The sequence below is a fragment of the Phaseolus vulgaris genome, chromosome 8 (assembly GCF_000499845.2).
Source record: "Phaseolus vulgaris cultivar G19833 chromosome 8, P. vulgaris v2.0, whole genome shotgun sequence".
Lineage (NCBI taxonomy): Eukaryota > Viridiplantae > Streptophyta > Magnoliopsida > Fabales > Fabaceae > Phaseolus > Phaseolus vulgaris.
Genome location: NC_023752.2, coordinates 10,237,934 through 10,382,112, shown reverse-complemented (window position 1 = coordinate 10,382,112; position 144,179 = coordinate 10,237,934). Strand labels below are relative to the sequence as shown.

Below are 144,179 nucleotides of genomic sequence, written 5' to 3'. Positions count from 1 at the left end.
TTAGTTTTTCTCCTTGTGTTCTGATTCCTAATCTTTCACAACGTAACATTTGTGGTGAAAGGTAGAAGTTAAAAGTATGTTAACTTTTGCAGTAATTGTCTTTAAAATCATATCTAATATCATTTTTTTATTAGTTGATAGCTTAAAAGTTAACTTTCAAATTTTTTTCATACAAAGACCAGTTAGACCAATTACTAAGGAGTTCTGAAAGTATGCCACAAGTAGCCAAAAAGAGCACCAGAAGCACCAACATGATGCAATGCATTGGTAAGCAATTTATTGAAAGAATTTTCTAACTGTGGATTAAAATCAAGAAAGACAGACCTCCAGTCACAAGTCATGAATAAACTATATTGTTTCTGAAAGTGTAGTCCAATCTATATCATGTCTCTACTAACCCCAAACACTCCCAAGATGTTCAAGAAACACCGATAAAAGTGACTATCCATAATAAAGTTCTTCCAGAACCACATCAAAGTATAACTTGCTACAAGGGTTCTTGAGCCCCTATGTCACGGATCTTAGCCTAGATCTGATGCTTATATATACATTGTTGATAATGAAGCACCTAATCACTTAATATAGTTTATCAATGCAATAAAATTATTGCAGACTTTAGCGTGTCTTCTAGAAGTATTTCACCTTAACTTATGTCCAAAAGAGTTGAAACTAGCCATTCAACAATACAATTTGGATTCATCACATTGTTAAAATCAGAACATATATCCATTGAGTCAAGACGCATATGTTTCATCAAATATCTAACTGTGTTAAATCTTCAGAATTTGAAATAATTTTATTACCACAAACTGATAAGTTATACCATCGAAGTGATACAACTTTTCAAGAGTAGACTAGAAAGAAGTCATTACAAAAAATTATTTATTTACATATCACTTATTACATACGTATCCGGATTCGTATGTGAAGTGAACATTAAATACAAATATTTACATATGGATTTAATTCAGTATGTAATTAGATATTACATACAGATTTTTTTCGTATATTTGTAAGTCAAAAGTGATTACATATGAATCTAATCAGTATGTAATTTTAGTGTCATGAAGCGAGGATAGTTACATATGAATTGTATTCGTATATAATATATTACATACAAAATTGCAAAAAAACAACGGGAATAATTACATACAAAATCTATATATAAAGTATTACATACAAAATTATAAAAATAAAGTGTGTTCCATTCGTTGTTAGAAGTAATTGTGGTTTAATTAATTTTTAATTTAATTAAAGAAGAATTTATAATATTAAAATTATAAAAAATGAAAAAAAAGATAAAATAATATTAATATTAATATCAATAATAATATTTCATATTAATTATAACCATATTTAGAAAAAATATAATTGTTATAAATAATCATTATATTAATAAAATTAATAATATAATTATAATTATATTTTTCTGAATAGAATTGTAATTAATATAATTAATATTGAGATTATTATTATAATTAGTAATATTAATATTAATATTAATTAATTTATAGTATTGATAATGTGGTTGTAATTAAGAATATTAGAATTGATATTAATAATATTAGTTTTAGTATTTTTATTCGAATTATATTAATAATTTTTTTACCTGAAAGATGAATTTAACATGTTATATGAGGTACGTCACTTTTCCTTTCATTTTTGAAATCTAAGCAAGTTTGGCATTTCTCTCTCATTGTTCGAGTTCAACTTTTTTTTTTATCAGCAATAATAATTAAATAAATAAATACGAATCACTTCACTTCAGGGGTGGTTCAACCCTTATACAAAAAATACAATAACTAGTCTCTAACTAAAACTACAAAACTAACAAACTAAAACACTAACCGTATTAGAAAACCACTACATCAAGCTACCATTCTTATACATTCCAAAGATTCCAAACACCAACTGGAAAAGGGAAACAAAGTAGAACAAAATTTTCCAGAAATCCAAAACCAAACCTTAAACCTTTCATTCTTCTCGCACTCAGCTTCTCAAACTTTACCCTTTCAATCTAAAAGCCGTAGAACATGAGTGGACAAGTAAATTAAGGTATGTTCATCTTTGTTCGAAAAAACAAGTTGTTTGAGCTCTAAATCAACTACGATTTAGGATATTACATTTTTCTCTCGGTTTCCATATTAGTTGTGTGTTTGGTTTACATTCATTCATTTACCCTTTGATTGTTGGATTATCCCCTTTCATTCCACTTCGTAGTCGAGCCCTAACCCATTTTTGTGTGTCTATGTTCTATTAGCTCCAAATCGTCTAAATATTTCCTTCTATTAAACTTTGGAGTTGCCCTATCCATGTCATTTTGCTCTCCATTCGAGACTTAGTAGTATCTCTCTCTAATACATTTAATTTTCATTTTTTGTTGTTATTAATTTGTGTTCTTTCTTTAATTCACCTAAATCACAAAACAAAAATGGTGAAAACAGATATATTGGAGTTAAGTTACACACATGTTACGAGATTTCTGACATCCTTCCACAAAGGTAAGAAATGTTTTAACTCGTTACATATGTGTGATGTATATGTTAAAGGTAGTTACTGTGGTCCATATTTTTCTAGCATGCAACAAAAAATGCACAAACAAAAGAAATTATAGATTAGTTATTCTCTGATCCAATGTTTTGATTATGCATTTTTTAATTGAGAGATAGTAGTGATAATTAATATTGTTATAATTTGGCCATCAACCTTTCCTTTTCCCTATGATGTAATTTGTTATTGGCAACAATTTCTTAAACTAGGCAATAGGTTCAAAAACAATCCGGAAAACAATGAGTTTCTTGGTAAGATAAATGAATTATTCGTAAAGTAATTTATGAAATGTATATTGTATAAATTTTCTAAATTTTTATTTTTAATTAATGGAAAAAATCCTTTTATTTCATTTTTCTCTTCTAAAAGATCTAAGGAGAAATGCAATTATAATAGATTCCATTTGGGCATGTCCCAGTTCTGCGAACCATTGATTGTAGTTGTTTCATAGAAATGAGTTGACATGATATAGCAATAAGCAGAAAATTTTGGGAATGTAAAAAGACAAACCTTTAGAACACTGAAATAAACTAGATCAAGAAAAGTGATACCAAATAACTAACAGGCATTTGCAGTGTGCTTTATCTTCGCCATAATTGGTAAAAGATGCATCTGAATATAGCCTCAAAACAGTGGTTCAAGGTCTTCTGCCAGATTTTCAAGAGACAATCCAGCTTGCTTTTTATATACTAGTTGCAGATATTGTTTAAAAGTCATACTTCATTCAGCAAAAAAATGTTGCCTAGTAATGATAGTTGAAACATATATTCAGGCTTCGAAAAAATGAAATATTTGTTTTTACCATCTTGAATAGAGAAACCATAGTTGAAATTTAGCCCGTGAGAAAGTTCCAACCGTGACAGTAACCATTATACAACTTATAAGAGAGTACATGTTAATCTCTGGAGTTCAATTCAGTTCGGTTAAAAAGTATAATTCATGACAAAAGATGAACGAACATAAAGTCTATTTATCTTGGTGACAACAATAACAATTGCATGACCAAATTCTAGAGCCTATATGAGAGATATATAACATTGACCCCATAACGAGTCGAACTACAAAACCCAAAAACAACAAGTTTATGAATACCGAGCAACATTTCATGTATGAATACAGAGTAAAAGTAACTCATGCAAATCATAATCCATTAAGAGATGAGAACTAGGATAAATTTGGAAAGACGTGGAGTGGTGGTGGAAAGTTCTTAGTGTTGCTTGTGTGGGAAGGAGGAAGAGTTTTACCGTCATTTGTTTTTTGATTGCTCTTTTGCCTGACGGGTTTGGAGTTTGTGCTTTAAGTGGCTGAGAGTGTTGTTTGTGTCTCACAGAGATCCTTCGTCAAACTAAATTCAGTTCAGGATGAGCTCGTCTTCTGAGTCGTTTAATGACGTGAGGAGAACTATCTGGGTAGGGATGGTGGGGGAAATTTGGAATCATAGGAACAATATCATTTTCAACAGGGGTGTGGCTGATGCGTCCGAAGTGTGTGCTTTGATGCAAGTAAAGGTCTGGACTTGGGTTTCTACAAAATCGCGTTATGCTCCGTTTTCCTTTTTCAGTTGGTTTCTGGTACCTTTGGAATGTATGAGTTTGGTCGCTTGAGGCGTTTCTTAGGCTACTAGTACGGTTAGCGCTTTGGTTTGTTTAGTCTGGTAGTTTTAGCTAGATGTTGGTTATTATTGCTTTCTTTGTATAAGGGTTGAACCACCCCTGAAGTGGTTCACATTTATTTATTTAATTGTTATTGCTAATAAAAAAAATGAGAACTATTTGAATGCTGTAATAATTGGTAATATAATTTAATTATCCACATGGAAGTTTTTAGATCTTTTGTGACAATATATATTATTAAAGTTGTACTCTTGAATTATTCTAGAACTTAATGAGATGGAATTCATAACTATAATTATTAACCCTTCACAAACGCTATTCAGACTAATTGCCATGAAAATAGAGTAGAATTTGTAACATATGATGAAGAGTACTTGAATTAACGTTATTGAACTTGTCTTGAAAACGAATAAAAGAGAGAGAGGTTAGAGAAAGAGTGTGACAAGAGATAAGATGGAAGGAGAGACATAATGCAAAATTGGTGTGTGAAAAAGGTTAATTTGATGTTACACTAGTTCTCTTATAAACTTATTCTGCCCTTGCTGTCATAACAAAGGATAATGTAGAAAGTCTCCATGATATGTTGATTCTTGATTTTAATGATCTCTAATGTCTCCTTTGGGTAAATTCAATGATCCCTTTTTGGTTAGTTGACTGAATTTGCCAAAAAAAATATGAAAGATGACTTCCACTCGTGATTTATGTTGCCTCTAAAATCAATATCTTCTATTGTTTTAACTTTAGCTAATTTTTTTAGATTGCATGGAATTTATTAGTTAAGCTCCTTGAACATCTAATCCTTCTTTCCCCTCAAAATATGAAACCATTCTCTACCTTCCAAATTCCTCCAAAACACTGAAAACCTTGTTGCAAGCTATCCTTGCTTTTTACCCACACCACACCCCAATAGCCCGTCAAATTCAAATAAATTCAATCCAACTTGCATATGTAAATCATACCCTTTCTTACTATATAATGAAAAAAAACATTTATAATAGCTTCATATAATGATTTTAATTCACTCATCATATTATGTTGATCATAGATTTAATCGACTTAAAAAATACACATTATAATAGTAATGTTTTTAGTAAGAATTAATTTTGATATTAGAAATGTTTTTTTTCTTAAATTGAAATTGTTTGATTATTAAATTTCACTTAAACAAATTTATATTTGAAAAATTAGAAAGATGAAATGAAATTAATAAATCACATTGAAATGAAATGTAAGGGTAGCCCAAGGCCCAAATTTTCTTGTCCATTGATAGGTTTCTCATATGTTTTCTTGGTTAAGTGATTCTTTCTGATATATACTGTTCTACCATTCAAGGTATCTGTGTAGGCTCCTACAAATGAAAAAAGCCTCACCTTGGTGTCAAATTCATACATGCAAGTGTTAAGCATGCAATTAATGGTTTTGTAAATCATATAAGCTAAGCAATAAACTACTTGTCTTTTGTGACATGATTTGAAAATTAACAAGTGATTAGATGGATTTGTGGGGAGCAGAGTTTGGTAAACCATAATCTCATAATTTGGAAAATATATATAAAAGAATACTAATGCAGGTGAGGACCTGGCACGGTTAGGTAGGTAAGGTGAGCATTTGCTAGCGATGGAAGCAACTGATTCAAAGAAGCAATATAGTAATGTACAAAACACAAAAGTGCTTATTAACCACCACAATCAAATAAGCGTGTCACCACTCATCATGTTCATTCAAACACTCCAATTGGTTGTTTTTTGCTCTGCATGACATTACAAATTGTAATGACTATCCATTTTTTATTAACTGATAAAACCTAACCATACCTTTTCTGCTTATTCATTATCAATTACTTGCTAAAGACTTGAATTAATTTAAGTAAATGAAAATCTAAACAGCAATTTATATTTTTACTATATGCTTTTGTTGTTGATAAAATTTGTTGGCTTTTATTGAGTCAAAAGAAAATAAGGTAGCTGGGTTAGGATTGAAGATAGGTATCAGTCAAAAGATTAATTAAGCTAATTTTGAAATAACTAGCCTACACAGAAAATAAGTGATAGAAATGGATATATATGAACTTTCTTTTTCTTTATTCAGACAGTATTACAACTTTTGCTTGGGAAAGAGAATAAAAGATACACAACACGAGTCACATAAATTGTTTGTCAAGTTAGTGTTGATATTATTGGATAATATATTAGATATTTTGTGCAAAAGAATATGGATTAGGTATACTTACGAAGTATTTAGTGATCAAGAGGAAGAAAAGGAAGGCAAATCCTAACACAGAACTTTTCCACCTTCTGCAATAAATAAATAAAAAAGGAAACAAACTTACATTTAATTTGAGTTGGGTCAAAAAATAATTGCGTGAAAGAAATATAAATGACCTTTTGACATGCAGTAGGTAAGGTAGTCATGGAGTGTGAAAGAGTATCATTAATGTGATTGATTAATTAAGATTGTACCTAAACAAACCCAAAGCAGCCTAAAAGATTCCAACTAATAATGCAGCGGTGAAGGCAAAGTGTAAGTAAAGTTTGGGGTCTTATTTAGTTTTGTTCTAATTCTACAGATGGAGGATCCATTTTTAGTTTTGGGTGAATGATAAATTTTATCTGCAAAATATTAATGTTAAAATGCTTTCTCACTTACTATTATTCTTAATGAATGGTAAATTTTTCATCGATTCTAAATCTGTTTGTCTATAGATTTGAATCTTATCTGGTTTCACTGATGCTATATCATTCAATTAATGTGCCTTTCGATTTGCATTACCACCGGAACAGTTCCAAATCTGATTGTTTTTTCAAGCACTCAATGATACATACATCATCACAGTTTTTTAAGTATCTAACATTCTCCACTTTTAAAACTGTTTGGTTTAATATATTTTAATATACTGAACTCATATTTTAGTGGTTCAAATATTCTTTCTTGTTAGTTTTAGTAGTTATAATTTCTTTTCCAATTGTCTATGTTATAATGTTACAAATTAGGAAAAATAAAATTAGTAGTTGATGCACGAACACATATATAAGCATATCTTGTTATATATGTTTGTTAACTTAGGAAGCTCACACAGTGTCTCTTTGGCACCACAAATATCACGTGATGGAGGTTTGTCTTAAAACTTGGTTGATTTTTTTGTCAATTGTTTTATCAACAGAACATGGATCAATTTCCATCAAATTGTGGATGGAGGTATGATGGGTGTCATAGAAGAAGAGGTGCTTTGAAAGAGTGTTTTATATTAAGAGTTGAATAGTTTATAACCAAAGCTTGCCAACAAGATTGTTATGACAATGATGGGGAATACTATGTTCGAGTAGTAAGTGTGATTGTAGAAGAATTTTTGGAGGAAAGAGTTGTTAAGGTTCACCTCTACAAACATGGTTTTAAACCTAATTATTAGATTTGGATTAATCATGGTGAACAAATGTCAGAAGGTGCTTTCGATAAGGATAGTGGTTTGGGAATGATGATGGTTTGGATAATGCTTATATTTTATAATTTGGATTGATGATTCTTGATGTTTGCAGAGGAAGATCACATGGAAGGATGAGGACGAGGAAAAAGTTAAGAAAAATTTCCATTTGAAAGCTTCTTATACCCTTTCCCAGATGTTTAAAATGACTCGCCAAGAAGGTAACGACCGGAATAGATTGGAAATAGTGTTTGAAACAGTCTCCTGGAAAAGTGGAACATGCCTCTGTATCGATCAAAATGTGATACAACTATTCTCGGTTGCAATCCTTTCATGATCTTATGATTCAATATCTACTACCTGAAGTAGTAGCGATTGCACAACATATTTCAGCAACCAAATACTTAGCAATCAAATACTCAACAACCAAATACTCAACAAAATCATATGCAAAATAATGATCAACTGCAACATGACAATAATCATGATGAGCAACACAATTCACCTGCTCAAGATTATAAAATTTATTAGTTTCTTTAAAAACTTTGTAATGAATTGAATTTCTTTTTATTAGATGTTTTCTTTGGTTAGAATGAAACACATTTAGATATTTTGAACATTTGAAAATAGTATTTTATCATGCTTTTCAATATATGGTCAGGTATGAATGTTGATTAATATATGTCTTTGAATGCTTTTGAGTATATCTAGGTCTGGAAAAAAAGGTTTTCAATACTTTTAGATATGCAAAAAAGAAACAAAATTACACTTACATACGAATTTTTCTCGTATGTAATTACATACGGATTCTGAATTCGTATGTAACATTACTTACGGCATTTTTACATACAAATTTTTTCCGTATGTAATCCATATAAAACTATGTTTTTCATATGATATAATGTCTTACATACGGATTGGTGTTGTATGTAATACCAAATTTTCTTGTAGTGAGTTACGATGGAGGAAAGAGACAATGGAAGTGACTGAAATCCTGGGACAATCACTTACATACATGGTAATGATGAACACAATGACAGAAAGGAATCAACGAAGTAACTCGCTCCTTCAAATGTTTCATTTCACTTATGTATCTTTTCAAGGAAAGATGGATCAATATCCATTTGATGTATCATCTCCCTTCACTGCATAGTGTTGTTTACTCTAAGTTTCTTGAAGAAGGAGTAGAATGTTTCCAAATTTTGGACATATATGATACACGAATGCAATATGAGTATAGGATATATGATAAAGTAAATATATATATATATATATATATTATATAGAAATGAAAAATTAAATTTAAACAATGTTAAATATAAAATAGAAATTGTAAATCATTACTATAGTCTAGAAATAGAAATAGGCAGAATATTAATTTTATCCTTTTTCTTAACATCATGTGTAAATAAGACAACTTCTAAATCTTATTCATCAAGACAAAATAGTCATCTTTAGGTTTTCAACATCATCAAAGTCATCTCATGCATCTCCACTGAATTCTTATATCTTAGTACTCTCCTGATTATTTCTTTTTCACTTTTCCTAATAAAAAGTTGTAAATTAATATGCACATAAACTAAGTTATCTACTCTTGTAGGATTCAATTTTTTTTCTTTTTAATGAGTGAATGAAAATATACTCCAATTTATTTAACAAAAAAAAAAGTACATTAAGCTTCAATGTTAGCTTGAAGAAGGGGAGTACAAGAACCATGCATCACCTACTTAGGATTCAATGTCCACTTATCTTCAATTGAGTAAACTAATTTAGACAGACACAACTAGCAACAATGATCTTCATACATTCCACTTGGATTTGGATACATCAAAACATCTTGTTCAACAATTTTCACTACACCTTTACCCACAATCACACATGACTTATCATTACCAAGGTAAAATTTATCAACAGGTCCGGGGACATGCTTCTCAAAGAATTCTATTTATGAAGTGACATGAAAGGATGTTGTAGGCTCTAACATCCAAGAATTTTCCATGTTCTCTAAGGAACAAATCAGTGCATGCTCACTAACATAGAAGCAAAATTTTCCTCTACCTTCACCTCTTGATTCTTTGGTGCACTACTGCACTCATTTTTATAATGTCCATTCTTTCCACAATTCCAACACTCAATTGTCTTTGAGTTATGAAAATTATGATGATTCTTGAACCTGGCCCTCCTATCCTTGTGTTTAGCACATCCACTTCCTCTGGTTAAGTTTCTTCCTGTTGACTCTATATGTAAAACTGAAGAGGTTGAAGATTCACCTTATTCTCTATATCAAATCTCTTCACTAAGAACCAAATAAAAAACATCGTTGAATTTTAACTTGTAATTTCCCAATGAACTACTTATACATGTGACAGTAGCGTTCCAACTTTCTGATAAAAAAGATAAAAGTGTCAATGCTCATACTTTTTCATCGAATTTGATTCCAACTAAACTCAATATAACTCAATTGGGTTGTGATTATATTGAGTTTATTGAGATGTTGAGCTATTAATGTACCTTTTGTCATTTGCAAATTAAATAACCATCTCATCAAATAAACTTTTTTCATACATATTACAAAGAGTTTTCATAAGACCCATCGTGGTTTTTTCTTTTACAATATTGAATAACATTGTGCGATAACGTCAAACGAATAATTTTGAGCATTTTCCGTCATTGTGAGATACCCTCTGGTTTGTTTTATGAGAGGTTGATTCAACTTTTTTAATGCAAATAATTTTCGATTTAGATCTTCCAAAAGTTAAAGTCCACGTGATCGAACTTTTCAATTTTCACATTTTCTTCCTTTGCAACCATTGCTCCTACTCAAATTTGATTTACTTTATATCATTTATAATAATAAACAGTAGAAACAATTTGAGTCTGATACTAGTTATTAGGAAATAACACACATTTTTTATAATCAAATTTATAAAAAAAATGTGGAATAATCAAACACAACCCACAACCCAAAATATTATAAACGGGCGTTTACAAAATACTCTCCTCACAACCCAAAAAAATAAAATATTATTTCTCTCTTTATTCTTGTTGTTGTAGATTTTTTCATGATGATATGTATACATAATTTAGTATATAATCCTTACAATTTTTTCCTTGTATTTATACAATCATTTTATTTTGATAGGTTTTTTTTTTCAATAAATATGTTCTTCCGTGCATTTTGCTTACTTTTTATGACCAGGTTAACATTAAAAATATTTCTAAAGCTGTTATTGTATCTCTTCAAACCTTCCTAGTCTATTATATTCTCTCAATTTAAAAAAAAATGGAAAATATATTCTTAAAAATTGTAACTATCTTTGTGCATTTTAAAAAGTTGTTTTTTTTTAGTATAATGTATTTTAAAGTTATTATGTGTAACTGATTATCTATTTTGATTTTAAAGTTCTTATGTATATGGTGCATTTTAAATTCGTTTTGTGTTGTGAAATTTAAAGTTGTTATGTTAATTATCTGTTTAAAAATTTTAATTTGTTCTTCTTATTGTTCATTTTAAAGTTCATGTGTTTTGTCTGATATTTGTATATTTGCAAATTAGGACTCACAACATGTTTTGGCTAGAGCTGGATAGCATAGTTCAACCCTTTTTTTTTTAGTTAAAAGACTAAACAAATCAAACAACTCATTTTATCCCTTCTAACATATATAAAGATGAATGTCAGTCGGCTTTCCTTAAGGACAGAGGGATTCTAGATAGTGTTCTAATGGCTAATGAGGTGATAGAGGACCTAATGAGGGGTGGGAGGAGTGGGTTATGCTTTAAAGTGGATTGAAAAAGCATACGACTCAGTCTGATGGGTGTTCCTCTATGATATGTTACATATCTATGATATGTTACATAGGATGGGGTTTCACAATAAGTGGATTAAGTGGATTCAAGGATGCTTGGAAAGTGCTACTGTGTCTGTTCTTGTCAATGGGAGCCCTACAGAGGAATTCAAACCGTCAAGAGGGTTGAGACAGGGTGATCCCTTAGCCCCCTTCCTATTTATAGTGGTTGTCGAAGGTCTCGTCGTGCTAGTAAGACAAGTCGTGAAGTCCAACCTCCTATCAGGAATCAAATTTGGAAGAAAGGAGGTTGAACTGAGTATCCTACAGTTTGCAGATGATAGCTTGTTCTTATGCGAGGATACCTATAACAATGTGCTGACTCTGAAAGCTATCCTAAGGGGTTTTGAATTAGCCTCAGGATTAAAGATCAACTTTCATAAGTCAAAGCTAGTAGGCATAAATGTCCCTAGGAACAATGTTGTTTGTTATACAAAGACCTTGAACTGCGCACAGATGGGTATCCCGTTTACCTACTTGGGTTTGGAAGTGGGGGGGAACCCAAGGAAGAAAATTTTCTGGGAGCCGGTGTTGAACAAGCTTAAATCTAGACTAAACGTGTGGAAAGGGAGATTCTTATCTATGGCAGGAAGAATTTGTCTTATAAAATCTGTTATCACGGCTATACCACTTTATTATATGTCCTTGTTTAGAGCTCTGGAGGTGGTATGCAAAAGCATCATCAGTATTCAGAGGAGGTTTTTGTGGGGGTGGGGAAAGGAGAAAAGACCGATCTCTTGGATTAGCTGGAAAACTTTATGTAAATCGAGAGAGGAAGGAGGTTTGGGTCTCAGAGACATTCGAAAGTTCAATGTTGCGCTATTGGCAAAGTGGAAATGGCATTGTATTTCTAATGAGAAAGGGAGGTGGAAGGAGTGCTTGGAATCTAAGTATGGTTCGGAACTTGAGATCCCCCAAACATCTGCGAAGCTACAATCCTGGTGGTGGAGAGATTTATTGAGGGTATGTAAGGAGGGAAGAGGAGAAAGGTGGTTTCAAGAAGAAGTTGGATGGAAGCTAGGGAGCGGAGACAGAGTAAGGTTCTGGGAGGATATGTGGGTTGGAAACTCTACTCTCAAAACTATGTTCCCTAGATTATACTCTTTGTCGTTAAACCAAGGTCAAAAGGTGGAAGAGGTAGGTGTGTGGGAAGATTCGGCGTGGCAATGGACCTTAAGGTGGAGGCGTGCTAGATTTGAGTGGGAAATACCGATGGAAATAGAGCTTGGTAGGCACATCTCCAGTGCCAATGCACTTAAGGAAGAGATGGACACCCAGGTGTGGAGAGGTGATGAATCATGGTGCTTTTCGGTGTTCTCTGCTTACGAATGCTTAGCTAAGTATGAAAGGAGCCCCAATATTGATGTGTTCAAGCACCTATGGAAGATTAAGGCGTTCCCAAATGTGGTGCTAACAGCGTGGAGGGTATTCTTGGGTAGAATGCCAACAAGATAGTGTTTGAGTAGGAGAGGTGTACTACGGTGTGCGCTTTATGTCAATCTAAGGAAGAGTCTTGCCAACACCTTTTCTTGGAATGCACACATGCATTGCGTGTTTGGTCCTTGTGCTTCAAATGGATTGGAATTCTCTTCGTCCAACATAAAGACCTTATATCTCACTTTGAGAGCTTTCACCTGGCGCATAGTAGTAATAAACAGAACCTGGTATGGAAAGGGGTATGGGCAGCTATAGTCCGGTGTTTATGGGAGCATAGAAACTCAGTTGTATTCAAGCAAGGAGTTGCAGACGCAGAAGAAGTGTTTCAAAAGGCCCATCTTAAATCATGGTTATGGATGAAACATAGGGCACATAACTTTAATTATGGCTTTGCAGAGTGGATTCTGAATCCAATGCCTTGCATTAGTAGCTATAAGTAAGCGGCAGTAAGTGAAATCAAGATGCCTTGAACGAGCAGGAAGGGGGGCAGTGTTGCTATGTCCTGGAGGAGGTAGGTAGTGAGAAGTGGGGTGACTGGGGGGTGTAGCAGATCTGATGTAGTATATGTGACGCACAAAGATACTCTGGAGGTAGCAGCCCATCAGCCTTGCTAATAGTAGTAGGTTATATGTAAAGCTTTATAAGGGCCTTAAGCGGCAGTTGGAGTTAAACCATGTAGTCTGTAATTCTGAAGTGGCTGGTGTACGTTGTTGATGACCCACTTATCACATTGAGGTGATGGTTGTGTTGGTTCACTGGTCTTGGTTGGAGTTGTTGGCTGACTTGGTGGTTGCTGGTGTTGTTGGCTTGTTGTTCTGCTGGTGCTGACAGTACTGATGTGTTGGTTGTGCTGGAGCTGATGGCTAGTTTGTTGGTCCGCTGGTTACCTTGTGTGTTGAGAGGCTGGGTGGAAGAAAGTGATGTTCACAGCTTTTTTATGGGCCCTCATACCTGGGTTGTTTTTATAGTGGATAGTTGGCCTAAGCACGACCGTGGTTGAAGCTTTGTGTGAACCTATAGATGGGATGGGAAATGGTTGTTGGATGTTGACTTCTATTAAGGAAATAATAATTATCAAATTATATGCAATTATTGTATGCAATATTGTACGATATTGTACCCAATTATATGCAATTAATTTAATAATGATAGAATCTCATGATTAGTATCCTACTTAATTAGATTGTAATTTGGAGAGAGAAACTCCCTATATATTTCCTATAAATGAAGTGATGTAATTATACACATAAGAGAATAAGAAACATTTATTCTTCTTACCATTTTTTATCATTTTCTTATATGGTATTAGAGCACCGATCTTGGTGCCCTGACAACCTCTCCATTTTTATCTCCTAAATAAAAGATCATGTATGGCAAAGAAGGCATCAGGAACGAGTCCTGTAGAAAACTCGTACAAGACTTCAGTGCCGAGCAAATTCAGCAATTGGCAAAGGCTATTTACTCGCTCAACAATAACGGTAAAAGTGACATGTTTGTTAGCTCTGCAGGTCTGCTTGCCCATAACTCCTCTTCTAATTCTGCTTTTACGAAACCATGGATTTTGGATAGCGGAGCAGCGGATCACATCGCATCTGATTCACAACTTTTCACACACACTTCATCATCATTTATTTCAAATGTTAATCTGCCCACAGGTTCAACTGTGCCCATCTCATCTACGGGCACAATTAAATTCAATGACAAAATCACTCTTAAGGATGTTCTTTGTGTTCCTTCTTTTAATTTAAATCCCATGTCCGTTAGTAAGATAACCAGTTTAGTAAATTGTTGTGTCGTTTTTACTCCACATGGTTGCGTTTTACAGAACTTGGCTACGGGGAGGATGATTGGCTCAGGTAAACAACACGCAGGCTTATACTACATGTCCCCTCTTCAAAACCAAGCCCACACATCTCAAATATCGACCGACCCTGATTTATGGCACAAGCGCCTCGGACATCCTTCTCAGGCGTGTCTACAACTTGTATCTTCCTTACTATCTATCCTTATCAGTAAAAATCTCATTCTCATTCATAATAATTGTAGTATTTGTCCCAAAGCTAAACAGACAAGGCTATCCTTTCCTTTAAGCACAATAAAATCTCATTCTCCATTTAATCTATTGCATTGTGACATTTGGGGTATTCATAAAACCCCAACTCATTTTGGAAAACGTTTTTTTCTCACTATAGTCGATGACTATACTAGATGTATTTGGCTATTTCTTATGAATCACAAATCTGAAACCCAACATCTCTTAGAGTCATCCATTACATTTGCACAAAATCAATTTCAGGCATCTATTAAAACCATCCGCGTTGACAACGAACTGGAATTTATTTCAATGTATGATTTTTTTTCTCAAAAAAGGTATTGAATATCAACGCACTTGCATCTACACTCCTCAACAAAACAGAGTAGTAGAACGCAAACATAGACACATTTTAAACACAGCATGAGCCCTCCTATTTCAGTCCAATTTACCATTAGAATTTTGGGGAGAATGCGTTTTAACCGCCACATATATCATTAATCGTTTGTCATCACCTTTACTAAAAAATAAATCACCTTTTGAGCTACTATATAATCAACCACCTTCACTTTCTCACCTAAAAACTTTTGGTTGCCTCTGTTACACAACTGTTGTTTCACCTAAGCAAAAATTTGATCTGCGCGCCCGAAAATGCATCTTCATTGGTTATCCTCACATTAAAAAAGCATACAAATTATTTGATATAGATGCAGACACTTTTTTTACAAGTCAGGATGTCATCTCCATTACAAGGTATTTTGCCCACTATTGACATTGACTTACCCACTCCTGTCCAACATTCATTCGATCAACATTCTTCTCTTACTCATCACAATGCACCTGAACCTCCATCAAACCAACATTCTTCTCCTACTCGTCACAATACACCTGAGCCTCCATCAAACCAACTTTCTTCTCCTACTCATCATAATACACCTGAACCTCCAGTAGACCAACCTTCTTCTCCCATGCCAAGAAGTCTAGCACCCATTACCAAACCTTCTCCAACCGACCTTCCTGTTCGACGATCCAGTCGCACATCAACCCTACCTTCCTGGCTTCAAGACTACGTAACGGGATCCTAAGCCAATCATTCGACCACTGCCCAAGACCGGCCGAATGGAACCAGGTATCCTATGCATCATTTTCTTTCTAATTCACGATTTTCTTCTACACATAGTGCATATCTTGCTAACATCACAGCCACCAAAGAACCTCACACTTATGCTCAAGCTATCCTTGATCCAAATTGGCAAAAAGCAATGGACGAAGAGTTTTCCGCCTTGCAGCTAAATCAAACGTGGACCTTGACACTATTACCCGCTGGGCAGAAACCCATCGGATGCAAATGGGTCTATAAAATAAAGTACAACTCAGATGGTAGCGTCGACAGATATAAGGCGCGCCTTGTCGCAAAGGGGTACACTCAGATTGAAGGTGTCGACTATTCTGAAACTTTTTCACCAACAGCAAAATTAACAACTTTGAGGTGTCTCCCCACCATTGCAGTAGCCAGAAATTGGTTTACTCACCATCTAGATGTGCAAAATGCCTTCTTACATGGCACATTGCATGAAATTATTTACATGGACTTGCCACCCGGGCATCATCGACAGGGGGAGAACATTGTATGTCGACTCAACAAATCCCTTTATGGTCTCAAACAAGCATCTCGAACATGGTTTTCAACATTTTCTCATGTGATTAAATTTGTAGGATTTCAACAGTCCAAAATAGATTACTCTCTATTCACAAGACAGAATAACTCATCATTTACTGCCCTTTTGATTTATGTGGATGATATTCTTTTGACAGGAAATGATTTGACAGAAATTCAGCGTGTTAAAGATTGTCTATTACAACAATTTCGCATTAAAGATCTTGGAGACCTAAAATATTTTCTAGGGATTGAATTTTCCCGTTCTAAAGCTGGTATTTACATGTCCCAAAGAAAATATGCGCTTGATATTTTGCAGGATACGGGACTCACAGGTGCTCTTCGAGACAAATTTCCAATGGAACAATACCTAAAACTCACACCAGACGATGGTGACTTATTAAAAGATCCAGTCAAATACAGGCGACTCGTGGGACGACTGATATACCTCATGGTTACTCGGCCTGACATAGCATTTTCGGTTCGGACCCTAAGTCAATATATACAGGATCCACGGAAACCTCATTGGGATGCCGCAATTCAAGTCCTAAAGTACATCAAAGGATCACCAGGACAAGGATTGTTATTGTAATCCGAAAACAATCTGACATTGACAGCTTATTGCAACTCAGACTGGGGAGGTTGTCAGACAACTCGGAGATCAGTATCTTGGTATTGCATTTTTTCTTGGTTCTTCTATTATCTCATAAAAGTAAAAAAAACAGACAAACTTATCAAGATCATCAGCGGAAGCAGAATACCGCGCGATGGTCAATACTTGTTTGGAGATAGTTTGGTTGCGATATCTGTTGCAGGATTTAAAAGTGTCATGTAACTTGCCAACTCAATTTTTCCGTGACAATCAAGCGGCATTACATATAGCAACAAACCCAGTATTTCATGAACGCCCCAAAACACATTGAGATAGATTGTCACATTGTGCGAGAAAAATTACAAGCTGGGATAATCAGTCCTTCATATGTACCGACACAGTATCAACTCGCAAATATTTTTTACGAAGGCACTGGGCAAGGAACGGTTTTTGACGCTACGACACAAGTTGGGGGTTCATGATCTTCACCTACCAACTTGAGGGGAGTATTAAGAAAATAATAATTATCAATATTGTACGATATTGTACCCAATTATATGCAATTAATTTAATAATGATAGAATCTCATTATTAGTATCCTACTTAATTAGATTGTAATTTGGGAAGAGAAACTCCCTATATATTTTCTTTATCATTTTCTTATAACTTCAGTGTGACGTTATTAAGTGCGCAAGTTATTAAGTGCGCAAGAAATCTCCTATGCTTGGATGAATGGGTGTGAAACGTATTCTCAAACATGAAGCTGATGTTCCCCTCATTGAGCTAGGTTGTATCATTGGTATTAATCTGTGGTTTCCGTAACCTTGGTTGAGGGGAACCAAGCACTTTAGTTGAATACAGAAGGTGGTTAACCAATGGATAGTAGGCTGCAATTAATGATCAAAGTCTGTCATACTAGCTCTCGAGCAAGAAGTAAAATCATCATCTATCATAGGAGGTTTGTGCCTTTATGTCTCTGCTGGAAGCCGTGGATGGTCCATGGAAGGCAAGGCTTTTGATGTGCTGGAGGAACTGAATATTTGCTTTTTGGAAGTAGTATTAAGTAGAGAATAAGAAAAATGGGCTTGAATCTGAGGTAGATCATGAAGGATAAGTTAAAGGGCCTTCATTGTTGCTGTTGAATGGTGCCTAGGAGATGGTTTCGTTTTTTTTAGGTGCTTTATGGTGCTGCTAGGGGGAGTCTTATTGCAGTTTTGCTACAGCTGGTTTGTACTGGTTTTGGGTGTTTTTAGACCAGCTTGCTTTCCTTGAGAGAAACTTCATCAACGAAGGAATTGGAACTGGAGCAGTACCAAGAATTCACAATGCAGATTCCTTATTCAAGCGTGTGTTGGCTGTAGATGCGATTCCTGATTCCAGAATTATTGGGTGTTCAATAGAGGTTGCAGCTGCGATGTTTTTGAAGGCAATAAGTTGGAGCTGAGGCTTTGGTAATTGGGTGTTCAATAGATGACTAGTTTTTAGATGCATACGGTGCAGCTTTCTGGCTTTAGTAGTAGTAGTAACTCTTAGTTTACGATCCAAATTGTATGTCTATACGTGAGCTCAAGTTTTTTATCTTTTTGTTTGTATTTGCGTTGAGTTTTGTTTAAGGGTGTTGAGTTTTGTTTAAGGGTTGGAACATATATAAAAGATATGAAGCACATATATAAAGATGAAGTTAATAATTAATTTATCCTCTTAAATATTTTACTTTCTTCATCCACCTAAATCTATTTCAAACAAAACAAAAGGAAAGCATTGAATATCATATGAAATATGTAAATTATATTTTATTGACTTAAATAGTAATAACTAGAATTAGTTATTATATAAGTTTCTTAGGATTCAATCTTTTCATTAAACAAACTTATCTTTTATATTGGATACACTTAATTTAATAGGAGATAATCACAAATGTACAAATGTCTCTAACTCACAAAAATAACAAATCCACACAAACTGTGATTTATGCTTACCAAATTGTTCGTTATTAGAAAGGATAAAACATAATTTTAAGATGAGAAAAAAAAATTAGGTACTAACTGTATAAGCTAGTATGATATTATAATTCAATCACGTATGGTAAATTTGTTAACTTAACTATTTAAAAAATATATTTGTGATGAATTGCAATAATTATTTTAAACTATTTTACAGTGTTCATATATAACTATTAAACTCTTTTTAGATTGTTGTTATCTAACATTACTAAACGCACCAATGAACAAAACTTTGGAAGGTTGTTTGCAAGGCTTGGATGAGAATGAAGTCAATTTGATTTCACTAGTTGGACATGTTACTAAATGGTTTTTTTATTTGTTTTACCCCACAATTTCTAATTGTACCCTCATTTTTAAAATTATCATGTTGCCTTTAGTAAAAGTGACTTCTGTATTTTTTATTGTGGATTTTTTTTCTTGAAACAAGCTTTCCAGAATATGGTTTTCAAAACAAAATTTTTAGAATAAAATTTTCAGGGCAAATTTTCTCAATCATGAAATACATTCTACAAAGAATTTTCCAAAACAACATTTTTAGGATAAATGTTTTGGAACATATATGATACCTTCTGAAAATATTTTTCTAGAATTTATTTTTCATAACAAGTTTTTGTAACACATAAAATATATTTTAGAATGAGTTTTTCATAATAAACTTTTCAAAATATACACGATAGTGTTTAGAACAGTCTTTTTCTAAAATGAGATCTCTCTTCTTTTTCTTCCACTCAAAGAATGCAATGGAGAATGAAGGTGCAAATAGCAATTACCCATCGGTAATGGAGGCAAGTGCAGTGGAGGAAGGTATTTAAATCTTTTTTTGTCGTATTGGGGCTCAGTTAGTAATAATGGGGATGCAGTAAGTAAAAGCTTACTAAAATTCATTTCTGGCTAGACCAAAGTCCTGTAATGAGTTATCTTTTCGTTTCCTACTATTTTCACTCCCCTTTTTTGCTTAACGAACCTCATTTTAATTCATTTATTCACCATGACATATTTACCTTTATTTATCTTTCTTATGTCATATTTTAGAAAGTACTTTATAGAATGTTACAAAAATAAGTATGCACTAGAAATTACTTTTCGAAATGCTAAGATTCTTTTTTTTTTTTTTCAAAAAGTACACTCTGTGAAAAACATAAGAGTGTTGAACAGGTACTTTCTGAAAACACGCTCTTTACATTTTAAAAGGTACTTTCTAAAATAATATTTTCATTTTATGTTCTATAAATTAATTTCTCAGAATGTTCAAATAAAATAAAATGTATTCTAAAAGTATTTCCATAACCTTATGTTGCAAAATATACTCGAGAACGTAAAAGATAAAAAGTGTTGGAGAATTAATTTTTATAACACTTTTCTGATTTAGTAAAGTACTTTTTGAAACACAAATATAAAATAAGAAAGCTCTAAAACTACTTTTTGAAATATAAAAAGACTGTTATGAAAAATATTCACTTAAACATTTTTATCCCTTTTTACATTTAAGAACATACATTAACTTCATTGTATTAGGTGATATTTTTAACTGTTGAATAAAAAAATAAATTTTAGTTTTGTTGTTTAAAGAAATATGATGAGGATTTAGGTAAATGTTTTTGTTTTCTCAAAGTCTTTTTTTTATATATATTTATCCAAATCTCTTTCTTTTTAGATTGAGAAGTGTGGGAAGAGGGAAATTTTTTTTAATAATGATCCTAAGTCACGTGACTTTCTTTTCACTTACGAATATTTTTCAAAAACTTTCATATTCAGATACCTTTTGATGATTTTCACACGAGTGTGCTTCATGTGTTAAGCTTTGAGCTTACCCAAATTCATCCGAACATGTGAGGGTTCTAGATTCAATGTAAATACCTATATGTCAAGAAAACTTTGAGTTTTCTTTTCTAGCCACATTACCACTCAATTAGGAGAAGAGATTGATTGGTTTACCTTTAATGGGTTTTAATAATAACTCTCATATTATATTTCCTCTTACTATTACAATAATTTCAAGGAGAAACTTTTAATTTTTTTCAATAAAGTATGAAGGAAAACCATTTTTTTTAATAGAAGGGAACGAATCAACCTAGACCTCAATCTAAATGACGAAGATTTTGTTCCAAGATAACTCAAACTATTTCTTTCAAAAACTTTTATCACAAATGTTCTCACAAATATAAACTTGGAAATTGTATGAGTGGTTTTTCTAAAATAATGCAGACCCTTTTATAAAAATTTAACATAAACAATTTTTATTAAAAAGGTGCAATTAAGTAAAATCAAATTGTTAAAAAATCGAAACAATCTGTTGATTTCACTTAAACATGTAGTATGCATGAAAACTTATTTTTCTTAAAATGTACTCAAACTGAAAACATTTCTTATCTTACATATTAAAAAATGGTTTTCAGGATATGAAACATATTTTAGAAAAATATAAAACTTTTAAGTATTTTTCAATCAATTGATTTAAAAAATAATAGATTGAAAAATTGTAACTTTTTAGAAAACAATTTAAAGCCAACGTTTTAACCAGTTAAAAATTATTTGTTCTTGGATTCATCATCATTTCTTAAGAAAAAAGATAAATCAAGACACACAAAATAAAAACTAAACTATCTAGACACTTAAGGCAGCAAGTCTTCAACATGGCTTCATCAAACAACAAAGTTGGATCCTTGAGATGCCCAACACACCCTTGATTATATTTTTCTACATACAATTCATAGGATGGTTAAAAATATGATCTTGATTCATGATTTAAAGAGGATAACATACATGTTGTGTTATACAACTTCTATCATGTTTGGTATATGATCTTAGTAGACCATCTAGCCTCTTAGCTTCTACCGAGCCATGGACTGTCTAGTGAAATCATCTAGTGATTGTTTTATTTTGTAAAAAAAGCATGTTTCACATGTCTTTCTCTTTATTCTAGGGGTGTTTCATGTGTGTCAGTTATAACAATGTGTGCACTATAAATAGGATCTTCTACCTTCATTAGAAGCTAACTTTGAGTTGAAATTTAGTGAGATTTTGTTGAGAGAGAAACTGCTAAGTTGTAATCTTTGTGATATAGTGAAATTCTTTATGGATGTAGATTTAAGTTCGTTAATATTTCAATCAAAGCATGTTAACTTTCTGTGTGTAATTCTTCTTCTTCCTCAATTATTGTTTACCTTTTATTGTTTGTTATTGTAGTTCTCTATTAAAGGTTTTGTTTGTGTGGTAGACGCTCTATAGTAAATTTGGCTGAGGTAATTCCTCACAAACTAATTTGATTAACATGGATTCAAGTATCATGATATCTGTAAAGTATGGGTTTAAGAAATTCATTAGTCCGAACGATTTCAGATTATGAAAAATGAAGATGTGTGCTCTTCTAGTTCATCAAAGCATCATCAAAACTCTGGAAGGTGAATCTAAGCTTGGTGCATCTATGGTGGAGAAGGACAACAAAATGTTATTAGGGAAAGTTTATAGCGTACTTGTTCTTACCCTAGATGATAATGTGTTGAGGAAAGTCTCGGAGTAGAAGACCACAACAGAACTATGGTCAAATCTTGAGAGCTTGTATATAACAAGGTCCTTAATGAACCCTATGTATCTAAAGCAGGTGTTCTACTCATATAAAATGAGTAGTGAAAAAACAATTAAGAAATAGATGGATGAATTCAACAAGTTTATCCTTGATCTAGAAAATATTAATGTGCAAATTGATGATGAGGATCAATTGTGTTCATTGCCTAAAATGCACAATAACTTCAAGGAAACCTTGATATATAGAAGAAAGACTCTCTCTCTTGAAAAGGCTCAAGTTGCTCTAAGCTCAAGTGCGCTAAACGAGATGTTTGAAGTTAATGCATCTAGTGTTGGAGATGATCTTGTAGCAAGGGGTAGACCTCATACCAGTGATAATAGTGGTTATAGAAAGAGATCAAAGTTGAGGAAGAAGAATGGTGGGAATAGATCGTCTATTAGATCTTAGCATTACAATAAGAAAGGACGCAACAGAAGGCTTTGTCCAAAAAGGCAAAGGAAGGCTACCAACCTTGATAAACAGTTTGGGTTTAGCCAACAGACTTATGGACCATTTGTGTTTTGTGAAGCAACTCTTATAAGAGACAATTATGAATCATTTGAAGTCTTCATGGTGCCAAGCAGTACTGATGATTGTGATAATGGACTTTATATGCTCATTCCATAGGACACCTAATTGTTTATAGTACCAAGAGTTTACAAAATTTGAAGGAGGTTCAGTTCTCCTTGGTGACTAAGTCTTGTAAGATAACTAAAGTTTGAACCATTAGGTTTCATCTACATGATGGAATTGATAGAGTGCTTGAGGAAGTTGGGTTTGTACCTAGCTTGAAATGCTACTTGATATCCCTTAGTGAGATTGAGAATAAGGGATATGTGTTTAAAGGTGAAAGGGGGATGTTAAAGTTGTTAAGGGGATTTATGGTAGTGACAAAGGGTATGAGAAAGAAAATTTGTGCACCTTGGAAGGTGTTGTAGTGTCTGATTGTGCCAAGAAAAAAGCTAAAGAATTTGTTTTAACATGGGACAACAGGGAATGAAAAGAACACCTAATTACATCCATGTTGACCTATTGATGGATTTGTGTCTTCTTCTTTGCAGTTTTTGAGTGGATTTGCGGAAGCTCCATGGTTTGATGGTGGAACAAGGTCCTCCTAGGAGTGGTGGTGATCTTGAAGGTGCATGATAGGTAGGATTTGAGAGTGGTGAGGCCAACTCTACTTGGAAGGTGACGGTTTAGGAAGATCAAAAGCCTAACCTAGAGGTTTTTGGGCAAAGAGTGATATTGGCACAATTTTGGCAGCAATTCACTCATGTATTAATCTTGTAAAAACAATAGCCAAGGTTGGCACATGTGTAAATGGCGCCTAAATTTAGCTCATGTGAAGGTAAGTTCTAGAATCCTTCCATGGATGAAATGGTCTAGAACTTATGCTCCATGATGTCTAGGTATGGGCCGACCTTAGTTTAATTAGGAAATTCTAATTAAACTTAGGTTTATCCTTCTAGGTACCACTTAGCATGTTTCAATGCAATTACAAAAAGAATTTAAACTATGCTACTTTGAAAAGAATTTAAAAACTATTCTACACTAGAGTTTATAACATGTAGAATGTGTCCTCTTGACCCCTCTTTGACCTTAACTCTAGTGATTGCCTCAATTTGATATTTGGTGGCCTTTCAAAGGGTTGGTGTTGGGGCCTCTTCCATCACCTATGGGAATCGTCTACAACTCCATGACACTTTAGTGCTAGATATCTCCTTCCAATATTAGATAATTACTTAAGGAAGTTATGGATATATCCTCATAAGACCAAGGATGAAGCCTTTGAGAATTTCAAGAGTTGAAAGCGTCTATTCAAGAACCAAACTGGTAAGACGGTCAAGCAGATCAGAACTGATAATGGTCTTGACATATGTACAAAAATGTTCAACAACTTCGGCAAAAAGAATGGTGTTGCAAGGCATCAAACAGTAGCAGGGACTTCTCAGCAAAATGACCTAGTTAAGAGGTTCAATAGGGCCATTCTTAAAAGAATGAGATGGATGTTGTTGAAGTTGGAAATGAAGACTGCTGAGGAAATTTGGTAAAGACATTTTCCCAGCCTTGGCAACTTGAGAATCTTTGGTTGTGCCATCTATTCTCACGTGAGGCAACGAAAAATGGATGGACATGGTGCTAAGTTCGTGGTTTAGGATATTCAAAAGGTGTGAAAGATATTATTTATGGTGTCTTAAGTCAGGATTCAAGAAGTGTATCATCAGTTGGGACGTCATCTTTAATGAAACTAAAATGGCTTGTAAGCCATGAGTTTCAAAATGTGAGTTTGGGAGTAGCCATGGTTGTGAAAAGGATAACATTAAGGTAGAGTTGGCAAAAAATAAGCATCTAAGTTCTTACATGATGATTCCCTAGACGATTTGGTAAATGACAGACAAGAAGCTTCTAATACAGATAAACGATATGATGATTACATACTTTATAAAGATAGAATAAGGAGAATGATAAAAGCTCTAGAGAGGTATGGATATATACAAAGCTTATTTCGTACTCCTTAGTAGCTGCTAGTTAAATGTTAGACAATGAACCATCTAGCGTATCCTCTACACTAGCGAGTAAGGAGAGGAATCAATGGTTAGACACCATGAATAAGGAGATGAAGTCACTTCATTTGAACAAAATGTGGACTCTTGTTTTAGGCTTGTGGATTTTAGGGTGGTTAGTTGTAAATGGATTTACAAATGTAAAAATGGTACTCCAAAAATTGGTTAATGAAAATTCAAGGCGAGATTGGTGGCTAGAGGCTTTACTTAGAGAGAAAGAGTTTATTATAATGATGTGTTTTCTGTTTTTAGTAAAACACAAATCCATTCAGATGTTGTTAGTCATGGTTGTTGAGCTTAACCTTGAGTCAGAATAGATGGACGTTAAGACTGCGTTCCTATATAGAGATTTAGAGGAGACCATCTATATGAAACAACTAGAAGGATTTAAGGTAAGAGACAAAGAAGATTATGTTTGTTAAATAAATCTTTGTGTGGTCTAAAACAATCTTCAAGGAAATGGAAGAAGATTTGATGAGTTCATTGCAAGTATTGGTTTTTGTTAGGTTTGATGGCTACAACAAGGGGGGGTGAATTGTTTTCAAACTATTTTCACAAATACTTTGCTTAGAATGAAGCTTTAACAAATAACACAGAAAAGCAGCTCAAAAAAACCAATTCAATAGTCAAACAGAAACTGGAATCAGAAATTCAATCGATTAAAGTTGCGTTTTAACCGGTTGTTTATGACAACAGAAATTACAAACAGTTTAATAAGAGATGAGATAGAGAGAATTACACACAAAGATTATACTGGTTCACTCAATCACAGAGCTACATCCAGTCCTCAGTCAAACCACTGAGTTTTCACTATGCAATCAATCACAGATTACACAAACACCACACACAAAGAGGTGACTTTGAATCCCACAAAGTCTTCTCACCCTCCTCGCACACAACAACCACCTCAAGCCAGAATCCCACTGACTTTACAGGATTTTACACAAATATACAGAATGTTATATGAATAGGATTAGAAAACACCTAGTAAAACACAATACACCAGCACCTTATTGATCAGTTCTTTGAAAGACAGCAAAGCACAAAGCAATCTTGCTAAAACTTGATGAAAAACCTTTTCACAAACAGTTTTGGTAATCACTCAAATCAATCTCAACTCAAAGTATCAAAAGTTTTTGTTTCATCAATCTCTTGTCTCTTTCATCATCTTTTAACGTTTGAAACAAAACCATATTTATAACAATTGAAATGCTAACGTTGGAGCAAATCAGTTTAAAACAGATTTTCAAAAAATTGTTACAAGCACATACATTTAATCGGTTAAAACAACGAATTAATCGGTTGAATGCTCTTGGCAGTTATAAAGCAGTTTTAAAACCTTCTTTGCCAGCTAAGTTACAAACAACCAATTATCTCGACATTTTAATCGGTTGTTTTTTCCTTTGCATGGAAAAACACTTTAATCTTTAAAACTGATTGAAATGAGCTTTGTCTGAGATTCAAAACTGATCTTACAAAGATTCTAAACCCCAAACCAAAACCTAAACCTAAAACATCACTTAGCTTCAGGCTTCACTTGGATTTGGCACATCAAAGCTTCCCATCTTCAACAGCTTTGAACATAACAAGTATGACAATTGCATCTACTTCAAGTTTGTAGCAAAAGGCGAGTTCATTGTATTGTTGTTGTATGTAGATGATATTTCAATAGCAAGTGTACCAACCAGGTCATCGGGTGTGATGACATGTCTAGCACGTGATTATGTGGGGCGTGCTCAGCGGAACACGTGGGCAAGAGAAAGATGGATGGTTCAGAGGTAAGCATAGTCGCCGGTTCATGGAACTGGCGTTCTGTAGTGAACATGGTCGGTTGTCGCCGGGTTTACCTATCATCGACGTGTTTGGCAATGGGAGATCAGGTGGTCTGACGCCGCCGCGAGGAGCACATCGCCGGATTTCCCAGTAAACTCAGTTGAAGCTACTGAAGGCTCAGAAGACTAAGTTCAAGCGTATAATTTCAGTAAGGTGATTGTTGTGCCAACATAGGGCGTGAAGGGCGTGTGGGTTGAAGGGAACATCTTGCCTATCAGCGACAGGATTCCCAGAGTGGACATTCGTTGATGGCAAGGTTTCCTCAGCCAGAACATGCATGGCGCGGCGATAAGGAGGGTGCCATTAGCGACAAGCGATATCACAGAGATGGTGCACTTTGCTGCACCCGATACTCGCCTTGTCGGGTGGTGTTCTAGATCTTGTCGCGTGCTAGCTTACTCCTTGAGTAGAGGACTTAGCCGCGCGACTGGTTACTACACAGAAATGACGCTCAAGTTGCCTCAACCTAGATGACGACACGTGTAGGGTTGGATGCTACCTGTTATTCCAACCCAGATGATGACACGTGTAAGGTTGGATGCAATAGAGAAATGACGCTCAAGCTATCCTATCTCAGATGATGACACGTGTAGGGCTGGGCGCTACCTGCTATCTCAGCCCAGATGACGACACGTGCAAGGCTGGATGCAAGCCACGCGTCCAAAAGCATAACGGCCTGGAGAGAGAAGAAACCTAGCTATAAAGGTAAACTTAACAGAATTTGCAGAGGTACGTTTTGGATTACGGCTCATTTTGCTAGGGTTGTGTGCCTTCAGTACGATTCTACAGAGCATATTTTCTCTGAGTTTTGGGTGTTCTTGTTACTGACTTGAGCGTCGGAGCGCCACCGGCCGCAGAGGCGCCACCTTGTGTTTTCAGGTTCTCAGAGAGATTTTCTGTGGTGCGAACTTGAGAGCCACGTGGAGTCAAGCTGGTGAGGAGGTTCGTGACGAGGCAACGCTCTTACGCTAGGTCAACCGGCAGGATCAGCAAGTAATAGAAGGTAAAAACTAAGTTGAACAACGAGTTTGAGATGAAGGACCTTGAAGCTGCTAGGAAGATTCTTAAGGATTGAGATCACTAGACCATGTGATTTGAAGTGTTTATACTTGTTTCAAAAGACCTATCTCAGAAAAATTCTTAACAAGTTTGGGATGAAAAACTTAAAACCTATATTCATACCTTATGTATCTCACTACAAGTTGAGAGATGAAAAATCTTCTAAGTCGATGGAGGAACAATGCTATATGGATGGTCTCCATATACTTGTATTTTTGGTTTTGTTATGTGCACAATGGTCTGCACACGCCTTGATATAGCTTATATCGTAAGCATTGTTACATGTCAAATCCTAGGCAAGCTTATTAGAAAGCTCTTAAGTGGATTCTTCATTACTTGAAAGGATCACTTGGAAGAGTATTGGTTTATGGTGGAGCCAGAAGATCTGCTAGAGATTCTTTCATAGAAGGATTTGTTTACTCAAATTTTGCTAGGCGTTTGGACACTAAAAAGTCTCTCATAGACTATGTTTTCACTGCTTATAATATTATCATCATTTGGAAGGCTAGTATGCATAAAGTAGTGACTTTGTCAACCATTGAAGTATAGTACATTGCCATGATAGAAGCTATGAGGGAAGTCTTGTGGTTGAAGGGTCTAGCCAATGACTTGAAGGTCTAAGACCAGATTGTAATAGTCTATTGTGATAGTAGCAATGCGATAAAATTGTCTAAGAACTAAGTCTACCATGAAATAACTCAACACATTGATGTTAAGTTGTATATTATAAGAGATGAGATTGCACGAAGATATGTAAAAGTCATGAAGGTCTCAATTGGTCATAATTCCTCTTATATGATTACAAATATTTTGCTAAGCAACAAACCCTTTCATTACTTGGATTTGATCTAATTGATTGGTGATGAAGCCTATAATGGGCTTAGTGGTAGATAAAAACTCTTGGTTAAAAGATTTTTTTTTAAACCATGATGGAGATTTGTGAAGAATGATTTAGTAAAAATCTTGTCTACAAGGTTCCTAGTAATACTATTACACAATCTAATGAGTTATACACTTCTATCATGTTTGGTAGATGGTCTCAGTAGACCGTCTAGTCTCTTAGCTTCAACTAAGTCATGGACTGTCTGGCAAAACTGTCTAGTGATTATTTTGTTATGCAAAGAAAAATATTATTCTTATGTCTTCCTCTTTTTTCACGTGTTAGTTAAATTATATTTTGCACTATAAATAGGACCGTGTATCTTTAGTAGAAGCTAACTTTGAGTTCAAACTGGATGAAAATTTATTGAAAGAGACATTGTTAAGTTGTAATCACTACAAGAAAAAAAGGTTTTAGTGGAGGTTATTTAGCGGAGGTTAACATAACCTTAGAAACACCAACTCCAGCATGGGACACCTGGACACGACTAGTGTCCTAAATAGGACATACTATGTGTCTGTTTAAGGATAGATTAAGCTGCTCAAAGCGTATTCTTCCAAAGCTCTTAATGTTTCAATCACTTGAATTTCTCAATCCATGGAAAATCAAGGTCCATGGACAAATGGACAAGTCACCTCCACTGTCTTATCTATGCTTTTGTTGTTTTCCTGTTGTTATTCTTGTCAAATCCTTGTTGTATATCTGCTGAAAGATATGTTTTGTTTAAAAAAATTGAACTGCTGGCATTATGGAGTATTCTTGTCAAAATTAGTTTAATTTATTTTCAAGCTGTAGATTTAATGTTCTTCTGTGTAAGATCTGATTTTATGTCTTGGCTTTCAGGTGCATCACACTTTTGCTACTGCCGGATCTGACGGTGCTTTTAATTTCTGGGACAAGGACAGTAAACAGAGGCTCAAGGTTCCTGCTTTGTTTAATACTCTATTCTTACTTGTCCTCTCATTCTTACAGTAAATTCATCTTTACTAATTTGATCAAAAACCTTATCACGGTTTTTAGATTGCTTACTGTTTCACTCCTTATATGCATTAAATAGAATGGCAGTGAGATAACTGTTATTTGGTTTGCATATCAGCCTTCCCCTGAATGTCTATCAACATGTTGCTGGCTTAAGCGGTTACTTGGCTGTTAAATATTTGAGCTTCTTTAGAGACATTAAAATGCATTTCTTATGAGTTTTTTTTACTAGATTTGGATATTTGCACCACTTCTACTGGCCTAATTTTAATGTGATATAACTATCATTCGTGATTGGCCTCTTCACTATCTAGACATAAAAAAGGCCTTCTAGCACAGTTAGTTGCAATAAGAGGTTTTACTAGGTCTGGTGACACATGCCTTGTCTACATCTTTCATTTCTCTTTGTATGAGCAGAAACAGTTTCCCTGTGCTTTGAGATTAATCATTTTATCCTCTCCCTCCATTCTCCATTTGGCCTATGCATTTATCTTGTTTATGCTAATGACATTGTCATTGCTGGAGATGACTCTGCGGTATCCACCACTAGCTCAAATCCCTCTGAAATATTTCTTAAGCATTGAGGTCGCTCAATCATGCTCTACCATTGCCATTTCTAAGTAGTCTATGAATATTTGTGGCCCTACATTCTTAAGAGAGTATCCTTTTCCTGAAATTTCTTACTGTTCTCTCTCTAAACCTTATCTCTTTCTATTAAACCCTTTTACCATTATTTAATTTTTAAAATGTTACTCATTTTTAATTATGGTAAGGGAAAGCTATTACAACAAACCAAAATAACAGGGATAAAAACAAAAAGAAAATGCAATAGTATAGAATAATACTACAATTAGAAGATACGTTACAATGAACCTTATCTCTCTAAACCTTATCTCTTTCTATTAAACCCTTTTACCATTATTTAATTATTAAAATGTTACTCAGTTTTAATTCTGGTAAGGGAAAGCTATTACAACAAACCAAAATAACAGGGATAAAAACAAAAAGAAAATGCAATAGTATAGAATAATACTACAATTAGAAGATACTAGTTCAAATGTTGCCAGTGGCCCCACTTTAAATTGCTTACGATTAGAATTCTACATATCTTGGGTTTAGCAATTAAAAAGTAAGAACAAGAAGATGCAAGACCGCTCCACTTGTTACCAAAATAAATCCTTCAAATAACATTTTCTTAACTAGTTGGAACTACGTAAAATTATGAATAGTACAATACGATACCGTTTTAGAAATAAAAAATATGTAAAATTTAAAAATCGTTATATAATAATCTAAAAATTGCAATAGAAAAGAAACAGAGAGGTTTGAGATGATTTTTGAATCTTTTATACTAGAGAATCTAGTATTCTTATGCATGAAAATAATGAATTCAATAGTTGTGGTCGGACTCTATTATAGATTTATGACCACATTTTCCACTTATTTTGTTATTTTCTTAATGTATCTGAAAAGTATAGTGATTAATTACTCTATCTTATTCACTCTTGCTGCATTTCACTTTATACACTTATTTCACTTCTATTCTTTTACGCATTCTAATACTCTTGTTGACACATGTGTTTTTTTTTTAACTTTCATGCTAGGTTTGCTTTATTTTTATCAAACAATTCCATTTAGATATGGATAAGTCTTGGATTAACATGCCTCGAAATACATGTCAGTACATGGATGGATTGAATAAATTTTTGGACTTTGCATTTGCTAATAAGAGCATTGAGGGTAAGATAATTTGCCCATGCCCGAAATGCAATCTTAAAAAATGGCAAACTCGAGAAGCAACACATGAGCACTTGATTCTTCATCCTTTTCCAAAAGGTTATACATTCTGGCTTCTACATGGCGAGACAAGTTTTGTACAAAATACGACTGAAACACCTCTAGTTTTCCAATCAAATGAGCATAAAGTTTCTGGTAATGATCCCATGCGTGTCATGGTTAATGACGCATTCAGAAATTTTTTCTATGATGATAACGTGGAGGATGATGAGGATATGCGTACTAGATCAAGCGAAATGATGCCTGATGAAATTGCTGAGTATCTGAAGTTTATGCATGATGGGCAACAAAGTTTGTATGAAGGATGTGGCAAGTATTCTAAACTTTCTTTCTTGCTCAAATTGTACCACATCAAATGTCTATGTAGAATGACTGACAAGGCAATGTCAATGATATTGGAGTTGTTAGCAGATGCCTTTGATTATGCTAAAATTCCATGTTCCTTCTATGAAGCTAAGAAAATCATTAATAAGCTTGGCCTTCATTACACCAAAATTGATGCTTGCCCAAATGATTGCATGTTGTACTATGGAGAAGACAAAGACAAAGAAGTTTGTAAGAAATGTAATGAATCTAGATGGAAAAGAAGAAAGAAGAACAAGACTATTGATGGTACTCTGAAAAAGCAAAAGAAAGTTTCTGCTAAAGTTTTAAGATATTTTCCATTGAAGCCACGCTTACAACGAATGTTTATGTCTTCTAAAATAGCCGAGCATATGCAATGGCATGCATCAGGAAGTACAAATGAAGGCATACTAAGGCATCCGAGGGATTCTGAAGCAGGGAAGAACTTTGATCTAATAAATCCTCAATTTGCTTCAGATGCTCGAAATGTTAGACTTGGTTTGGCAGCTGATGGATTCAATCCATTCGGTGATTTGAGTACAAGTCATAGTACTTGGCCTATTGTACTCATACCCTACAATCTTCCTCCTTGGATGTGTATGAAGCAAAGTTCATTCATTCTTTCCATGATCATTCCCGGTAAAAGAGCACAAGGAAATGATATTGATGTATATTTAAGGCCTTTAATTGAAGAATTAAAAGAGCTATGGAACAATGGACTTAAAACTTTTGATTCATATAGCAATGAAGTGTTTAATATGCATGCAGCTATATTGTGGACCATTAGTGATTTTCCTGGTCTTGGAACCTTATCTGGGTGGAATACACATACTGGGTTGGCTTGCCCTAGGTGTAATTTTGACACTACTCCTAAGAAGATTTAGGGTAAATTTTGTTTCATGAATCATCGACGTTGGTTAAATGCAAGACACAAATTCAGATTAGCCCGCATTCATTTTGATGGAAGTGTGGAAAATAGAAATCCTCCTTTGACAATATCAGGAACAGATGTCTTAAGACAAGTTGAGAATGTCAATATCATATTTGGGAAAGAACCAGAAGTTGAGGAACTAGGGAAACGACAACGCAGAGATCACCAAGCTATTGATGGCCCTCTACAATGGCGAAAAAAAAGTATATTTTTTGAACTTCCTTATTGGGTAAACAATTTATTGCACCATAATCTAGATGTTATGCACATTGAAAAAAATGTATGCGATAATGTGGTGTATACATTATTGAACCAAGGAAAAAAATCAAAAGATAACCTAAAGGCACGAAAGGACTTAAAAGATTGGGGTGTTAGACCTGATCTTTGGCCTGATGAAAATAATAAATATCTTCCTGCTATATATACATTGACAAAAGAAAATAAGCATACATTTCTGACAACACTAAAGAACATCACTGTTCCAGATGGCTACTCAAGTAACATTAGTAGATGTGTTGATGTCAAACAATGTAAGCTTGGAGGATTGAAAAGTCATGATTCACATGTTTTGATGGAGCAACTTCTACCTTTAGCAATGAGAAAGACACTCCCTAAGGAAGTGTGCTATGTTTTGATTGATTTGTGTTCATTTTTTAGAAACTTATGCAGTAAAGTTTTAAAAGTGGATGAACTTAACCAACTGCAAAATAGAGTTGTTCTCACATTATGTCACATGGAGATATTATTTCCTCCTGCATTTTTTACAGTCATGGTTCATTTGATTGTGCATTTGGTGGAAGATGCCAAGCTTGGAGGACCTGTCCAGTATAGATGGATGTATCCCATTGAGAGATATTTAGGAAAGTTGAAATCTTATGTGCGTAACAAGGCACAACCAGAAGGCTCAATAGCTGAAGGCTACATGGCTGAAGAGTCTTTAACCTTTTGTTCAAGATATTTAAATGAAATTGAGACTGTATTTAATCGAATAAGGCGTATTGATGATGAACCAGACACTATATCATCCAGTGCAAGCACTTTGTTTCCACCTGTTGGAAAACCAATTGGGTCTTTTACTTACTTCTCTTTATCAGCAAAGGAAAAGTTACAAGCACATCGTCATATATTGACTAATTGTGCCCAAGTTGACCCTTTCCTTCAGTAAGTACTTTGACTTTATAACTTATTATGATTCATCTGCAATTGAACACTAACCATGTAATTATTATTTATTTAATTTAGAGAGTTTAGAGACATTATACGAAGACAATTAAGAAGTCGTACACGGTCATCCTCTGTGATAGATAAGAGAGTTCATAGAGAATTTGCAGAATGGTTTTCTCGTCGTGTATGTATAATTTATATTGTTGACTTTTGATTATATTGAATATATAGAATTGTTTTGATCATGTTTTCCTCTTTTTTAGATAAGAAATGAGTTGAATGGACCTCACTCAGATGATTTAAAGTTCTTAGCTATGGGGCCAATTGATTGTGCAAAACGTTACAATGCTTACAATGTAAATGGCTTCAAGTTTCGTACATTGGAGAGAGATGAAGGACTTAAAACACAAAACAGTGGGATATTTGGTACTTTTGGGACAAGGAGTTATGCAAGTAGCATCGACAATCAAATGCAATTTGGGGGTGTGCCTTATTATGGAAAATTGGTAGACATAATTGAGATAAACTATAATGGTCGATTTTCTGTTACTTTGTTCAAATGTATGTGGGCTAATACAACTACTTCTAGAGGGATTATGACAGATGATCTTGGATTTACACTAGTAAACTTTACACGTTTGATACACATTGGTGATAATGATGATGATGAACCATACATCCAAGCTAAAGAAGCACAAATGGTTTATTATGCAGTGGATGAATTAGCTAAAGATTGGAGCATTCCTGTGCATCTAAAGCCACGAGACTTATATGACATGGGAGAAGATAATGATGTCACTTTTCATGAATGTGAAGCATTTGTACAAAACAATTTTGAAACTTTATTTGTCAATGGAGAAGGGAGTATATCGTTAACAAGGTCCTATTTTTAATTGAACACTTGTATATTATTTTTGTTTAAATTATCATCCTTATTGCTTATACATTATTGTTTATGCATGCATTATATTATGATTTGTTGAATTTCTATTTTGACTTGTATTAATGTTATTATTTCAAGAATACCTGAAGATGAAGAAAATGCCCATCAAGAAGACTAGAGCAACAGAACATGATACTCTCAATAACACTTTTGACCAACTTGCAGCCCTTAATAACTCAAGTAAGTTCATACACAACTTCCATTTAGTGAGATGTTTGTACTTATATTTTAATTTGGCATTCTCTTTAAAAATATATTATTTTTCACATGTATTCATTTAATTATTATGCAGCACCTCATGTGAATTCTCATCCTATAGAGAATAATAATAAGAAGCCTCCTCCCCCACATGCACCTCATAGGTTGATTTCTATTACTAAGAACAATTCTGCACCTGAATTTCAATTTGATAATACAGATGAATCTGTCCATGAATCTACATCTGAACCTACACCAAGGTTACAATCTGATGAAGAAAGGGAAGAAAATGTGGGTATTGAGATGCAAACTGAACAATCAAAGCATGTATCACGTAAAAGATCATGGCTTGTTGATGTCATTGGTAAGCTTGAATCAATACATTGCAAACTCACATTGTATTTGTTTTTTATGTTCGTCCTCTTAAACTAACAATAATTTTGACAGATAGTGAAGGCAAAAAGGTTAGGAAACAATTAACAGCAAATGATGTTTGGTTTTTATCTGTTGGTGAGAGGATTCTTGTTAACTGGAATAACGAGAACCAACCAGTTGATGACAGTGGAGCATTGTTGAATAGGTTTTTAGGTCATGTTGCAAGAAATGTTAATGCATTTCCTATTAGCTATCAAAGTTGGAGGAAGATTCCCAAAGATTACAAAGAAGATATACTTAAGAAAACCATTCAAGTAATTATTTTTGGATTTTTCTGTGTTTTAATTGATATTATATTGAAATTATCTTAAATTTACTTGTGTAATAATTTTGAAGGCTAAGTTTGAAGTTGAATCCGATGCTCATGTAAGATATATCTTCAAATCACTTAACACAAAGTGGACTGAGTATAGGCAACAACTATGGCAACAAAGAAATGATGGAACACACAATAGAGATGAAATTATTGCAATGTGCCAGAAGTAATGAATAAAGACCATTGGGCTTCTTTTGTTGACTACCGTTTAAATTCAAGGACAAAGGTAATAAAAACTACTTTATTATTTAAAGTGTTGATTTATTTATATTTAGTTCTTTTACTACATGTATGCTTAGGAAATTGCCAAAAAGAACAAGGATAATAGAAAGAAGCAAACAGTTCCTCATACTGGTGGATCCAAGAGCATTGCACGGAAGAAAGATGAGATGGTAACTTGATTCTCCTATAATTTTTATTATATCATATATCATGATTCATATACTTTTATTACATTTTATAGGAGAAAGAGCTTGGTCGCAAAGTTAGTAGGGGAGAAGTATGGGTAGCAACACATAAACATGCTAACGGAGAATTTGTGAATGATGGGGCAAGAGAGATTGGGGTAAGTATCATTTTTGTAAAGATGAAAACTCAACCAAATTGGATGTGAGCTTCATTTATAACTTTTTTCATTATTTGTAGGAAAAGATTCAAGCATATGAGTCAAATACATCTTCCCTCTCACATGATATATCAATTGATGATTCACTAGCTCATGCCTTTGGAAGTGAAGAACATTGTGGTCGTGTTCGAGGGATGGGATTGGGACCTTGCCCTTCTCATGTGTTTGGATATACTAGAAATTCTCGCACTGGGATATCTTCAACTACTTATAGAGAATTGGAGAATCAGGTTTTTGAACATGTATTTTCTTATGTAGCAATTTTTTAATGTGTATGGTTTTCTCACTCTTTTTCATGATAAATTGTGTTTTAATATAGGTTATTGCATTAAAGTCACAATTGGATGAACAAAATAAAAGATATGAAGAACGTGAAAAAAGATATGAAGAACATGAAAAAAGATTTGAGATAATGATGAATTTTTTCTTTCAAAGTTATCAAGGTCAATTGCCTCCTGAGTTGACTATGTTCAATCGTTCATCGGTAATGTTTAAAAAATTTAAATAACTTGTTTTATTTTTCAGATTTACATTTCTAATTGTGATATATGTTTATATTGTAGGTGTCTGATCAAGGAAGTGTGCCAAAAAATTAGGAAGGCAAAACCAAAACCATAATAATAATGCACCAAACACACTCATTCAACAAATAAAGAATTCATGTGGGATTAGAACGTGATCAAAACCGATCCTGCAGTCATATACTGGTTTTATCTTGTTCATTAATGAGTTTAAACTGGTTTTAATGAGTTTAAATTTTGTGGAAAAAATTAAAATTTTGCTGGATTACTTCTTATTTTGCTTTAACTTGTTTTTTTTAATTGGTGTCTTGATCCGTTGATGTGTTTGATGTTGATTTATAATCTTTTTTAGTTTTTTTTGTTGGATTTGAAAGCTTGGTAGTGTTATGTTTAGGTGTTTTCCTTGTTTTTGTGTTGGCTAGTTTTGACAAGGTTGTTGGATCTTTCTTTTGAGTAGTGTATGAAAATGATTAAGACAAATTCCTCCACATGCTCCATCACTCATAGCATATTTGCATGGCTAACCTAGTCATGTGTAGTTCAAGCCTTCATTTGAACATCTTGAAATAGCATTTTTTACACATGTGCTATTTGTTTCTGACCTGTAATGGCATTTTTTACACATGGTGCACCTTGATTTTGATTAAGTTTGAGTCCAAATCCTAACCGGTCAAGAAATTTCATCAATTTCAAATGGTTATAGATTTATGACCACATTTTCCATAGGTACTGTCAGATGTGTTGGTTATGTACATGATATGTCATGGTTATAAGTCATTAAATTGATACAAAGTTGAGATTTATGACCTCTTTTTTTCTTTTTTCTTTTTTTTTTCAGCAAAGCTAGTTTAAATTGTTAAAGATTCTTTGTCCAGGTAAATGAATAAAAAAAAACAAATTTCATAATTTTGAAACCTAAGGTATTTTTTAAGGAGGTTCTAAAACATTTTATGGACGTTTTGAAACCCATGATATTTTACGGGGGTTTTGAAACCTATGGTATTTTACGGAGGTTTTAAAACCCATGGTATTTTACGGAGGTTTTGAAACCCATGGTATTCTACGGAGGTTTTGAAACCCATGGTATTTTACAGAGGTTTTGAAACCCATGGTATTTTACGGAGGTTTTGAAACCCATGGTATTTTGAAAGGCTTTTCTTGAGGTTTAAAAAAACCCTGGGGAACACATTCCCCAGAGATGGTTTAGCGGGGGAAACTACAACCCTGGGTAAATGACTTAATGGAGGTTTTAACCCTAGATAATGTAAAAATAAACCCTTGTTAAAACCATTTTTTCTTGTAGTGAATCTATGTTACATAGTAAATTCTTCTGTGGACAATCAAACTCTGTTAACTTTCTATGTGTGATTTTCTCTTCTCAATTGTTGTTTACCTTTTATCATTTGTTCTTACGATTTCGCTAGTATAGATTTTCTAGACACTCTACAATTTAAGTGAGCTAATTCCATATACTTATCAATCAGTTATGAAAAACAGTATTGATTATGAGCTTGAATGTACAAGCTTTAGCCTAAACCTAATTTTTATTCTTGAGATATACATGTATCAATGTTGTATAGTTAAAAAGAAAAAAAAATCATGTTCGTTTTTATGTTTTTTTAAATTTTCAGTAATAGTAAGAGAGAATTATTAAAAATATAAAATAATTCAAAAAAGTTATTCATTGTCTAACAATATAAACTTTATTTCTATTAAATTATTTTAAATTTATAAAATTCCAAGAAAAATAAATTATAATCAAATATATTTTTAAATGTACTTGGTAATAATATTTTTAGTTTAAGTATTTTGAGAAATATGATTTATCCACATGCAGTATGATTAATAGAAACAAAAACCTATATACAAGGTATTTATTTTGTTATTGCTGATGAGAAAGATTTTAGATTGACTTGCTTGAAACCTCTTTGACCTGTTGGTTTTGAATTATTCAGTCAATGGTAAAAGAAGAAGAAAAACTCTTGAGAAATATCTGTCTTCTAGAACAAGTTCAAGAATTTCAATTTTATGAAAATCAACATGATTTTTATGACCCCACACACAAGAATAAAAATGAAGACAAAAAGACACCAATTTCTCTTCCTTTACTTTGCCATGTGTGTGGCTATGCATTATGTGGCCAAGCCTACTCTGTCTAGAGAGTTTTAAATTCACTATGATGATGTTAATTTCGATAATTAAAATATTTTTTAATGTTATTAAATTTCAATGCCCAGATTAATTTTTTTTTTTTGTAAAAAGTCAAATTGACATATCGATTTCTTGTAAAAAGAGGCAGAAAACGATGCCATAATTGAAGTCCGTTACAATAAAAACAAGTTCAATTGAAACTCAAACTCGTTGAAGAAAAACCATTACTTTATTAATGCAGCCTATTTAAACAATGGACATTTTATCATATTTTTTTATTCATGAATTTTTTCATGGTTTATACTTTAATTTCGAATAAATTAACACACTTTTTTACGCATATTTATTTAGGGTATGTTTTGAGAATTTTTTTTATAATTTTTTAAAAATATAATAAAAATGAGATTTTATAAATTAAAATCAGTTTATATGTAAGGAAAAATTAAAAAGTATATAAGAAACTTATAGAAATTAATTTATACGTAAATTAATTTGAACTTATAAAAAATAATTTTATTTATTTCTGTATAATTTATAGAGAACTTTATCTAAATAATATATACTTAATTCATAGATAGTGATGAATTGATTGCGTTATGCATTTCTTAAGAAAGAAGAATCTGTAGACAATAGACGGAAGTATTTAACTTAATACACACGTTGGAGACGCGGAGCCAAAATTCAAGTCCAATATATATTATTTTACTCTTTTTTTTATTCTTCCCAACTAATTATATTATATATGGGTTTCCATTATATATTAGGGTTAAATAGGTTTTCTATTTTTCTATTTGGATTTTTTCAATGAAACTCCATAATTTTAAAATAATCAATTTAATTTCCTTCATTAAATGACTAATAACAATAAGAAAATAATGATGTAACATAATAATTGTTCAATCTAAAGCCTATTTAAGCCATATATATTATCTTCCTTGTTTTTTTAGTAGGTATAATATATTCTAGCACTATTGTAAATAACTGTTTACATAATATTATTCTGAAAATCATCATGGGCTGACTGTTCTATTACTACGAATATACAGTACCTAAAATTGAAAGAAATATATATATAATTATGAGTTAATAAGCAATTTTTTTTAAATTTTTATTTTTTGTTTAAATAAAATAAGAACATATTAATTGCTAATATAGCTATTTTTTAGAGGAAAAGGTGAATTGGAGAGTACGTGTCATGGGGATTTTTATCCAAACTTTCTTGTCATATGGGAATGACTAGCTTGTTATAACTATTTTGATATTTTATTTTTATTTTGTATTGTTAGATTTGGAGGTGGATGTGGAATGACTAAAGAAAGATAACAACTGTTTGATGGATTTGAGAAAATATTTATAAAAGTTGAGACTGAAAAATAAGAGGAGTATTTGTAGTAAAGAAGGAAGCTAAAGTTTATCTTTAGGCTTAATAGATGTCGTATAAAAAGAGGAGATAATGTAAATTGTAAGTGTTTTTATTTTTATTTTTATGAATGATATAACCATTTACATATTTGGCTTTTTAATCATCATGAGTTATTTTTTTTTTTGTGTTTTTTACTAAAATGGGGTATGTTTAAAAAAAATTACAAAATTAGTGTCAATTCGGCACGACTTCATATGCATAAATCGTCTCAATTAAACACGAATTTGTCATGTCATACTGAAGTCGTGTCAACTTGGCACTGTCATACTGAAGTCGTGCCAACTTGGCACGACTTCTGCCATGTCATATTGAAGTTGTGCCAACTTGGCATGACTTCTGCCACGTCATATTTTTTTTTTAATTTTATTGTTTATATTGGATAGTAAGTTATGTAATGTTAAAAATTAATTTGATACATAATTTTTTAAGAGTGTTAGTTTTAAGGAACAAAAAATTGGATAATCGTATATGGATCATGTTTGACGGTAATGTAATACAATAACTTGATTTTTTTATTAATTAAAAAATGAAGAAAATTGTTATTGAATTTGGAAATAAATAGATAAATGAAAATTTATTGTATTTGGAAAATAAATAGAGAATTATTGTTGTGAATTAGCAAAATAAATAACTTGAAAAGTAATGATTATAAGTGGCGACATGGGTCAAGACAGTTAATAATCATTACTTCTCAAGCTATTTATTTTGTTAATTCACAACAATAATTCTCTATTTATTTTCCAAATACAATAAATTTTCATTTATCTATATATTTCCAAATTCAATAACAATTTTCTTCATTTTTTAATTAATCAAATAATCAAGTTATTGTATTACATTACCGTCAAACATGATCTATACACGATTATCCAATTTTTTGTTCCTTAAAACTAACACTCTTAGAAAATTATGTATCAAATTAATTTTTAACATTACATAACTTATTACTCAATATATAAAAAATAAAATTAAAAAAAAAATATGACGTGGCAGAAGTCGTGCCAAGTTGGCACGACTTCAGTATGACATGGCAGAGTCGTGTCAAATTGGGACGATTTGTGCATATGAAGTCGTGTAAAATTGGCACGACTTGTCTAAATTTGTAATTTTTTTAAACCAACCCCATTTTGGTTAAAAAAAAAAAAAAAACCCATCATGGTAAAAAACTCAGAAATATTTTCTACTTCATTTGATAAATGATAATGACAATTAGGTGATAAGTGCAAACAAACTTATTCTTGAATAAGTTTAAATGTGTTGTAGGAGTGTCTAGGTTCAAATAGTACCTTCTTTGTACTTCATAACATTAGTGTACTTAATGAAACTTGATTTGTTGGTCAAGAACTGAACGTAGTATGTATTATCTAACAAACTAATATGAAAATATTGAGTAATTCTTCTTTCCTTAATCTATTATGTTGCATGTTTTTTTTTATTTGGGATGATTAAAGAAGGAGAGCATTTTCTAAAAGATTTGTGAAAACTCATTAGATCATTTACCATACAACTATTGTATGATTACCAAGTATCAAATGATATTTTCAAGAAAATTGAAAAGATTTTGGAACACAATTCAACCATCTCTTATCATATTTCTATTATTTTCTTAAATTTCATTCAATTTCTTGAATAAGCTTTGTAGATGGTTGATAATTGTTGTTTAAAAGTCAAATTAAAAAGATTATGGTGTAGATCATCTAATAAGATGATAGACCGTCTAATACGAAATAGATGATAATATAGATAATGTGAGATGACCCCAAGTTGTCTGTCAACGAATTCAATAGTAAATCTAGTTATTCAATGTTAAAAACGCATATGCAAACAATCAAAGTTTAATGACAGTAAAGCAAAAGGGGATTGTGATTAAAATGCATAAAAGTAAAATACTAGAGAAATAGGTTGACTCTCAAGTTCATTCAATAATGAATTCTTCATTGGTTTTCTTAAGATTATTCTTCTTTAATTTTCTCACAGAGTTGAACTAAATCAAACAAGTGTTAAATTACATTCAACAAAATATCATCAGTAAAACAAGTGTTTACTATCTTATTTAATATCTCACTTTGTTCCAAGCGTCTACTCAGTGAAATATTTATCTTTTACCTCTTGACTAAGCATACAAGAGATTGATTAAAACTAAGCGACCAAAAATTCTAATTAGAGAAAAAAAATTGAATTATTAAGATGTGTTTAAAAACAATTCGTTCTATAGAATTAGGTTTAAAAAAGATCAACAATAAAAACACAAACTATTACAGAAAATTTAGGAATAAACTTTATTGCACAAAACATCAGAATTAAGTGCAAAATTACAAGAGAATCAATTCAAGGAGTTTAGCCTTCCATGCGGAGGCAAAAACAAAAAAGGATTACAAGGAAGAAAATAACGAAAACTAAGAAAACCATAATAGTATGTTCTACTCTATTTTACGAACCCTACTACTAATACTCTGTTTAGGAAAATATTTTGTTTCAGATTTTATTCATACTTTCTGAGTTTTCGTCTTTCCATAATTTTTTGATTTTGTTTCCAACTTTAACCACAACTTTGTATTCGTATCTTTGCAGGAGATTTGTTTCCAATTATGTTTCTGACATGTTGTAAATTTTATTCTCTTATTCTTTTTCTCAAATTTCGTTCTTTATTTTGATTTAAGGAAGCAACTTAGACTTTCACATACTGATCCATTCATAGTGGTAAATGTTTCTTTCAGATGGTTTATCGTGAGAAGTATTATCATTTATCCTAAAAATACAAAATTAATATAAATAATGGTTAAGACCCAAATAAACTCAATTAGATAAATCTTAATTAAAATACTGAATTTATTTATAATTACAATTAAAAAATATATGATTAAAGCTACTAAGTGTGAATAAAATTATGCTCATCAATAACATAATAATTTTTTTTATAATAAAAAAATAATTTAAAATATAATAAATTTTATCATTTTAGAAATTTTTAAAGTTAATGTAGAAAAATAATTCTCCATTGTGGAGATGTTATCTCTCCCTTTAGTATTATATATTGTAAATAAATCATTTACTTATCTTGTATATTATTTGTAAATTATTTAAAATTTATGTCACTGGTTATTAAGAAGTTCGTCCTCACATATTAGTTAAATCAATAGTTTTTTCCCCCTAATTTATGGAACAACCTTTCTTAGTTTTGCAACATAAAAAAGCTAATAGATGTATGAAGATTTTTGCGATTTTTGCTCTAATGATACTGTTACGTACTTAGAAGAAAGGGTGTGATAAGCGATCAGTTGACCATTTGGTTAAATAATTTATTGAGTTCCAACTTCATGTTACCATCTTTTTAGGTTCCTTACTTTATAATTTATTTATTCAATTTATAATTTATTGAGTACATTTTTATTTTTGACAAAACCTAACATTAATGAGCAGGAATGACAAAAAAGAATGGTAAATATTAATGAATAATGTATTCTGTCTTAACTTTTCAGATTTTATTAATTATTTAATACACTCCATGTGAACATCCTTGTTATCATTCCTAATTGATCACTAAAAGTATAATTTGATTAAGAAATATACACTTTGTTTTGGTAAAGAAAAATACTCTTGGTGTATGTTTGAGAAATATTACTTTTCCTCATTTTAGATTTTTTAGATAAAAATTCTTCGTAATTTCAGCTATTTATTTGGAACAATACTTAAATTCTAGAATGTTTTTTTTAAGATATCATATTTTATGAAATTAAACATTTATAGTTAAGGTTTATGGATTATTCCTTATCAACGGGTAAAACCTTATTTTAAATTTTCAAAAGAAATTAATTATACTAAAATTATTTTTTTACCAAACTTACTAAAAAAATAATTGTAATTAATTATAACAAAAATGAATTATTTCTATAATTTAATTTCACAATTATTTCAAAATTAATATTATTGTTAGCCTAAATAGTAAAAAGAAAAACACATATATGCACGTAGTTACACAAACAAAACAGCCGGCAAGAAGTTGTGATCCTTCTCATTGCAATCCCAAAACAGACTCTACATGTTCCTTGTAAAGCCGCCAATTTGGATTTTTCTGAACTCAACTTGACCCCTCACTCCCACGCGTACTTTAAGCGCGTGCCGAACAAACTCTTATTTGATTTGTCTTCTGTTGTCACCCTTAACGAAGAAATATCCCCCCACTTTCCATTCAGTCTCCTTGGACTTTTCAAATTCGGGAACCGCCAACCAAAATCACTGCTTTCTTCGCTGTTCTCTACATATTATAATATTATTATTGTTATTGCTTTTTAAATATTTATTATTCACTATTCATTCTATTCATATAAACCCATATTTAAGTGTAGCATACCCTTTTGATTTGCCTCAGTAGATCGGGTTTCTTTTTCCAAAAATCTTCTCTTTTCTCAATTGGGTTTCCTTCTTTGATTTAATTTCATTGCCATGGCTCCAAATGATCCTAAGGAAGCTGCTGCTTCTGGTGGTGGGGGCTTTTTTGCTTCTATTGCTTCCAGTTTGTCCAATTTTGGCAGTGCTATGTCCAAATCCGTGAATGGGTATGAATCCTTTGGAGTCTGAATTTTTGAAGTTGTTAAATCTATCTGTTTTGATGTGTTTTCTGCAATTCGTTCATCTGGGGTACCTCAGGATCATGGGTTTGCCCCTTTTTATTGAAAATTGTAACACTTCTAGATGCAAGAGATGCTTGCTATGGAAGATCATCTTTATCAATTGGATTTGGTTGTTGATTGGTTGGATTTATTATGATATCATTGTTATGTTTTAGCTTATGGTTGTTTCACACTTATGGATGCATGACTTGATGTAAGAAATTGTTGATTGTTTTAATATATTCTGATCTAGTTCAGAATTGTGGATTCGAGTTCATTTGTCAGTTTCACCATCACATGGATATATGGCTTGTAATTGTTTTATTTGTTTGTTGTTGCTTCTGTGTGTCCGAATCGGTTTCATGAGCTAATAAGGTTTATTTTTGTCGACACTGTTACTCAGTATGAACGAAGGCCTGGAGGTTATTAATCCAGAAGGAGGAACTGAAGATGCTGAAGAAGAAGCAAAAAAGGGACGATGGAAACAAGAGGTATACTAATTCTATTTTTGTATTCAATTTGCATGGTGAAGTGAAGAAAGAGTAAATATTACTACTATAGGCTTGCACACATGACTGTCTAAACAAATATGATGACAGCTAGGGGATGAAAGAATAATCTGAGTCAAAGAAAATTTATTGAACCTTGATGTTTTGCGCTTTAGTAAACATATGTGTTCTAGTTTGCATGTTAGGGAAAACTTCTTGCTTAGTCATGGCATTGTCTACAGATAATATGCAGTGTAAACCAATTGCATCTTTAATTATCTCACTATAAGTTAAGTTTCATCTCAAAGTGAACTTTGGATATTTTTTCCCTCCTTTTATAGTGTATCATCTCTGCATTTTATTTCCTTTACTTTACAGGAGCGAGATAGTTACTGGAAAATGATGCAAAAGTATGTTGGCTCTGATATCACATCAATGGTGACACTTCCAGTTATGATTTTTGAGCCAATGACAATGCTGCAGAGAATGGCCGAGGTCTGTGTCATATAAAAGTGTACATTGCTGTTTTTCTTTGCTACTACTTTGACACAAATTATGTTTTAGCAAGTTTCTTGCCCGTGGAATTTCATTAATTATAATAAATTTGACAGCTTATGGAGTACTCTTACCTGTTGGATATGGCGGATAAGACTGAGGATCCATACATGAGACTAGTTTATGCTTGTAGGGATTACTTTCACTCTGTCTCTGTTATTTCTGTATACATTGCATGGAAGATGACTTACAAATGATTTTTGCAGCATCATTCTTTATATCTGTCTACTATGCATATCAGCGAACGTGGAAGCCATTCAATCCAATTCTTGGCGAGACTTACGAAATGGTTAACCATGGTGACATGACATTTATAGCAGAGCAGGTGCGATTAAGTTTCTGTATATTTTTGTCAGTTCTTCAAACAAAATGCTGAACCAACAAAGTTTTTATGCCTCTTCATATTTCATTTTTGGGGTTGGGGGTAACGCTTGGCCTCCTTAATATGCATATTATAATGGAAGTATTTCAAAATTTTCAGTTACTTTGTGAAGCTCCTGTATTAAGTATGGTTCTTCTGACTTGTGGTTACATGTAAAAATAAACTGCTGCAGGTCAGCCATCACCCCCCAATGAGTGCTGGGCATGCTGAAAATGAACATTTCACTTATGATGTGACATCAAAATTGAAAACCAAATTTCTTGGCAACTCAGTCGATGTATATCCTATTGGAAGGTAATACTTCTATACAATTTTTCACAACTCTTCATTTTTACTGATATCTGTGGAATTTAATGTTATTAATCTCCCTCTCTCTTCTTGTTATATTAAGTCTGGGGATTGTTTATGGTTTTCCCTTTTGTTACTGGCAAAATATTTCTGCAAAACAACCAGATTCCCATTCTATGTAATAGAACATCCCATGTAGATGAGGGTGTCTTAGAATTTGAGTTTTTTCTTATTTATTTAAAGAGAAATGTATTTAAGAGCAAGGAAGTTGGGATGTATTATTCCCACGCAGGTGGCATGGATTGTACAGTGTATCTTATGGCTAAGGATGTTTATATCAGTTTACCTCAATTTATTTTGTAGTTTTATTCGTATGCCAGAAGTCTATAACAACTAACTTCATTAGTGAGCATTTTTCTTTTTTAAGTTGTATTCATTTGTAACATACTTTTACATGGATGCAGAACACGTGTTACCCTAAAAAGAGATGGAGTGGTCCTTGATTTGGTGCCTCCTCCTACAAAAGTTAGCAACTTGATATTTGGACGAACATGGATTGATTCACCTGGAGAGATGGTCTTGACAAATCAGACCACAGGGGACAAAGTGGTTCTGTATTTTCAACCATGTGGTTGGTTTGGGTATGACTATTTTCTATCAAATGTTCACTTGTAACCTATTACATGCTCAGCATATGGTGTTTTTATTCTGTAACTTCTTCAGTGGTGCTTTCATACATGTTATCTAACTTGAAAGATTTCTGCATTTACAGTGCGGGTAGATATGAAGTGGACGGATACGTCTATAATTCTGCTGACGAGCCCCAGATACTCATGACTGGAAAATGGAATGAGTTTATGAGTTACCAAGTTTGTGACTCAGAGGGAGAACTACTTCCAGGCACTGAGCTGAAAGAGGTTCGCTATTCAACCTTCTACAGTGTTACACAAGTTTTTATTGATTCTAAATTTGCCATGCTATCACTTAGTGGCATGCGGTTTTAATCTATACATGTCATTACACCTGATCCTGAAGTTTTATTACAGATTGGTAATTTAATCCAAAACTCTGTTATAAGCAATCATACTTACTAAGTTACTACTAATATTTATACTTTTCATAGTTTTTGTACTTAACTATTGCCTTTGTAGAATTAGATTTAAATTATATGGTTGGTTTGGTTAAGATGGTTGGACTGCATGCACTAATTCTGACTTTAGTACCTGTAGTTCATACAAGTTAATGCTTGGTTGTGGAAATTAGAAGATGAACAATAAGATGCTTCTTTGGGAAGCTTTAACTTTTTTTCTAGGTGTAGTTTAATGCCTGTCATTACTCGAGTTTTCAACGCCTTATGCCTCACTGCACACAGTACAGTGTTGAGTGTCACTGTTTGTATGATTTTCTTTTTGTTGGGTTGTAATCACATTTTATTGTTCTAGCAATTTTAATTATGCTGTGTGAAGTAACCTGTTCCACTCTGCACAGGTTTGGAGAATTGCCGATTACCCTAAGAAGGACAAATTTCAATACACACATTTTGCACATAAGATTAACAGCTTTGACACTGCTCCCAAGAAGTTGTTGGCATCTGATTCTCGTCTACGTCCGGATAGAATGGCCCTTGAGAAGGGTGACCTATCCACATCTGGCTATGAGAAGAGCAGGTAAGAAAGATGAAGAAAGTTTTGAAATTTTGATTGTTCTCTATAAGCACCACCTCAGAGATCCTAATTCCTTACTTAAACTTGTTTTTCAGTTTGGAGGAGAGGCAAAGAGCTGAGAAGAGAAGCCGAGAGGCCAAGGGCCATAAATTCACACCTAGATGGTTTGATCTAACAGATGAAGTAACTACTACCCCTTGGGGTGAGTTGGAAGTATACCAATACAATGGTAAATACACTGAACATCGTGCTGCTACAGATACTTCTGAGTGCATTGATGAACCTGACAGCAGACCAGATTTCAACCCTTGGCAATATGATAATTTGGATGCTGAATAATAAGCATCCTTATGGAATTCTTTCTATTTTTTATACTGTTTTTGAGTTTGTAATGTATCATGATTTGAATGCTTGAAATTTGGTTTTGCTTTTGGGTATGTTTTGTTATAGATGTTATAGTGTTTCATTAATGAATAGGAGCTTTGTAGTCATCACTCCACTTTGCATGGATAAATTTTAGTAGAGAAATTGGATAATCACCCTTAATTGTCCTTTTCACTCAAATTGGTATCTCTAACATTTTTGTTTTAATGTTTTTTTATATTTGACTATACTGTAATAGATAGATTAACTACTTTGGATATGGAGTCTAAATAAGACTCTGATTTACATGAATATAGGTTTTTCTGAGTTATATGACTTTTGTTGTTGGGAAAGGTTGGTCTATAATGAGCCGTTACTAGAATTAACTTTTACATATATAATTTTGATTTTTTTAATGTATAAAAAAACTTAAATGCAAAAGTTTTTTTTATAAATTTAATGTTTTATTGTGTGATTTTTTTATGTTCGCCGACGCTAGAATTATAGAAGTATCGATTTTAGAAAAAAACTCGTGTTATCTTAGCCAGCTTTAATATGTAATTTTTTTTAATATGTGAAATGAATTATTTTATTATTTTTTTTATTTTTTTTTATAAAAGAATGGTGTTTAAGTGTTTGTTAGTGTGACAGTATGTTATATTTTGACATTTTAGGGATTAAATAGAAACATTTTTGCTGAATGAGAGTGTAACCAATATTTCAATAATTTCTTCCCCTTTTCTACTAACATTCTAATTCATTCCACTCAATCCGAAAATCTCACTGAAACTCAATTTTTCAGCTGAAGCACAATCCAAAATCCCTAACCTATTATTCTATATCCCAAATTCTCACCGAAACTCAATCTTAACTCTGCTAATAACATCTATTCACCGAAATAAAATAAAGAGTCCATTTGCGAGTAAAAAAAAAAGTCAGGTAAGTAATATATGAATTTAAAAATTATTTTATAGATTTTTATTATTAATAAAAATTATTTTAGATATCAATAATTTTATTAGTTTATAAAATAATATATAATTTTTTTAATATAATAATTAATTATGTTTTGTTTTTAAATTAATTGTTATTTAATAATTTCTTCTAGGAGAATAAAAGTTTGAGTTTATAGAATTAATTTATATTTAAATTTGAATTTTTAATATTGACTAAGGTGAACAAGAGAAAAAGTTTCGGTAATGTCGAAAGAGTGGAGGAATCAATTTCTTTTCATTTTTCACTTTTAATATATGTATTTATTTGTGGTGATCGCTTGTGTTTACACATTGAGACTTATTATATTCTAACTGCACATTTTGATTTGGAATCAATTTTTTTTATGAATTTATAAATTCTATTTTTAAGAAAAATTTATCCTACAACCAGAAATTAAGGCAATATGTGATTATATCTTATTGTAGTCACTAATTTAATTTTCTGTCTTTGTTACACATTCTTTCTTGCCCTTTCTCTTTGCGTCAATTCTTCTCATGCATTAAACCTCTTTTTTTTTTTTATCAATTTTGAAGGTATTTATAGACCCAGATTTTTTTTTGTTTAATTTGATAAAGAATGGCTACTAATTAAAGTTATGATTGGATGAATGTCCGGGAAATAGCACAAACACTTGATAAATTTTGAAAAAATTTACTGAAACTGCGACATGTAGCAGATTGGTCGGTGTGACTGTGATTTTCATGGGGGATAAAGTAGAATATAAAAAGATTTCCACTTTTATTGCGTGTATGTGTTTTTTTACTATTAAAAGGGTCTAAATGACCATATTTCATTTGAATTGAGAAGAAAAAGAATAAAAAAGGTAGAGAAAGAAAGAAGAAAAAAAAGAGAGACTCAACATGGAATTGTCTATTAAGAAAATATCAAACACAAAGTGAAAGAATAAAACACAAATACAGTTATCTTATTCATTTTTTAAAACAGGATGGACTTAAAAAAATGTGAATTATAAAAGGCAAGTAAAATGATTTTTTTTAAATCACAGAATAAATTCGTGTTAATATAGATTTTTTGAAAAGAAAATGTAAGAAAAAAATTATGGGATAAATTTAAATTCTCATTACTCATTAAATAATAATAAAATAAAATAAAAACATGGTCACCTAATTTTTTTTTTTAAATGGTACCTTTTTCTAACACCAAAACTTCTCTATCGAAGAACTAAGGGAAATGAAAACAAATTTTTATTCAATTCCAATTTTTAAATAATTTGTCACAAAAAAATCCACTTTTCTTTTTTATAAGTTTAATTGTTTTTTGCCTAAAGTTTATTTATTATTTTAATAAAACTCATGTTATGTTACATAAAAAATAACATCAAAAAGAAAAAAGAAAAAAGAAAACAAAAAATAAAGAGACTAGACCAAATTTTTGCATAAAAAAAACAAAAAATAAAGAAACTTTCAAAAAATAGCTTAAGTAACTACATTCAGAGTTTAAATCAAAAAATAAAAAATAAAAATAAAAAGATAAACTAAAAAACATTCTTTAATTTGTAACTCCTATTAAGACAACAACGAGAAATGATTGAATCCAAAAATTCAATTAGATTGATCTTCGTTTGCATTCAATGACAGTAATAAAATCCTATGATATTGATGCACTCATTACTTTTTCTTGAGTTAGTCTGTTTTGGATATCATCTTATTGACTTTCACTCCAGTTTTAGGAGGACATGTCTTCTAGATGTTTTGAATTGGTTCACTGTTTTCACTTAATTATTCTTTCTTATCCATCTTTTCAACTCAAAACTTAGAGACCAAATTGGTTTCTTCTAAGAAAATACCAAGTGAGGTAGATTCAACTATATATGTTGCCAAGATGGTTGGACATGACTCTTAGAGCTTATTGTTCATCCCCTGAAAGAGATTTAAAACATTTTTGCAAGACATAAATACATTTAGAAGTACATTTCTCTAATTTATTACTTGTTGCAAGATGGTTAAGGGAAGCAAAATGGAAGGATTTAACATGATGGTATGATAGTAGGAATGCTAGTAAGGATGCAAGGAGTTTAATTCTGGGTAGTTAGATGAAGTTGGAACTGGTATACTGTCAAATGGTATAATGGATGCATAAAAACCGTTTCTGGTTCATGGAAGAAGAACCATGTCAGGGCAGTGTATATCTTTAAGCTAGCATGTGGTATGGAGGTTCTAAGTCAGTCTTGAGATAAAAGCTTGGAATTGGAAGTAGTACGGTGGAGAAGAAGGAAGGGCAGAAGATTCCCAATTTGGATCAAAGCTGGTGGAATTCATGTTACCTTTCCAGCTGCTAAGGGCTACAAAGTAAAAGTTTGTGGACTTTTTTCCCACACTGGATTATTGCTTGTTGCAAGTTGCTTCTATGCTGAATTTTCTTATGTGGAGGCACGTTTTAGCGCAGTCTAGACATATCTTCCTTTTAAGCTTTTAAAGTTTAGAGGTGCAAAAGTGTTTACTGCAGCCACAATCATGTTTACTCCACATGGTTCTGCAGAATGTGGTATAATGGGTGTTGTTTTGTGGTAGTACTTTGGGAGCTCTTAGGCAATGGTCTCTTTAGATCTTTGTGTAGGTTCTTTGGGCTGGTAGAAGGGTTATTTTCTTTTAAAGAAACCAATACCCTTAGTTGGTTTGGGTTTCTTGGATCCTGTATACGGGTTGAGGTACCCCTGAAGTACCTTTTTTTATTATAATTTATTCTTTGCTGATAAAAAAAATGACTTGTTGCAAGATAAATAAAACTAATTTAAGACTTGCTGCATTAGTTGCAAATAAGATTAGAGGATCCTTTTAAAATACCAGGATTTTCATAAGGCAAGGAATCCTTTTTGTAGCAAATAATCTAATTCATGGACATCTTGCAAAGAGTGCATATCAACAAAAATATTATCCTGCAATCCTGAACCAACCCCTATATCTTCAACAAATTTCTTAAACTTTTGACCAATAAGAGATCCACCCTCCACATGGCCAACAATAACTTCAACAAGGTGATGAAAATCAATAACAGCTCCCTCAACGTCCACCACCCTTGCATTACGAGTAGGTACATAATATATTTGTACCTCTACTGCATAATTATGTTCCTCTATGACACCAACCACTTCTTTGCGAGAGACATCATTGGTTTCTTTGGTATTGACAATCACATGTTTATACTATACAACCAAAAATTTAGATAAAACAATAGACGTTTTGCATGTAAAGCAAATTGGAGGCAACTTCTCAAATTAAATATCTACAATAAAGCAAAACTAGACCTTTCCACCAAAATTTGATTAGGAAAAACAAATAACATATCAATATGAACCAAGACTCTAGCAAAAAATCCTTTAGATTTATCCATGGTGCAACCATCAAGAGAAAGATGAGTGCTACTTCCTCTCGTTATAGGAAAAAAATGTTTTTGGTTGCGAATATTCCATAGAAACATTGTGGATCTTGACCCAACATTGAGTTTTGGTGAGCTTCATGAAAGATGACACAAAGTCTTTAGTCCAAGCAAAGACTCTCAAGATACCCAAATTGAGATTCCAACACTGCTAGAAATCTTCTCATGTCTTCAAGGGAAGAAAAAACAAATTCATAAAACCCTTTTCAACGTTCCAAGATCCCAGATGAATACATCCCTATGACAAAGAGGTTTGTCACTTTTGGATAATACTATTCTTCCATGAAGGTGATTCTTTCAGTTTTCAAGACATGCAAGCATTTTCATCAATATGAAAGAATATCAAATCTCCCCTGATATAAGGAGAAGATAACTGTGAAAGAGGGATATCACAAGAATTGTTCAAGGCTTATGCAAAAGTCTTCTTTCGTGCTTGAGTCACAAAAGATGACTTGACTTGTGAAAAACATCCTTGGTTCTTGAGACTCCCCAAGAAATTTGAAAACTGAAAGAATTCGTTCTCATCCCACCAAAGGTCACTAACGCTTCAAACGTTCAACAAGTATAGCCAAAAGGAGGACAAAACCTAATCGTCAACTATTAAGAAGTGAACTTTAAGCCTAACTCAACCTCATAAAACTGGCTTATAAGGTGAGGTTTGCACCCACTTATATATTATGAAATGTCCTAATCTCTAATCGACGTGAGATCTCCAACACACACCCCCTCACGCCGAGGCTACCAACTCGTGAGTGAGACTATATATTATGGGTAGTCCGATAACGGTTCGATAACGGATGGTCTGATAAACCCAACAAACTCTCGCTAGGATAAACTTGAAATAACTCTGATACCATATTAAGTGGACTTTAAGCCTAACCCAACCTCATAAAATCGGTTTATAAGGTGAGGTTTACATCCACTTATATACTATGAAATGTCCTAATCTCTAGTTGATGTCGGATCTCCAACACCAACCACCAATCATCCACCTCTAAAGAACAACGTAGGAGTACAAAAGTCGCCAACCATAAAATACCCACTAAACTCTAGTCACTACACCTTCTCTCTGAAAAAACCCTAGGAGAGATTTTCTAAAATAACTCATCGTAGAATATGTGTGATAGAATAATCAAAATATTTCCTTGTAGGTTCTTCCATTATAATTATACAAAACTTAAATAGCAACAAATTATTATCGTCATCATCGGGGGAGCCCGCTCAAGTGATCTATATCTCGCTTGAGTGAGATAACACCAGTGAAGTTGGGCTGGACGTCGTTTTGCTCACTCAAGCGCCCATGAAAATTGGGTTAAATAGGGGGTTTGAGGCACAACCCTAGTGTGTAAGTTTGAGAGGAAAACACCATTAAGTGACTTGTAACCCAATTGGGAGAATAGGAGGTGTGAGAAACATTAGAGGAGGTACTCATCAAGAAGAAACATCTTGGATATTCTTTTCATGCTTTTCTTGTGTGTAATAGTCATCACGAGTGTCATACATAGCATAAACATGTTCATCACTAATTTTTGTGATTTTGGTTTTTTTATCAGCAATGATAAATTGAATTAAAATGTGACACAATAGGAGTGTCTCAACCCTTATACATTAACAATTCAAAATCAGGCTATTTCCACCTCAAAATCAGGCTATTTCCACCTGATAGATAAAAATCCCACTAGGCACACATAACCATATTCAAAAAACAAAATAACAAAATGAATCATCTAAGATAATATACCCCTACAACACATTCAAACTGGATAGGTAGGCCTTCTTTGGGAAAATTACTACCTCCAATCTGCAGCAATTAGATAAAGCCAAAAATAAATCCTCACAGTGATTTATGTTACTTCTCAAAGTGCTTTCCATCCTTACTAACATTTTCCTTTATTATCCATTTATGCTAGTCAATATGTGAAGGCTACCATTCTATTACAGGTTCACACTAAGATTTTGCTTCGTTCCTACCTCATTATGCCTTTCCTTCCCATTGTTTCATTTTCCCATAATTCTTTCATTTATTTTGTAGAGACTTCCCACCCCCTTTATGACTGCAAAACAAAGAACAACCCTTCCTAGCTTTTATGCATATGATCAATACCTATTTTTTTTATTAATTTTTGTAGGTATTTTCTTTTAATGTCTCCCCTTGTTCCTGTTATATTTACCTTAATTATCCTCATGATTCAACAATGTAAACTCCCTTTCCCTTTTTCGTTAGTTTATTTTATTATCCATATCCTTTAGAGATTGGATTCTACTAACAATAACCTCCTCACCCCCATCAAATATACACTAGTGCAAATAACGCATTCTACAATGACATATTAGGTCGGTTAATTGAGAGTCGGTGTAAACAAAAATGCAATGACATTTTTGTAAATATTTGACACGTATTATACCGGTTGGAAGGACCAATCGGTGTAAAATGTTATTTTTAGAGTAGAAAAAAAGTTTAACTAAAAATATAGTTGGGAGCATGACATATTACACTAGTTGGTCCTTCCTGCTGGTGTAATACGTCTTTCAGAGTAAAAAAAAGTATAAAAAAAACATATGTGCGGAGCTAGACATATTACATCGATTCGTCCTTCCAATCGATGTAATATTTCTTTCAGAATTAAAAAAAAGTTTAAAAAGACATATTACATCGGTTGGTCCATCCAACTGGTGTAATATATTAGTTCAAACCCCTAAAAAAAGATTTAAAAAATACATAAGTCTCTGCCGACAAAATTTCCACTCGCTGCTAGAGTTAGCACTCGTGGGGGCGACGTCATGGAGAATGTTCTGATCATGAAGTACGAGAAGGCGAAGCGTTTGGTGTTGGTGAAGTATAGGTATATGGTGGAGAAGTGGAAGGAAGTGATAGTACTAGACACAGAGAGTGATGAGCCTTGCGCGGATTCAAGTGTGGAAGAGTCACGTGGTGACGATGATAGGTTTAGGGTTCAACAACCTTCATTCAGAAGCATATACAAGTGCAGCTACCAGAAATAGCCGCCCTTATAAATATGATGGACCCATAACCAGTGTAATATGTCCCTTGTGATTGTTATTATTTTGAATTATTTTAATTAAATTTTGGTGCTTTATATTAGTTTTTACAACAATAAAAATTACATCGGTAGTAGAATCAATGTAATATATCTTCTAGAATCGGTATAATATGCGTTATTTACACGGATGATAAAACCTATCTCTTTAACTATGTTCCACATTCTACCAACATTCCCTCGTAATAGAGCCATGCACTGTGATCCCAAATTTTTATTGATGAAAATTGTAAAAATAAGTATTGTTAAAACTGAGGACAAAAGAGAAGAGAAAAATAGATAAAAGTGATGAAGGAGACACTTGAGGTGGCATGTTAATTCTGTCATATTTATCCTATGTCGACAAAACAATCCCAAGTACATTATTGGACACCCCTTGTCACATTGTCAATTTATCAAATAATAACAACAATTTTGAAAAAACTTCAATCAAAATTCTGAAATTTTTAAATACAATAACTAAATCGTGAAAAAAAAATAGAGGAAGCAAAAATAATCAAAATTTCAATTTTTGTCAAACATAATTCCATGACTTTCTTTGGTGTTAGGTCTCATTATTATGGAAGACAATTCTAAATAAGCTTGATAAGACTGAAATTACAGGTAAACTTCGTGTCCCAGCATATTTAACACATTTTTCTATTTCTTATTTAAACTCCAGATCATATATTCATTCAGAACACCTGTTATTTAATTCACACCTTTCGTGACTATTAATGTCTTAAAGTAAAATAAAATATAAAAAATATCATTACTGTAACTTTGTTAAATTATGTTTCTGAAATCAAACCTATTATATATTATCAATTGTTCATTTCGTCTGTATAATAGTTTATATTTTGAATTTTTAGTATATATATATATATATATATATATATATAATATGTTAGTTTTAATCTTGACAAATACATATAAAATAGTTTTTTCTCCCTATTAAAAATATGATTGAAACCCTTTTAGCAAAATACTACAAATCATTTTTTGACGGTCATACTGCAGTCTTTTATCATAATAATAATAACTAAAACTTAATTAAAATGGATAACTATTTATTGAAACCAATAAAAGGTTATCCTTATCCTTATTATTATTATTATTATTATTATTATTATTATTATTATTATTATTATTATTATTATTATTATTATTATTAATAATTATTATTATTAATAATAATATTAATAATAATAATAATAATAATAATAATAATAATAATAATTTATCTGTGAGTTGAAAATGAAAAATTCCACTGCGATCAACATGTATAAAGTACAGTTTTTGACTTATTAGGACGTCATCAATTTTGTTATTAACAATAGTTAGGTGACAACACACTAAGATAATACCATAATTTGTTTATGCTTTGTTTTCATCATTTCACCATGTTTAATTAGAATAAGAAGCGTGTAGTTCCACGGTATCTTAAAAAGTATAAAATAGTTTTAGTTATAATACAGAACAAAAAACTTGTATACTATGTTTTATACTAAATGCCGTCATGTTATATAACATGTTTTCCATATGTTGTTAGACACAAGATTAATCAACCAAAGATATTCTTATTTTTTGTTTTTCAGAAATCATATGTATTTTGGGCACTGTATGGTTGGGGTTTAGCAATCTAGTTCTAGTACACAGTTTTTCCACATACAAGCGGTATCAAATTTTCAATAGAAAAATGAACCTCCAAAAAAAAATTTATGTTGTCTTATTCATAGGACCACTATATATCATATCAATAACAAAACTCTTTTCTCCAATAATTTATTATAAATTCAAAATTAAATTTTTAAACACTGCTTAAATTGAAACACAACAATCATGATTAAATAGAACTATACTTATAAAAGAAAAAAATAAAAATTACACACCCAATTATAATAATATAATAATATTTTAAATTAAAAAAATATATAATTAGAATAATAATTTATTAATATATGGAATAAATGTATTTTACTGAAAAAATATACTAAATCTTTATAGTTTTATATAATTTTGATGCGATAGATTTAAAAATATATATATATATATAAAATAAATTTAAAATTAAATAATATTAGAAATTATATTGTAATTACATAAAAAAAATTGAGTTATCAACATATGATTATATCATTATTATATGATTAGTATGTCCGTGGTCACGACCCTTATAATAACATAAAAGAATTTATATGTGTATGGACAGAAAGGCATGAGAGTGAGATAAAGAGGCAGAACCCACATTAGAAGCCAACTCAATTTCTTCACGGCGCCGAAATTATACATATGGTGAAATCTCATGCTCTTATCTGTATATATAGGGTTCTCTTAGATGCTCTCAACCACACTACAACATAAGCTACAAGCAAAACACATACTTGAACTCACTAGTTCATATATTCTCTCCAACCTCTGTCTTTGTTTTTGTGCTTTCCTAGTTTCTGAAAACATGCTGAGTTGCCAAGCATGGCCAGAACCCGTGGTTCGAGTCCAAGCCTTAGCTGAAAGTGGCCTTAGCTCTATCCCCTCACGCTACATTAAGCCACTCTCTCAAAGACCCTCCAACAACACTTTTTCTTTCACTCCTCATCAATCTTCTCAAACTCATCATGAGCCTCTTCACGATCACATATCTGCTCATCAGTATGCTAACATCCCTGTCATTGATCTAGAACAACTCTTTTCCAAGAATGAGAGTGTTCGAAAAGAGGGGCTGAAGAAGATGGCAGAGGCTTGTAGTGAGTGGGGTTTCTTTCACGTGGTGAACCATGGAGTTAGCCATGAGTTGATGAAGAGTGTCAGGGAACTGTGGCGCGAGTTCTTCAACCAGCCACTCGAGGTGAAGGAGGAGTATGCAAACTCCCCCACCACCTATGAAGGCTATGGAAGTCGTTTGGGAGTGCAGAAGGGTGCCACCTTAGATTGGAGTGACTACTTCTTTCTTCATTACATGCCTTCCTCTGTTAGGAACCAAGCTAAGTGGCCTGCATGTCCACCATCCTTGAGGTATGCTTCTCTTATCCCTATTCAAATTTTCTCCTTTTCATAATAACATAATCTATCTCAGAGATTTTTTAGTGTGAAAAACAAAATATCATTCAATCTTTTTATTTGTTTGATCACTTTAATTGTCTCACAGTTTACCTCTAGCATGTTAGATAAAGTATCATGCACACTTTCAAGTAAAAGGAAGAAATGAAAAACTCTCTTTTCAACTTCAGTTCTCTCATCTCAAGTTACTTACTTCTCTTTCTGTTTCTGTTTGTCAGAAGTAAAATTATAAAGAACAGTCTTAAAATGTGTAGGATCTCTGTGCTTCAAGCTTTTTTTGGCTAGAAAAAGAAAATAACAAAATACTTAATATGTGTTGAAAAAAGATATGTAGTATAAATTTACTTCATTATAATGTTGGTGCGGTCCTTGTCAATTAGATATAACTTAGATGTCAACATTAAAAAAAATATCTAAGTTGTTTATTATAAGCACCGAAATTATTTTGAAACATGTAAGTTGTACGAGTGATTTTAAAGATGTACTTATATTTAGAATATATACTTTTTTTTACATGTTTGTCTTCTCTCTCTTTCTTAAACAATAGATCATGTCTACTTAAAAATAACCCAGAAAAAACTCATTGCCAAACTATCCCAGACATAGTGACTGGAATTTATTGGTAGCAAGTGATAGGTTGCTTGTTCAAACACCCTAGACTCAAATTAAGAATTTATATTTTATTGCTATCATGTCTTTTTTGTGTTTTTTTTTTTCAAGATATAAAGTTGTTGTTTGTTTGGTAAGATGGGACGTGGCTACTTATGTTTGCTTAATGTTAGTTGTTAAAATGAAGGTGTACCCAACTAATTAAAGTGGTGGTGTTTTCATAATATTAAGGTCTCGTGGAGGTTGGAAAGAGGGTACTACGAGTGAATTTAACTTTATTAAAAATAATTATCCAGTGAAAATTGAACTTGTATTTATTAATTTGAAGTAAAGTTTTGTTTTTTCATACAAGAAAAGCTTTTTTGATAAGTTCAGCTTTGTGGGAATTTTGACTCTATCCAATTTGTGTTATCTCTTTACTGTGAACTCAAAATATATTAATTTTAAAATATTATATTTTAAATTTTAAAAACACTGCACAAAAATGTCTAGAAATAAATTGTTGAACACCGTTCTCAAGCGTAAACACGTAGTAAACTTGACCTTTTGCATGTAAAACGTGTGGCAAAACTATCTCAACATTGAAAAATGCGAATAGATAATGGTTGGAAAACGTGGTACTGTGTGTGCATCTGAATGCACCGATTAAAGACACTGAAGATTCACGGGTGCTGTGTAAATTGGCTGGACCAAACTCTAATTAGCTACCATTTCGGTCCAATGGCTTCATCTGAGAAATAACTCCACATTTAATACATACTGTGCCAAATAATTCATTTAATTGTCTTTATCTTTGCATCACAAATTTATGTTTCACCACAAAATATTAGACTGAGTACCCAAATCATTCGAGCTCAACTACCAAGAACCAATAAAATAAGTCTTCTGAAAGTAATATCTGTAAGGACACTGTAATAATAGCCACTGTATTCAATTGTGCTTTTTTTTTCTTCTTTTATACATGCACAGAGATGTCAATAACATTGTTTGCTTCTTTGGAGCTAGCTCACGAGAAGCAGCATAGTGTAATTTTAGACAGGATTAATTGGGACCCTTTTGTTTTCTAAGTATGGTAATAGTATGTAATCAAGAAACATACTTGGTTAAGTTGTTTGATATCTTTGTTTGATAATAAATACATGTAGGACCATTTTCTTGAATCTCTTTATATTGATGATTCATTCTGTTGTCACTTTCTGAGGTGAAAGAAAATAATGAAAACAATACCTTATTTCACCCCCACTAATTCTGTTTTTGTGGTGATAGGAAAGTGATTGCTGAATATGGAGAGGGAGTGGTTAAGCTAGGAGGAAGGATACTCCAAATTATATCTGTAAACCTTGGTTTGAAAGAGGATTTTCTGCTTAATGCATTTGGGGGTGAAAGTGAGGTTGGTGCATGCCTAAGGGTGAATTTCTATCCAAAGTGCCCTCAACCTGATCTCACTTTAGGACTCTCCCCTCATTCAGACCCTGGTGGCATGACCATTCTCCTCCCAGATGATTTTGTTTCTGGTCTTCAAGTACGCAAAGGAGATGAATGGATCACAGTTAAGCCTGTCCCAAATGCCTTCATCATCAACATTGGTGACCAAATTCAGGTCCTAATTCTCTCTGGATTGTTCAAACCTTTTACCAGTCAAGCTGTTGTTTCATGACTAATTTACCTTTGATTACTCTTTGGATCTAGTCATATCTTACACATGTATTTTGACATTATTCGGAGAAAATAATCAAACTTCCAAACAAAAACTCATTAGATTTAAATATCAAGAATTGGTAGTTGTTACTTATTAATAAATGTTCAATGGCATGTTTAATTTCAGGTGCTGAGTAATGCAACTTACAAGAGTGTAGAACACAGAGTGATTGTGAACTCAAACCAAGATCGAGTGTCATTGGCCATGTTCTATAACCCAAGGAGTGATTTACTTATTCAACCAGCCAAGGAGCTTGTGACAAAGGAGAGACCAGCTTTGTACTCACCAATGACATATGATGAATATAGACTTTACATAAGGCTAAATGGAACATGTGGGAAGGCTCAAGTTGAATCACTCACTTCCAAATCGTCATTGCAAGGTTAAAACAGTGTTAAAATAGTGTGTTCAGTATTTTCCATGTTTAATTAAGAAGTTATTTTATGAAGTTAATAGTTGTAATTTTGTACTTGTTAAATGTAATTTCTTGTGTTTTCTTAAGTGTATCCAAACATGGTATGAGAAGATGATGATATATGAGATGGCAGTGTTTGCAGGTATTAGATGGATAGATAGATAAGTTTTTATGATGTTTTGTTTTGGGGTGCAATAGTTGAAAATGAAAGGAAGAGGTTGAATCACATGCCAAAAAATTGGGTTGATGTGGATTCATATATGAAAGTGAGGTGTTGTTGCCTAGGCCAAATGGGGAAAGAATTGAATAATGGTAAATGATAGGGTAGATGAGAGCATATTTTAGCAACTTTCTCCCTGGTTGTCCTAGTGGAATGCTGACTATTAAGGGTCACAAGAAAGGAAAAAAGACAGCACCATGGATGGATGGGACATCATTTTTCCAATTAGTACCACCACACAACTTCCATCTAAGTTCCCACCTTTCCATTCATGCACGTTTCAACTAACAAACTTATTATAATCATTAATTACTTTACTCACGTTCTAAAAAGCCCTCCCTATCAACCATTAATAATCTCACATTTTTAAATTATACTTCTCCCTATCAACTTTCTAACTCAATTGCTTTCAATGGTGTGTCTAAATTAAGTTACTTTATGCTTTTGACAAGGAATATTTTCCTATCATATTCCTAAGAGAATTCATCTACTTTAATACTCCTTTTAATAATATAAAATATTAATATAATAATATTTTTTATCACAAGGGGTTGAGATGGTCACTAACAATTAAATTGACCAAATCTCAGTCTAACACCCCTAACAACAAGATTAGAGGGAATTAGATATAAAATTGTAGATAGTGTGATAAGATTATAAAAATCATGTTGATACAGACCTAATTTATCCCTATAAATAGATTGACCAATATCATACCAAAATATGCATTTATTAAGTATATATTACTTTTATCCAAGATTGGGCATTAACTTAATCTGTTGGATGACCTTTTACAAGTATTTTTTTCAACATTTCAATCGAAAATCGAGATCTCAGAACATAGTAAGGAACAAGAGATATTTCTAGTTTAAACAAAAATAATTGGCATTCAAAATGGAATTGAACCTACCACTACAAGAAAATCATCAAATAGAAACCAATTTTAGAAACAAAAAAATAATTAGTTGCTATATTAACTAAATTAGAGACCATTTTAAAAACTAAAAAAATTTTGGTTACTAAATTAGTTTATATTATTGTTAAATAATTTCTAAATTTGTATCTAATTAGTTACCAGATTTTAACTATCAAATATTTAGATTCTAAATTTGGTAGCAAAAACATTAGTTGTTGATTAGATACTAATTTAAAAACTATTTAATAATAATGGAAACTAGTTTAGAAACCAATTTTGTTTTAGTTTCTAAAATGGTATCTAATTTAGTCAATATAGTAACTAATTATTTTTTGTCACTAAAATTGGTTTCTATTTAATGATTGTATTGTAGTTTACTATATTTATAAAATAAAATAAATGAATTAAAATGTTATTTAGTTGGTGTTTTTTTGTTTGTTGGGACTAGCTGTTTTTCTTATTTAGTGAATGTGATGTGAAAACAACTACTACTATAGTAGTGTTTAGCTTTTTACAATGAAAATCAAGTTATAATTTTAAATAATTTAAATATGCATATACGTTTATTTACATTTGATATTTTAAATTTATTTTTATTACAACTCATAATAAATTAATGTTTAGTTTCTAAGATCTGTGGGATCTCTATTCATTAACGTTATTTATTTATTTTTGTTTAATTTAGTCTTTTTACTGATAAAAAAATTTAATCAAATTTCTTAATTTAAAACAAACGAATAGAGTTTCCCAATTTTAGGAACAAACAATGTGAACTTTGTATCTATTAAAATTAGTACGGTTAATTTACAAATTTCCATTATTGGTTATAAATTGAGTACATATAAATTAAAATTATCAATATATTATTTTACTTTTAATTAGACAAAAGTCAATAAAATAATAATATTTTTATATTTATAAAAATTGAGAAACTTTGATTGATTTTTTTTATTAATATTTATATTAAATTGAATAAAATAAATAAATAATGGAACTAAAATAAATAATTAAACCTTAAATCAATTAGCCAAACTTTATTTTCTATATAGCAATTTTTAAGAATAATCAGCAAATAATACAGGTAAAAAAATGTTTGTGAAATAAAAAAGGAAAAAATACTATATAAACAATTATTAGTTCATATATAGATAATAGAAATATAATTTATTTTGATAATTATTTATAAATATTGCATCATACTTAACATAAATTTTCTTCCATTAAAATGATTAAAGAATGATGTTTTTTAAGAAAAAACATTTCATATGATATGTTTATGAAATATACGACATAAAATAAAGAAGGCAAGTTGCCTACATGGACTTTATAAACTTCAATTAGTATCACTTTTATATTTCCAATTGAACTTATCTGAATCTGTAAAATCACTATGTTTGGCTGTTTCCTATTAAAAACATTTTAAATGTTTAAGGATCGTAAACATATGTTTATGCTTAAAGTATGTTCTCTTTTTTAAAGTATTATTTGTCAAATTGCTTTTGTGTTGAACACGTCTTTTGAGATGCAAGATTGTTGCTAGATTACTTTTTGTCACTTGTGATAAGAACAGGCTAGGAAGGCTTCTCTTGTACTTTTTTTAGTATTTTTTTATATATAATTCAATGCAAAAGGTTTAAATACTTCACAAGTTTTGGATTTTGGTTTTATAAGAGATACTGATTTGGTATGAAACTTATGGTTTTAAACCTTAAATTAGGTTTTAAAACATATAAATAAGAAAATATTTTTAAGTTTTGAAAATTTAAAATGTGATTTTGTTTATTAAAGTGCGAATTTTATAGAAATTTTATATTGAAGACAAAATGTAAAAATATCTCATGGAAAGAAACAGGACACAACAAAATCTAACACTACAAGAAAAATTCATTTTAGTTACCGACAAAAGGTGAGAGTATAAAAAAGAAGCCATAAATAAGGGTGAAGTCAACTCAAGTTGAACACAAAAATAAATGTCAAATATTGTGTCCACAATGAAGACTTTTATCTCACACTAAAAATTATTAAAATAATAATAATAAGTTAGCATTTAGAATGGGACACAAGTAGATGCAATGACAAAAATTAAGTGACAAAATAATATTGAGTCTAAAATGGAAACACAAAGTGGACGCAAGTTAAAATTATTAAAATAATAATAAGTTAACGTTTAGGATGTGGACACAAAGTAGATGCAATCAAAAAATAAGTTGCAGACAAAATGATACTGTGTCAAGAATATGGACACAAAGTGGATGCAAGTTTATATTTTATTACATTTAGTATAGGTTTAGGCGACACTAATATTTGTTTCCCAGGTAGTGTTCCCAATGACGACAATTTACTCACATTTTCTTTCTCACATAGTGTTCCTAACAACGACACTAAGTTTAATTATTGTTGGAGATCCTACGTCGACTAGAGATTATGACATTTCATAGTATGTAAGTGGGTGCAAGCCTCACCTTATAAGCTGGTTTTGTGAGGTTAAGTTAGGTTTAAAATCCACTTCTTAATATCGTATCAGAGTCATTTCAACCATATCTTAGTGATTGTTTGTTAGGTTTATCAAGTCACTTGCTATCGGTCTGTTATCAGACCACCCATAATATATAATCTCATGCACGAGTTGGTAGCCTCGGTGTGAGAGGTGTGTATTGGAGATCTCACATAGAGTAGAGATTAGAACATTTCACAGTATATAAATCGATTTTATGAAGTTGACTTAGGCTTAAAACCCATTTCTTAATAATTATTTAATTTTATATCTATTTTAGTGTCCCCCAAACCTACGCTATAGTTAAATAATATATTTTTTTCTTTACGTAGGCTTAGACAACACTACCTTGTAAATTTGTGTTCCATTGGAGGACGTCTCTAATGCATAGCCACCAAAATATTAGCTTCCATTTCTATTGGGACCCTAAGCCCACACTAGCCCCATGTAGTGTCTCTCTTTTACTCTTTGCGTCACTCTTTTGGGAACTCTACCATCATTATTTCTTGTAATGTACATAAAATCAAAATTTATAACATAATATTTGCATTGGAGATGATATAAATACTTTGGGACAAAATTATTAACTAACTAACTAAAAACGAGGATGATAGAATGTTTTCAGAAGGATAAATGGTTTTTTAAGACACATTGTTTAGAATGATTTGTATTGTAAAGTGTTCTTGAACGAAGTTGGAACCAAGAGAACTATTGAACCACTCCTCATTTTGTACTTATTTGGGATTTGTGCTTATTTATATAATTATCGTGGATCATTTGCATTAATGAGCCTAATAAAAATAGATTAACTAATGTTGAGTCATTTATTAATTTTGTTATTAGTCAAGTCGATCGACCTGAACCAGATACCGAGATTTTGCTCGATCGTGTGGATACATTAAGTACTAATCATTTGACACCTTAAAATAACTTACACTTCTATTGACCCAACTCTTAATATTTAAAGTGGAAAAATAATGATATTTTCACAATTTTTATTTTTATATAATTATTTCAATTTTATTATAAAAATAGAATATTCAAATTATATTATTATAAAAGAGTTGTTATATTTTTTTTTTTCAAATTAAAATAATAGTTACTAGTATATTATCTAAAACTAATACAATAGTTTCCAAATATCAATAAAAAAATTAACTTTAGACCAAATGTTAAATCATAGATCCTAAAAGTGAGAATAATATTAATCATCATTAATTGTGATTCATAATACCCAATCATAAGTTTCTAAAATTGTATCGTTGGAATTGAAAGAAAAAAATAGGTCCTTATAATACATGACTTCCAATCTTTCTTTAACAATAAAAAGTTTTTTTTCTATAACTTCTCTTTTTTCTAAAATTTTAAATTAAAAATATTGAGTTAAATATACATATATTTAATGAATATGTTGGTTCAAATAGAAATGTGGGTCGAATCCCTAAAAAATATCTCGTGTTCAAAGTCATTTTAATGAAATAAATTTTAAAAATAAAATTCCACGAATATTGTATTTGAATGAGCTTATAAAAATAGCGTAAAATACCTTCTTGCAAGAAATGTAGGAGTTATGTTTCTTTAACTTTATAACATTGGGTTATAAGTTAAACAAAAATAAAATTATAGCTTATTTGGATCAATGTATAAAATGACTAGAACATATATGTTAAAATAACATGAAATTGATTTATAATTTTAAATTTTTCATCTTAAAACTACAATAAATATTTACTGAGAACGAGACACAAATAGTATCAGACTAGAAGAATATGATATCTTTTTAATTATTTGGAATGAATAGCATTGGTGGACACTAAAAAATAATTTTTTATTTTATTGTTGAATTATGATGCATAATTATTTATGATTTTATTTTTATTATATCTTTTTAATTATTATATAAGTTTAAGTATAGGATAGATTGTACAACGCTAAATGGGATAAAATGATTTTTTATTATTGTGACACTTATACATATGTTCTTTATTTGTTTAATTTCAATCTTTGAAGTATATGCTATATTCCAATTTAATTAATTATCCATGCATCTGTTATAATTTTATGCAAATTGTCCTTTTATTCCAATTGCCCGTGGTTCCAAATAATGAAATATATTAGTTGTGATAATTTGGAGAAACATTTTATATTTTTTAAATCTTCACCTTCCATTCCAATTAAATTAATCAGTCCATATACGTTGTTTTTGTCCATTTCTTCACACAATGTAATGAAGATGAAATCGAATTTATTTTTCCTCTACTGAATTGGTAAGTCCTTGGTATATATTCAATTGGGATAAAAACAATTACTTTTCTTTCATTCTTCTGTTCAACAATCGAAAGCCACTTCATTAACAAGTGCTTAGGGCAATTATGTTCTAGTGCTTTTATGTGGAATCTTAAGATTTATAATATGTTGAAATACATCTACATTAAATCGTTTTAATAAAAAAATAAGATACCCAAGTGAGTATCTTAAATAGATGTTATTAAAGACTCTTTTATATAACTTTTTATGTTAAAATTGGGATTAGTGTGGAATGAGGATTAGATGTTAAATACTATTTACATAGAATGTAGGTATATTTGTTTGAGTTGATACCTTTTATACCGAAATTATATAAGTTTGTTACCATTTGTCAAAAAAATGTTAAATTGTACATAAAATATTTTTATTTTACAAATTGGTAAAGAAAATGTAAATTTCTTGGATTAAATGATTTTTTAGTTTTGAAATGTGTTCTTACCGATTTTACTTAAACTTGTGAAATAGAGTTTTGTAAGATATAAAGGTAAGGTTAGAAATTTATATCTTATTTGTTTGTTGACCTTCCTTTTTCATGTTCTTAAAAGCTTAGAACTTTGTTAGATATCTTACAATTAGAAATAGAGACATTTTATAGTATATAAAGTAGATGTAAACCTTACTTTATTAGTTAGTTTTATAAGGTTAAGTTAAACTTAAAGTTCAATTTTTAATATAGTATTAAAGTCATTTATAACATATCTAATAAAAGCTTTTTGGGCTTATTATTAGACTATCGATAAATATATAGTCTCACTCTCACATACGAATTGATAGGTCTCAATATAAGAAAAGTGTGTTGGAGATCTCACAACGACAAATGATGTGTAAGAGACTTATGATGTCATGCAATTTACCAAAGTTATTTTCATATGTTTATAGCAGTATTTTTATCAAAGAAACTATAGTCACAAATATTTGGATACTAAGAATTAATTATACATAAAGTATATTAAAAAGTATAGGTTAAAGCTTTAGAAAACCTTTGAAAAGAGGAAAAACACAATAAGTGACTTTTGGGATGGGGGAATTGCATTAATCAACTGCACAAATTGTTTGGTTCCTTTTGCTAGTCAAAGTCAGATTATAGCACTGATTAATACAATAGAATAAAAGTGTGTTTACTTTATAAGTTTCACATAATTTGTCTGGTAGTTTGGATCCCATTAAGATAAAGAGAATAAATTTGCACTATATAAAAATACTTTTGTGATATATCATAATTTGTACTGGTCGGTACCAGACGAGTCAGTCTTGGTCTCAATGACCAACTGCCCAAGTAAAAAAACATAGGAAATACAATAAGTAGCAATGGTTACAAGTAGCGTTGAATGAGTCAATGTACATGCCGAAATATGCGAGAATAACTGATTAACTGAAAGATACACACACATTCCTAGTATCAATGAACTACTATGCATATCAGTTAATAACTGATGTCGACCCATCAAGGTCAAGGCCCATAAGCCAATACTATAAATAGAGTCCTCTATGAAGTAGTAAGGTACATTTTTCTCATTTTTAACTTAAACACACTCAAACCATAACACTTACTTGTTCACCAGAGTACCTTGTCCATGTAACCCCCCGACCAACCGAGCATCAACATTTGAAGAAGGAGACTTGAAGTAATTAAGAGATCACCGACACGTCAACAATTGAACGTTCAGTCAAAGGTACTATATGGACCCCTCAGCCTATACAGGTACAATTGGTGCCCACCGTGGGGCTGAGGTAGTATTCAATTTTTAGTAACAAGCCACAACCGACAATGATGGTGTCAACAAGGAATAATGCTAACAACAACCACATGATGAATGAGCAGATAACTATGATCTAGGTTCTCCAGGCACAAATAGAGGAGTTACGACAAAAAGGCATCGCAGACCAGTTATGGAATGAAGAGGATCAACGTCAACATGAGGAGGAGATGTCCCTTTTGAAGGAGCAAAATAAAAACCTAGAGCAACGTCTTGATGGGCGTGAACGGGAAGAACAATCCCGAGCACCACCACCAACGCATCAAACCCATCAAACTCATCAAACTCACCAAAGTTCAAGAAATACTCCTCCCCCGAACGACGAGGGGAACCTGAGAGGACATTCATTCACAGACAAGATAATTGATACACCACTCCCTCCCAAGTGGAAAGGATTAATTATCAAACTCTATGATGGTTCCACCGATCCAAACGAGGACCTAAATGTCTTCAAGACACAAATGACTCTTTACACAACCAACAAGGAAATATGGTGTAAGGTCTTCCCCGCCTCCCTCCAAGAGGGACCGCTCAGTTGGTTCACTGGACTCCCTCCTAACTTTGTGGGAAACTTTAAAGTTCTGACAACAAAGTTCATCATACAATATGCAACAAGCTGACCATGTCACAGCTCATCCATGTCTCTCCTTAACGTGAAACAAGAAAAAGGAGAATCCTTGTGAGCATTTATACACAGATTCAACAAAGTTTGCATGGGTATCAGAAACTTGATGCTGGAGATAGCCATGCATCATCTTGTCTGGGAAATCCGATCGGGCCGATTCACCGAAAGCTTAATCAAGAGATCGACTAAAAACATCATGAATTGAGGAACCATGCAACCAAATTTATACAGATAGAAGAACACATCGACTATCATAGGAGTCGTCAATCTGAAGGTGTCGATAAGGGAAAGAAAAGGACAAGGGCAAGGGCAACCGACCTGTATTGGGTTGGTCTGACCATTTTAGAGAAAACCGGGGTCCTCGATTTCTTAGTTACACACCATTGACTATTCCAAGGGGAAGAGCTTTGGACGAGGCATTGCAAGCCGAGTTAATCCCGACCTTAAAGCAATCACAGACTTCAAGGAACGCGGATACATCTAAACACTGCCAATATCATCGCAATTATGGCCACACGACCGAAGGCTTCCAAACATTGAAAGATAAAATAGAAGAACTTATCCAAGTTGGCCATTTCCACAAATTCATTAAGACTGACACCAGCTCATACCGATCTCCACAAAGGGATCAGTACCCACCTAGAGGACAAAGAGAATACTACGATCGACCACGGTGAGGGGATTCACGTCGACGTAATGACAACCAGCATCCGATGAGACAAAGACAAAGCGAAAGTCCAGTAAGAAGGACTCAACCACGAAGTGAAAGTCCTGAGAGGAGTAACCGGACCAGACGTAAGGTCCAAGAGGTTATTAATACTATTGTCGGGCCGGTGTCACTCGGCATTCCCGGACGAGAAGTCAATACAATAGCTAGAGGTGTTTTGGAGGTGGATGTTCTAACTTAGCTAGAAGAAACATCTTCGGGCTATTCAGTCAGCCCATTCCACCTCCATCCGAAATCGACCGAGGATGCCCCCAATCACTTTTACCAACGACAACTTCACTGCAATAAACCCATCGTAAGACGATCCCATGGTGATTATCGTGGAAATAGATAAGTTTGCAATTACTAAGGTCTTGGTGGATCAGGGCAGGTCGGTGGACATCCTTTATTGGAAGACTTTCAGGAAAATGAGAATTCCCGAAACAAAAATTCAATCTTATGATGAAAAAATTGTTGGATTCTAAGGCAAGCGACTAGATACCAGAGGTTTCATCGACCTATACACTACGTTTGGAGAAGAGGGGTGTTAGTAGAACTACAAAAATCATATATTTATTCATTAACGCAAATACCTCCAATAATATACTGCTTGGATGACCATCCATAAATCGTCTAAAGGCGACAGTGTCCACCCCTCACCTAGCGATGAAGTTTCTGTCAACGACTAACGGCATTGTTACAATCCATGTGGATCAAAAAATCGCTCGTGAATGTTATGTCGCAAGTTTAAAGGTTGAGTCTACCAGACACTTATATCGAGCCTCACCACACGGTCGGTCTCATGAAAGGAGGGGGCAATCATTCGCATATAGGGAATCGACCGAGAGACATTCCCATGACAAAAGAACTGGAGAACACATGGTCGCACTCGTTGACTTAGACCCTCGGCTTGACGAAGCCCGAATGGAGCTAGGCGAGGACCTTTGTCCTATGCCCCTTCGATATGATGAACATAAGACGCATATTAGAACGTCTTTGAAACCGGACGACAACATATTGGTAAGTCAAACTTTCATTGATAATGCATACCTATTTGCTTAGACAACTGTTGATATGTCCATGGTAAGCCCGGATATCATTACACATCGCCTCTCCATTTACAAAGAGGTCAGGTCAGTAGCTCAGAAAAAACAAAAGATGGGCGAAGAAAAGCGCGATGCCACGAGAAGAAACTGGGCAATTAATGAAGGTCGGCTTCATCAGAAAAGCACATTATACAACATGGTTGGCCAACGTGGTCATGATCAAGAAATCAAATGGTAAGTGAGGATGTGTGTAGATTACATTGATCTTAAGAAAGCATGCCCTAAAGACTCTTATGCCTTGGCGAACATTGATCGGCTCATAGACGGAGCAGCATGTCACACTATCCTGAGTTTTCTAGATGCATACTCACCACACGGTCGATCTCGTGAAAGGAGGGGGCAATCATTCGCATATAGGGAATCAACCGAGAGGCATTCCCATGACAAAAGAACTGGAGAACACATGGTCGCACTTGTTGACTTAGACCTTCGGCTTGACGAAGCCCGAATGGAGCTAGGCGAGGACCTTTGTCCTATGCCCCTTCGATATGATGAACATAAGATGCATATTAGAACGTCTTTGAAACCGGACGACAACATATTGATAAGTCAAACTTTCGTTGATAATGCAGACCTATTTGCTTAGACAACTATTGATATGTCCATGGTAAGCCCGGATATCATTACACATCGCCTTTCCATTTACAAAAAGGTCAGGTCAGTAGCTCAGAAAAAACAAAATATGGGCGAAGAAAAGCGCGATGCCACACGAGAAGAAACTGGCAATTAATGAAGGTCAGCTTCATCAGAAAAGCACATTATACAACATGGTTGGCCAACGTGGTCATGGTCAAGAAATCAAATGGTAAGTGGAGGATGTGTGTAGATTACATTGATCTTAACAAAGCATGCCCTAAAGACTCTTATGCCTTAGCGAACATTGATCGGCTCATAGACGGAGCAGCATGTCACACTATTCTGAGTTTTCTAGATGCATACTCACCACACGGTTGGTCTCGTGAAAGGAGGGGGCAATCATTCGCATATAGGGAATCGACCGAGAGGCATTCCCATGACAAAAGAACTGGAGAACACATGGTCGCACTCGTTAACTTAGACCCTCGGCTTGACGAAGCACGAATGGAGCTAGGCGAGGACCTTTGTCCTATGCCCCATTCGATATGATGAACATAAGACGCATATTAGAACGTCTTTGAAACCGGACGACAACATATTGGTAAGTCAAACTTTCATTGATAATGCATACCTATTTGCTTAGACAACTGTTGATATGTCCATGGTAAGCCCGGATATCATTACACATCGCCTCTCCATTTACAAAGAGGTCAGGTCAGTAGCTCAGAAAAAACAAAAGATGGGCGAAGAAAAGCGCGATGCCACGAGAAGAAACTGGGCAATTAATGAAGGTCGGCTTCATCAGAAAAGCACATTATACAACATGGTTGGTCAACGTGGTCATGGTCAAGAAATCAAATGGTAAGTGGAGGATGTGTGTAGATTACATTGATCTTAACAAAGCATGCCCTAAAGACTCTTATCCCTTGGCGAACATTGATCGGCTCATAGACGAAGCAGCATGTCACACTATCCTGAGTTTTCTAGATGCATACTAGGATACAATCAAATCCATATGCATCCAAGAGACAAAGAAAAAACAGCTTTTATGACTAACTCCAATAATTTTTATTATGAGGTCATGCCATTCGGCCTCAAAAATGTTGGGGCCACCTACGTACGGCTGATGGACTACATCTTCAAGGACATGCTTGGACGAAATGTTGATGTTTATGTGGACAACATTGTCATCAAATCTTACTCATGTGAACATTTATATTAAAGACTTACAAGATGTATTTCAAGCCCTTCGCAACCATGGCATGAGGCTTAATCCCGACAATTGTACGTTCGGAGTGGAATGAGCAAAGTTCTTAGGCTCCATGCTAACTCATCGTGGCATAGAAGCAAACCCCGAGAAATGTACGACAATCACTACAATGCAAAACCCCGAAAATGTTAAGGAAATTTAGTGGCTGATCGACCGACTTACTGCAATTTCCATATTCGTGCCAAAACTTGCAGAAAAGGCTAAGCCCATCATACAATTGTTACAAAAGGCATCTAAATTTCAATGAACAGGCGAATACAAAGGAATATTCCTTCAGTTGAAAGCTTTCTTGGCATCTCCCCCAGTCATACAAAAGCCGAATGCCAAGAAACCTATAAATATCTACCTTGTTGTCTAGTAAGACGCAAACAAATCAGTATTGGTTCAAGAGGTGGAGAAAGAAGAAAGACCAAGTCTACTTCATCAGCCGAGTACTCCACGATGCCGAAGTCCGTACTAGATGATTGAGAAGGTCGCCTTGGCCTTGGTAATAATCGCACGACGAATTAGTATGTATTTTCATAATCATCGCATTATAGTAAGAACCGACTATCCCATAATGAAGATACTGGCAAAACCAGATTTGGATGGACGAATAATAGGATGGGCGGTGAAATTATCAGAATTCTATATTCAATATCAACCTAGAGGGCCAATTATATCACAAGCTTTAGCTGATTTTACAGCTAAGCTCAGCCCTCGACCGATTGAGCAGGAGGATTCCAAGTGGACTCTACATGTTGAGGATTCTTGGCATTAGGATTACGTTTTTCTCATTTTTAACTAGAACACACTCAAATCATAACATTTACTTGAGCGCGAAGTACCTTTTGCAGGTAACCCCCGACCAACCAAGCATCAACATTTGAAGAAAGAGACTTGAAGTAATTAGGAGATCACCAACACATCAACAATTGTACGTCCAGTCAAAGGTACAATCGGGATCCCTCACCCTTTATAGATACATAATCTTTATAGCATATGCTTGCTACTATAATTAATTAATTAAAACCTTAGAACTTTACTGGTTGGATGCTTAATTCATTTAATATTTAGGTTATTGGAGTACGACCGAAGTCCTGGTAGCTTAGATGTAAAAGCTTGTTAAAATAAAAAATGAGAAGGTTAACTTAGTACAATAATTATAATAAATAATAATTTAGATATATTTAGATTTTTAGACTCATTTACATCTATTAAATAGTTCATAACCAATAGAAAATAGAAAAAAAAATATTTGATTTCTTAAACAAAACTCACACTACAAATTTACCAATAAAATTTTAAACGAACTTTTTCATTATTATCCAGCTCTAATTATAATTTAAAAATGGAATCAAAATGTCTTTACGACATTTAGAAAAAATCTTTTTATTCGATATTAACCAAACAAATTATTTACTTTAAAATTTTATAATTACTTTAATCCAACTTTAAATTTCGAATCTTTTGTTGCGCAATAGAGCTAACCAGAAGCCAGTGGTTTATGTTAATCTAGAAAATAGATTACCTTAATGACTAGTTTTCTTAGCATGCATCATACACTCACGATGCAAAATAGTTGACTTTAAAAACTAACTTTACTTTTTTAAATATAATAGTCGAACAAAAAAATAACTTTACTTTAATTTTAATTAGAAATAATATCAAAATATAATATATATAAAAATGGAAAAGATGACAGAACAGGAAAGATGAGAACTGTAGAAGATTAATTGTGAAATTTGCTTGATTTTTAAATAAAATCCATATATTTAAAAATTAAGATTAAGAGTAGTTTATAAACGTGTTTAAGAATAAAAAAAACTATGATGGAAATAGTATTTAAAAAATATAATTTCTTCTTGTATTAATATTTTTCGTAGGACGGTGAGTTTTGGATGTGGTGGCCACTATGTTTTAGTTAACCTGAAGATTAAGATAAGTTTTGAGGTGCCCTATCCCTAATTATTTGGTGGCTACAATTATTTTGACTCAAGACTACAACCATACGCTGAATTCGTTCATGTTTAATTTATTAGATATACATAAGAAGGTTTTTTAGGTCTAAAGATATTGGTTATTAAACATTGAACTTGGGAAAAAAAAGGTATACATCAGAATTAACTACATTAATCTTAGTCAATTATGCTTAAAGAACACCTACCTTTACCTAATATTTTGCAAAAATATCACTTATTAAAAGCAGATGAGATTTGTTTATCAAAATAAGTTTATAACCGTCTATTTTTAAAATAAACAAGTAAGACAAATACTTGTAAAAAGAAATTAAAAGTCTGTTTATATCATAAAAACACTTTTAAGAAAAAAATAAGCAAAACCAAACTGTCCATAGTTTAGTGCTAATATGGTTATTTAGTCGTGCTTAACGAAGCATGTCAAATTCTTTAATTTGATGGTTATTCTTGTAATGTTTTTGTTTTCCTTGTAATAAAGCACAGGTGTTTATTAGGCCCGTCTCTCTTTTCTTCTTACTAGAATAAAAAAAGAATTGTAATAAAAAAGTAATTATTAAAATTTATATTGAAGCTATAAAAATTATACACATAAAAAATAATTATAATTTTTTTTCATTAAGTTTTATAATATTATAATTCTACAATAAGAGCACTTATAATTTTCTGAGAGTAAAAGAATGAGTATAAAAAAACCGATACAAAGGAATTAGTATATTTTTTTATTAATTTTTATAATATAATAATTCTTAATTTCACATTAACTTAATTTTTCTTAATAAATTGTACTACTAAAAAAAAACATATCAATACCTATTTTGCATTAAAACTGTTGTTTTTTTAATTCTACTAAAAACAAATACATCAATATTGTTCTTTCTATTTTACTGAAAACAAATTACATAAACGATTGTACTAAACCATCTATTTACCCAATTAGTTATTATAGATATAAATTATAAATACATTAACATTAAAATGTGATTAGAGTTCACATACAAAACTGAAATTCAAATATAGTAAAATCAAGAACATAAAGTTATTATCGATTTATGGAGAAGTTAACAGTTTCTAAAATGTCACAAGTCAATTAATTTATAAGCATTTCTTAATTTACTGGCTTAATTCATTATAAATTAAAAAATGGGAAGAAGGGGTTTAAAGGTAGGTGCAAACGGAAAAGCAAAAACTAAAATGTGAATATGAAATATAATACTGTGACATTAAAGTTAAAATCTTTTAGGCCCATTACAGAGGTTATCGTTGCTATGGATGAAACACCTGAAGATCTTTAGATAAGCCTCTCTTAATGAAGGATAGCTTAAAAACCCTAAACTCTGGAAAGACTTCAGTGACACAAGAGTGTTGCAAATGCATTGGTAAAACATGCTTCCCACAATTTTTGCTCTAATTGTTTTAATGGTCTTCCTATTCCCTACGCAGTTGCATTCACAGAGCAGGTCTAACGATACAACTTGTATTTCCTAGCCAACACAGTGTACCCACAAATTCAACAGCAACGGTTCCATGTCTGCACAGTGCCAGAATCAGAATATCTTACAAGCTGATGCTACGAGACAAGCAATATCCCAGAGTAAGCAGCTTGGAGAAAACAAAGGTAGGAGGGATAGAATGACCAAAACAGTCCAGAATTCGAACTACAAGATATTCGCACTTTGATAAACATATTCTGACTGCACTAAACAGTTTTGATTCAACATTGTCACACCAGAAGAGAAGGCAGGAGTGGTTAAAACGAGTGGAATCATACATGTCATGTCACACCAGTGGCTCCAAGGCACCATGTTTTACACAAGTAACAAAGTGCGTGTATAATTGGCGCACCCAATCCTTCGTAACTCGCACAGCACCAGGTGGAAAGGAACCCTTCTAAAAGTGGAACCAAATAATCATCACAAAGAAGCCAAGTCCATATTGTAGGAGGAATATTACACTATTTGGAAAGCCAGATTGAATATAGGCAAACACTCAGACAACTACTCATTTCCTAAGTTTAAAGAACCGTCTTTCATCAACTTTAAGCTCAAGCTATTGAATCTCCCACGTGAATAATGCCTTGATGCCTTTCTCCAATCCGTTCCAGTTTTCATCATAGCAACAAATTCATCGTAGCTGATACGTCCATCCTGCAATTATTCAAGAATTTGAGGGTACAATTCCCTAATCAATACCATATCTAAAGAAATAACTCCCGAATATCACCTTATCCGTGTCTACTTCTAGGAAAATATCATTTGCTACATCTGTACAATCATCTGCTCCATCTTCCATCAAGGCATTCCGTAGCTCATCTGGTTCAATATATCCATTCCCATCTTTGTCAAAATAGGAGAAGGCCTTACGAAGATGCTCGTCATTAGCCATCCTTTTTAAATGAAGGGAAACAGCAACAAATTCTCCGTAGTCTAGCGTTCCCTTACCATTACTATCTACCTGTTATCAACATACAATGATTAAAATACAAAACAAGAACAATTTAAAGCTAAAATATTTTGTCCGGTTCAAAATGTAACTGAACAAACCCAACCAAAATTGTAATGGAAAATATATAACAATTGTACCCCATGGATTTCAATTGACAATATAAACTTTTGTTGGCCAATTTATGATGTGGCAGGTAACAAGTAACAACATTAGTGTTCAGTCACAATAATTTAGAGGAACAAGGGGAAATTAGCCATACTTACAGCTTCAATAAGCAACTGAATTTCAGACTCAGCAAGTTGAGACCCAAAGTTTCGAAATCCAGCTTTCAGTTCTTCTATGGAAACAATGCCGTCATTATCATTATCCATCTTCTTGAACATATCTTTGATGTCTTCAACTTCTTCATTGGATAAGAAATCAGCAATGACCTGTTTTCAAATGTGCAATCTTAGATCTGACAAGTTATACAAGCAATAGCTTAAGTTATCACTTATCACCAGAAATGTCACGAACTAACCCTAAGGGCTTTTCTTTTGAATCTGTTCATCATTGAAAATTGCTTAAGCCTTGACTTGACAACATCTCCAAGTGGAACATTAGGAGCCTTCTTAGCATTTTGGAGCCAGGGATGCTCTGCAAGGCAAGAAAAAAAAGATGAAACTTGTTATCTGTTCTGAAAAGTCATCAACATACTTAGAAGAAGTAACGTTTATGTTGAAATTAAGGGGTTAAGATATTAACTGAGATTGAGTTGATATTATCTAAGATACCAAACACGTCCTGATGATGGTAGAACAAATCAATGAAGGAGATGACCAAAATAAATAACAATTGAGAAATTGCCAGAAAGAGGACATGACACCCAAAGAACTGTCAGAAATGTGTCAGAAAATAGAGGCTAAGTTGAAGAAGGAAGCAGGAGTGATACCAATTGATTAGCACCAAAACAATTGGGGAAACCAGCCTTAAAACTAGTTGTTAAGGGGGGAGAATCACGTAGTTAAATATTCCACCAAGCATCTCAGACTACTTGATGAGGGACCTCAGCATCTCATAATATCCAAGCCCATCATAGGACTTCCTTTAAGTGCCAACATCTTGATGGCTCAGATTCTACAATATTTCACTCACTCAAATTTCTCATTGGTCAAAACCTTTCACTAGTAAGAATTCTCCACAGGTAGCCTTTGCCGAAACATCAACAACCAACTTTAATATCAAAGAATAAGAACCTTGGGAGGACCACAACAAAAAACCTAGCTATTGTAGTAGAGAGTCCAAGGCCTTATAAAACCCACACCAGAATCTCATGCTTCCATGAGGGACTCATACCTTGCAATTGGATCCTGACACAAAGCTAGATGAACTTACTAGAAGGAACATCACCGTAAAAGGGAGTGAAAATGCAAGGGGACTGACAATTAACTTGAAGGAAGAATCATGCAATTAAATTAGTACTCCAAACTTTAGGGACCTGGACAGTGGTGGTGACAGGACAGTTCACAAAGGATGACACCATTATAATACCATGTTGAAATTATGGGAGGTATAGAGCGAGGAAGAGAGACAAACAATAATATATTAATAGAACTTGGAACATTTTCCCATATTTATACTACCTTTCGTCGTATATATAGAACAAATTTTTGGTCCTAATTATAAGAAACAAGGATCACTTCCAAATATATTAACTGCTAATTTCATTCTATAGTCTTGATTTATTGTAGAATCAATTAATGAGATATGCATTGATTTCCCATTAAAGGAGATAGGTTCCACCAAATTTTTTTCTTCACTTGATTTCATAATCATACATGTGCTAAAACTTTTGACATTTAATTGAGATTTTAAAAATGCTCTTAAAAGTAATATGAAATGAACATGGAAGGAGATAAACATACCAAGCACTTGTTTGGCAGTTAATCGAAGCTTAGGGTCTGGTTCTAACATTTGCCTAACAAGACTTTTAGCACCTTCAGAAATACTTGGCCAAGGTTCCCTTTTGAAATCTATAAGTCCTCGAAGAATGGCCTGTGCAACTCCTTGCTCAGATTCTGCATAGGATCAACATCAAGGAAAGAAAATAAGAAGAACTTTTACGAGCTGATGAAATAATAAAAAGATCTAAGCTAAAAAAGCACAAAACTCATGATATGCTTGAACCAAAAGAAAATACAACTAGCAGATTAAAACCTTGCCAGAAAAAATTAGTATGTGTCACAAACCTTAGAAAAAGAACAAAAAGTCTAAGCATGCAAGTATTAGCACGTGAATGCTTATAGACGCTAATGCACATAAAAAAGAAGGCATACATAAGGAGTATTGTAAGAATATAACGACTTATACCAGCCCAAAACGGGGGAACACCACACAGTAAGATGTAGAGAATTACTCCTGCACTCCATATATCTATTTCTGGTCCATAATTCCGCTTGAGAACTTCTGGCGCCATATAATATGGACTTCCAACAATTTCTGAGAACCTCTCGCCTGGAAATTTTTATATTACCACAATAGATTATAGAAAATAAGTCAGATATGGCAAGAATGAAAAATAAAATACACACATTGAAACATGAGTAGATAGCAATAAAATGTGCCATATGACGGTAAACTGTTAACAAGAGATGATGTATGGTCAACCCTAAGATTAATGTCTATACTCTATATAGTGCTGCTCTATACAAACAGGGTGTGTGTTTCCTAAGAAAGTAAGCCAACATTAAAGGGCGTTAAAATTGTTTTTGTTTTCATTTACAGCATGTCCCCATTACAATAACAAATAAAGTAGGTTTTATCTTGTATCGTCTTAGAAATTAGTATTATTTTAACACGTCAAATGAGACAGCAATATAATGGAGAAAAATTGTGCAACATTTTTGCAGACAATTGAACAAATTACAGAACATAATCACATTCGAACCCAAAAGTTAATTTAATTAGACTTCTTTTTGGAAATGTGAAAATATAGGACAAGACCCTCTCCTGAACTTTGTTGGTGGACCTACAAAGATGAGTAAAGGAAGCAGCAGTGCACCACTACACAAATTCATATTTGTTGAAATTCCTTCACCAATTAGACTTCTTTTTGGAAATGTGGAAATATAGGACAAGACCCTCTCCTGAACTTTGTTGGTGGACATACAAAGATGAGTAAAGGAAGCAACAGTGCACCACTACACAAATTCATATTTGTTGAAATTCCTGCACCAATCCACTCACCATTGGCAAAACACCCTAAAAGATACTCTGATACAATGTGGCACCATAGTGCTTTCACAAAACCAAGAAGGTAAGCATTGGGAAAAGGGTCCTCTGTTTGGAAGAAAAGGGAAATGGAGGAAGCGGGATGATGTGGACCTCTTTCAACTGGAAGAGAAATTCCTTGTTGCAGATAAAAAGACAATCGGAAGAGATAGGTTTGTTTATTTATAATATATTATTTTAAAGAATTGAAACCAAACAACCCAATATTTGATTGTTTCAGCATTTCCTTCCAAAATTTTGAAATAGAAATCAAAATGAACATAACTTGGTATTATAGTCATTTTAATGAAAAAATGAAAATAAGAAAACATATCAGACACCCTCTTAGTAACTGAAGTGCAACATGATCCACTACTGTGTCCAATTGTGATCGCAGAGAGAGCATCCTTAATGCCTAAATAAAATCTTTCTTAAAGATTGACAAACAGGTAATGTATAATTTGAGCTAAATATGCCAAATGGATTTCGTATTACATGCCCTTTTCAAGTTTATAAGTTATAACTGTCAAGAATTACAGGCTTATCGTTAGGGAAGGAGAGAAAGCAAGAAACAAAATAATAACTATAATAAAACTGAATATTATTGGTAAGATATAATGCGTTACACTAAAAGAATAACCTAATGTTTTATTTATATGACTAATTAGGTTAGGCACCAAAGTAAAGAGCACTTCCCTCAAGCTACTTCTTACTAAGCATTAAGCTTGATACAAGTTATAACACATAAGCCAAAAACAAAGAGCAGCATCTGGTCTCCATAACAAAAATAGGAAAAGCAGTACACATCCCTAACCCTACAACGCCACCAAATCACAAAACATGGCAGTGTAATTGGCAGGAAAGCTCCTGGCGTCTCCATACTACACATCACAAGAAAATGAGATGGTTTCTGGAGTCTTAGGCCTTTCCCTTCAGCAGTTTCTCAACCTCCCAATTGATCTCCAAAACAGTGTCACAGGTACCACACCATCCAAAAGCATAAAAGAACCAGGGAAGGGGAATCCTTAGGGTGCAAAGTCTTCAAAGTTCAAAATGAATATCATTAACAAGCTAGACTACACAAAATTACTCCAATCCTTCAACCGGTATAGTTCAACGCCAAACAGCTTAAAAAAATCAAAGAAATACCAAATAGACAAAATAATCAAATAAAGAAAGAACAACCAAACATGCCAAAAAGGACCAGAGCAGCAGTTCACCAACCAAATATATCAATTACAGGCCAAATCTAGGCAGAACATGTCACTGACCACACACTGCCAGACATAACTGCATAGAAAGTCCCAAGGTCCTGCCACTCTTGCATTGCCAAAATTGACACCAATGACAACACAAATGCAGTCAGCAATGACAAGTTCTCTCAAACACTGATTGACACAATGCCCTAATATAACCTAAATATCCAAAGAACTTGAAAAAAGGCCAAATCTGAGACAGAAAACAACAAGTAAAAATTGAATCTAAAAGTGATATTAACTGAACTTGCCAGAGCTCCAGCCAATCACCATTTTCATAGCCACCCATGACACCAGGGCAGTCTCCACCCATAGTCAGGCAGCTCCATCTACACACCTCCACCACACCACACACAGACACCACAAAATTAAGTATGTCCGAAAGTACACATGCTCCAGAGTCCACATGCGCTCAGATTTTGGGATATTGCCACTTGTCACATTACAATAATACCCTACAGGATGTGTTCCAGTCAACAGAAAATCAAAACTTCTACACAGGATATGTTAAGATCTCACCCAGAGGTCATCAAGAGAACCATCTATTATTAATGAATCTATAAACACCACAAGCAGAAGTGACTCTACTCTGATTTCAGAACAGATTCAACCAACAGCCACTTCTTCGAGAATAAATTCCAACTTAGAAACAGATGTGCGAATCTACAAGTACAACCAAGTTTGGTGAACTCAACACAACAAGAAAGACCTCCTTTTTCATAAAGAATGATACTGGTCTAATACCGTGTTAAGAGATAGGAACCGAGAGAGAGAGAGAGAGAGAGAGAGAACTAACTAATAACCCTGAATTTAATTTATAGGAAGTAATGTGGTCTAATACATAAACTTAGTGCTCCTACTACTACTTACTAGTCCTGATGTACTAGCCCAAGCCTACAACCAGTAACCTTCATATATTTCAAAAATAACCATGAAAACAGAACCAAAATCACTATGTGTTGTTTGAACAGAACCATACAAAAGCCACAGAAAAAGACCACCTTAGTGTTAGAGTACTTATTTCTTATCCAAATGAAGTGTGGCAGCTCCCAGCACAGTTGCAATAAAGCCTACACTTCATCCCACATTTGGCAATAGGGTTTAGAAGAAAGGGAAAATAAAAGGATTCACAAATGGGACTAAAATGAAATAGCCATGGTCTAATCCAACACAAACAAAGCAACTGTCAAACTTAGAGTTAGCTGATCTACCATTACTGCAACAAACTCCACAATTTCAACATTATACAACAAATTGACCACTTGTTATGCGCCCTCTCATCTTTCACTCAAAATCACATTGTTAAATCCAATCACCGTGAGAGAAAACATAAATAACCAGGCACTTAATCAAAGCACCCTCATTAACATAAATGCCGTTCACAGAGTACCAACAAAACAACCATCTTAGTTCTCCTTTCTGCAGGCGCAGAATGTAATGTAGACGGTACAAAACCTAACCGTACCAACTTCAAGTACACTAAACAAAATCCTTGATTGAATAAATTTCTCTATAAATACTTAAAAATTGTAATAGAAAAAGAAATAAATTGATTGATATTCTCCGGTAAGCTATAAGCAACTTATAACACTCAACTACTTTTTATATAAGCTCTCCGGTTTAACATCAAAAGGTTAAGTTTCCCTAACCTTTGATTCAAAAAAAAAAAATCTTCTCGTACGAGTGTTTATAGAGTAAATCATTCAAACTGACACCATCACAGGTATCAGAAACACCAACATAGTCTTCCAAACAATAACCTCATTAATCAAGTACAAACTCAACTATACCTTCCCATTCCAAACCAAACTCGCCCAATGCACTCAAGGAAATCTAAATTCATTCACGGTCCGTACCTGGCTTGAAGAATATGGAAAGCCCGAAGTCAATAGCTTTGAGCGGCGAATTCTCCTTCTTGTTTGCAAACAAGAAATTCTCCGGTTTCAGGTCGCGGTGGATGACCCCGTGCTTGTGGCAGAGCTGCACGACCTCCACAATCGTCCTAGTGACAGCGGCAGCAGCGCGCTCGGTGTAGTGACCGCGAGCGACGATCCGGTCGAAGAGCTCGCCGCCCTCGCAGAGCTCCATGACGAGGTGAACCGCATTGTCGTCCTCACAGGCTTCGCGGAGTGACACGATGCTGGGGCTCTCAGGCAGGTGTCGCATGATGGCTACCTCGCGGCGGACGTCCTCGACGTCGACGGCAGTCCTGAGCTTCCTCTTGGATATGCTTTTGCACGCGAGCAGCTCGCGCGTGTCGCGGTCGATGCAGAGGTAAGTCACGCCGAACTCCCCGCGGCCGAGCTCGCGGTCGACGAGGTAGCGGTCCTCGATGTTCTCCTTGGGCACACCGGCGAGTACCGTGATCGGCGCCTTCTGTTTGACAGCTTCAGCGCCGGAACCACGCTTGCCATGGTGGTCTGCGTTGGAGAAGCTCGATTTGACGTCCTCGCGGGCCACGGCGGCCGGGGATCTGCAGCAGTTTCCCATGGTAGGAGAAGCGGAGATCGCGGCGGAGGGGAGGGTTTGGGAGGAGATGGTCGACGAGGCGTGCTAGCCTTTCACATCATAATGCGGAAACCCTAACCCTAGAATGTGATTTCGAAAAAGAAGGTGTGATTGAAACGAAGGTGAAGAAGAAGATGAAGAAGAAGCAGCAGCAGCAGAAGAGTAGGAGAGTGAGAATGAGTGTGAGTGAGTAGCGAGTGAGTGGAAGGAGGGTGTGTGATGGTGTACGGTAACGGCTGGGGATGCGGTTTTTTAGGAGCCAAGAACCTCGGGTTTTCGCCATTTCATATATAAATTAATTAATTCCTCTTTTTTCGTTTTCAATCAACTTTCACTTACTATTAAAATATGTTGAGGTTAGAGTAATAGTGTAATACTCTACTTATTAAAAAACAATTTTCCTTTTTCTCACTGCCAAACTTACCTAATAATAATAATAAATACACCTGTAAACATAAATAATTAATAAATACAACTGCAAAAGTGATAGTTTTTGTTTTTTTTAAACAAACACTATCTTCCAAAACCAAGCAACTTTATTTTTCTAATCATATCAAATAGTGATATTTATTTATCAAATTAGTATTTTCTAGTGTATATATAGATATATATATATATATATATATATAACAAAGATTAAATTTACAACTATTTGTCTTGAATAAGGAATTGTTCTAATATTTCAACAGATCAAAGAATGTGGGGATATTTTTAAATTTTATCAAACAGTTAAAGATTTTAATGGTAATTAAAAATATAATCATTTAACAGATGTGTCGTACAATATTAATGCAAAAGAGATTAAATTTAGTACTGTTAAATAAAACATTAAGTTTAAATAAATATAAGGTTAGTCAGAATCATAATGTGTTCATGAATGATTTCCGTTGATGGATTATATTTAGGTAGATCAAAACATAAGTAATTCTTATTAAATGTGTAAATTACTTTATAGAAGTATTTTAATTTAATTAATGGTTTTGAATCTCTGTCTTAAATATGTAGTTATGTTAAGAAAGAGAAGCTTGTTACTTATCACTTATAATAATCATATTCAACTTAAATAAAAGCATTTCAAATTAATGAAATTAGTTTTGATTCTTAACACTTCAAAATGACCCAATTAAATAATCCTATTGGAATTACTCAAAGTTCATTACCTCGTATAAAATACCTCAATAGTTTAGATAATCTTAAAAGAAACTAAATAAGTGGTGGAAACAAAAGATTTTCATAAATGAAAGACACAAATGTTTTTAATTATAATATAAATAGTTCTTATATATTAAAAACTCAACAATAAATTGCTTTCTATTATCACTGTTAAAAATAGAAAGAAAAATTTATGATAAAAGATAAAAAAAAAAGTTAAAAAATAATAAAATAATATCTTCAACTATGTAATTATCAAATTAATTTTTTTTGAATATGACCCACTTTTCTATTTCATAGTTTCTTGTCAAATTTATGCCACCTCATTTTTATTAATTTTCATATAAAACAAAATCTTTTGTAACACTTAGATATACTCTTGGAAAAATTAAACTAAAAAAAAAAATTGTCCAACACATACAGTTTCTGCATACTTGCATATTACGTATGCTAAAATTTGTCTTTTATCTTATAAGATATCAGAAAGTAATTTTGAAGTGCATAGTAAATTTTGATGAACCTTCTTTTCTGTTTAGGTTTTTTCCAATTTGCTTGTGACCACATCTTGCAGAACAGTGCAAAGATCTGTTGAGCTATTTGTTTCTTGGTAAATGTTGCTACTTGACATTATCCTACTTGCTGTTATATTTGCCAAACATATGTACTATATAGTTTTCTAGTGGTGAAGAAGAAATCTTATTATACGACAAAATTCAATAATTGAGATGATAGTTTTATGAAATAAAAAATGTTTGATGCACTCAATTAAAAAAGTTGCATTGCTTCAAATTAACAGCAGACATGTTTATTGACTATTGAGAATGTGAATGTGCAAACAACATTCTACCATTTTAAGGAAAATGTTACTTTAATGAACATGTGCACACTTCCCTAAAATAAAGATGGTTTACTGTCCTAAGTACTGGAAGCATCTCTTAAAAATAACTATAAAGTGTCACACACTTGTCTGTATTTGAGACATAAAGATGAACATTGGAAATTTCACCAGGCTCCAATTCACACTAGCTACATGCAACTGTTTAGAAACATGGCTTAAGAAAATATTAATTCATTTATAACTATCAATATGTATATATCATTTATACTTTTTTAACAAACAAAACCAAATATTGTATATGCCCTTCTTTTTTTTCTTTTTGATGGTTCAAAGTGCCTAAAGGGACACCAAACCAGGGAGAAAATAAACTGCTGAAGCTGCAGAAAATGAGGAATACAACAAAAAGTTCTAATATCAATATCCAATTTTGTGTAAGATGTAAGTGCAATCATAAAAAGGAGATTAAAGAAAAAAGTTTAAGAACAGAAGTATGATTAAGGAATAGTTGAAGGGCATGAAGAATAAGATAAGTGATGGGATTAGAGAGCAAAATTGAGGAACAAAAGAAGAGTGGAAAAAATAAGAAGAGAAGATGCCATGTGCTGTCTCTTTAATTTACAAACACATGAAACCAAAGGGACCTTCTTGTCTGTCTTCTTTCTGTGTTTGTTTGTGTGAAAGAGCAAGTGAGTGGGTCTCATGGGGCATCTCTACCAACCAGTTTTTTCTCATTCTATTTCTGAAGTTGCTTGCATTGTTGGGGTGCTTGTTTTAGAAGCTTCACATAATTGTTGCTAAGCCTTGGATCACACCCTGAACAAAGGGTACCAAATTATGAGTCACCCCAACCTTTTCTGTGACCAAGCCTTACTATATTATTGGGTCCATTAATGGGGGAACAAGAGTTATTATGCCTCATTTTGTATTGATTATCTTCTCATTGGAAGCAGAGAACAAAGACAGATATTTCCAAACAACTAAAAGATAGACGACAAACATGGACACAAGAAGGCCAAATACACAAATCCTATTCAGATTTTATGCCTTGCTCAATTTCAGCATTCAAACAACCTTACAGTTTAATCAAAGCCTTCACAAGAATGGAATGAAAGAAAAAAAATATATATATTAGCAAACTAGTGATTTGCAACAGAGCTAGCTAGTTAGCATGCATCATTATATCATGTTTAGAGAACTAGTCAAATAAGGGGATTTTTGCTTGTAAAAGTGCATTTGTAGAAGAACTAAACTTCTCATTTTGTTGAACCTTGGTATTTCAAGCTTGACATTTCATGTGCAGAACTTTCCCTTTGAGTGTTGTCTCTATAAACAGACATCACACATGAGTATAGTGTAGAAAGAAGTAGACAAATTTTGAATTAGGGAAGAAGGAAAAATGAGTAAAAAGTTGATTCAGTGGTCGGAATTAAATATTAATAGGAGCCACCTTTTGGCAACATTGCAGCTTTAGATTAAAATTGTTAAATTGTACTAGTTTTCATTGGTGGCTAGTTTAGCACTTTTTTATAGCCAAACCAAAATCATTAGTGACTTGTTTTGTTAGGCCATTTAGTAGGTGCTGAACATTTTGCTAAATTTGGGGACATCCATGATTTTTTTTCTTGGTGCAATGTGACCTAATTGTCTAGTGGAAAATGGGTTTTCTTCTCCAAGTTCAGAAGTCAAATGATTATTTGTTGATGATCTATTCTCTCTTTTGCTTATCTTGTATACCTAAAAACCAGATCATTGGTCAAAGTTGTAGAAGGATTTTATTTTGAGAGTAATTATGAATTCAATATCTAGAATCATTTTTCTCTCACTTTATTTAAAAAAAGTTGTATCCAATCCATCCACATGAATGAACATGTGTTAAACCCACCAACAAAATGACTTCTTTTATCTACATATATTATGTTTGAACATGTGGTAAAAACTATAATATTTTCTGCATAAAACATAGAAATACAAAAAATTACTTCTAATTTCATCTATGCACGTCTGTTATTCTGAAACTAAATCTCAAACATGCATTAAAAAACTAAATTAGAAAAAAAAAATAGCATGACATAAGGTCAGAAAAAATAGCCATCAAAAAGAAATTTGTTCAGATTACATATTGTTTATCAGAAAGTTGTTGGGTATTAGGAAGTCCTGTATTTTTCTCCAGTACTGTAATGCCATCATTGTGTAAGTTATTTGCATTGTGGTAACTTGACTTCTAAACAATGATTTATCATACTAAAGAATCAAAGTAGTGCTAGAATATCATCAGTCATATTCCTTTAACTTAAAAAGAAAGGCATAAATCAATGCTGTGATGAAACAAATGAATCTATCAATTTTGGCAATCAATCCATAGAATTAGCAGGGTTCATCTCTACTCAAAACCCAACTTCACAATAGTTGAAAAATCTCAAACACCATAAACTTCTTGTTACCTCTGCCATTACCAGTTATGTCTTATAGAATTCTTGTTAAACGTGGTCATCTGCATAACAAAAAATCTCATCAATTCAATAACATATTTTGGAAATCCATAGGAAGTTATTTCTGCAACATCTAGACAATTTCATGTGAAAAAGTGAAAGTCCAAACACTATATATAAGTTAAACTTGAGATACATTCCCACAAATCTAACTCCTAGAATAAAAGCTATGCATAAGCATATATAGGGGCAAAATCACTGCCAACAATTAAAGTTTATCTGTTGAAGAACACAAGTCAATCCCTCCTTTTAACTTGGTGTTGTTTGCAATGATGGAAAATAGAGACCACAGTATGTGCAAAAGGTCCATTTGTCTGCTTTAGCTAACTAACATTTTTAAAGACTATTTGTTGGTTGAAAAGCAAACAGTATAATTGAAAATTAGAGATAGGACATATAATGTTGTTGGTTAAACTGTGGAAAGAAGATCATTTCCACAGTATCAACAGGCTCAAAGTCTTCCCCATGCAAACCACAATGTTGGTTCCAAAAAGAAATTTCATTGCAGACGGTTTCAATTTTCAACACTGCACAATCCATGTCAAAGTAAACAGTGCCTTCTTTACATTCCTTAATGTTGCTTTACATCTACTTAACTTTCAACATTAATTATCTATTCATGTCAGTTTTTTTATTGGTCAATGATGTTTCTGAATTAGGATATCTGAAACTTGAATGCTTGTTCCTCAAAATAGTTGTGTCTCACTATTTGATTATTGTTTATTTATCTGCTCTATAGTTGAATTCCATGCAAATGTACTATCAAAGGACAAACTTGATATCTTTAACTTCAAATAGTTTCCACTGATTTGATTTACACATTTGGGTGGTCTCTCATTATTTGATTTGATCATAAATAACTAAATTTTGTTCTTAACTTGCATGGAGAATTGGTAATTTGATTACTAGCACAATAAATTAAGTGTATTGGTTATGTATGTTTCTAATTCTTGTTTAGCTAGTTAGGACCATGAATATTCCAAGAGTATTTACCTATAGTGATGTTGTTTATTATAGAACAAAATTTATATAAAGTTCTTTTCTAGGAATAGAGGTGAATAGAAATCCAGCCCAATTGTTATAGCAAAGCACCCCAATAATAGAAAATGAAGTGTTGCACTTGCACATGATTTTGAAATATTATTGCATAAAAAAACTATCTAAAGCCCATATATCTAGTCCAAGTATGAAAGGAAAAAAATATAATTGAAATTAGAGATTTTTCTAAGGATAGTTGGTAAGACTTTTTCAAAAATAAATCGTTTGACATTAGATATTTATAAAAAAATGGCTAACAACACCTTCTTTTTAACATGTTTTTTGTAATTATTGAAATTAACAAATTATATACTTTTCAATTAATGATTTTAAATTTTCATGGATTAAATTTATAAATGATTGGTTGTTACTTTGTTACGTCTCAATTTTATTTAATGCTTTTCTCATTTAATTGTATAGCTTTTAATAAATTTCAATTAGTAGTAAAATATGTGCTAAAAGAGTGCTACTAACACTTCTTTTACCATTATAATATGATAAAAAAATGATCCTTTGTTCGAATTGGCTCTTAATTGCAGAAAACACAAGATAGCACCCATTTTGGTAAACATGGTGTATATAGTGTAAAAAACAAACAAAAACATACTTTTTTATCCATTTCAAACTATTACATGTATATATCATAAATTTATTAATTTTATTATAATAATTATTTTAAATCTTGAATAATTAATTATGAGGCTCGGATACTTCTCTTAAATGGCGTATCCATGTCGGACACACGTATCGGTATCGACACTCGTAGGACACTTATCGATGAAGTGTTCAATTCAAAAAATATTTGTTGGATTTAAAAATTCTAGCACGATTTTAACACAATTTTAAAATGTATAAATACAATAATTTTTCAAAACTCAAATTTATTGTATAAATTTTTATTATGATTATAAAAATAAGAAACAAATTCTTTTGAACTAGTCATGAAAAATATTTTCTTATTTCCAATATAATCTAAAACATACTTTTGCACATAAATATTTATTTTTAATTTATATAATTCAAAATTATATAATATATAAATTCGTGTCTTCGTGTCCTACATTTTAGATATTATATGTATTTCTGTGTCTGTATCCGTGTCGTGTCAGTGTCCGTATCCGTATTTGTGCTACATAGATAATTAATAATATTATTTATTTGTTAACAATATAAAAAAATATATTTATCATAACATGCTTAATTATCTAACATTACTCAAGGAGTACTTAGTTTGATGTTCTTTAAAATAGTTATTTATTTTATCATTTTTAAGAAGAAGAAAAATGAAAACACAAGAAGTTCATTCTCTACAATTAATCATTACCAAATAAGGGTCCAAAACAAGTGTGACTTTAACTTAGTGCCCTACTTCAATGAAAGGATTAGAAAATGATGTGACCCATGGTGTTGATGTTAGCAAAATTCACACCAAAGGAAGAAGAAAACAGTGTTCCATGGTCAAACTTTTCACATGTAAAAATGTGCTCATGTTGGAGGAAGATGTACTTTTTTTTCTTTTCTTAGTTTCTAAAACCGTGAGATGTGTGTATGTACAAAATACACACGTATAAGAACCCTAATATTATATAAAATTTTGCATGTGGGAAGATTCTATAAAGATATGCCACATGTTAAGGCTTATCAGAAGGGTAATTTTGAAAGAATTTAGCAATATATTATGTGGAAATTTATAATTAATTGATCTGTTTCATTTCAAAAATTGATTAAGCTAATACGAAGAATTAAGAATATCCATGACATGAAACCTAAAGTCAAAAGCTAATATGAACAAATATTCTTTGTCCTCTGTAGCTTCTCACAGATTCGCGGTAACGTTGATATTGGTCTTCCATTTATTTATATTATTCTGTATTAATAATTAATATCACATTATTATTACATTGTTTAATTGGTATGTTGTGAAAAGACAAAACATAAACATGACACATATACTTTTGCTTTTTTGGTTGGCTTGATTTCTTATACCTTAAATACGTCACTATTAAGGCTTTTGTTTGTAACCGGGGATAAAAAATATTTACCACGTAATTGTATAAAGAAAATGTAATATAACTATATTTTAAACTTGGAAATTTAAGACACTTTTGTTTTATTTCACTATAAAAAAAATAGTATTATATACAAATTTTTACGTATAAAATCTAAATTAGTACATAAATTTAGCATTATCTAAAAATAATATATGAATTTTATTCTAAAACTTAAATCCTAAATTCGTAGGTGAATTCAGCATTATCTAACTATTATTATCTATAAATTTCTATTACCTACCAACTATTATCCACAGATTTCTATTACCTACTAATTATTACCTACGAATCTCTATTACTTATCAACTATTATCCACAGATCTCTATTACCTACCAACTATTCATAATAATTTTGTACATAATATTAAAAATATTGTTATAATATAAATAATTATTAAAATCATAACTAATATTCATAAATAATATTAATAATATTTAATAATATTAGCGGGAACACGGACGTTGTGCATCCACATTTTTTATTTTATTATTATATGTATACTTATATTTATTTAAATAAAATATAGATTTATGTGTATCTGTATGTATGAAAAACACATAAAGTATGAGAGACACCCAGAGAGCATGAGAGTTATGTTATTAAATTTCAAGAGATTTGAGAAAGAAGAGAGATAATGAGAAAGAGAGAAGAGAGAAAAATTGTTATAAAATCCCAAAAATTAAAAATTCAAGTATTAAAGTAGCAACCGACCGTGAAAATTGAATAAATAGAGATATATTTTAGAAAATTAAATTAAAAAATAAATAAAAACTGTTGATAACTGTTTTAATATGTTTTAGAAAAAATAAAAAATGACGCAATATCCATAATATAGTAATAAAATTAATATTGATATAAGGATAAAATAGAAAAAAGAATTGATAGTGGTTAAAGAGGGAAATTCCCTTTTATATATAAGTATAGATTAATAATATTAATAATTTTTAATAATATTTATAATATTTAATAATAATCCTAAGCAACAAGATAATATCAATAAATGAAAATTGAGATAAACCTAGTGAATATCGTGAGCTAATTTTTTCGTGCTAACTTCAATAAAAAAAGTAGCATTGATCAATAATTACTAAAAATATCACCAACTTATATTTTTGAGTTGTATCGGTAAGACCCAAATAATCGAGGATCGGGTCAAATAACATTTACAACATAATAAATATGTAATAAATAAGCAGTTACAACTGGACTTGCATCAGTCAAGGACACGTTCCAAAATATGCGGGTAAATATCTCAAAATAACGATAACCTAAAAGATACACCACCATGGTTTCAGGGAACCACCACACAATGAACCGATTATCCAGCTCACACAGGTAAGGGCCTAAGTCAACCTATAAATAGAACTTTTGGAGGGGAAAAATGTACGTTATTTATATCCTACTAGAACTCACAAAAAATAATAGCACTGACTTGAGCGTCGGAGTGCAATTGCAGATACCTCCGACCCGCGAAGCACACACAACGAGAGGAAGAACTTCAAGGAGCAAGGAGACTACCGACACGAGGACAAATTGTGTACCCAATGAATAGGTATTAGACTCCAACATTCGTACTGGTACATGAGTTAATATATATTATTTAATATTAAAATAAATTTGTATATTTAGTGGTGATTGAAATAGTGTCAATTTTTTTTCAAAATTAGATGTGTTGGTGCACTCTCACTGTTATCAAGGTAAGCTTATGTGATATTTTTTAGATAAGGGTTAATTAGTATCCTTTCTCATAAATTTGGCACAAGAAAAATTTCGATTTTGTATCTTTATAGCAGTTTATATGCAATGTGATAAAGAAAAAAGATGTTGATGAATTGGTGGTTTTGTTGTGGTACAAGTGGACATATGGTGTGGCTATGGAGTATTAGAATAAAAAGGTATGAATGGGGCCTAATGGGTCTTAGATTGGACCTTTTAACCCTTTTATCTCTCTATGGCTCCACTTCCCCACCAAAACCCATTCATTTCAGACATGCTTTCTTTTCCACTCTTTATTTCATATTCTCATAATTAATCTCTGTCTACGCTTAATGCTTAATTATTAATTATTAATTATTATCGTACCCTAAATAATGTAGATGAAAGCACCAATGATGGGTGTGTTTCACACTTAGCTGTCATTTGTATCAATGTGAGGTACTATGTTAAATCCACACTATTCATCAAATTTTCCAATATTTTAACTTTTAAAACTTCCCTTCCACTTATCTACAACTTATTTCTCACACTTTTTTTATAATTTTCATATCTTTTACATATAACCTTAAGTCCAAGCCGACATAAAAGTTGACATAATATTATTATTATTATTACTATTTTATTCTTTTTGTGCGTCTCGTATGTGTTGGAGAGTCTACAAAACACAATTTTGCATCAGTTTTACGTGAATTTGATTAACGAAAATAACGTTTATACTTAGTCGACATAAATGTGACGCATTTTCTTGTAGGATTCATAAAACTCTTTCTGAATTAATTCATGGAAAGAGAAACATATAAAAATCACTTTATAATGAAATAAATATTTCGTTTTATCACTTTTTTTTTTCAATAAAAAATAACTGTGATATGCAAGAAAATTAACTTTTTATAAAATAAAATTGATAATGTATGTCAAATTATTAAATTAATGGCAGTAGTATTTGACTTTATCTTTTAATGAATTGTTTTTGGAAAGTAATTTATTTTTATAAAGAATTTGAAATATTTTGAAGTATTTTGAAATAAGGTATATTATTTAGAAGAAGAGTTTTAAAAGAAATTAAAATTCTAAAACTTTATTAGAGTAATTTAATTATTTAAAATTAAAAAATCAACTAAAATGTAAGATTATTTTTATACTCTCTTTTCTTCAAATTCTGTTGTTCTTCATTTTTTAATATACATCAATGTTATTTTTCAATTAGTCTGAAGTTAAGATTTTTTTTTTAATACTAATATTACTTTTCTAATGATGTTAAATGCAATTTTTTTGATAAATATTAGAATTGTTTTCAATCAACATCAGTTACAACATAATTTAAGATTATTTATAAACCAATATTAATCAAGGTTATCTTAACAGAACTATCTTCCGGTCAATGTCAATTAAATTTTTTAGTAATTATTTTTTTTTTCATCAATGTTTATAAGATTACATTAATTTTTTTTATTTGATGTGAATGAAAAAACTCTGTCTAAATAAGAAAACTAAAATGAAATTATTTAATCAAAACAAAATATTTAAAAATTAAATAATAATAAATAAAAGTAATCCAAAATCAATACATTTAAATTTCTTACAAATTAAAAAATTCTCCATAGAAACAAATTCACTTGCTAGCTAAATCACTATGGGGAACAAATTGGTGATGTCAAAAAAGCAAATGCAAGGTTAAATAAAATGTTGATTGAGTTTAAGAACTCACATCCCCAACCATAGGATCAAACTAAAGTAGCAAAAGCATCATCAATAATGCAATATATGCACCCTACTATTTCTTGTTCCTATAAAACTATATGTAGTTAGTTTGATACATTTGTCATTTTCTTTTTAGGGATGAAACAAGCACATACACATACATGTGTGATCATGGTGCAACATACCCCAATAGTAATACCAATGTTCACACACAGAAATGCAAAAACGACAGCCACCAAGTAGTTTAGGGATAATACAGCACCAAAAGGTCAAACATTATGATAAAGTTTTGCAGAATCTAGACTCTACAAGACACTAGTGACGAGAGATGTACCATTAAAAGGACACCAAAGACCTGAGAAACAAATAGACAAGAGATAGACAAAGACATCTACACTTGACTTCTCATCTACGTTAACCATCTCGTCATACAATTATTGTCAAACACCTCCATGCTCATAATTAGTTTAATGTATTTTTGTGGTGGTTCCAATGTATGCTTGCATTTGTGCTTGAAACACAAACATTAATCAGAGCAAGTGTGGGATGATTACTTTTGTATCCTACTTTTGTTAAAAAAGTTTAGGTTGACACCACTTCTAACCTATGTTTTTATTCGAGAGAATTTGATGCGTGCAAGAGAAACCAATTTCTATGAATTGTCATGGTTTAGATTAGATTAGATAAGACTGCTCTCCATTTTAAGGCGTGTTTATTCAAATCTCTATTGGAAGAAAAACATATATTAGTACCGTTATTTATAAATTCAATATAATCATACATACATAGTTTAGAATCGAGAATAAAAATAATTTATACACATTTTTTTTATCTGATATCGATTAGAGATTAAGAAATTCATTTAACAATATATAAATGAGTGCAAACCTCACTTTATAAGTCAGGTTTATAAGGTTAAATTAGACTTAAAATTCATTTTTTAATATGGTATCAAAGTCATTTTGAGTTTATCCAAGTGAGAGTTTGTTGGACTTATCAGACCACTCACTATCGGACCACCCATAATGTATAATCTCACGCACGAGTTGACAGACACGACGTGAGAAACAATGTGCTGAAGATCTTACATTTACTAGATATTATAATATTTTATAGTATATAAGTGGGTATAAATCTTACCTTAAGCCGATTTTATAAGATTGAGTTAAACTTAAAGTTCATTTTTAATTGTTTCCTTTAATCTTCCAATACACATTTTTTAAGGAAAAAAAGTCATGAAACTCCCAACATCAAAACGAATATTTAATACTTTAAATGTGGTGATTGACCTTAATGAATTTATTTCAAGCAACGATAAATTTTGAAAAAATTTATATAATGTCGATGCATAGGTATATTTAAATATATCTTTTTTAAGATTAGCTATTTTAAATTTATTTAATTTATAATATGTTATTTTTGAATAATTTATTGTATGTATGTTTTTATTACATGATTTATTTATTTTAAATTTTAAATATTTTTAATATTGTAATAAATATTTTAGTTTTTAATATTTGTTTTGGAGTAAAATTTAAATATTGATATTAGTTAAGTTAAATTTATTACTTATACTTACTAAATATGACCTTCAAAAGAAACTGACGTTTTCCAAATGAAGCACTTAATAATGTAGTAAGTTTTGAGTCATGAGATGACACATGTGCAATATTCCATATAAGTGCATTAATACAGTTCTCCAATGTACTAAAGAATAGATTCCTAAATTTAGCTTCTTTTATTGTATGTCATTTACATCCTATTAAGAAACATAAATGTTGTACCACGTAAAACAATCTTCATTGCATGAATAATAGGTCTTTGACATGTAGTAATTTTACTAGACTTAGTTCTTAATTATGCCCTTATATGATTTCATATTTTTCCAGAGCATTTCTATATGACACTCTCTTTCCCAATAATAATAAATCTAACATATATAACCGGATTTCGATTGAGTTCGGTATAAAATGAACTTAGAATCATCAGATTTTGGATTATAAGTTCATAGTCATAGCTCATTGTCATTTTGGGTGGAGCATGTGTACTATTTTTTATTGTAGTTAGTAAGGTAAGAGTTGAACTAAGAAATAAATTGTAAAAGCTAAAAAAGAGTATCTTGAACAATTTCAATAACAAGGTTCATTGATATAAATTAAATTATTTTTTTATTTTCGTTATATAATTTTTTTAAAAATTCTATTTGAGTTTATGAAGATTTAATTAAATGTTCAAAATATTATGAAAATGGTAAATTAAATATTTATTAAATTTAGTGATTTATATACTTTTGAAAGAATTTATAAAAATATAAATTTATATATAATTTTTCTTAATTATATCTTGAATTTTAATAATTCATTTAATTTATGTTGGGGTTGGCGTCGGTCAACTGATGCAAAATCCGCACCTTTGTGCATCAGACGGGGCCGACACATACAATGTGATATTTAAATCGCACATTTCGCTGCCCCTTGCTCAGTTCTCTCACTTTCCCAAAATTGAGAAACCCTAATTTCTTCTCACTTTGAAACTTACTCTCCTCGCTCTCCCCCTTTCACACTCACATTCTCTGCATTTTAACTCTCCGTTGTTGTGTCGTCTGTCGTCACTGCTCTGGCTTGTCTTCATCGTCGGTTTGCTTTTGCTTCTCCGTTCCTCATCTCTTCTCTTCTCTTACTTTTGCTAACATTTTGATCTTCATCTTCATTTGAGCTTAAAGTCCACCGTGAGTCTCCCGCCTTCGCTACCTCCGTCGCCTCACCTCTTAGTTTCACTGCCCAGTCTCATTTCCGTCATCGTTGGTTGTCTCTTCTTTTTCCCTTTTTCTTCTCTATATCTTATTATTTTTCTTAACTTCTTTTCTTCTTCTTTATTTCAGCTCCAAGGTGCCTTCACCATTGCTCCACCTCCTGCTCGAAATCGTTCTTCCATCCTTCTTCTGGGATAAATTTTTAAAATTGTTGAGTTTTTTATTAATTTTTTATTTGTGATTACTGTTGTTTATGTGAATGTTGTTTTTTATGTGATTGTTGTTGAGGTTATCTGAATGGTTTTACTACGAACATAATTTTGTTTTGTAGTTTAAATCAGAAATTGTAATGGAACACCTTAGAACGTTTATGTGCGTGAAAGTGGGAAGAAGAAACTTGTTGTGTGTGTACCCGTTATCATAATGCATATGTTAATTCTATTAAAAATAAATTGAATGCTGATTGGGATTTGTTACTCTGAATTGTGAATATGTTGTAAATTATTTTATTTATTTATTGGGGATTCTGAATGTTATAGGTAAAAATGACTAGAAAGAAAAAGTAAAATGGTTTTTTAAAGCATTTATGCGTCGATTAAGCCCACGCAAAATATTTTTAATTTTTTTTTCCGCTTCCATTTATGCGTGTGCCAAGCCCACGCAAGTTTTTTTTTTATTTTTTTCTCAAGATTTCCGTCGGCTTGGTCAACACAAAAAAAATCTGATTACATTTTTATTTTTTTTCTTTTCTTCGTCGGCCAAATAGGCGCATACACGTTTTTTTGATACATCTGTATCGATTTGGTTCACGCATAAGTCAACAATATTATGTCGCTTTTATGTCGGACTTGTCGACGACATTCGCGTTCCTTTTACGTCGGCTTGACCCACGCAAATTGCATTGTTCGTGCTAGACAACGAAAAAAGCACTTTGCTTCCACGTCTTTTTGGTCCGATGCTTGGGCAACGGAAATCTGACGTCTTACATCAATTTTAGTTTATTTGTGTCTGTTTTTTACCCACAAAATACAATGTTTTTTCTTGTAGTGGAGAGAAAAATATATATAAAAAATTAGCCATTTGTAAGTTAAAAATAATTAATAAATTTAATTAAAAATTTATTAAAAAATATTTATATAAATTAGAATAAAGTAATTTTAACTTGTAAAAAGGTTAATTTCATTTTTCTTTTTGTTTGCTAAAATTTCAGAAATGTCTATCTAATAATAGAGTTGCACAAAAAGGCATTAAAGTTGCTACTAGGGGATATCCTGGTCTTACTACTTGTGGAGGTATTTTTCGTGGGAGTATGGGGGAATTTATTGGAGTTTTTTCTGCATTTCTTGAAGTTCATACTGCTCTGGTTGTTGAGTTTTATGGGGTTATACATGCTATGGAGGAAGCTCAAAAAATGGGGCTTACTAATGTCTGGCTGGAATGTGATTCTGCTTTGGTTTGTGCTGCGTTTACTGCTAGGACAAATGTTCCTTGGATGTTTCGTAATCGATGGAATGCTTGTCTTAATTACTGTGAGAAAATTAGGTTTATGGTTACTCATATTTTTCGTGAAGTAAATGCGTGTGCTGATAAGTTGGCTAATTTTGGTATAATAGCTTCCACCTTGTCTGTTCTTAGAATTCTTTATTAATAGGTATAGTCTACCTATGTATCGTTTTTGTTAACATATGAGTTTTGGTCTAGTCCCCCCGTATTTTTGTATTTTCTTTCTTTTTTCTTTTGTTTAATAATACTTTTTTGATGTGATGGTAAATGATTGTTGTTACTTGAGGTGTCAGTCTAACTCAGATCTTAAGTTGCATAGTGATGCCTAACATGAAAACTTTTATTTAAAAAAAAAGCATTAAAGTTGCGGGCTTTTTTACTGTTTCAATTTTTTCTATGTTTTTTATTTTTCTTCAATATTAAGATTTAAGTATATTGTGATAATAGATTTATTGAAAATTTTATTTTAGTTAATAAATAAATAATTATGTTAGGCTTAATTATGTTTATCATTGTGTAATTTAGTATTTTTTATATTTTGTTCTTGTAATTTATTTTCCTAGCATCTTATATATGTTCAAATTTTTAATTTTAGTACCTGTCGACTTCAACTTAAAAATGTTAAACTATTGACATCATATTGGGTTGCGTTAAAAAGTGAATTATTTTTACAAGGACTGAAATTGTAAAAATAATTTATACAGAAAAAACCATTTACAATAAAAAGAAATAAGAAAAAAAATCATTTACAAGAAAAAAGTGTGAAAAAAATTACATTAAAATAAGAAAAATGCATAGACTAAAAAGTCAACATATTTGCTAGCAGAAAAATAATTAAACTTTAAATATAATGTATAAGTTTAATTGAAAATTAGTATAGAATAATAACTTTCAATGATATTATAAGAATAACATTTTCTCACATTTTTTCCTTTGTTCAACACTAATGTCATATATTAGGTTTTTTAAGAATCTTTTGAAGTATAAAAAGTTTAATGATGCTCTCTCAATATACAAGTTAATTTTAAATAAAAACATACATGATATTTTTCAATTAAAAATACACATTTCGAATTAAATTTACTTAACATACACACTTTAATGCCTTTTCTTCTTACTTCAAATGGTTTTTTAAAAACCAAATCTGATCTTTTCAAAGAAACTTGTGCGACCATGTCAGACTTTATCAGTGTTAGGTCATGGGCTCCTGAAAATTATATTTGACTTATCTTCATCTTCTTCTTCTATGAATAATGATAAAAATGAGAGAACATAAAAAAGTATGTAAAAGTATTGAGGAAGGAAAAAAAATATTCATTAATGCGATCATGTCAAGAGTTTCTAGAATGTGTATTTTTTTTATGAGGCAAGTAAGTATGAGAGACAGGATTATTGTATGATTTGTGAAAGAATATGAATCCACTTACCATTTTAAAACACTAAATAAATTTTTAGTTTTTAAATTAATTTTTATTATTATTAAATGGTTTCTAAATTGGTATCTAATTACCAATTAATATTTTTCTACCAAATTTAGAATTTAAATAATTGGTAGTTAAGCTAATTATATATCAATTTAGTAACTATTTAACAATAATAGAAACTAATTTAGAAATCATTTTTGTTTAGTTTCTAAAATGGTCTCTAATTTAGTTACTATTGTAACTAATTATTTTGGTATCTAAAAATTTATTTTTATTTGATGATTTTTTTTGTAGTGAACATTCATGTAATACATGAATAACCTTAAATGTCTCACAAAGAAAAAAAGGATAAAATAAAGTTTAAAATGCAATGATTATTTAACTTATTAAATTTATATTATATATTAAATTTTCATTAAACTTATACATTATATTTAAGATTTAATTATTTTTCATATAAAATAAGTAAGTTTTTTTTATATATAAAAGTTTTCATGTTATGTATCATTATGCAATTTGACATCTTAGCTAGGTTGACTACTCAAGTAACAACAATCATTTGCCATGGAAAAAAAAAAGTAGTTACTTTTCTTTTAGTTTATTTTTAAAATAATCATCCCTTATTTTTTTCTACCACTTTTAGTTCATTTAGAGTGTGTTAATGACTTAGTTTGATTTGTGTTTTTAGTAAATAATAATTTAAATTAAAAAAAAAATCAAATATAGCGCAATTTAATTTGGTATAAATTTAATCTAGAATTTGAATCAAATCATATTAATGTTTTATTATTTAAGAAGAAAAGTTCATTAACACAAAATGTATAAACAACGAATATTTATTTAATGCATTTTTATGGTTAGTTGTTGTCATTCAAAATGCGGTGACATTTTTGAAATTATCTTCATTTACGAATGCGGCTATTAGTAATAGCCTCATTCTTAAATCACACGTTTTAATTTACGAATGCAGCTATTTACCCTAATTTTGAAGCGCACTGGTTACGCTTTCATACTTTCTTTCTTCTTGACGTTTCGTGTTTCTTTTTTTTTTCTGCTCTGGTGTTCCTCTTCTTTTGTGAGTTTCATTGTGTTCTCGTGTCATTGTAAGTTCGTTTCGATCGGCTCTCTTTCTTCTTCACCAATGGTTTATAAATTTTTTTCGTTTCACTTATTTATTTGTTTTCTTGCATTGGCGAATGGTTCTTTGGCGCTTCGTTTTCTCTCTTGTTTATGCTCTCGTGCTTCCTCTCGTCTTCTACGAGCCTTCATTGTCTTCTTTATGCCATTGTAAGTTTGTTTCGAGTTCTCTTTCTTCTTCACCATTGGTTTATATATTTTTTTCGTTTCTTTTATCTGTTTGTTTTCTTGTATTGGCGAAGGTCACCACTGCTTCATTGCCTACTGTTTGGGTTTTTGCTATGTCGTATTTGCTCCTTTGTTGTTGTCGCCTCCGCTGTTGTTGCCTTAGGGTTTTATTTTTTATTTTTAAATTAAATAATAATGCGGTTATTTATCATAGCCGCAGTTATAAATCCCATTTACGAATGCGGCTAAATAGCCGCATTCTTATCTCTTCGATTTAAGACTACGTGTACAACAAATACGACTATATAGTCATTGTTGTAAATATAAAATAGTCGTCGTTGTAAACCCTTTCTGCACCAGTGGTTTAAAAGAAAACATTAATAATATGAAGGAAAAATAATACTAGAAATACGAAGGACATTAGAAGAAAATGTATAAAATATTTCTCTCAATATTTTCTCTAATTTTTCCTACAAATGAAAATGTACAAAATATGTTTTCTTTTTTTAAAATAGAATTGTAAGACACTTTAGTTTGGGCATAAGGCTAGGTGTAAAAAATAAGAATATTGGTTGGCAAATCATGTGTAGCAACCAAATAATTTTTAGACTTTTCATATTTCATGGAAAAATTTGTTCAACAAATACTTTAAGTATTTAGAACTATCAATAGATAGAGAAGATAAGAAAGGAGAATACCTAGTAGGATAGACACTATTTAATTTCAGATAGGTCAACATTATCTTTTTGATTTGTATGGTGAGATGATAAGACCGGTTTTGGTTTTATTACTTTCCTCACTTTTTTTCATTTTCTCTTTTTTTTTTCATTTTTATTTGATCCTTATTAACTTCTTTTGGAGATAGAGGTTCATGGAAGTTGAAAGAATTTTTTTTTGGTATGACCATCATTTAAATTTTTCTATCACATTGTCAAGGCATTCCCAAAAGAACATGTGTTGCTTCCATTGGCACAACATCACACCAAACTTCATCCTTATATTTCCCGATGGCAAATGTTATGAAGACCTAGTTGACCACAATTTCACCCTCTTCACTAAGCCATTGTAATTTATAGGGCTTTGTATGAGAGATAGTGGGTAATCTAAGTTTCTCCACTACTATTGTACTTGTCACATTAGCACAACTTCCCCATCTATGATCATGGAACATAACTTGTTGTTGATAAGGCAACGGTGAGTTTCATCAAAAGGTTTTTGAATTTTTTTCCAACATTCGTCTTACCACTAACAAATCAACTTCACATGGTAACTTGGGGTTTTTAAAAAGGAATAGGAGTTAGATCTAGAATATTGTGAGTTATGATCACTTACTGCTACCCCCCCCCCTCTTGACCATCATGGTTCTTTTACTAGAACAATTTGTAGTAATGTGTCCAAAACCTAGACATGTAAAACATTTTGTACTTGAAGTTTTGGTAGAAGATTCAGGAGTGCAAGTAGAAGGGGTGTCCTTAGAAGTTCTATCTTGTGGGGTGGATTCTCTTAAAAAATTGGAAGGAGTAGTTTTCTTTGGAAATGTGTTTTTATCCTTCCAAGACGATTTGTAAAAGCCATCATTATGAGTTGTGGGGATTAGTGAAGAATAAATGTCGTCTGGAAGCATCCATTGTTGAAAGATACATTTTAGAAGAAGTTATTGAGTTCTGTTCTGAGTACATGTCAAAAGCAAAATCTATAGGAGTTCCTAAAAAATGTTGACACTCTCGTAGATTGATAAGTAAATATTCAAAAAGTGTACATGTCATAAGAAAATCTAGAGAATAGGTTCTACAAGCATATTTGTATATCCTGAATAACACTGATGAGGTGTTACCATACTTAGATGCACACAAAGACATTGCCAAATATAAGAATCCAAGGCAATTAGAAAAATGGGTCTTAATCGAGCATAACAAACTTTCATGTCATGGTTTAAGCAACAAATCATGAATGATCCATCTAAAACATTAACATGGCTTGCAAACGGTCTAAAGTTTGATGTTTTATGTTGTTTTGGCTATGAAGTAAACAATTTTTTGTTTTACATAAAGTCTCAAGATGATAAAAGTACAGTGCAAAATAGTGGAGTCACTTTAGAGGCAGAGTCCATACAATTTTCAACTTAATAAGATCAAAATCCTATTGTGGGATCAATGCCTTATTATGGTGTCATAGTAGAGATTTAGGAGGTTAATTATACTAAGTTTTATGTACCTATTTTAAAATACAAGTGTTGATATAGAAATTGATTTTACCTACGAACTTTATTCACAAGTTGAATGCCAATGTTAGAATGTCATTAATTTCATTATGTTATATTCTTTTTAATTATTGTAAAAAGTTTTATAGAAACATATTATAAACATAGTTGGTTATAATTTTTTATTGTATTTAGAAATTGTTGATGTTAGACAACCTTGCATTCAATGTCAACACTATCAAGTTGAACTCTGATATGAAGAAAGAGCTGAAAAATTAAAAAGATTAACAAAAGTTGAATTCTCTATATGTTACCAAAAGGAAAAGGTACAACTTCCTATATTACAAAAACCTCATTTACTTGCAAGTTTATTATATAGTGAAGATCATAGAAACAAACACTTTTTACAAGACATTAAAAGTTACAACATCATATTTTATTTTACTTCTATTGGTGGTAAGATTCATTCTTCAATCAATGAATTTGGGTCTCCTTATTTCATTCTTAATAGATAAAATTATCATTGCAATGAAATTTTGTTGACCGAGAATTACGAAGTTTGAACATTTTTATATATATGATTCAAAAAATGAGATGACTAATACAATGGGATATGCTAACACATTTTCTTTTTATAGTTGTTACAAGAGGTTTTAGTGGTTTAATGAGAGAAGCTATGACAAAAGGCCTGTATAAAGGCTATAAAATGGGTGATGGAGGTGTTAAAGTCAATTCAGTGTAGTTTGATGGCAATACAATCTTGGGGGAAACTTATTTCAATAATGCGTTGGTCATCTATGTTAAGGAGTCTTGAGTTTTCATCAAAACTCAAAGTAACTTTTTTAAAATCATGTGGGACAATTCGAGTGGAGGAAAAGAAAGAGTATTTGAAAATGTGTAGAATTGTAAGATTCTACCTTTTTTCCCTTTTTGTTTACATTTGAGAACCTCTATAAGTGTCAACTTTAGAATAACTAAGAAATGGAGTATAATCATAAAGAAGTTTGAGAATAGATTCTCTATGAAAAAATAAAGGTCTTTCTTTTGTTGGTAGAGTTTACTTGATAAACTATTTTTGCATCTTTACCTTTATTTGTCATGTCCTTCTTTAAAATTCTAGGTGAGGTGGTAAAAAGATAATGAGTATATAGATTGCCTTCTTATGGGAGACAAGAGTGATGAGAGGAAGACTTCTAGGACATTTATGATTCTAGAAACATGAGAGAGTTAGGAATGAAAGATGTTAGGATCTTTAACAAAGTACTACCAACAAAGTAGGCATAGTACATGTTTTACTATAAGGATATTTCATGTGGTGTAGGGTGTTAGAAGCAATGTATGGATGCAGAAAAAACATGAGAAAAGAAGTGTTAACAACTTTACAACTAAAGAGGGACAAAGGAGATTCACAATGTGAGATAAAAGCTCCTACAAACACTTTAGTGTGACATCTACATACTAGTTTATGTATATGATTTTGTGGGGAGTTGAACAACATGTCATACGTCTATTATTCAAAATTTAGAACTTAAAGATCCTCTTTAAGGCCCTGTTTGGATTGGGGTGGAGATTTGTGGGGAGGGAGTGGATTACAGAGTATTAGAGGAGATGTGTGAGGTTGTTTGGATTAAGGGATGGTAGCATGGATTTGTGAGGATTGTTTATTGAAATTTGTGAGTGATGTGATAGTTAGAAGATAATTTAGAAATTATTTTAAAAATATAAAAAGTAAATTTACAAATTTATCCTTGTCAATAAAAAATATTTTAATAATGAGTTATGATATTTTTTTTGTGAGTTTGAGTTAATTATTTTTTCCAATATATAATATTCATAATTACTCTTATTTTGTAAAAAATAATAATTTTGTGTAAAATTCAAATAAATTTATATATATTAAAAGTATAAATATAAATATAATAAAAGTATAAATATATTTTTAAAAATTAAAAAAATAAATACATAAAAAAATAAACAACAAAGTATACAAATATAACAAAACAAATGTAAATACAGTTATTAAGATTAAAAAAGTAAACATATAAAAAAACATAATATATATATATATATATAAATTATAAACAATAAAACATAGAATGAAAAACTAAACAACAAATACAAAATAATAAAAAATATAAAAACAGTAAAAATATAATAAGAAAATAAAAATAAATTTATAAAAGTTAATAACAATAAACACATCAACAAATGTAAATGTATTTATAACAATTTAAAATAGTATTAATAAAATTAAAAATAATAAATACATAAAACGTATTAATAAAAAATGACATTAAACACATAATAATGTAAAAAATAAAAATAAATAAAAATATTAAAGTTATAAAATAAAAACTAAACAATAAACATAATAATAAAAACCGTAAAACCAACACATAATAATGAAATAATAAAGAAAAGTAAATACATTTAGAAAAATAAAAACTGTAAACAATAAACATATATAAAAGAATATAATTACATTTATTAGAAATAAAACACAGTAAACATAATAAAAAAAATAGTGACTACACTTAATAAAAAAAATTCTAAATAGAAAAAAAATATTAAAATTTTACGTGAAGGATGAAGGCACTGGAGAAGAAGACTAAGAACAAACTGGAGAAGAATAAAAACAAACTAGAGAACAAAAAGAAGAAAGTTTGTGATGAACAAAATCAACCAAAGAACCATTGTTCCAAGATGAATCTGAAAAATCGATTCTGCGCCATTTGGAAAAATCGAAAAATCGATTCTGCACCATTTCGAAAAATCAAAAATCGATTTTGCACCAATTTACAAGGATAGGAAAATCGATTCTGCACCATTTGGAAAAATCAATAATCGATTCTGCACTAATTTACAAAGAGACGAAAATCGATTATGCACTTCCAAAATTCGGAAAGAAGAAGGAAATTGTTGCATCAGTTGTAATAAAGAACCCTAAAACTCACTGATGCCCACATTGTTTAATATTAGAATTGATGAAAGGGTAGCAATGTAAATGTCTATTTGTGCCTCTACAATCAGCGCAAATCTTCTCAATTTTGCGAGAAGTGAAAAAATTACTGAACCCGCTCGCTCGTCTGCACCCACGCCCTCACATACCCTGATACAAACAAAAGTTCTTCCCGCTCGCCCCTTCCTCATCCGTTGTCACACCTAGAAGCAAACAGAGTGTAAGGTTAATCATTTTGTTTGGATGTGCGTACAAAATAAGATTCTTACTAAATAAAATATGTACTAGAGAATGATAATGAATAAGGATGAGGTGAAATTTTTTGTATGCCTAGAAAGATTCAATGGCTCACATTTTGTACACTTGTGCTAAGGTGGACAACAACATATGGAAGCTTTGTTACACATGGTTGGATAGGGTGTCTTGTTTTTCATGTGACATCATTATCACTTTAGGCAACATGAATTTTTTTAAATCAAAACTTTCATGTTAGACATTACTATGCAACTTAAGATCTCAGTTAGGCTGACACCTCAAGTAACAACAATCATTTTTCATCACATGAAAAAAGTATTATTAAAAAAAGAAAAAAGAAAGAAAATACAAAAATACGGGGTATTAGACCAAAACTCATATGTTAACAAAAACGATACATAGGTAGACTATACTTATTCATAAAGAATTCTAAGAACAGGCAAGATGGAAGCCTATTATACCAATGAAAAGATTCTTTAAGAAAAAAATTCTAAATTAGCCAACTTATCAGTACACGCATTCCCTCTACGAAAAATATGAGTAACCCTAAACTCAACATGAATTTGAAATGCAAAATAACTCCATAAAGAAAATATGGTATGTGATTTGGTGTAGATTCATATGTTTATATGGAATATGAGAAATGAAACAATGTCTAAGAATAAAATATGGGATGAGGAGAAACTTATACAACAACTCGGCATGGCAATGAATTTAGATAATGATAAAATCAACTTTTCTTTTATTATATAAAATCTTATGATTTTTAGTTGATTAAAAAGGCGTATGAACCAAGGAAAAAAATAAATAGTTTAGAAAGTTTAAATTTAGTCATAACTTTAATTTATGATAGAAAATGTACTGATAGGCTAAAACCGAGAGGTTTAGGCCGAGAATAACATGCTAAGTAACCAAGAGGTGATAAGGCTAAAACCGAGAGGTTTAGGCCGAGAGCATAAAAGATATACATAAAAGAATAAAACAAAATATAAATATTATTATAAAAATGAAACCCAATTAAGATAAAAACCTGCATGAGGGGTGTGTAAATAATAAAAATGTGTAGAAAGAAAGTCCAAAAGTAAAGAAGAAAGCCCATTAGAGAAACCCTATAAATAGGAGTTCAGAGTAAAGAAAAAGGTAAGAGTGAATTTTACCTGATAAACATTATATCGTTTCTGACTTTGGCATCGGAGCGACTTGCAGGTACACCCCCCATCTGTGGAAAGGAGAAGCTGAGAAGAACCTAGCAGAGTGAGAAGCCGAGAAGAACCTAGCAAAGTGAGAAGCCGAGAAGCACCCAGCCAAGTGAGAAGCCGAGAAGCATCCAGCCGAGTGAGAAGCCGAGAAGCACTTAGTTGAAAGAGAAGCCTAGAGTACCCAGCGTGAGGAGAGGTCCAGAGTATCCGGCCCACGAAGAAACAAAGAGTCCAACCCAAGATTAAAAGACTTACAATTAATCTTGTCAACCTGCTTCGAGTGTTCTTGGTCCCTGTTATAAGAACAGAAAATAATGAAACGAAACTTAAAAAAAAATCTTGAACTAATTTAAAATATCTACTCATTTTTCATGGCTTTCCAATTCATAATACATTGTATTCTTTCTTTTATTGTGTGTGAAGAAGAAAAACTAGGTGAAGTATAGAAGATTCTCTCCCAAAAAAAAAACTCAAAAGTAAGATCGGTTAGATAACTAATCAATACAAGTTAAAATTATAAAATGTATTCTTTTTCAAGCATATGATATAAATCATAAATATGAGTCTCTTTTTGCTATTACCTTTCAAATCGACCTTTTTCAAAGTGCTTTATCTATTTACTCTTCTAAACAATAAGTTCACACGATCCAGCACTGTACCTTATTTAAACTATTCTCACCACTCATCGCCCAAATAAAAATTATGCTTTGCATGTTCAGAATCTCATACACCAAAACATACCTATATATGTATAATCCACTATCCCTGTTCCACGTGGCTTAGGATTCTCACATACGACTTTTTCAATCTTCAAAGCTAAATTTTTGACGAACTCATAAAACATATTCATTGTTAAAGCTATAAAAAATGAGACATGCATATATGTTTCAAACTTTGGAATCACTGTTTCTTTAATTTTCTTGGTTTTGCAGCAATGGTCCAAATGAACGTAATCAAAAGAATGTCATGAATGAAGCTGCAGGGAAAATTACGTAGAAGAATGGGTCAATCACGTTGTTACCAGCTGGTCCTCGTCAACACAAAAGGAAACCAAACAACTATTAATCTCAATTTTCTCATCTTCATTATCCACACTTATCTTTCCTTTTCCTAATTTATAAAATAATTTTTATATTAATATCTCACCATTAATTATCAAGATTTTAATTACTTACTATTTATATTAATAATTAAAAAATAAATAATTAATTTAAATAGCAATTTAAAAATTATTTTATACGTTTTTATAAATTTATTTTACTCAATAATATTAATATTTTTTTTAGTGTTTTACGAAATTTATTAATAATTTTTAAAATAATAAATAAAAATATATTTGATGGCATGAAAAATAATTCTTTCAACGTTATGAAATAAAAGTACCTTATGTGTGGTGCGAGAAGCTTCCATATCCAATTCGTGTAGTAACGAGCCACGCGTCAATCTAACAATGTGACAGGTGTTTCACCAACCTTAACCTACACACCCATGGAACTCCAACGTGTCGTCTTTTTATTAGTCCAAAGAGACGAGGTAGCTAATGTACTTCACCTCCTACAAATTCTACCATGGTCTACGCCACAATTAATGCATTTTTATTTTTATTTTACTATTCATCTTTAATAACTTAGGTTTAAAACTATTATAAAGGGTATTATCAGGTTGGTTTATCAGAGTGTATGAATTGTTGTTGTAAATTTTTGTTTAATTTTGAAGAATAAAAACTTATAAATTTCTCAGTCGAAATATTTCATTAGCAACTATAAAAGTTTATTTTTGTTTGTTTGTATCATAATTAAATGCAAAAATAAAGAAAAATAATATTAAATTTCAAGTATTAAAAATATTAGCGTTGGATAATAATTTAAGTGATGAGTAACTTTAAATATCATTGTATAATTTTGCTTTATTACATGTCTTCATCATTGAATATTTGGAGGAAAAATTAAAGTAAAAGTAGAAAATAATTCGACGATAACTTATAAAACAGGTATACAAGAAAAACTAGTGATTTACTTTTTTTAAGATGTCATTAGTATCTTTTAATTATTTTTATAAGGATTTCCCAAACTATTAAATTATATTAAGACGAAATTCTCCATTGAGTCAATATTTTAAACATGAATACAGAAAATCAAAAATCAACCCCATCCATAATAATGATTTATTGAATCAATAAATTTAATTTTTTAATATTAAAAAATAAATTTGAATTTAATTTAATCTTATAAAAGAGATTCCTTTAAAATATTTGTTCTAAATAGTTTTAAAAATTAATTTAAGTTTAATTCAATTTTACACATGAGGATTTAAATCTAGTTATATATTATAAAATGTTTTATTTTTAATTGATATGAGATTTTCAATATTTAAAAATTATATATATATATATATAATTAATGCTTTTATTTTTTTTATATTGTGAAACTGTTTATGTTTTATAAATTTAAGCAATGTGCATTAGGTTTTATAGACCATGAAAGGGAACTTGTTCAAAACATTGACCTAAAGTGTACTATTACATGAACTAATATTTTTATTTTAATATTATGTATTAATTTATTTATGATCTAGCTAGTTCATTGTTACGAAAGTTACGTCAAAATAAAAAAGGTTAAAACGTTGAACCGATCCGAAATTCTAAAGAATACTGTCTAAAATAGCTGAATACACTTTATTCTCCATGTAAATGGTTATGATTGGTGTAAATATTTTTTTATCGATAATAAATAAAAGGATAATAAATAAAAGTATTTGAAGGATGTTTTTGATCTTATTACGAAGTGAACTTTAAGCCTAACTCAACCCCATAAAACCGGCTCAATAGGGTGAGGTTTGCACCCACTTATATACTATGAAAGACTCAAATCTCTAGTCGATGTGGGATCTCCAACAAACTTTTCACAAAAATTTAGGTGAGCTTACAAAGAATACAAAACAAAGTTAAAACGAAGCTTCAATATGTAACCATATTAGAAACATCAAACTAAAGGATATAATATGATTAATACTGAAATAAATAAATAAATAAATAATAATGGGTATCTAAGGTTTGTGCATTCATAATACCGGATAATCAAGAGTTTAGTTTTTTCATTTTGGGTGTTTGTAGGTGAAAGGATACTTGGACTTAGTCTAAATTAAGTTGGTTATTAACCTAAATTATTAACCTAAATTCCCTTTAGTCACTTCACAATAGTGTGCTAATTGCTAGTGTCTTTTCTTGGTAATTTTTTTTTTTTAAATTTAGTAGATAAATGAATGATAATAATTTATACACATTATTTTAATGATAACAAAATTGTATATAAACCTAGAAAATTGACAAAAATGCCATGGTTTTCCATATTCATGACTATATATATAGTGCAAAAAGATTAAAAAAATGGATTTAATCTAATATTTCGTAATGATGTTTGTATTCAATGAAAACCTAATTCTTCTTAATTGTTTGCAAGTTTTACTATTGAATTGTAGTGATATTATATTGAAAAAAGAATTAGATTTAATTTAATTAGATTCAAAATTTAAATTTGAATTCGAGTGAAAATATTAAGTGTTATATTATATTTGTAATTAATTTTTAAATATTTTACAGATTTGAGTATTTTTTTTATTAATTTTTATAAAAAAAATAATCGAGAGTTCAAAATATATTTTATTTTCGTTCAAGTACTTTGCTGTTTTATTTTTACCATTAATAAAACGATATGATTATTATTTTTATCTTTCCGTTTTCAACTCGTGAGTTAATTTGTATTTTTTTTTATATTCTTCATCTTTAATTTTTTTTTAACTCGTCAATCAACTTGCTTTTATAAAAAAAATAAAAATGAACTAATCAATAAATTAGAAGAGATAGAAAGAAAAAGAAGTGAATCAATCAATAAATAAAAAATAAAAAAGATAAAAATTTTCATTTTTTTTCATAAAATCCTAATTAAATTATATAATTTATGAATTTCTTAAATTTTAATTAAGTGAATATGAAGTTAAAAAGAAAAAAAGAAAGGCGCGGGGTAGTTAGGAAGGAATAGTTTTTGAATTTAAAGTGAAACTTTAGAATTTTGGAAATCCATGCAAAAAATAAAAAATAAAAAATTGTATGCTAAATTTGAGGGTTAGATCCTGCTATTACACTCGCCAACTCCTTTCTATGTCACCATCCCACGAGGGCCAAAAAAGAACGCGCAGAAAGTTATATAAAGCATTACACAAAACACAATAAAAGCAAATGCAAGAACCTTTAATATTATTTCTTTAAACATAATTAAATTAAATCTCTCATTGCACAATAATACTACAAATATACATTAAATAAATACCATCAAATCTATCATTTATTTCTATTACGATAAAAGGAAAACTCATTATAGGTTTTCACTCTTTTTTCATTTTTACATTCATTTTATAATTCAAACAATTATTGTTTTATTAAAAAATAAGAAAAATGCATTTTTCCAATTTCTTAGTGAATAGTAAATATGTATTAAATAAGCCGCGGAGGGATACTTTTGGTGTCAGCGTGACGAAACTTTGACGCAATGGGAACGCAATAAAATAAAGAAAGTTTAATATAAAGCGAAACAGAGACAGTTTCCGCGTAGAGAGATGAGTCTCATAGAATTCAAATTAATAAAATAAAATTAAAAAGAAGAAAATTTCATTTTTTTAAGCATCACACGCCTAATTAATCGATTAAATATCGATTATAATAATTTTTTGTGAGATTAGTAAGTCCTTTGAAGAAAATGTTCCTAGTTTATAATAATTTTTTCTAATTAATCAAGTGTTTTGAGATAATATTGTTAGATGATATCAGTTTTAAAATTTAAAATTTATGACGAGTTTGTTCTTAAAAGATATATTAATTAATTAAAGAAAAAAATGTATATATAAATTATTATTAACTTTGATTTTAAGGCATATGAGATTATTAAAAGTGATATAAGATTATTAGAAGTAGCTGAAGCAATCTTGGTGTTATTATTTAGGAATAAAAAAACAATATAGATAGCTTTAATTTTTTGATTTCTAAGATTTCGTCCTTGAAATAAAGAAACACTTTGGCTTGGACAACTAAGCTAAAGAAAATCTCTTTGTTTTTTTTTTCTCTTCTTTATTACGCGATTCACACCTGATGTTCACACCACACCTATACCTACATATATATTCTCCTCATCTTTTTCTCTCTCATCTTTTGCTTCTCTCTCTCTCTCCTCCATAACCAAAATACACTCTTCAATAACTTTTTTCTAGATCATTCAGAGCCACCTCTTCTCCTTCTTCCTCTTCTGTATTGGATTTGAGTCTCTCGATCTTTAGTTTTTGTTTTCGTTTTCAATTTTTCATGGAGGGTCATCATCTCCATCACCATCACCATCACCGGCAGCAGCAACATCAACAGCAACATCAACAGCAACAGCAGCATCACCACCCTCACAACATCACAACCAGTGCTAACGTGGATGCCACGGATAGGTTTCCCCAATGGAGCATCCAGGAGACAAAAGAGTTCCTCGTGATCCGTGCGGAGCTGGATCAGACTTTCATGGAGACAAAGAGGAACAAACAGCTTTGGGAAGTCATCTCCAACCGGATGAAGGAAAAGGGTTTCCATAGAAGTGCAGAACAGTGCAAGTGCAAGTGGAAAAACCTCGTTACCCGCTATAAGGTATTTTTATAACATTCATCCATTCATTTATACATGTCATATTAATCACATCAACCCAAATAAAACTCATGTTCTTCTTCTTAAGAATCGCATATCTTTGTCCTTTTCTATCCTGGCCTATCACGTGTTTATAAATTCTAATCAGTATCTGGTTCAAGACTACCACATGTTCACGATTCTGATTAATATCTGGTTTAAGACTACCACGTGTTCATGATTTCGATCGTTGTGTGGTTTAAGACTATCACTTGTTTATGATTTCAGTTGATATATATCTAGCAGGTGGGGATTTTCAAGAATTTAATAGAATTCATTTGATCGCTGGTTTAATTAATATATGTATATTTTGATTCAAAAATGTGTGTTGGCGATGTGGTTTTTATACATGTTATGAGTTTTTCTTAATGGGGTTTGTGTAGTGATAGTACTACTTTTTTTGTTGTTGAGATTTAAAGGGGTGTGAAGCGATAGAGACAGAGGCGATGAGGCAGCAGTTCCCGTTTTACAATGAGCTTCAAGGGATTTTCACATCAAGGATGCAGAGAATGTTGTGGGCAGAAGCAGAAGGAGGGTCGAAGAAGAAGGGGGTGCAGCTTTCATCGGAGGATGAGGAAGAGGGAAATGAAGAGAGTGAGGGAGATCAGAAGGGTAGCATGATGAAAAAGAAGAAGAAGGGGAAGATGGTAATTGGAGGTGGTAGCAGTAGCAATATGGAGAGTTTGAAGGAGATAATGGAGGAGTTCATGAGGCAACAGATGCAGATGGAGGCACAGTGGATGGAGGCGTTTGAGGCGAGGGAGAATGAGAGGAGGATGAAGGAGATGGAGTGGAGGCAAACCATGGAGGCATTGGAGAATGAGAGGATGATGATGGACCAGAGATGGAGAGAGAGGGAAGATCAAAGAAGGATTAGGGAAGAAGTTAGGGCTGACAAGAGAGATGCTCTAATCACAGCTCTTCTCAACAAGCTCAGAAGAGAAGAGATGTAGTATATTAGCTCTAGCTTTTATTGTCTTTCTTCTTCTCTTCAACCAAAGCTTAATTTAAGAGGTTTGTTCTAAGAACTCTCAATTTATATATCTTCACCATTAATTTATATCCATACTTTATGCTTCTTGTGCTTGGCTTTACCATGTTTATCATATATATATATATATATATCTCATATTCTTTATTTCAATTACCTATTCAAGCCAAAGTAATGAAAAGAATCAACAACAAAAAGAAGAAAAAAAATTGGTTGTAGGATATTCTTGCTGTTTTTATTTCGAAATAGGCAAATAATTATGTGTTACTTTTTTATTTGTCATGCAATATAATTGAGAGAGGACCAATGTTGATCCCATAATGATGCTTTCATAGAGATTCTATTCTTGTAGTAGGTGTAGAGAGATAAAAATATTTTATATATATATAATTTGATGTTCCTAACTATAACAACCGAAAACGGGAAAAAGATTCACAAAACATGTCACAAGATAACTCATCATAATGTCTATCCATATATGTGGAGAAGCTCAATTTCAAGGTTTGCTTAAATGAGTCACTATTACACAAAGTGGTTTTCATTCACTTTTGGCTACTAAACAAAAACACTAAAAAATGGTTTTTAATATATAATATATATGTATATGTATGTGTATGTACGTAAATATATACGTGATGCTACTCTCCCTTATACATATTTACACAATGGGTGTGAAGCTGAAGTAGGGTTTTTTTGATTTAAGTGATGAATTGTTGTGAACTCGTGTTCATGAGGGTGTCGGTGCAAGCATTATAGCCCAGCCATGTGTCCCAGTTAGCTTTGAAAACGACGTTATGGTTGAGATTGATCTCAGAAAATGAAGAGAGGTAGATATCTATGATGATTGAATGATTCTTGTGGCATCACCTCACATCATAGCTACCAAGGTTGATCATAACACGAAATTGTACAAAATATGTGAAGCGTGCGTGAGTTATGTAAATCTTTTTCATTATTTTTCCAAGGACTTGATTGTGTATTACTGATAGAACATACAGACAGAAACTACAAAAACAAAAACAAAAAATCAGTTTCAGTTGAATCATGATCATCTTCAAGTTATGGATATGGATGTGAGATTTTGCATTGCTAATTAAGTAATTGATGTTTGCATGCAAGAGTTCATATGCGAAAAGGTTACTCATGACATTGACCCTATGTGCATGTGAGAGAGCTAGCACATCATCATGATCATGTTAATTAGTATGCTGAATTTCAGGTTGGGTATGAACTTATTATGACTTTAAAGTGGTAACATTCTTTAAGCCGTGTCTTCTGTGAGAGTTGATTTTTTTATTAATAAAATAATTTAAAGATAACAAAAGGAAGATCACAGAGATCAGTAATAAAAAAGGAAGTGTTTGTTCAAAATAGAAAAGCTAAGATTGCATGATAACTTTTTGTCTACAAATTTATGTGCGTGCGGTGTGTGTAGGGTATATGTGTTAGATATCTATTAAAACACTTTTTTTTTATGTGGCTTTTATTCTGAATGACATGTGTAAGTGTTATTTAGTTTTTTAAATGAGAGTTTGTAAATATAAATATAATACTCTCATATACTGTTCAAATATGTAAAAGCTATAGTTGAAATTTAGTAAACGATAAGTGCAATTATATTTTATATACATCGAGATGAAATAATTAATTACAAATTAAAGAACCAAAAGCTATTAAAGCATTTTTTTTTTCATCTCACAAAATTTTATTTGATCGTTTTACAACTATGTGTGATAATATTAATTTTGATTGCTAGAGTTGAACCAGATTGTTAACCTATCTATAACTTTCTCTATAAATATTGATATAAAAATATTTAAAATATATTATTATTTTTATATGTAAGTTAAAATTAGTTTTATATATAAATTAATTGATATAAGTTTCCTTATATAAATTTTAAGAAATTAACTTTTAATTTTTGGATAAATTAATTTTAATTTATAAACAAATAATTTAAATGTAATAATGATTTTTTTTATTGACAATAAAAAATTTAATAAATGAGAGTTATAAGGATACTCCGAACCGCACAAAAAACATTCAAACCATTGAGTCATAACCTCAAGCTCATAAAAAAAATCTTGTATCTAAGCTTAGGTGTCTTTATACAAATAGGAGATTTTCTCAGTATAAAAACATTAATAAAATACGCTTCTAGGAGCAATCCTCGCCCCACAACAAAAACAAAATTTATATAGAGACAAAATAGTTAAGAAACATACTCACAAGATTCTTCCAACACATAGATGATGACCGGATCAACAAAAAAACATGCAAAAGTCATAGGGCTAGGCAAACATAACTCATGAAAACATAGAATTATTACTGGTTCCTTGCACATGAACCTGAAGAGGAGCCCCTGATACAGCACAAGACATCATGTACCCAAACAAGGTCCTCAATACACAATCTTTAACACAACCTGCAAAACCAAAAAGCTACCACAAGCATAATATAATCAAAATACCCAGGTTTGGAAGCATAGTCTTGCCCATCTTCCTGACCAACCACAAGGGGCAGCCAACTACAGAGTCGAACGAGAGCAGAGCATAACCTATCTAAAAAAGACATGAATGACCCATACTAGCTCGAAGAATCACCTAGAAACCGCACCAATGGATTACTTCATAGATTTTAGACATTCTATAGGATTAAGGCATCATTCAGGATAGGAGAAAAATGTATTTGGGTATATGTGCCACAATGAAGTTTTCCTCTCCTTCTAAAAATGAAATTGTTTATGTGATTCCATATTTCCTGTATTACAACAATGCACATGCATCTCCAAATTTCGTTTTCTTTTTCCCTCAGAACACATATATTAAATTGATTAAAGTGCTGATTTGGCATATTGTTATGCGTAAAATGTCTACCTATCCACTTATCACTTAGTTGCCACACGTTGGCAGCAACCTTACAAAAAACAAACAAATGACTTCGATTCTCCAACTATGTCTTACATAAGAAGCAGAGCCCTTCACCTACCTGAATTCCCTAGATTGTAATTTATCATAAATGACAATTCTACCTATAATTACACGTCATATAAAAAAATGGGTTGAGAATAGAACTTTTGATTTCCAAAAATCTACAAAAGAGAACTCTTGCTCCTGGGGATATTGTAAAAGAAACTTTAAATATGCATATTTAACTATATATATTTTAGAATTGTCATCATCCCTTCAAAGCCATTAATCATTCCCTTGATTACTCATTTTAACTCTTTCTAGTTTATTCATAAATAATGTCACCATCTCATGCTTCCATTCAAACTACTCTCTTCTCCAAACTACCTTCCATTGTTAATGGTCATCACCCCCAAGTTCCAAATTTGTCTACTGCCCTTCTTTACTTACCGAGTATGAATATACCCTAAGGTAGCTATCTTTTAATGATTCATCACCTAACCACAAATCTTTCTAAAACCTTATTTTGTTCCCACTTCCAATTTTTCAGCTTCTATTGATATCAAGCCAATTATTTGAGTCACCCCCACACATCTTTCTAATATCTCTCCACCACCATGAGTCATGACTTGAATCATGTGGTTCCTCAAGCCCTCTCCAAGAACCATATTTGGACTCAAGAATAAGTTTCCATAAACTTTGTTCCTCCCCTCCTAGTCTCCATTTCTATTTTTGTAATAAAGCCATGTTAAAAAATTTTAGGTCCTTTATTTGTAAGCCCCCTCTGATTTTGTTTGCACAAATTATCCCATTTTACCTAAGCAAGTTTTCTCGTTTCGTATATCCCCAACCCCATAAGAAATTTACTCATATTCTCCTAATCTCTTTGTACACGCCAATTGGTAATTTGAACAAAGACAAATAATAAAGGAGTATAACATAAATTACGGACTTAATGAGAGTGACTTTGCTAACAAAGGGAGGATGTTTTCCTTTCCATAGGGAAAATTTCTTTTTGACCTTGTTGACCATTTCTTTCCAAAAAAAAACTTGGATCTATGATCCCCCTCACTGGTACCCCCAAATATTTAAACATTACTTCCATAGTGATGTAGTTTAGTATCTCAGAATACTTGTCTACTCTCCTATTATCCATGTCTGTAGCAGTTATTTTATTTTAATAAAGTTTACCTTAAGGCAAATTCTAATCCAAAGCATCTCAATGTGCATTTCTTTTCTTTTCTTTTCTTTTTTTTAATAAAAAGCTATCATTAGACATCACTATGAAACATAACATGTCAATTTGCATGTAATAAGCATAATATTCTTTACATATGCCTTACAGAGAAAGATGAGATTGTTTGCAAATTGTACCATACTAACATTGACTTGATTAGTTTCCCTCCCCAATTAGTTGGTAACTAAAACTTTGGCACCTAATTAAATATCAATTTAAAAATTATTTATTATAAATAACACTAGTAAAAAATATCAATAAGACGACTCAATATATAGACGGTTTTTACAAAACCATAGTTAAAAAAAGTGTGGTGGCAAAGTTGTAATTATTTAGTTATTTAAACAACGGTTACTCCTTGAACTATCGTTATAAGAGTGTTTGGGTTTTTAATGACGGTCCAACCTGAACCGTCGTTAATTGGTTGATTCTTAAAATCTCGCGCTCCCACTTCTTCGTTTGCGCCTTCATTCTTCTTCACTCCTTCATTCTTCTTTGTCTCGCCTCCTTTCTTCTTCACGTCTTCACTGCACCTTTGCATGCTGACAACACCTAAACCCTAAACCACTATAGAAGGTTAGTTAGAATTTTAAATATTTGAATGTTATGTGTTGATTAGTTAGTAGTTTAAGGTATGTATCATCACTAAAAAGAAAGAAAGCAAGACTCATTTGGTTTGCATAATTGAGACAATATTGTAAAATTCATTAAAATAGGTAGAAAGTGATTTTTGATCCAATTTTTTTTGTGGAAACTTCATTTAGTGGATATTTGATGGAGGAGTCCTAACATTGAAGAGAAGAGTAATATATTTGGAGTTGGCAAAAGTTAGCATAAAGAAACTTCAAACAACCATAACTTTTGATATAGAAGTTGGATGGAAACGTGTAAAAAATGAAAGTTGTTCAAAACGAGGTAACAAATCAAGTTGTCAATTCATGAGGAGGATTAGGGTCGACCAAAAATCCAAAAATCCACCATTTAGTATTGTTTTTTTAAATTTTTAAGTATTATTTAGGTCTTTTCAGGTATTTTAAGTTTTAGTTCTCATACTTTCACTTGTAAATTCTGAAATTTTGCATGATTTCCTAGTATAAATTAGAGATTTATCAAACTATTATAATTATGATTATATTACATTCACAAATTTATTATACATTACATAATGTTATCTGTGTGTTTTAACATAAAATCTTATTATTTCAGTGTTTATTTTTTATATAACATCTTTAGTGAAAGGAGAAATGCAACTGCAAATGCAAGGAAACTCATTTTGATGCACCTTAAGGTAACCATATATAACACTTTAGAATGACATAAAACATTTTCATATAGTTATAGAACTTTTTGTACACATTTATATTTAAATTATGATATTACGTGCATTATTGTTCTGAAAAATTGATGTTTTATGCAGGATTAAAATGAGTATACAATTATAATAAATTTTTTTAAAAAAATACACTTATAACGACGATTCTCACTCGAACCGTCTTTAAAAGTCCGTCATAACCATTTATAACGACTGTTCCAAACTTATAAGTGTGTTTTTTTATTTGTTTATTTGTTTGGCAAAATGACAGTTTTTACACGTGTGTCGTTAATGTGGGTTTATAACAACGGTTATAGAATCGTCATTATAAACAACTTATTTATAACGACACCCGCAATAACGATGATTCGAGAACCGTTTTTATATGATCTTTTTAACCGTCGTTAATGAGCTATTTTGTACTAGTGTAAAAACTACTTTAAATACCAACAATATTGTTAATCTCTAAAATAATATCTAATTTGGTGAATATAATAACTAATTACTTTTTGTTTCTAAAATTAGTTTCTATTTAATGATTTTCTTATAATGTATATTAATTATAGTAATTGATATATATACACTACAAAAAAATCATCAAACAGAAACAAATTTTAGAGACAAAAAATAATTAATTGCTATATTAACTAAATTAGAGATTATTTTAAAGACTAAACAAATTTTTGGTTTCTAAATTAGTTTCTATTATTGTTAAATAGTTTCTAAATTGACATCTACTTAACTACCAAGATTTTAACTACCAATTATTTAGATTCTAAATTTGGCAAAAACCCGTTAATTAGATACCAATTTAGAAACTATTTAACAATAATAGAAACTAATTTAGAAAAAAAAATAGTTTTTAAAATAGTATCTAATTTAGTCAATATAACAACTAATTATTTTTTGTCTCTAAAATTGATTTCTATTTAATGATTTTCTTGTAGTGATTTATTTAATGTATATATATATTATATATATATTATATAATACTTAATTAATCTCAACTAATCTTTTGGAAAAAAAAATCAATTTAATAACATATTCTGACTTTTTATAAGTATATGTGGCAGTTTTTGCCATTAACAATGTGATGTTCTTTTTTTAACGATTTTGTTTTAAAAATTAAACCGACCATTTATGAATAAGAAAAACATGGACCATTTAGATAAGGCAGGTAGATCGATTGGCTAGTAATTCATTAATTCTCTTATTTATTACGTGGACCAACATAATTAAATTGAGCTAATTGAAACGTGTTTTAACTAATTAATAAAGTTTTCTGCTGAGAATGATTTTAATAAAAATATTTATTTGAAAACATTACAAGTTTGAATGTGTAAATACCTTAATTAGGTTTTTTTTTTTTTTCAATTTTGGTTTGATTTTATCATGAAAATGAAGAACTTAAATGAAATAGAAAGAGCGTGGATTTGTCTCTGGACTATGTGTCTCGTCTAGATCTGCCAAGTTTAACTTTAAATTGAAATTGTGGGATATATTTTTCCCTTTTTCTCCAATAATAACTATTTTTCTGCTTATAGTGAAGTCCTTTTACTATAAATAAAGGCATTTTTCCCTATATAAAGTACTTTTTGGAATAGTTTTATAATGAACAAGGTTTTTATAGTGGTTAAAGTTCTGCCTAGATTATTTCCCATATGAGATGAACACACATCTAAAAGCAATATCAATTATAGATGATCCTGTCGGCAACTCGAACGGGGAGGAATCGCTTCGTAGCACTCTCTGCCCTGTCTACGCGACTGCGTCTTCTGCAGAATCACCCTCAGGACCTTCTCTTGCTGTTCCAAACGTGACCTGCAAAACACACAGACGGCGCCTCTAGCGGCCGTTTGCACTCTGACGATCAAGTTAGTCCACAGAACCACCAAAGACTAGAAAACTGGTAATGTGTGTGTGAAAAACTCTTGCACTCTGTTTTTCGTCTCTCTTTTTTTTTCTCCTCACTCTCCCCTGATTCTCTCTTTTATCTCTCTTTCCCTGCTTCTGGGCATAACAGGATTCTGTTATGCTTTTCTGGCATGTGTCAGAACCCTGTTATGCTTTTCAGAGAAAGCGTACCTTCAGAATCAGCAGTGGGGAGCGTGAGAGTCTGCGCATGTCTGCGCGTCTCTGCGCTTGGCTGCGCCTGTCTGTACCTTCAGTGGTACGGAGTGCTCTTTTGTCTGGACCGCACCCCTCTCAGATGATGACACGTGGAGGCCTGCAACTCACATCTAACCACACACGTGTCACTTACTGGAAGGGCTCTAGCGCCTCTCTTTGTGTGCCTAAGTTACGCCCTTGCGGAGTAACTCAGGATGTTTCTCTTATCTGGGTAAATCGCATACTCTTAGGAAAACGTCGGGTGTGGCTGGTCTAGGCACACTCACCAAACGTTGCTTCTCTGCGTAGGCGACTTACCCTTCACGATGCCACGCACGTAATGGGTTGAGGGAATCACCAATCACTGATTGGCTTACTAGTTCCCTCAGGCCACTCTCGTGCATGATTCTCTGAGGTGTGCTCATGCGAGATCCATGCGTAACGCTCTCGCTGGGAACCTCAGTCCCAGTTTAACTGCGTGTAACACGAGACCCCGATGACAATACACCCGATGACTGATCAGTGTTTATTCGCTTCTCGCGCTCTGCCTCCAGGCGCGAGTCTGGGAACTGGTCTGCTGGTGGCCACTTGGCTACTGACCACCGATCACCATTCTGGGTGATCTATCCCCCGACCTCTCTGCCGCCTGATCTGTCAGTGGTAACTTGGTTACTGACCACCGATCACCGCTCTTGGCGATCGTCCCCCTGACCTTTCTGCCACCTGGTCCACGTGTCACCCTTCGAGTGGTCCACGTGGTTCTCTGTTGTTGACGTCATCGACCACCGATGACCGATCGGATCACAAGCCCCCCAGTCTCGAGTCGAGAACTCGTTCTCAGCGAAGAGACTAAGTGGTCGTGCCCTCAGTCCACGTGGCAAGTGGGGCCGCCTCACGTGCCACCTCATGTGCTGCTTCTTTAACGTTTGGACTTCCTTTCTTAATTTCGCGACACGTGGCCCCATCAACGGCCAGCGCTGTGCGTCGCTAGCGCTTCTCTTATTCAAATAGGCGCGCGTTTTCACTGCTTCATTTTCTTCTTCAACACACATAAATGTGCACATGGTTTTGCTTTTATCTGCTGTGTAATCATCTGATATAACTGACTAACTCTTGCTTTGAAGAAATCGACTTAGCGCCAACTGGTGCTTAGCTCTGTGAAAATCAACTTAACTAGACAAACTATTAGTTTATAACAATAACATTCAACGCAAAATCACTTACTAGGCAGTAGGCGTGGGTCAGTCTTAGTATCTTAAATCTAGCTCGCCTGATCTGCCAAGTGACATGCGCACTTCTATGTCATCGCCTCAAAATCTGCTAACTTAGTTCTCGCCGCGTACTTCTTCTTTCGAGTTTCAATCACAAAGCCGTGGGCTTCTTTGGATGCTATTTTCCTTTTTATCTGCTAAGGCGTCCTCTGGGGAGCGGCCTCGTTCCTTGAGCTACCAATTCTACTCATTCTGGGAGGAGAGTTGCCTTTAACGGACCTCCCTCTGCCTCCCCTGAGCCTTTAATTTGAAACAACTTGATCTGGGTAGTGAGGCGTCTTTTACGAACCTACCTCAGCCACCCTGTGACTTCTTCCACCCTGATAACTTATCTGTTGTGCGATCACTGAGCAGTAGGCGGGAGTCATTTTTAGTATCTGAAATCTCGCTTGCCTGATCTGTCAAGTGACATGTGTATTTCTAGGTCATCGCCTAAAACTTTGTTGGCCTGGTTTTGCACTGAAAACTTTCGAACTTGCCTCAATTTGCTTACGCAAAGAGGTCTTGTATTCTGTTCTGGCCTGCACCCGCTCTAGGCGAGGATAATTTATCTCATAACTATTTAACTGACCTCAGCTTCGCTCGAGGGCGAGGAGGATTTAACTGATAACTATTAACTGACCTCAACTTCGCTTGAGGGCGAGGAGGATTTTCTCTGGTGCCTCAACCTGCCCAGGGGCTACATCCTCTTCCCCTGGATGCACTGAAGACTTTCGAACTTGCCTCAATTCGCTTAAGCAAAGAGGTCTTGTAAACTATTCTGGCCTGAACTCACTCGAGGGTGAGAAGGACTTTCTCTGGTGCCTCAACTTGCCCAGGGGTTACATCTTCTCTTCCCCTGGATGCACTGAGGACTTGCAAACTATTCTGGCCTGAACTCACTCGAGGGTGAGAAGGACTTTCTCTGGTGCCTCAACTTGCCCAGGGGTTACATCTCCTCTTCCCCTGGATGCACTAAGGACTTTTAATCTCATCTCGTACCGGGGCTAGCTATTCATACTTGAGGAGGGGGCGTCCCGAAGGAATCCCTTAACCCCTGCTCAAGGACTAGACGCCCGGATTTTAACTGTTATCTTGTTCTGAACTCTCGCCTATACTCGCTCTAGGCGAGTAGGACTTCTTAATATGTTCTCGCCTACGCTCGCTATAGGCGAGGAGGACTTCTCTTTCTCGCCTGCACTCGCTCAAGGGCGAGGAGGACTTCTTCTCTATCTCGCCTGCACTCGCTCAAGGGCGAGGAGAACTTCTCTTTCTCGCCTGCACTCGCTCAAGGGCGAGGAGGGCTTCTTCTCTATCTCGCCTGCACTCGCTCAAGGGCGAGGAGGACTTCTTCTCTTGCCTCAAAATGCACGAGAGCGCTGAGGGCTTTTTGCACTACTGGTACCTCCGATCGCCAAAAGACGATGAGGTCTCTAAAACTTTTAACTACTGCCACCGATCGCCGTAAAACGATGGGAACTTTAAAACTTTAACTACTGCCACCGATTGCCGAAAAACGATGGGGGCTTTGAAACTTTAACTATGGGGACTTTAAAACTTTAACTATTGCCACCGATCGCCGAAAAACGATGGGGACTTTAAAACTTTAACTACTGCCACCGATCGCCGAAAAACGATGGGGGCTTTCAAACTTTAACTATTGCCTTAAATCTCATAAAAGCGAAGGGGTCTTTTTTCTGGAAACTTAAAACAATATAAGCATGCGAACTTAAATAACTTCGAAACTTTGATAAAACTGTTTTTACTGAAACTACTTCTTAAAGAGTGCCCCTCGAAAAATTGCTTTAACTGAAATTACTTCTAATTATTACCTTGGCAATCTGGTCTTGTGTTTCGCCCTCTAAAGTTTCCCCAACTTAAAATGTCTTGTCGTTGATCTCCTTCTCAAGTCACATCTTGACTGGCCGAGGCCTCTTCTTGCTGGTTGACTCTAACGGTAGACTTTAGCCCTTCTATCTCCGTCTGTTCAAAGGCTTGATCCACACCGGTGGTGGGCTGCGATCTAGGGTGCCCATGTCCAGATTGCCTCTGAGCCAAGGGTCAGTGCACATGAGTTGTAATGTACCTTTTAGAGGAGTTGTCCTGATGGCTTGACCTTTCACCGAGAGGCTTCGTCGTCCAACACTTCTATGACCCTTTTCTGGGCTGACCAACATCTGAGTTGAGCTCACGACTCACCTCTTGTGCCCAATCACCGATGACCTCCCCCGAACCCTTGGGTCGAGCTGACGGGCTCTCCCGCATGGTACTCATGCCCCTGTCTTACCTGGCACTAGGTAACCATTTACTCACGGGGCGGCTATGCTCGAGTGGTTGCACTGACACTGAGCTAGGCTGACTTTACTGAAGTACAACTTAAGGTTTGCCACATTCCACGCTCAAGGAATGGCCTTAACTGGTCAGCCTTGGCTTCTTCATTCACTGATTGGAGGGCTTCTCCACGATTTGACGTATGGTCATCTCTTCGCTCCTAGTGCGTGCGGGTCTCATGTTCGTGGTTTCAGGAAGCCCCCCTTGACTATCTGCGATTTGAGGGCTGGAACTAGGTTGGAAACTGCAACTGGAACTGAAAAACTTGTGTGGTGGGACTGATGTTTTATATCAGGCCCCACGGTGGGCGCCAAATGATCCTGCCGGCAACTCGAACGGGGAGGAATCGCTTCGTAGCACTCTCTGCCCTGTCTACGCGACTGCGTCTTCTGCAGAATCACCCTCAGGACCTTCTCTTGCTGTTCCAAACATGACCTGCAAAACACACAGACGGCGCCTCTAGCGGCCGTTTGCACTCCGACGATCAAGTTAGTCCACAGAACCACCAAAGACTAGAAAACTGGTAATGTGTGTGTGAAAAACTCTTGCACTCTGTTTTTCGTCTCTCTTTTTTTTTCTCCTCACTCTCCCCTGATTCTCTCTTTTATCTCTCTTTCCCTGCTTCTGGGCATAACAGGATTCTGTTATGCTTTTCTAGCATGTGTCAGAACCCTGTTATGCTTTTCAGAGAAAGCGTACCTTCAGAATCAGCAGTGGGGAGCGTGAGAGTCTGCGCATGTCTGCGCGTCTCTGCGCTTGGCTGCGCCTGTCTGTACCTTCAGTGGTACGGAGTGCTCTTTTGTCTGGACCGCACCCCTCTCAGATGATGACACGTGGAGGCCTGCAACTCACATCTAACCACACACGTGTCACTTACTGGAAGGGCTCTAGCGCCTCTCTTTGTGTGCCTAAGTTACGCCCTTGCGGAGTAACTCAGGATGTTTCTCTTATCTGGATAAATCGCATACTCTTAGGAAAACGTCGGGTGTGGCTGGTCTAGGCACACTCACCAAACGTTGCTTCTCTGCGTAGGCGACTTACCCTTCACGATGCCACGCACGTAATGGGTTGAGGGAATCACCAATCACTGATTGGCTTACTAGTTCCCTCAGGCCACTCTCGTGCATGATTCTCTGAGGTGTGCTCATGCGAGATCCATGCGTAACGCTCTCGCTGGGAACCTCAGTCCCAGTTTAACTGCGTGTAACACGAGACCCCGATGACAATACACCCGATGACTGATCAGTGTTTATTCGCTTCTCGCGCTCTGCCTCCAGGCGCGAGTCTGGGAACTGGTCTGCTGGTGGTCACTTGGCTACTGACCACCGATCACCATTCTGGGTGATCTATCCCCCGACCTCTCTGCCGCCTGATCTGTCAGTGGTAACTTGGTTACTGACCACCGATCACCGCTCTTGGCGATCGTCCCCCTGACCTTTCTGCCACCTGGTCCACGTGTCACCCTTCGAGTGGTCCACGTGGTTCTCTGTTGTTGACGTCATCGACCACCGATGACCGATCGGATCAATAGATATAAATAAATTTTTAAAGTGATCTAACTTAATTATCAATTTTAGAATCTAAATTAATTAATAGCTAAATAGGTATCAAATTAAAAATTAATTTATAAATTTATATTTATAATAGATACTATTTTATATACTAATAATTTTTTAGTTGATAAAATAGTATCTAATTTATTAAATATAATAGTTAGTTATTTATGTTCTATAAAATTAATTTCGATTTAATAATTTTTATCCGTCGTATTTTCACGTAACGTTTGTTAATTATGCCATATTAAATTATCTGTTAAAATAGTTTATTTATATTTAATGAGATTGGTTTTTATTTTTAAACTCTTATTGATTATTTTTATTAAATTAAATAGTATTTTATAAATTAAAAAAATTATTAATGTTTTTATTATTAATAATTAGTTATAAAATTTTAGATACTAATTATTTAGAATTTTAAGATAGTCTTTATAATAATTAATTTAGAATATAAAGTATTTAATAATTAAAATCTTGATAGTTAATGTTAAATATAATTTAAATTTTTTTATTAATAATAATAATTAGTTTTTAATTTATAAAATAATATTTAATTTAATTAATATAATAACTAAATTTTTTCATTTTTAATAATAGTAACCGCACTCGTTCTATTATTTTGATGACCATACGCATTCACGAGAAAGATTATAAAAAACATTATAGCTAGTAGCGAGAATAGAGGTGCGGCTGTGTATTTTTACCATTGAAATATGTAACATCATTAATCAATAAATTAAAAATTTATTTTTAATTATTTAATTAACATTAATTATCAAAAATATTATATATAAAATAAGAAATATTTAATTAGTTATAAGAAAATATACTTATCTTTTCTTTGTACCCTAAAGAAACTTAGTCAAATCGTTTTTATCATTTATCACTATCAATCATTTCCCCTCCATATCCTCCATCACCATCACTCTTCTTATTCTTAACCCTCCCAATCAAATATCAAAACGTGAGTGTTTCGCTTGTTTGTTCTTCCCTCTTTCGATCTGACCTCTCTTACTTCCACTGACACACTTTTATCTGGTACGTTTTATTTTTACTTTTTATTCAATGAACAAAATCCTACTATTATTTTTGTTGTTGTTTTCTTTAATAATTTTGTATAAATTTGATTAAATTGTTGTCTTACAATGTCAAAGACATACATAAATGAATAAAAAAGAGAAGTAAATTGAAACATTGCATTTTCATATTCTACTTTTTAATTGAAAAACAACACTTACTAGTTGATTTCGTCGTTCTGGAAGAAAATTATGACTTTTCATATTTTGAATTTTGTCTATGAAAATAGAAAACGAAAAAGGTGTTTAATGGAATAAAAGTGAAGATGATCTGGAGGAAAAAATGTATTGTGCAATGCTCCTCAACAAGCCTCACTTTGCAATATTTAATTTTGAATTTAAAAATAATGATATCTTTTATGTTATTTTTTTAAATATAAAATTAAAATTGCTCATAAAATAATAAATATATCTTTTCATCTATTTTTAAAATAATAAAATAAAATATAAATATAAATATAAAAGAATCCATATATATTTGTATATGCAAAATTTGTTATTAAAAAGAATGAAAGAAAGCTTGTGAAATAAGTTTGAAGCAATAATTTACATAAAGAAAGTGGAGAAGAAATTTGTGTGTGAAAGAAGCATTTAATTTATTGGAAATTGAGTTGTTTTATTTTATGACAATCCATTATTGGTGTTTGAGGAGAGTTTGGATGGAAAAGAAGAATTGCGTTTGTGCGAGTGGCTTAGATGATGAGATATTATAGGAAAAGAATGTGTGGTACATGCGCACCGACACAAAACACAAACACATCCCTTCCAACACGCAAAAATTAACTTAATTACATTCGCCACCACACTACTCATCATCATAACGTCTGTTACGTGATGTCTCTAATGTGCTGTGCCCAAGAACCTCTTCCTATTCCTATTTTATTACTTCAAACCAAACGCGTTTCTCACTATTACCCATATATTTTTATAAATTTATCACCGACTTCACATGAAAACCAAACCTATAATTTATCATAAATTACAATTTTGGACTTTTTAAATTAATTGGTTGAATTTAGGTTCTTATTTATAAAAATTTAACTTATATTCTTAGCTTTTAAATCGTCTTAATTTAATTAACAATTTAAATAAAAATGAAAATTCGACATGTTCTTCTTCTGCAATGTTTTAAATAGTCAACCAAGTTCAGAAACGAGGTTGAGGGAAGTTGCTTGATTAAAACAAAGTAAAAGTAAAAGCAAAATGTTTGTGATGAACTACATTTTTGAATTTTCTTTGTTCCTACTAATGCTTCTTTTCCCCCCATTTTGGTTGAACCATATTTTGCTTTTTGAAGCATATGAATATTTTATGTTTGATTGTACAGTGTTGGAACTAGGGAGGCACTTGTCATTGCTGACCTTTCGTTCAATTCGTCCCACAATGTCTTAACAGTGTCAGCTTTTGAAAGGTAGAGAACATGGGGTTTCCAAGTTCCAACATGCTACAAAAATTCTTCTTTTTTTCCCACAATTCATGTTGTTTACAGCCAATAACCATTCCCAAAAGTCAATTAGAGAGGTGATGGAAGAGCTTGAATATTATATGAGACAAGAGTTAACTTTCAATCAACATGATTGAAAGGTTATGAAAAGTTTTTGTGGCATGTGATAGCTGGAAAAGTATTTGGTAATAATAAGTTTTTTTTTTAATTTTAATGTATTTAAAATACATGAAATAATTTAATAACATAAAGTCATAAAAAAATATATTGAAGTTTGCATCTACTTATGTACAATCAATGAAATGTTATCGATCTCCGATCTCCAGTTAATAAGGAATTTCCAATCGTATTTATTTTATCATAACATTTTAATATCTAATAAATGTTTATATTTATTTTATATTTAATATGTTAAAATTTTATGTGTAATAAACAAATATTTCATAATACATCATGAGAATGAATGTAAAATTTTATTTTATAAATTAATTTTATAATATTGAATTAGATTTAAAATTTATTTTTTAATATAATATGAAAATTATTTATAATTTATTATAGTAAAGATTGTTGAATTTATTAGACTATTCCTTAATTGTTCCTTATCATTAAAAATATCCTTGAATATTTTATAAATTCAGCTGTGCATAGTTATTTAATAGTGATGCTTAAAGATGGCATTGCCAAGAGAAGTAATTAAAAAAAAAAAAACCTTTCTGCCAATATTATTTGATGGTAATAATTGGACCAACTTTTTGTCACTAATTGATCGAATAATTAAGTCAAAGACATTCATTATTCGTCCTTTTCTTCTGTTTGTTCTCCCCACATAATGGTGAAGCACTAAAATAGATTCAAAATTAAATTAAATTGGTCTTTCTCATGTGATATTTGATATAGGTTAGAGATCTTATTTCATTTAGACATGATAGAATAGAAATATAATGTATAAATGTGTAAGTTTCTCTAAATTTAAAATAAGTATTTCTAAAATAGTAATATGATTTATTTAAAAAGAAGATAAAAAAAATTCTTCTTAAAATAAACATTGATGTTGAATATCGAATTATTTATGTTGGAACATTATTTTATATAAGTATTATAATATGTAAATTAAACTTCCTTTCCTTTCTGTATTCCATTTTCACAATCAGCATGCATGATTTGGTTTGTTGAGGAAAAAAATTGAATTAACAATGGCCTCGTCCTCCATTTGTCTAATTATATTAAAAAATCCATAATATTATATCATAGCAATTCTGAAAAAGAAAAACAAAAGTTTATTCCCCATATATAAATGCAAAGAATCGAGAATCTCAAAAAATAATGTTAAAAACGATGCTAAATGAGCCGAAAGTGAGATATTTCTTCTTGTTCGTGCATGAGATTCCACGTTTTCAGTGGAATGAGTATTATAATATCTATAAATGCATTGTTCTATTATGAGCAAAAATCTTCTACTTTTTAAATTGATTCCATAATCATATTGTAATGATAAACACATCCTTGATTAATAATTACGAATAACATGGAAGATTTATAAACAAATGAAGAAGTAATATATAAGAGATGTTATAGAAAGAAGATGGAATCGTAAAAAGCAGGAGTCATAGATAATAAAAATAGTCAAAGAAAGAAGACCAAGATATGAAAATAAGAGTACAGATAAGAATAAAAAATGGATAATAAAATATTATTTTCCATAAAATATTAGATCCATGATGATCAAAGTAGGTACTAGAGTTAGAGTTTGTAGGTGTTCAAAAGTCACCTCAAACTTTACAATTTCATTTATTTACATAAATATAATTTTGTTAACAACTCTTTCCAAAATGCTTTTAGTGGTTTTCGTATTGCACGTTCTCTTTTATTCATGATTTTCAACTGATATTATATGCTATATTCAAAATTCTTTTAGTACTTTATTTTGAAAAAAAATAAAAAATCTTCAACTATTTTGTTCCTTATGCAATAGTGTCATCTTATAATTTTTAAATCATTTTAAATATAGATATACACTCCAAGAAAATCAAAAAATAAAAACCAATTTTTAGAGACCAAAATAATTAATTGCAATAGTAACTAAATTAGAGATTATTTTAGAAACTAAAAATTTAAAATTAGTTTCTAAATTAATTTCTATTATTGCTAAATAGTTTCTCAAATGGTATCTAATTAGCAACCAAGATTTTTGCTACCAAATTTAGAAACTAAATAATTGGTAGTTAAAATCTTGGTTGCTAATTAGATACCAATTTAGAAACTATTTAACAATAATAGAAATTTATTTAGAAACCAAATTTTTGTTTAGTTTATAAAATGGTCTCTAATTTAGTTACTATTACATTTAATTATTTTGGTTTCTAAAAATTGGTTTCTATTTCATGATTTTCTTGTAATGATATATTTCAAATTTTGTTAGAACAATTTTATATTAATATAATTTCATGTCATTTTATATGAAAATTTATATAAAATTATATATCCATTTTGTTAACCATCTTTATCTGCGTTCAAATAGTATGACACATCATATATTGTGGAGCTCTTATTTGTTGTTTCAATTACGGCATTAGATGTTGTGTTGATAATTGTTTTGACACTTTGTTTTGGTAACGATTGTTGTAAACATAATCAGTTTTGTAAAATAAAAAACTGAAAAACAAAGATGAAGATAAACCCTAATCTTTCGATGCTTTGGTTGGAGGAACTCACGGAAGTAAAGTGAAGCGGAGAATGACTCCAAGTTTGAAAAGCTAACGTTGCCCTCCCCACCTTGGATCGTGTCGCACGACTTGGAAGTTCTGTGCCTCCACATTGCTGGATTTTCGGAGGTTGAAGAAGCTGTGTCGTTGGAACCTGGAATCGCACCACCAATGACTGCTGGAACGTGGGTAGTGGCCGTTTGGGGCTGTTACCTTTTTCCCTATATAAACAAGGGTTCCCCTCCTTCAGAAAACGCATCTCACTTTCACCTTCTTCATCTTCTTCACACCTTCTTTTACTTTTTCACTTTCTCTCTCCTCACTATTTTATTATTATAATATTTATGAGTTCTATTTGGGTATTACTCTTTTAAAGAGAAACTTGCTAGTTCTGATCCTCGGAAATTATTGGGAAGTTCCTGTTGTATCCTGGGGGACTTGCGCAATACACCGCACATAAGTCCTTACAGACAGTGATTACTCACGCATTGAGAAACCAATTTTATTCGTTTTAAAGCCTATTTTACTACAACAATAACCTTTTTGTTCCTTAATATGGTCTTTTCTATAGGGTCATATCATAACTTTCGAATCAGCTTTATACATGTATTTGTTTAAAATAGTTTATTTTTGGCTAAATGTATGAATTATTACCTCAAATTCTACTAATTGAACATAAGTTTGGAATGTAATTATTCAAATAATTTTAATGAATATTTGAATATACTCAAATACAATTTTTTGTTCCTTTCTTAGCTCTTATTTCATTCAAACATATTCAAATACTATTTTTTTTCACTCTTTATCTTCAACTCATACTTCATTCAAACATATTTGAATAACCATTAACTCTTTTAAAAAATTCAATACGAATGAATCTCTAACTTCAATATTTTTTGACAAGATAGTAGGATGGATTAATTATTATTGTAAACCTTTTGAGTTTTTTTTGCATTTTTTTTTATTCTTCCTTTCTTTTCTTTCTTTCACCTAACCCTAGCTCTCTTGCCTTTAGATTTTCTTTTCTCTTTGCATTCTTTCTTTGATTTAGAGTAAGTTTTTTCTTGCTCTAAAATCTTATTCTTAATTCTTTGGTTCTATATGTGACTATTTCAAAGTTTTAATAATTTTTTTAGTTGGGGACTTGGAATGTTTGGTTTGAATTTAGTGTCAGTGTTTTTATTTAGTCTTGAAATGATTCATTCGAGTTGTATTAGATACTATTTTTTATTTTATTCCAGTAGTAGTAAATTGTATTAAAAATTGTGTGGAATATGTAAAAGTATTTTTTAGAAAGTAACTATGTTCTACCTCTCTATAATGAATCTTTGGAATTGTTTTATTCTCTTAATGAGTAATAACTCACCTAATCAATCTCAAATTAAGAGCAATAATATAATTTTCTATTTCAATTCACTTAGCAAATTAAATCTTGCTTAACTAATTTAATCTTGCACAGTGAATCTGCTTTATTCTTAAGGGTATGTTTGATTTGAGTTTGATGAGAAATCAAAGAGGATTGATCTGATATTTAGTTTCGATAAGGATATTAATGAGTGATAAATCAAGGGGTTGGTTGTCATAGGTTACCTGATAAGATCATATTTAGGTTCTTATAACTCAAAACTCATAAAGTTCTCACAAAAGAGAAAACTCAATTTTATTTCAAAATTTCGATATCCTCTAATTACATTAGGTATGTAAGTTACTCTAAATTTTGTATTAATTCTCACTAAGTAACATTTAATATCCACTAATGTGTTTTAATTCTCACTATATGCATAATTATTTTTCACTATGACCATTCAACTACTTAATTAAAAACATAATAAAATTAGAATACAAAATTATATTAATCTTCTCAAAATCATATCACTCCATGTTTCGACATTCGTCCTTGAATATCATAAGTACACTTCCATCAAGAGGAACATAATACCATGATCAAAGATCATCCTTTTATTAGCTTTCCATTCCAGAATTGGAATCCTTTTATTAGCTTTCCATTCAATCCTTTTATTCACTTTCCATTCCAAAACTAGAATACCTACAAACACTATACCAAATGATGTGATATTGAGACAACTCATTAAAAAAAAAATTCTCATATTATTGAATGGACAAAACAACAATATCTGCACAAGCATAGAAAATAACTTTATTATTATTTTTTCCTACCATTTTGGTTGGTTAGTTCTTTTTTCTTTATTTCTCCTTTTTTCTTTTATTCTATATTCACTATAAGAAAAAATAATTTTGTGACTGATTTTAACGACCGAAATAAATTGGTCGCAAATTGACTCCGAAATAGAGATCAATTTGGTTTTGGTCACTAAATCAGTGAAAATTAGTGATCGATCTAATTCTCATAATTAATTTACACTAATTTAAAACCAAAATTAAATTGGTCGCTAAAACAAATCTATCAATACAAATTAGCGACTGATTTGATTTCGATCGCTAAATCCCTATAAACCAACAACAACATTTGGTGCTAATTTACATTGATTTAGAGATCAAAATCAAATTTGTCGCTAAATACAAATCTATCACTACAAAAAGGCGATCAATTTAATTTTGATCGCTAAATCTCTATAAATCAACGATTGAATTTAGTTTTCGTCACTAGTTTGCACTAATTGAATGATTGAAATCAAATTGGACACTAAATACAAATATATCACTACAAATTAGCGGCCGAATTTTTGTTTAGGTCGCTAATTCGCATTGATTTAACAACCAAAAACAAATTGGTTGGTAAATACAAATATATTACTACAAATTAGAGATCGATTTAACGACTTAATTATAATTATATTATTATTATGATTATTGTTTTGATTATTATTAATATAATAATAATAATAATTTTAATAATAATAATAATAAAAATAATATTAATATAATAATAATAGTAAACATAATACTTATTATAAATAAATAAGTAAATAAATAATAATAATAATAATAATAATAATAATAATAATAATAATAATAATAATAATAATAATAATAATAATAATAATAATAATAATAGTTGTGTCATCACATAAATTTTTTGTGATGTAGACTATAGTGTCACAAGTTTGATTCTCTCTAAGACATTGTTAACATTAACAATAATAATAACATTAGTAAATAATGTTAACAGTAATAAATAATAATATTATTAGTAATAATAAAATATTAATAATAATAATAGTTTTCAATTAGTCATAAAAAATTATTTAATTTTAATTATTAAATTTAATTTTATTCGTGATCGAGTTTCTTATTAATTTTTGGTTTTTGAATTGGTCTCCTAAAATTGAGGTGAGCAACACTACAAGAAAATATGGTTTTAACGAGAGTTTATTTTTACATTATCCAGGGTTAAAACTTCCATTAAGTCATTTACCCAGGGTTGTAGTTTTCTCCGCTAAACCATCTCTGGGGAATGTGTTCCCCAGGGTTTTTTTAAACCTCAGGAAAAGCCTTTAAAAACTCTTGTTAAATATCATGCGTTTAAGAACTTCCGTAAAGTACCATGGGTTTCAAAACCTCCGTAAAATACCATAGGTTTCAAAACATCCGTAAAATACCACAAATTTTAGAACCTCCGTAAAATACCATGGGTTTCAAAACCTCCATAAAATGTTTTAGAACCTCCTTAAAAAATACCATAGGTTTCAAAATTATGAAAATTTGTTTTTTTTTATTCATTTACCATTTAGGCATTCATGTGTTTTTTAATCCACAATTATTTACATCTATTGTATTTATTTATCTATGTTTGTTAAAGTATTTTTTTCAATAAATAAAAGAAATAAATGGGACCAAGCTTTATCTTCAGCAAGTTAGTGTTTAACAAGCTTTTTATTTATTTCTTTTCTCGCCAAATTTTAACATTAAACACCATGCATACAATAAATCAACAACTCGACGATGATCAAGATCAAGTATACATATCGGTCCAAAGATTTATTTTGTTCTGCTTTATTAGTTCAAAAAGATTACTTATATCAATAGACTACATCATTCTTCAAATTTATCCAAAGAAAATTCAGTTCTCCGAAAATTAAATTCATAAAAACTTGAAGGACTAGACTGATATTAAAACAATCTTTTGAGAATCAAAATATTAATCTATTGTAATAATTAACTTTAAGCACAATACTCCATTCAAAGGAATTTGTTCTGAAGTCGCACTTATTTTATGGCAATGTACTGTATTGGGCTTCAGCATATTGCAAGTTTTACTAAACTAATCTTGACTAAAGCATTATCAATGAAATAGGATATTTATCTATCTTTTTTTGAAGTGGATTTATTTATCTTACAGTAGAAACTTGTGAGTTATTTTAAGCTTAAGGTATCCCAATTTCTAACCTTGACCAAATTGAACGTGGTCACCCCATAATATCATGTTGAGTAAGTCCCAATAATTCTAACCCTTCCTCCCCACAAAAAAATCCCCTCCCAACCTCCAAGTTTTTTGCTACGAGATAAAGGAAAACTTGAAAAAGAATCAATTCATGTTTGACTGAACAGTATCAAACGCACATAAACCCCACGGGTACAAAACCTTGACTAGAGAACCTCCAAACTACAGCAGTAGTAATGCATTAAAAGATTCAATGATCATTAGGCATTTTAATCTTATCTAATAACACAAAACACCTAATAAAAGCACTGAAAAACATTTTAAGCAATATCTTCCCCACTACCGCACACAAGAAGATTGGACAAATCATTTTGACCCTAAATGGAGGAGCTTTGTAGAAAGAAAACAATAGTTTGATCCAAACATACTGCCAATATGCCATCATTCCAAACATTTAACAATATTGCACTATGGTACAAAAACAAATTTCATAATTGTTCATTCCTTATATAATCATTATGCTCCTTTCACAAACAGGACATAAAGCTACTAAGTATTACCTTGCCTACTGCTCCTAAAACTATTGTTGCATTTGAACACCCATAGACAGTAGCATATCTCAAAGGTGCTAAGATGTATATGGCAGACTCGTGGCAATTTAGAACCTGTAACGATCAAACAAAATTTTTATTAGCATACTACATATAGTTATCAACCATAATCTGAAGTGACCTCTCAATTTCCAAACACACATGATTCAAGCAGAAAAAACATATATTCACTCAAACAATACAATATCATAAAATGGTGACATATCCTTTTTAAGGAACTAAATGTTAAAAAGTTTACTATAGATGTTCAAAAACTAAGCACGAAAACCAAACTTAACCCAATACAAACTGATTAGTTGGAAATTTTATGCCCTCGTTTCAAATATGGCTATAACACATCCAATATCAATCAGAGTTGTTAAATAGCAGCCATAGTGATGATATAGCTCAACTGCATAGCGGTATTTCTTGGATCCACAATTGCGAATCCATCTTCAATTACAACCTCTATCATTGTTGTGGTTACAACATACATCCTCTAGTCATCTTTGGTGAAATTTAGGGGGGAACTTGGTTTAAGTTATATAATTGTAATACCAGGAATAACATTACAGAGAATTTTTAGTCAGAATCTTATTCCTATGCATGTCCAAAAATATGCTTGGTTCATTTTTCATATTCCTTGGAATGTTTTTAAATTTTAAAATGATTAAAGATATAAAAATGGAATGGAAGTTAAACTAGAGTTAAAAAACAACTTCCTCATTCCCATGGAAATGTACCTTTCTCACCCCATTAGCACGTAAAATCAGTTCAAATAATGCAACTTTCCCAGGAATATAAGATACTGAGGAATATTTTGATAACCTCCTAACAGGTTTTGATCATGTTCTAATCCCACATGAATTCTTAATTTGTTGAATGAGTGTGTTTGGTGCATTATTATTATTATGGTTTTGGTTTTGCCTTCCTAATTTTTTGGCACACTTCCTTGATCAGACACCTACAATATAACCATATATCACAATTAGAAATGTAAATCTGAAAAATAAAACAAGTTATTTAAATTTTTTAAACATTACCGATGAACGATTGAACAGAGTCAACTCAGGAGGCAATTGACCTTGATAACTTTGAAAGAAAAAATTCATCATTATCTCAAATCTTTTTTCATGTTCTTGATATCTTTTTTCACGTTCTTCATATATTTTATTTTGTTCATCCAATTGTGACTTTAATGCAATAACCTATATTAAAACACAATTTATCATGAAAAAGAGTGAGAAAACCATACACATTAAAAAATAACCAATTTATCAACAAAAGCTATACTAAATTTCCTATAATTTTGTGTGAATAATATTCAACACAACATTTCCAATCTTGGCATGATAATATAAAGTAAACAACACCAAATTGCTACATAAGAAAATGCATGTTCAAAAACCTGATTCTCCAATTCTCTATAAGAAGTAGTTGAAGATATCCAGTGCGAGAATTTCTAGTATATCCAAACACATGAGAAGGGAAAGGTCCCAATCCCATCCCTCGAACACGACCACAATGTTCTTCACTTCTAAAGGCATGAGCTAGTGAATCATCAATTGATATAACATGTGAGAGGGAAGATGTATTTGACTCATATGCTTGAATCTTTTCCTACAAATAATGAAAAAAGTTATAAATGAAGCTCACATCAAATTTGGTTGAGTTTTCATCTTTACAAAAATGATACTTACCCCAATCTCTCTTGCCCCATCATTCACAAATTCTCCGTTAGCATGTTTATGTGTTGCTACCCATACTTCTCCCCTACTAACTTTGCGACCAAGCTCTTTCTCCTATAAAATGTAACAAAAGTATATGAATCATGATATATGATATAACAAAAATTATAGGAGAATCAAGTTACCATCTCATATTTCTTCCATGCAATGCTCTTGGATCCACCAGTATGAGGAACTGTTTGCTTCTTTCTATTATCCTTGTTCTTTTTGGCAATTTCCTAAACATACATGTAGTAAAAGAACTAAATATAAATAAATCAACACTTTAAAGAATAAAGTAGTTTTTATTACCTTTGTCCTTGAATTTAAACGGTAGTCAACAAAAGAAGCCCAATGGTCTTTATTCATTACTTCTGGACACATTGCAATAATTTCATCTCTATTGTGTGTTCCATCATTTCTTTGTTGCCATAGCTGTTGCCTATACTCAGTCCACTTTGTGTTAAGTGATTTGAAGATATATCTTACATGAGTAAATGTAACGATAATTGCAATATAATATCAATTAAAAAACATAAAAATCCAAAAATCAATTACTTGAATGGTTTTCTTAAGTATATCTTCTTTGTAATCTTTGGGAATCTTCCTCCAACTTTGATAGCTAATAGGAAATGCATTACACTACAAAAAAAATGTGTAAAAAATGGCGGTTTTAATATGGCGGTTATTAATAACCGCCACAAATTTCAGCATAATACGTCATTTCATTAACCGCCACAATTAGCTTTCAAATTATGTCATTTTTAACTGTCATAATTTTCTTTTAGAGAAAAATTTTTATTCCTTTATTCTTATATTTACATTTTTAACTTGATTTAAAAATCCTTCAGATTTTCACTTGAAAATTGATTTTCTTTTTGAAAACTTAAGAAAATAATTTTTTTTTGAATTTCAGTTTGGAAAAACCCTAACTCCTAACACTCATCACTCTCGTCCCTCTCTCTGCCTCACATGAACCCTAACCCTAACGCTCTCACGAACCCGCGCTCTCTGCCTCCACACAAACCTAGCGCTCTTCGCCTCAACACGAACCCTAGCACTCTCTGCCTCTACACGGAACCGATTTTAAGGTAATTAACCTGTTGTGCATTCCTTATACTTATGATAGTTTGTCATTGTTAAATCTAGTTTTTCATATGCTGCTTTGTCCTTTACATTTTAGGTTTTATGCAATGAACCCTAACACTCTCTTCCTCCACACGAACCCGCGCTCTCTGCCTCCATACGAACCCGCGCATCATTCTTCTTGTTGAGATGTTGCAGGTAACATGAATGCCAGCTCCTCCTGTGGTTTCTATGGTCATATAATATTTAGTCTGTCTGTGTCTGGTTGTGAAATTGGAGGAAGCGGAAGCGGACGACGGCGAGCCGAACGGGCATATCCGAGTGTCGTCTGATGCAGCCAAGTACTCCTCGCAGGCAGTTGCGAGTCCGTTGTTCCCCGGGGTTGAGAAGCTCTTGTCGTTGTTCAAGGATTCTTGCAAGGAACTGCTTGAGCTTCGGAAAGAGGTTTTCCTTCCTCTACCGATTGGTAATTTTAATTTTTTTTGGGAATTTAATTTGTTTAAGGTCTTGATTTTATTGTTGTTGTGTTTTGGTTGGAAGATTGATGGGAGACTCTACAATCTTAAGAAAGATGTCTCAGTTCAAGACTCTAAGCATCGAAAGACACTTTCTGAGGTGAGTCTCGAATCTACTTGGTTTGTGTTATGCTAAAATTTGCAATTGTTCTTGCTGAGCATTTGGATCAATGGGTGTGAGGTTGTTGTAGGTTAATTGGTCTTCTAGAGTTTGAGCCTTAGGTATATTTTGGTTGCAGAGGAAGAACTTTATCGTTCACTGTAGTCATATTAAACATGGTCTCAAACCAAAATAAATTGCAATATAGTAATTATTTCTTTTAAAAATTACATTTGTTAGTTTTAAGCTCCTTCTTTTGTGCTTTATTATTTTTCTTTTTTTCAGAATGAAAATCTTTTATACCTTGCTATCTAACTAGGTGAGAATAATAATGAGCTTTATTATTATGTTTTATGTTTTATTGGTAGATCAATTCCTCCTTTGTCTTTGAAATATAATCCCAGCGAGAAACAACTAGTCAAACAATTGAGTTGATAAAAGTATTTCAGTTGATTCGTGTGGTTTTTACCATTATTCATGTTAGGAAAGTTTACCAATGGTTGGTTATTTCTGCAGTATTTAATGGAGTTCAATAGCAGCCCATGTGATTTGGTGGAGCTTTCACCTCTTTTTTCTGATGATAGCCGTGTTGCTGAGGTTGCTTCGGTTGCCCAGAAATTACGTAAGAATTGATATGCCTTTTAATTTATATAATGCTTTAACCTAATTATGTCAACACTATGCTAATATTGTTTATTTTCAAGGTCATTTGCTGAAGAAGATATTGGAAGACATGGAATACCTGTTCCATCAGCTATG

General features: G+C 32.0%; 9 protein-coding genes and 1 long non-coding RNA gene across 14 annotated transcripts in view; 9 read left to right on the top strand and 1 right to left on the bottom strand.

Annotated features, from left to right (window-relative positions):
• Window positions 1-31,667: 31,667 nt before the first annotated feature.
• On the top strand, window positions 31,668-33,053 carry LOC137824549 (uncharacterized). The gene has a single exon (XM_068630214.1). The coding sequence runs from the start codon at window positions 31,668-31,670 to the stop codon at window positions 33,051-33,053; it is 1,386 nt and encodes a 461-aa protein (XP_068486315.1).
• Window positions 33,054-33,068: 15 nt separating this feature from the next.
• LOC137824548 (uncharacterized) lies at window positions 33,069-35,282 on the top strand. The gene is made up of 3 exons (XM_068630210.1): window positions 33,069-34,261; window positions 34,352-34,448; window positions 34,528-35,282. Exons 1-3 carry the CDS (start codon window positions 33,069-33,071, stop codon window positions 35,155-35,157), a joined length of 1,920 nt encoding a protein of 639 aa, XP_068486311.1. The 3' UTR covers window positions 35,158-35,282.
• Window positions 35,283-35,292: 10 nt separating this feature from the next.
• LOC137825620 (uncharacterized) lies at window positions 35,293-36,174 on the top strand. Its single transcript, XM_068631332.1, has 3 exons — window positions 35,293-35,387; window positions 35,500-35,769; window positions 35,853-36,174. Exons 1-3 carry the CDS (start codon window positions 35,297-35,299, stop codon window positions 36,149-36,151), a joined length of 660 nt encoding a protein of 219 aa, XP_068487433.1. The 5' UTR covers window positions 35,293-35,296; the 3' UTR covers window positions 36,152-36,174.
• Window positions 36,175-36,222: 48 nt separating this feature from the next.
• Window positions 36,223-37,526, top strand: LOC137825618 (uncharacterized). 2 transcript variants are annotated; one of them, XM_068631330.1, is made up of 6 exons: window positions 36,245-36,382; window positions 36,456-36,548; window positions 36,620-36,721; window positions 36,802-37,011; window positions 37,101-37,265; window positions 37,345-37,520. In XM_068631330.1, exons 1-6 carry the CDS (start codon window positions 36,326-36,328, stop codon window positions 37,375-37,377), a joined length of 660 nt encoding a protein of 219 aa, XP_068487431.1. In that variant the 5' UTR covers window positions 36,245-36,325; the 3' UTR covers window positions 37,378-37,520. The 2 variants fall into 2 exon arrangements, with proteins under 2 accessions (XP_068487432.1, XP_068487431.1); XM_068631331.1 differs by lacking the exon at window positions 37,101-37,265 and having other exon boundaries at window positions 36,223-36,382; window positions 37,345-37,526.
• A 7,424-nt stretch (window positions 37,527-44,950) lies between these two features.
• LOC137823540 (oxysterol-binding protein-related protein 3B-like) lies at window positions 44,951-49,427 on the top strand. Its single transcript, XM_068628729.1, has 10 exons — window positions 44,951-45,432; window positions 45,890-45,977; window positions 46,353-46,469; window positions 46,586-46,658; window positions 46,736-46,854; window positions 47,084-47,205; window positions 47,664-47,840; window positions 47,972-48,116; window positions 48,688-48,866; window positions 48,959-49,427. The coding sequence occupies exons 1-10, from the start codon at window positions 45,320-45,322 to the stop codon at window positions 49,200-49,202; spliced, it is 1,377 nt and encodes a 458-aa protein (XP_068484830.1). The 5' UTR covers window positions 44,951-45,319; the 3' UTR covers window positions 49,203-49,427.
• A 9,435-nt stretch (window positions 49,428-58,862) lies between these two features.
• LOC137824143 (jasmonate-induced oxygenase 2-like) lies at window positions 58,863-62,581 on the top strand. The gene is made up of 3 exons (XM_068629610.1): window positions 58,863-59,668; window positions 61,589-61,922; window positions 62,148-62,581. Exons 1-3 carry the CDS (start codon window positions 58,995-58,997, stop codon window positions 62,406-62,408), a joined length of 1,269 nt encoding a protein of 422 aa, XP_068485711.1. The 5' UTR covers window positions 58,863-58,994; the 3' UTR covers window positions 62,409-62,581.
• Window positions 62,582-77,565: 14,984 nt separating this feature from the next.
• On the bottom strand, window positions 77,566-86,139 carry LOC137823715 (calcium-dependent protein kinase 13). The gene is made up of 7 exons (XM_068628950.1): window positions 85,175-86,139; window positions 81,163-81,306; window positions 80,718-80,870; window positions 79,334-79,449; window positions 79,077-79,244; window positions 78,592-78,822; window positions 77,566-78,515 (listed from the first exon to the last, which is right to left on the bottom strand). Exons 1-7 carry the CDS (start codon window positions 85,806-85,808, stop codon window positions 78,366-78,368), a joined length of 1,596 nt encoding a protein of 531 aa, XP_068485051.1. The 5' UTR covers window positions 85,809-86,139; the 3' UTR covers window positions 77,566-78,365.
• A 13,168-nt stretch (window positions 86,140-99,307) lies between these two features.
• On the top strand, window positions 99,308-100,021 carry LOC137826543 (uncharacterized). 3 transcript variants are annotated; one of them, XR_011083533.1, is made up of 3 exons: window positions 99,308-99,444; window positions 99,535-99,612; window positions 99,694-100,021. It is a non-coding gene; the product is annotated as an uncharacterized lncRNA (long non-coding RNA). The 3 variants fall into 3 exon arrangements; XR_011083532.1 differs by having other exon boundaries at window positions 99,535-99,616; XR_011083531.1 differs by having other exon boundaries at window positions 99,315-99,616.
• Window positions 100,022-115,447: 15,426 nt separating this feature from the next.
• Window positions 115,448-118,172, top strand: LOC137826273 (trihelix transcription factor GT-3b-like). Of its 2 annotated transcripts, XR_011083471.1 has the most exons (3): window positions 115,448-116,083; window positions 116,539-117,133; window positions 117,814-118,172. XR_011083471.1 is itself a non-coding variant. In XM_068632181.1 (2 exons), the coding sequence occupies exons 1-2, from the start codon at window positions 115,760-115,762 to the stop codon at window positions 117,070-117,072; spliced, it is 858 nt and encodes a 285-aa protein (XP_068488282.1). In that variant the 5' UTR covers window positions 115,586-115,759; the 3' UTR covers window positions 117,073-117,199. The 2 variants fall into 2 exon arrangements, 1 of the variants encoding a protein (XP_068488282.1); XM_068632181.1 differs by lacking the exon at window positions 117,814-118,172 and having other exon boundaries at window positions 115,586-116,083; window positions 116,539-117,199.
• Window positions 118,173-142,383: 24,211 nt separating this feature from the next.
• Window positions 142,384-144,179, top strand: part of LOC137824547 (exocyst complex component SEC10a-like) — a 2,758-nt gene continuing 962 nt past the window's right edge. Inside the window, exons 1-5 of the mRNA XM_068630209.1 lie at window positions 142,384-142,438; window positions 143,056-143,249; window positions 143,346-143,420; window positions 143,937-144,042; window positions 144,125-144,179. The exon at window positions 144,125-144,179 is cut by the window's right edge and continues 962 nt beyond it. Of these exons, the coding sequence (XP_068486310.1) occupies window positions 142,384-142,438; window positions 143,056-143,249; window positions 143,346-143,420; window positions 143,937-144,042; window positions 144,125-144,179 (485 nt within the window). The remainder of the gene's footprint in view (window positions 142,439-143,055; window positions 143,250-143,345; window positions 143,421-143,936; window positions 144,043-144,124) is intronic.

What these genes read in the sequence shown, in the direction of transcription:
- LOC137824549 (XM_068630214.1), top strand. Translation starts at nt 31,668, where the DNA reads ATGGATAAGTCTTGGATTAACATGCCTCGAAATACATGTCAGTACATG.
- LOC137826273 (XM_068632181.1), top strand. Translation starts at nt 115,760, where the DNA reads ATGGAGGGTCATCATCTCCATCACCATCACCATCACCGGCAGCAGCAA. An exon ending in ACCTCGTTACCCGCTATAAG is followed by an intron (nt 116,084 to 116,538) that starts GTATTTTTATAA and finishes TGAGATTTAAAG; the next exon opens with GGGTGTGAAGCGATAGAGAC.
- LOC137823540 (XM_068628729.1), top strand. Translation starts at nt 45,320, where the DNA reads ATGGCTCCAAATGATCCTAAGGAAGCTGCTGCTTCTGGTGGTGGGGGC. An exon ending in AGGGACGATGGAAACAAGAG is followed by an intron (nt 45,978 to 46,352) that starts GTATACTAATTC and finishes TTTACTTTACAG; the next exon opens with GAGCGAGATAGTTACTGGAA. An exon ending in GATGTATATCCTATTGGAAG is followed by an intron (nt 47,206 to 47,663) that starts GTAATACTTCTA and finishes ACATGGATGCAG; the next exon opens with AACACGTGTTACCCTAAAAA.
- LOC137824548 (XM_068630210.1), top strand. Translation starts at nt 33,069, where the DNA reads ATGAATCATCGACGTTGGTTAAATGCAAGACACAAATTCAGATTAGCC. An exon ending in CAAGTTGACCCTTTCCTTCA is followed by an intron (nt 34,262 to 34,351) that starts GTAAGTACTTTG and finishes TAGAGAGTTTAG; the next exon opens with AGACATTATACGAAGACAAT. An exon ending in CAGAATGGTTTTCTCGTCGT is followed by an intron (nt 34,449 to 34,527) that starts GTATGTATAATT and finishes CCTCTTTTTTAG; the next exon opens with ATAAGAAATGAGTTGAATGG.
- LOC137824143 (XM_068629610.1), top strand. Translation starts at nt 58,995, where the DNA reads ATGCTCTCAACCACACTACAACATAAGCTACAAGCAAAACACATACTT. An exon ending in GCATGTCCACCATCCTTGAG is followed by an intron (nt 59,669 to 61,588) that starts GTATGCTTCTCT and finishes TTGTGGTGATAG; the next exon opens with GAAAGTGATTGCTGAATATG. An exon ending in ACATTGGTGACCAAATTCAG is followed by an intron (nt 61,923 to 62,147) that starts GTCCTAATTCTC and finishes GTTTAATTTCAG; the next exon opens with GTGCTGAGTAATGCAACTTA.
- LOC137825620 (XM_068631332.1), top strand. Translation starts at nt 35,297, where the DNA reads ATGAAGAAAATGCCCATCAAGAAGACTAGAGCAACAGAACATGATACT. An exon ending in TGCAGCCCTTAATAACTCAA is followed by an intron (nt 35,388 to 35,499) that starts GTAAGTTCATAC and finishes ATTATTATGCAG; the next exon opens with CACCTCATGTGAATTCTCAT. An exon ending in ATGGCTTGTTGATGTCATTG is followed by an intron (nt 35,770 to 35,852) that starts GTAAGCTTGAAT and finishes TAATTTTGACAG; the next exon opens with ATAGTGAAGGCAAAAAGGTT.
- LOC137823715 (XM_068628950.1), bottom strand. Translation starts at nt 85,808, where the DNA reads ATGGGAAACTGCTGCAGATCCCCGGCCGCCGTGGCCCGCGAGGACGTC. An exon ending in TGTTCCCCCGTTTTGGGCTG is followed by an intron (nt 80,871 to 81,162) that starts GTATAAGTCGTT and finishes GATCCTATGCAG; the next exon opens with AATCTGAGCAAGGAGTTGCA. An exon ending in TCAAAAGAAAAGCCCTTAGG is followed by an intron (nt 79,245 to 79,333) that starts GTTAGTTCGTGA and finishes ATTTGAAAACAG; the next exon opens with GTCATTGCTGATTTCTTATC.
- LOC137825618 (XM_068631330.1), top strand. Translation starts at nt 36,326, where the DNA reads ATGAATAAAGACCATTGGGCTTCTTTTGTTGACTACCGTTTAAATTCA. An exon ending in CACGGAAGAAAGATGAGATG is followed by an intron (nt 36,549 to 36,619) that starts GTAACTTGATTC and finishes TACATTTTATAG; the next exon opens with GAGAAAGAGCTTGGTCGCAA. An exon ending in ATGGGGCAAGAGAGATTGGG is followed by an intron (nt 36,722 to 36,801) that starts GTAAGTATCATT and finishes CATTATTTGTAG; the next exon opens with GAAAAGATTCAAGCATATGA.